This window comes from Bos indicus, chromosome 5, assembly GCF_029378745.1.
Source record: "Bos indicus isolate NIAB-ARS_2022 breed Sahiwal x Tharparkar chromosome 5, NIAB-ARS_B.indTharparkar_mat_pri_1.0, whole genome shotgun sequence".
NCBI lineage: Eukaryota > Metazoa > Chordata > Mammalia > Artiodactyla > Bovidae > Bos > Bos indicus.
The window spans coordinates 21,782,371-21,926,549 of record NC_091764.1 but is presented as its reverse complement, the minus strand read 5'-3'; the positions used below and the strand labels follow the sequence as shown (position 1 = coordinate 21,926,549).

Genomic DNA, 144,179 nt, shown 5'->3' with positions numbered 1-144,179 from the left:
ACAGTAAAGAATCTGCCTGCAATGTGGGAGACCTGGTTTGTAGGAGACCTAGGTTGGGGAGATCCCCTGGAGAAAGAAATGGCTAACCACTCCAGTATTCTTGACTGGAGACTTGCATGGACAGAAGAGCCTGGTGGGCTACAGTCTGTGAGGTCACAAAGAGTCGGACACAACTAACACTTCTACTTCACTTTCATATCTCCAATCAGTCCTGTACAACCATAGCTATCATAACTGGCGAAGTGGAGACAGTGTATATGTTTTTGACCTGTCACTTGATTTCCACCAGAAAGATGTCATCAACTCCATACAGGTCAAAGCAGAATTCCCAGAGTGAATAAGGTCAATTATTAAAGTTTTTGTGGAATATCCTCAATTCTAATCAGATTTAATTAACTGGATACTAGAGAGTGAAAAAGTTGGCTTAAAACTCAGCATTCAGAAAACTAAGATCATGGCATCTGGCCCCATCACTTTGTGGCAAATAGATGGGGAAACAATGGAAACAGTAAGAGACTTTATTTTCTTGGGCTCCACAATCACTGCAGATGGTCACTGCAGCCATGAAATTAAAAGACACTTGCTCTTTGGAAGAAAAGCTATGACAAACCTAGACAGCGTATTAAAAAGCAGAGACATTACTTTGCCAACAAAGGTCCGTCTAGTCAAGGCTATGGTTTTTCCAGTAGTCATGTATGGATGTGAGAGTTGGACTCTAAAGTAAGCAGAATGCTGAAGAATTGATGCTTTTGAACTGTGGTGTTGGAGAAGACTCTTGAGAGTCTCTTGGATTGCAAGGAGATCCAACCAGTCTATCCTAAAGGAAATCAGTCCTGAATATTCGTTGGAAGGACTGATGTTGAAGCTGAAACTCCAATACTTTGGCCACCTGATGCAAAGAAGCGACTCATTGGAAAAGACCTTGATGCTGGGAAAGATTGAAGGCAGGAGGAGAAGGGGACGACAGAGGATGAGATGGTTGGATGGCATCACCAACACAATGAACATGAGTTTGAGCAAGCCCCGGGAGTTGGTGATGGACAGGGAAGCCTGGGGTGCTGCAGTCCATGGGGTTGCAAAGAGTCAGATGTGACCAAGTGACTGAACTGAACTCTACTCTCACTTTATCTTCAAATTACCCTTTATAGGAGGGGCCATTATGGTCATTTTACAGATGTAGAAAATGTAACTGCATCTTTAAAGAGATCTGAAATCACATTGGCTATTAAGTGGCAAGGCCAATATGCAAGCCCAGTTTTTTTGATACCATGTTCAGTCCTCTTTTTATAAGTCAAAAAGCCAGGGAAGATACAGACAGAACAATGTACACACTTTCCTTTACCAAGAGTGTGTTTTTCCTAATCTGCTTGAGAATTCTAAATATTTCAGAGACCCTCTCTGAATCATCTGATGACATAGAGTTCCTAAGGATTCAGGGCAATGTGAATTTTTCAAAGGCACGATGGGTAAATAGTCTTTATGTTTCAAATTATAGTGCAAACATTTCCATCCTGATATTAATATTTATGGATTTTTTTGAGTTTCAATGAATAGTTCTCATGATAATTCCCAAATCTTCAGAAAAACCTTGCTTTCATAAGTAACAAATTGTGTCATTATTCACATCTGTTCTCATTTTCTATAGGCTTAAAAAGTCCCTATTTATTATGGGAGCCAAAAGAAATCACTCTTCACCAGTGTCTATCGAATTCTGGCTCGTTTTCTCACTTAATTCTTTATTTGCCAATGAAATGCTTATCCAAAATAAATAAGGGACCTACTAAACTGCGGCGTTTAACATGCAATGAGTCTCAGATTCCATTCACTTATGGAAATGGAGTAAAAGCCAACATTTTAGTTATGCTGCTGTGATGTCAGTGGCCCAATTAGGCTGTTAGAACTGCAGGAGTTACTACTTTAATATCACATTAGCACATCATTAACTTGAACCATACCAAAGCAGTATGAAAATGAACAATTTTCATTTTTTAAAAGAGACAATATGAACTTTTCCTGCTGCTTAAATTTGTTCCACATGTCTATTGGGATGGGGGTGGTAACCGAGGATATGTGGAGTACAGTTACATTTTAAATTAATAACAAGTTATTCTCGGAAAGGGTGTGTATATTTAGAAATTAAATCTGGGGTATATTTTTAAAATGAAAAATTAGATGAATCTTTATATATTAAATTTTTTTGTATACCTTTTTCTGTATAATTTTGTATACCTTTGTTAGTTGCCTGAAAATCTTTTCTGGATCAAGATGGGTTAGAAACAAGCAAGTAAGCAAACAAATACATGAAACACTATCTTTTCTATTTCCAGATTATGCCTACTGACTGAAGCTCTAAAGAAATATTTTGAATGGATGATTTTAAAATGCTATTATCTACGTGGCCTAATTATTATTACTTTTTAATTTGATACACATATCCCATTTTATTTTTATTATAATTTCAAATTGTAAAGTACTTTACAATTTCTATGTGTTGCAGTGGTAAAGAATCCATCTACCAATGTAGGAGACTCAGGTTCAATCCCTGGGATGGGAAGATACCCTGGAGGAGGAAATGGCAACACACTCCAGTATTCTTGCCTGGAAAATTCCATGGACAGAGGATCCTGGTGGGCTACAGTCCATGGGTTTGGAAAGAGTCAGACAGAACTGAGCACACATGCACTTACAATTTCTAAAACACTTGAATAGATAATAGCATTATTTCATCTTCATGTAACCTTGTAATATGGTCAGAGCAAATATCCACCTCTTCTTCACACAGATGAGGAAATTGGGTTTTGACACTTTAATGCTAAATGACATCCTAGGTCAACACAAATCCATTTCCATTGTTTGTTTCTGGATGACTTTGGAAAAAATTACTACTCTATGCCTCAGTTTTGACATCTGTAAAATGGGAACAAGCAGATAAGTATTGCAAGATTGTTGTGGGGAATAAATGAGATAGTCCATAAAAATCTTAGTATAGCACCTGAAACATGACAAATATCTATAACTATTAACTGCTGTTATTATCATAGTTTTTGAAAGAAGACTGCTAAAGATAATTGTACTACAGAATGAAATTATAATACAGTATGAAACTGTTCTCACACTGTTGCTACGATACTTGTATAACATTACTTGTATAATGTTAATTGTCCACATATTTTCTTTAGATTGATTTCCTCATAATTGCTTTTGGTACCTTTACTCCTGGGGTTCATTTTCTTTCTTGCTGATGTGTGTCCTTCTGTACTTTCATGAGGGCCTGCGAGGAGTAAAGATGTTTACATTTTGTACATATGAGAAAAGTTACAATTTTTGTCTTCATTCCTAAATGATGATTTAGCTGAAGGGAGACTCTGGTTGTTGACAGTGAGAAAGCTGGTGTCCCTCTGACTGTCATCCCTCAGTTGGCCATCTGTCCATTCTCTCTGGCAACTTTTAGGACCAGGTGAAGAATCTGGTTATCCTTCCCGCTCTGTACTTGCACTATTATGCACTGATGGAGGAACTTACCTTTATTGATTATATTTGATGTTAAGCTATCACTTTGAATTAGATGCTCATGGATATATTGAAGTAGGCATCACTTAAAATAAAATATCGTTTTCCGCCATTTCTTATACTAGTTTCTCCTGGAATACCTATTAAAGCATATGTTAGAACCTCTCATTCCATACTTCCTGTCTCTAAATTTTCAATAGTATTTTCTCATCACTTAAATTTTCAGTTAAATATTTCACCTGTATTCTGGGTGATTTTCTCAGATATATTTGTATTCTCTCTTTAGCTGTGCTTAGTTTAATTTTTTATTTAAAGAATTTCTATTTAGATGTTTAAAATCTGCTTTTTACTTTTTAAAAATAATCATTTACTCTTTTTTGCCTTATTTTCTCTTCCTTTATCCCTTGAATAATTAAACATACTATTTCTAAGACTGCATTCTGTTTGCTCTATCCTGAAATCCCTTGGGTATAATTTCTCTTGCAGTTTCTCCTTCTGATATTCTTACATTTTGGCATGGTAGGCTATGGTCTGTGTGCAGATATGGCATGACAGTGCTATGTGGGCATCCCATGCATGACAATGTCATACATACCTTTCTGGAACTCTGGAGAAGATAACAGTTTCATGCTGATGTTTACTCCAATTCTGGGCTTGAAATGTCCAAACTCTTTGGGCCATGTAGGAGTTCAAGTCCCATGGGCAGTACAGATTCAAGCTGCAGAGTCTGGCAGCATAATCTGCTTTTTATCCACGGCCTTGATATGGACCTTGGTCCTGCTTGCTCTGGTATGGTGATTCAATGCTGGCAAACTGTCTCACACAAAATACATACCAAATAAATGCTTACTGAATGAAAAGTGGCAGAACCAGCCTTCATAAACGCAACTTTTACAAGGCTAGAAACTCCTCTGAACTTACTGGCTTTAGTTGTTTCTTATGACTGTTCACATTCTACGTGTCCTTAAAGAATTGTGTTTGTTTTTATGAAAGTTGCTTGGTAGTGCAGTTTTTCGTGCTAAGTTGCTTCAGTTGTGTCCGACTCTTCATGACCCCGTGGACTGTAGCCCACCAGGCTCTTCTGTCCATGGGATTCTCCAAGCAAGAATACTGGAGTGGGTTGCTGTGTCCTCCTCCAGGGGATCTTCCAGACCCGGGGATCGAATCTGTGTCTCTTATGTCTCCTGCGTTGGCAGGTGGGTTTTTTACCACAAGCGCCACCTGGGAAGTTTTATCCTTCACTAAATTATCATTTTTTTCTTTTTTTTTTCCATTGGAAGATACTTGCTTTACAATATTGCACTAGTTTCTGCCGTACGTCAACAAGAATTAGCCACAGGGATACATATGTCCCTCCCTCTTGAACCTCCCTCCCATCTCCCACCCCATCCCACCCCTCTAGGTTTAACAGAGCACTGGGCTGAGCGCCCTGTGTCACACACAAATCCCCACTGGCTATCATTTTACATAGGGTAATGTATATGTTTCCATTCTACTCTCTGAATTTGTGATACTCTCTCCCTCCCATACTGTGTCCGCGAGTTTGTTCTCTATGTCTTTGGTCTCCATTGCTCCCCTGCAAATAGGTTTATCAGTACCATCTTTCTAGATTCCATATACGTTCATCAAATTATCTTTAAATTTAAAAAATTGAAGCTGAAACTGGAGATTCTAGAAATTAGGGTCTGAAGACCCCTCTATCAGCTCTTCTTACCCATCCTACCCCTTTAGTAATGATTTGCAAGTTTCCAGAAAGACGATGTTTGCTGTTCTTAAACTATGTGGTTATATAGTTCAAATATGTATCTTTTTTTTTTCAGATTACTAAAAATCAGGCCCAACCTTAAATTAGAAAGTAAATAATCTTGAAAAATAGCCTGAATATCTTGACCACTTTTTGATAATGGTTTCCGGAAACTTATGAAGGACCAGAATAAAGAAGTTGGCTTGGCAAAGGAAACTTCCACACAGAAACTTATTTTAATTGAGAGCAACTAAAAAGAGAAACGGAGAAGGCAATGGCACCCCACTCCAGTACTCTTGCCTGGAAAATCCCATGGATGGAGGAACTTGGTGGGCTGAGTCTATGGGGTTGCTACGAGTCAGACACGACTGAGTGACTTCACTTTCACTTTTCACTTTCATGCATTGGAGAAGGAAATGGCAACCCACTCCAGTGTTCTTGCCTGGAGAATCCCAGGGACAGGGGAGCCTGGTGGGCAGCTGTCTATGGGGTTGCACAAGTCAGACACGACTGAAGCGACTTAGCAAAAAGAGAAATTTTCATGAATTGAGGTATGGAGAAGTCATTATGACTTATACAAGAGTTAAGTTGAATTTCATGCTAACTAAAACAACCTATTTTCTTGCCCATCAAACAGATACTGCACATCTGCTTTAATTACTAAGGAAAATGACACATCGACCTGAAGTAAAGCATGTCCATGTTAAAATGAAGGATTAAATGTTCCCCTTCCCGGGACACCAATGCTTGATCTTTCCCTTCCAGGCACGAAGGTCATACTGACCCACTTTGGACATGTTGGGGTTTTTTTTTTTTTTTTTTTTGGAAATCTTGAAGATATGTATCCCTGACTTGTTTAAAGTTTGTTCTGACAAGATATAAAACTGTGCTGAAAACGAGGCTTCTTGGGAGCAGTTTCATGACTGCTGGGCTATAGTCTTCAGTTTGGCTCAAATAAAACTCTTTTTTATTCTTATTATTGACTGATTGATTACTGATTATTTTCATTGACATTAAAGCCTTTCTAACATAATTATGGTTGCTGGTACAAGATAGAGGGAAAAAGTCGCTGAAAGGAAAAAGAAGCCAGCAAAACTACAGGGAATTTAATTCGTCTATTAATGTAGCTGTCCCAGTGCTCTCTTTAGGTTTGTAGTACTTGTGTTCTGATATAAAAGCATGTGAAACTAATAAGGAAATTAGCGTTGAATCCCACTCTTAGCAGTATAAAAATATAACAGCCATTGTCCCTAAAAAGTATAACAACATTTCCATCAGCTGTGTTATTATTGAACAAGTGGAATTAGTAATGTGCTATTAACGATTTTCACCACGTTCTGGTAGATATTGGCCATTAACCCCACCAAACAGCTAAGGGGTAGAGAGAAAAAAATGGAATTTGGCAATATAAGAACCAGATTTCTGTCTTTCTGCTGGTTAGAAGCTGTAAGAGCTTGGGTGTTGAAATTCTTTATTCCTTTGCTTCCTTTCCCCCAAAATGAGGATAATGAGACCTCCTCCACAGAGTTATGGCAAGGATTAAATAACATAATCCCTGTAAAGATGCTTCACAAACTTGAAGCAGCGGCTATCAAAGCGAGGTCCTTGGTTCTGCCATGTGGACCTCACCTGGCGACTTTTAAGAAATGCAAATTCTTGACTTACTCTAATTCCTGGTCCTAGTTCCTTCCCAAGCTCTTTCCCAAAGTCCTACTTCTTAGGACACCCTATGGCCCTATACAATTCCCTTTTTCACTCAAGCTAGGCTCCATGCTTTTGAATTAGCTGCAGGGAATCATCTCACTGAGTGAAGGAAAACATCCACAGGCAACTCAGCTCCTCTCCCATAGGACTGTTGGATCTATGACCATTTTATCTGGCTGCCCAAGGTCCTTTTATAGTCCATCAACTTCCTTTTTTTCTTTATCCTTTCCTCTGCAGTAAACTTGGTGGTTTGGATGCTGGATTAGATATGTGCTTATTTTTTCACGCTTCTCTCTCCATCTCTACACATCTGCACACCCCTCTCCTGCCCCCACACCTCCACCTTCATGCACTTTTTTTTTTAACAGTTTGTAAATTTCCAGGTCTCGACAAAGTTCCAGTCATCGTCCTCAAACATCCTTACCACAGGTTGAAATTCTCTGAAGTTCATTGCTCTAAAATAGTAAATTACTTGCTCACGCAGTTAAAAAAAAAAAGTAAAATGCTTTGCCAAATCCCTATTGTGTAGACCTTAAACATTCCAGTTTTATCTGCTTTCCTGTCCCACCAGATACCAAGACTGACACGCTCCATATCTCATCCCATAACTTCTCAAGGATGAGTGAATGATGTTCAAAAATAGAATTATGGAAATTCAGAGTTGGGAGATATCCAACTTTCTCCCCTTGCAGGGGTCCCTGTTACAACCTTCCTGCTTTTTTTGGCCATCTAACCTCATATACTCTCCGTCATGGAGAGCTGTGTGGCTTTCATGAGTGCTTCCTTCCATTAAAATAAAACCTACCTCTTTGTCACATCCAAACTCAGCCCCCATAGAACCCTTTAGAGCAAATATATTCCCTTTACTCTACAACAGCATCATCTCTCAATTTTTCTTTCTTAGGGTAAACAATATTGACCACCTTTTTAAAAAAATTTAGATTTTTTTTTATTGAGGCAACATTTGTTTATATCATTATATACACCTCATGTGTACAACATTATATTTCTATTCCTGTATACCCTATGGTATTCTCACCACTAGAAGTAATCTCGATGCAAAAGACCTTCTCTAAGACACATTAGAGTAAAATCATCAAAAGTCCTTTAAGTGTTTTTTGTTAAGTGGGTTTATGGGGTCATATTCCTTAACATTTTCTTGCGACTATGACGATATTTCACAGGGCCTTTTTAAAATGTAGCCCTTGAAAATTGAACATAATAATTGGAATGTGATTGGAATGTCCATCTCTCTGGAAGTATATAAGGACTATATTTTGCAAAGACTTTTATCATCTTGTTGGCTCCTAAGATCTTTCTCATTTTATGTTGTCAAGTTAAGACTTCTGAATTCTATAGTAGGAGTTTAAAACAAGAAATGTAGGACTTATGTAACTACCATCACAACAGTAGCATATAATTGAGAAAATTGGTCACCTTATACTTTCTCTATACCCATTGGCCTAGCTTCACCTTACCCTCATCTCCTCCCTATTTTTATAGGCTAAGTTGATCCTCTTGTTTAATAAAAACTAACCTCTCCACCCATGTAATTCACTCTTTTCTTTCTCTCTGGGAGCTTGCTTTAATTCTTTTTTTTTTTTTTTTCTCTCTCTCTTTCTGGCTTTGCCACTTTTACTTCTAAACTGTTTCAAATCTCTTCCATTATAAATGAAACAATCTGTCTTATAGCAACTACCTTATCTCTTTCCTTTCTTTTATTACCAATGTCTTTAAAAAAGTGCATGCTATACTTACTCACTTATCATTTATTTTTAAAAATATACTTTAATTTGTCTTCCCTCTCAACCACTCTACCGAAATTGTTCCTATTAAGTCTAACAATTGGTCTGATTGTGAAATTTGAAGGTCATTTTAAAGTCCTTATCTTATATGTTATATTGGATACATAAATCACTCTTCCTTCTTGTAATTCTGTTTCCATGGCTTTCATGGCCCAAGATCCTTAAAATTTTCTCCCTGTCTCTCTAACCATCTTTTCCAGTTTATCTATGGATTTCTGTTCCTCTTAATGGCTCTTAAAACCTGGAGTACCCACAGTAACACTAGACTGTTGATAAAATCTTTGGCTCCTCTCACCTGGGTCTGGGCTCTAGTTTTCTCCTCTTTGTCTTTTTCTCCTTTTTTGCCCATCACAATCACCCTCCATGTTGCTTCCTGAATGATCATGTGAAATGCAAGTCTGAACTTGCTGCTTCCTGGCTGAATTTCTGCTTCAGCTGTTCATGCTTAAGTGACGAAATCCTGTTCCTTTACGTGACATAGTGTCCCCATGGGTCACGCTACTTCTCCAGTATCATCTCTCATTTCCTGCACTGCATTTTAGTTCCTAAATTTTTCTGCATACACCATATTGGTTTTCAATGCATGTCTCTGTCAGATTGTGTCCTTTGGCTGGAAAAAACCCCTGCTTAGCTTGAGAGCCTATTTCACTGGAACACCTTCCTTAATCCCTTCACTCGCCATTGGATGGGCTTGCCTGGTGGCTCAGCTGGTAACGAATCCGCCTACAATGTGGGACACCTGGGTTCGATCTCTCGGTTGGGAAAACTCCCTGGAGAAAGGAACATATTGCAGTATTCTGGCCTGGAGCATTCCATAGACTATATAGTCCATGGGGTTGCAAACAGCTGGACATGACTGTGCAACTTTCACTTTCCCCATTGGATGAATTAGATGTTACTTCTCTGTGCTTGTGTGAATACACCTATCACTGCACTTTTTATGATTCTCTCTCTTCAGCTATTGGAGGAGGAAATGGCAACCCATTCCAGTATTCTTGCCTGGAAAATTCCATGGAGAGAGGAACCTGTAGGTTCCATGGCTATAGCCTATGGATCCCATGGGCTACTGTCCATGGGGTTGCAAAGAGTTGGACTCAACTGAGTGACTAAGCACACACATTCCTCAGTTAAACTGAGTATTATGAGGAACTGGGATAAAATATTTTTCATTTTTTTGTATCTATATCTCCTAACAAAGGGCCTAGATGAATGATTAACCACTATAGGGTGATTTGCTACTTACATCATTCTACATTCATCTCTTATTATAGCTAGTTTTGATTTAGTCCAACATTCCAGGCTGTCCTGCTTTTTTAGTTCTCTAGTTGACCATCAATGCTATTCATTATCTTTCCATTCTTTGTGGTACTGGCAAATTAGGCATGCATGCCATCTTAGTCTCGATCCAAATCATTAATGGCAAATGTTGAATAAGATGAATCCTAGGCTAGAATTCTAGAGCTAATGAGTAATATCCAGCACCTAATGTCTCGTTCTTTTTTTTTTTTCTTTAACAAATTGCAAAAATTAAGTATCTTTGCAAATAGCTCAATTTCAGATGGAACTTAGGCATTTGATTCTACCTACTGTCTTATATCTCCTCTTTTGCCAATGTCTTACCTAATGTCTTCATTAAAAGACAGTGTAAAACTAATCTTTAATGAAATCTTGTGCTACTACATGAGTCTCATTCTTTCACCACTGAATACTCACCAAAGAATTAAGTGGACTGAATACATTTTATTTGTTAATGGAGGAATAAAATATAAGAGCACCACCACTTTCCATTGGTTACACCAGAGCTCCTGTATTAATCATTGTAACACACTATTTCTCTTTATCATTGCTCCAAGGAAAAATATTTCATTATTTGTCAAGCAAATATACAATCACATCTCCTAGAAACTCATAAAACATCATTTAAATTTGGATTGTAGAAATCTTTAAATTGATAATATATGCACATGTACATACCTTACAAGTGCCAGACTCTTTTCTAGGTGTCATATAAATATATTATACAAAGATATATATTCCTTAGAACAACTTTATGAAGGGGGTATTCTTCTTTATCTGTTTTAACGCTAAGACAGATAAAGAATAATACTTTAATAACTTGTTAATAACTTGTGTAAGGTTGTACAGTTAGTAAGCGATACGGGCTTCCCTGGTGGCTCAGATGGTAAAGAGTCTGCCTGCAATACAGGAGTCCTTGGTTCAATCTCTGGGTTGGGAAGACCCCCTGGAGAAGGAAACGGCTACTCACTCCAGTATTCTTGCCTACAGAATTCCATGGACGAAGGAGCCTGGCAGGTTACAGTCCGTGGGTTGCAAAGAGTCGGACACAACTTACTGACTTTCACTTTCACTTCCAATGTTTATCAGGCTTGGTAGAAAATTCTCGTGTGTAGTTAGCACAAATTCTAACCATCACTGTCCTACCTAACATACAGCCATATCCTTCTCAGAAATGATCATCATCTCCCTTCATACAACACACCCAATCCTCTTTGCATGCATATCTGTTGGTGGGTGGGCAGAGTTCCTGGGCTTAGAGTACCAGTGATGGAAACTATGGTGGGTGGAGAAGAAAAAACATTCCCATAACCTAATTTGTTTTGTTTTTTCGGTGAATGAGTATATTTATTTTACCTTATTTGGGATATCAAAGAATATGTTATTCCATAATTCATGCACATAGAAAGAGAATAAACAAAATTATAAAACTAAGGATCACGGAACAAGAGGTTTTCAGATCACAATGTAATTTGTTTCTGATAGGCTTCAGAGGGAATTGGGGATGGAAAAAGGCTCGTCATTGTCTTCTTTATTATTATAGTCATAACTATTATCTTCATTGTGGTAGGAAATGTTCTTTCCCTTTCCCAGTATTTCTCTCTTGGCCCACAAAAGGGAACTTGGCCCTCCTGACTATATTAGGAAGAAAACACGGGAGTTCCCCACCCCCAGCTTCACTCCTCCTTGCCTGGGGAGGAGTGAATCATCTGCCTGTAGAATGGCTGGACCCAGTGGGGAGTCCCCTGGGGCCTGCCCATCCTTAATTTGAGATCTTGTCTACTCTGTATCCTAATCTTGTTGCCATGCAATAGGTGAATGAATTCAATTAGTCATGGCTTCTCCATCCTGCCACTGGGTGGGTAACACTATTTTAGGGTGAGAGGGATACAGAATCCTTTCGTTCATGGGCCTAAGCCGAATTTCTATATTCACAATTAAAGGTAGTACTGTGACCCAACTGACTCATTTTTCATAATGAACATGTATTTCGTAGCCTGCTGTGAGCCATACAGTATCCGAGCTGCTGGGGATTCCACAGGAAACCCAAAGGTGACCCTGCTCCCAAGGAACTTGCAGTCTAGCCAGAGGAGACAAAGAAAACACATACCATGTCCAATAATGATGAAGGATAGGAAGAAAGAGCAGGTGAAAGGGAACAGAGCATGCGTGGTGTTGGTGGGACGGTGCAAGTTCCTATGGGTGTCAAGGAAAGTTTCTCTGCTCATGTGACACGTGAGCAGAGATTGAGGAAAGGAGCTGTGTGGCCCCCTGGGCTAAGAGTTTTCCATGTAAAGGGAAGAAAGAACAAATTCAAAGGCTTCTATTCCTTTTTTTTTTTTTTCCTGAGTGATAACAGGGAGGTTATTGCGGCTGAAGCAGAGTGAATGAAAGTGGAGAATGTAGGAGATGAGTTCAAAGAGCATGCATGAAAACAAATCCACTGAGGACTTCTCTGGTGGCTCAGTGGTTAAGAATCTGCCTGCCAATGCAGGGGACGTGGGTTCAATCCTTGGTCCAGGAAGATTCCACAGGCTGCAGGGCAGCTAAGCCTGTGTTCTGCAACCACTAAAGCCCAGGTGCCCTCTCAGAGCACATGATCTGCAGCAAGAGAAACCACTGCAATGGAGAAGCCGTCACAGGACAACTAGAGGGTAACCCTCCTCCCAGTCACCACAGCTAGAAAAAGCCTTTGTGTGGCAAGACCCAGCACAGCCATAAATAAATACATAAATAAAATATTTTTTTAAAAGTTCACTGAGGTGCTTCAAAGACAAGGTAAGGGATTTGACTTTTATTTTTCAAGAGATGAGAAATCAGAGGATTTTGAGCAGCAGAATAATATGTGAATTATAACTTATTTATTGAAAATGTGGTTCTGAATTTCGAGAGGAATGTAGGCACCACACAGAAACTGTGGATATAGGGAGGATGCTTAAAAGCCTCCTGTAATAGTTCTGCTGAGAGATGAAGGTGGCTTCATTCAGGGAGGCAGCAATGGAAGTGATAAGAATTGATATATTGTGGATGGATTTTCAAATTAAAGGCAACAAGATTTTTTGTAGATTGGGTAGAGAGTTTGATATTATCTATGTCATTATTAATTTTTTTTGCTAACTAGTTCTTGTAAAATGTATTTTGAAATTTAAACATACACATAGATTGAGTAGTAAAACGAATCCCCCTATACCTTCACTCAGATTCCTACTCATCAATCTTTGGACACGTGTGCTTTAATTACCTCCTTGTATATCGTTTTTGTATTTTCTGAATTGTTCTAAAGCAATCTAGACATATCATTTCACCCACATATTGTTCTGTAAATATCTCTCAATATTATGAACGTGTTCTTACATAGTGCTATCATCATACTCTAATAAAAATTAATAAGGTTAGTTCTTTGGTATCAACTAATACTGATCACATGGACCACAGCCTTGTCTAACTCAATGAAACTAAGCCACGCTGTGTGGGGCCACCCAAGATGGGTGGGCCATGGTGGAGAGGGCTGACAGAATGTGGTCCACTGGAGAAGGGAATGGCAAACCACCTCAGTATTCTTCCCTTGTGAACCCCATGAACAGTATGAAAAGGCAAAATGATAGGATACTGAAAGGGGAACTCCCCGGGTCAGTAGGGGCCCAATATGCTACTGGAGATCAGTGGAGAAATAACTCCAGAAAGAATGAAGGGATGGAGCCAAAGCAAAAACAATACCCAGTTGTGGATGTGACTGGTGATAGAAGCAAGGTCCAATGCTGTAAAGAGCAATATTGCATAGGAACCTGGAATGTCAGGTCCATGAATCAAGGCAAATTGGAAGTGGTCAAATGGGAGATGGCAAGAGTGAATGTCGACATTCTAGGAATCAGTGAACTAAAATGGACTGGAATGGGCGAATTTAACTCAGATGACCATTATATCTACTACTGTGGGCAGGAATTCCTCAGAAGACATGGAGTAGCCATCATGGTCAACAAGAGTCCAAAATGCAGTACTTGGATGCAATCTCAAAAAGGACAGAATGATCTCTGTTCATTTCCAAGGTAAACCATTCAATATCACAGTAATCCAAGTCTATGCCCCAACCAGTAATGCTGAAGAAGCTGAAGTTGAACGGTTCTATGAAGACCTACAAGACCTTTTAGAACTAACACCCAAAAAAGATGTCCTTTTCATTATAGGGGACTGGAATGCAAAAGTAGGAAGTCAAGAAACACTTGGAGTAACAGGCAAATTTGGCCTTGGAGTACGGAATGAATCAGGGCAAAGGCTAATAGAGTTTTTCCAAGAGAACGCACTGGTCATAACAAACACTCTCTTCCAACAACACAAGAGAAGACTCTATACATGGACATCACCAGATGGTCAACACCGGAATCAGATTGATTATATTCTTTGCAGCCAAAGATGGAGAAGCTCTATACAGTCAGCAAAAACAAGACTGGGAGCTGACTGTGGCTCAGGTCATGAACTTCTTATTGCCAAATTCAGACTTAAATTGAAGGAAGTAGGGAAAACCACTAGACCATTCAGGTATGACCTAAATCAAATCCCTTATGATTATACAGTGGAAGTGATAAATAGATTTAAGGGACTAGATCTGATAGACAGAGTGCCTGAAGAACTATGGAATCAGGTTCGTGACATTGTACAGGAGACAGGGATCAAGACCATCCCCATGGAAAAGAAATGCAAAAAAAGCAAAATGGCTGTCTGGGGAGGTCTTACAAATAGCTGTGAAAAGAAGAGAAGTGAAAAGCAAAGGAGAAAAGGAAAGATATAAGCATCTGAAGGCACAGTTCCAAAGAACAGCAAGGAGAGATAAGAAAGCCTTCCTCAGTGATCAATGTAAAGAAATAGAGGAAAACAACAGAATGGGAAAAGACTAGAGATCTCTTCAAGAAAATCAGAAATACTAAGGGGACATTTCATGCAAAGATGGGCTCAATAAAGGACAGAAATGGTATGGACCTAACAGAAGCAGAAGATACTAAGAAGAGGTGGCAAGAATACACAGAAGTGAAGTGAAGTTGCTCAGTCATGTCCGACTCTTTGTGACCTTGTGGACTGTCGCCTACCAGGCTCCTCCCTCCATGGGATTCTCCAGGCAAGAGTACTGGAGTGGGTTGCCATTCCCTTCTCCAGGGGATCTTCCCAACCCAGGCATCGAACCCCAGTCTCCTGCATTCCAGGCAGACGCTTTAACCTCTGAGCCACCAGGGAAGCCCTGAATACACAGAAGAACTGTACAAACAGAAGAACTGTACAAAAAAGAGCTTCACGACCCAGACAATCACGATGGTGTGATCACTCACCTAGAGCCAGACATCCTGGAAAGTGAAGTCAAGTGGGCCTTAGAAAGCATCACTACAAACAAAGCTAGTGGAGGTGATGGAATTCCAGTTGAGCTATTTCAAATCCTTAAAGATGATGCTGTGAAAGTGCTGCACTCGATATGCCAGCAAATTTGGAAAACTCAGCAGTGGCCACAGGACTGGAAAAGGTCAGTTTTCATTCCAATCCCAAAGAAAGGCAATGCCAAAGAATGCTCAAACTGCTGCACAATTGCACTCATCTCACACACTAGTAAAGTAATGCTTAAAATTCTTCAAGCCAGGCTTCAGCAATACATGAACTGTGAACTTCCAGATGTTCAAGCTGGTTTTAGAAAAGGTGGACGAACCAGAGATCCTGGTTGCCAGAGAACCAGATTGCCAACATCTGCTGGATCATCGAAAAAGCAAGAGAGTTCCAGAAAAACATCTATTTCTGCTTTATTGATTATACCAAAGCCTTTGACTGTGAGGATCACAATAAACTGTGGAAAATTCTGAAAGAAATGGGAATACCAGACCACCTGACCTGCCTCTTGAGAAACCTATATGCAGGTCAGGAAGCAACAGTTAGAACTGGACATGGAACAACAGACTGGTTCCAAATAGGAAAAGGAGTATGTCAAAGCTGTATATTGTCACCCTGCTTATTTAACTTATATGCAGAGTACATCATGAGAAAAGCTGGGCTGGAAGAAGCACAAGCTGGAATCAAGATTGCCGGAAGAAATATCAATAACCTCAGATATGCCGATGACACCACCCTTATGGCAGAAAGTGAAGAGGAATTAAGCCTCTTGATGAAAGTGAAAGTGGAGAGTGAAAAAGTTGGCTTAAAGCTCAACATTCAGAAAACTGCATCTGGTCCCATCACTTCATGGGAAATAGATGGGGAAACAGTGGAAACAGTGTCAGACTTTATTTTTCTGGGCTCCAAAATCACTGCAGATGGTGATTGCCGCCATGAAATTAAAAGATGCTTACTCCTTGGAAGGAAAGTTATGACCAACCTAGATAGCATATTCAAAAACAGAGACATTACTTTGCCAACAAAGGTTCATCTAGTCAAGGCTATGGTTTTTCCAGTGGTCATGTATGGATGTGAGAGTTGGACTGTGAAGAAAGCTGAGCGCCGAATAATTGATGCTTTTGAACTGTGGTGTTAGAGAAGACTCTTGAGAGTCCCCTGGACTCCAGGGAGATTCAACCAGTCCATTCTAAAGGAGATCAGTCCTTCGAAGGGCTGATGCTGAAGCTGAGATTCCAATACTTTGGTCACCTGGTGCAAAGGACTGACTCACTGGAAAAGACCCTGAAGCTGGGAAAGATTGAAGTCAGGAGGAGAAGGGGTGACAGGATGAGATGGTTGGATGGCATCTCTGACTCAATGGACATGAGTTTGAGAAAGCTCCGGGAGTTGGTGATGGACAGGGAAGCCTGGCGTGCTGCAGTCCATGGGGTTGCAAAGAGTCAGATGAGACTGAGTGACTGAACTGAACTGAACTAACCAATCTGTTGAATCACCTCCTGTCTTCTGTTTTCAGAAGACCTTCCGTCTTCTGTTTTCATTACCACTTCCTCAGTTCAAGCCCCTTTACCTCGTTTCCTCTCACCCACACAACTGCAACTGACTTTCCACTGCTTTGCCTGCTGCTTCTCTCTCTCCGTCCTAACTGCCTGTAGACACTGCCGTTAGAACTGGCTTTGCCAAACCCCAAACTGATTGTGCTGTTTCCCTGCTTAGAGCACTGATTATAGAATACGATTTACATTCCTCTGTCTGTTCCTCAGGCCCTTCAGCATCTCTGCCCTCTTTCTACCCCAGTCTGGCCTTCTGCTCTCCGAGTCACCGTGTATTTTACCTGTAATAAACAACTGTGCTCCTTAAATATGTCTTACTTTTCTCCTGACTCTGCATCTTTGTTGAAATTACCAATCCCAGCCTTCAAGGTTTCTCCTCCCTTCTTTGTGCTTAATTGATCCTCCGAGGCCAGATTCAGGTTACTTCCTTCTGGGAAGCTTTTCTCAACCCCTACTCCAGTCAAAATTAATCACTCTTTAGACATGCATTTTCCATGTAGACCACACATTGTATCATAATGATTTATATTCACTCCTACTGAACTGCAACCTCCTTGGAAAAAAAAAGACCGTGTTTTGGTTACTCTTGGCCTAGCAGATTACCCTTTCCATGTCTGGCCTTCATTACTATTGTATAAAATCATCCTCTCTTACTTATAAGGTACACAGTTTTCTAGAAGCAAACCTCAGTAAATTTTAGACTATCCTTGTCAAGACATATAGTCTGACATTGTGCTGAAAATCACCATACATGGCTAATTATAAGATGAATTATAAAAATTAGACCCTAGCATGCCCCAGCAGGTAGCTAGTTTATCATTTGGGAGAGTCATAGCCTTGGCTTACTTGGAGACATGAGGGATTTTTTTCTTTTCTTTTTTGGCTACACCTATTTTTGAAAATGTTTTCTTTCATAACTTGAGGGAAGCATGTCATACTTAAGAATAAATTATCTGACTCAAGCGAAAATACCAGATTAGGCTAAAGATATTTTCAGCATTCAGAAATAGGACACACTGAGGCCCTGGGAACTGTAACACTAAATTGAAGTAGAGATATATAAAATAGGCTAAAAAATAATATCTCATGATTGAGTGCATAGCTAGTATCTGGTCCTCTGAAATATTTATATGGAATAAAGATTTTCATTATAGTTTAACTGAAATAATGAACTGCATATTGAATTAGGGATAGGTAAGTAAATCATCATGGCCCCAGTTTTGACCTGATTCATTCAGTTCCTGAGAGATTTCCCTTGTGTCATTAAGAGAAAATAAAAATTGAACATTATATAGATGGGGAATAAGATTAATAATGAAATGATTATCTATTTCAGTCATATGATATCATGTTCTAAATGACTTTTTAAAACCATACTTTGTTGTAACTCATGATGTGAAATATATAATACATATAAATAAGCACTGACACTGATATCAGATTCAGGTTTGTGCTTTAAAATCATATGAATTTCAACAGATGAAGATTCTAACCCTTTTCTATATTTATGCTATGAAGAAATACTTATAGAATTTTCATGTACACTTCCATCTTTCATTCCCACCCAGCCCCCTAAATTCACTAGTCACATGAGACATAAGACATTAAACAATGTGGAAGACATATTTATTTCCTTTGAAGAAATATGTGTACATATTCAGAGCATATATCTTCGATCACTAAAAGTTACTCTGAATAAATAAATATCTAAAGGTATGGAAAGATATCAACAGAGGCATTCTACTCAAAAGTCAGAACTACTTGGATTTCATGAAAATAATGTGATTTATTTTCATTAATAGTAGCACACCCAGGGGTTTCCCAGGTGGTACTAGTGGTAAAGAACTCTTTAATAATGTTTTATTAAAGAGTATTTTATTAAAAACTCTTTATTAAATAACTAATTTCTTTAATATTAAGAATAAAGAGTTTTTCTTGGAAGAAATGCCCAATTTTTTTTTGTTCTTGAAATAATAGCTATGTAAATTAAACTAATTTTTAAATTAATTTGTTAATTTTAACTGGAGGATAATTTCTTTACAATATTATGGTGGTTTTTGCCATACATTGACATAATCCCCCATGGAACCTCCCTTCTACCTCTCTCCCCACCCCATCCCTCTGGATTGTCCCAGAGCACTGGCTTTGAGTGCCCATCTTCATGTATTGAACTTACTCTGGTCATCTGTCTTACATATGGTAATACACATGTTTCAATGCTATTCTCTCAAATCATCCCACCCTCACCTTCTCCCACATAGTACAAAAGTCTATTCTTTATATCTGTGTCTCTTTTGCTGTCTGGCTTATAGGGTCATCATTACTGTCTTTCTAAATTCCATATATATTTTCTGATATACTGTATTGGTGTTTCTTTTTCTAATTTTTATAGAAAGAATACCCATGAATGGAAAGTGGTAAAGAGCTGCCAGTACAGGAGACATAAGAGAAGCAGGTTTGAACCCTGGGTCGGGAATATCTCCTAGAGGAGGGCATGGCAGCCCACTCCAGTATTCTTGCCTGGAGAATCCTGTGGACAGAGGAGCCTGGAGGGCTACAGTCCACAGGGTTGCAAAGAGTTGAACACAACTTAGGGAATGAACACCACCACCAACAAATAAATTGTGGAGTATCTCAGATAACGTAATCAGTCTATATTGTATAAAGAGGAATTACATTGTAATCCATTACTTTGTGTTCTCTATAAAGCAATGCTCTTGAAAATGTACACTATCCTAATTTTTAAAATTTTCTCTTGTTCATGTATGCTGCTAAGTCACTTCAGTCGTGTCCGACTCTGTGCGACCCCATAGATGGCAGCCCACCAGGCTCCCCCATTCCTGGAATTCTCCAGGCAAGAACACTGGAGTGGGTTGCCATTTCCTTCTCTAATATATGAAAGTGAAAAGTGAAAGTGAAGTCGCTCAGTCATGTCCGACCCTCAGCGACCCCATGGACTACAGCCCACCAGGCTCCTCCATCCATGGGATTTTCCAGGCAAGAGTACTGGAGTGGGGTGCCATTGCCTTCTCCATATGTGATAAAATTTTCTTCATTGTTTACTGGGAATAACAAACATATATTAAAAGCAATATATTAAAAATAAAGAGTTTTTTTTGGAAGAAATGCTCAATTTTTTTAGTTCCAAAATAGTAGCTATGTAAATTAAACCAATTTTTATGGAAAGAATACACATTAAAGGAAAGTAAAGAAAAGGCAAGATATTTTGCTTTAAAAATTAAGTTTAGTTCAGTTCAATTTAGTCACTCAGTCGTGTCTGACTCTTTGTGACTCGTTGGACCGCAGCAAGCCAGGCCTCCCTGTCCATCACCAACTCCTGGAGTTTACCCAAACTCATGTCCATTGAGGCAGTGATGCCATCCAACCATCTCATCCTCTGTCGTCCCCTTCTCCTCATGCTTTCAATCTTTACCAGCAGCAGGGTCTTTTCCAATGAGTCAGCTCTTTGCATCAGGTGGCCAAAGTATTGGAGTTTCAGCTTCAACATCAGTCCTTTCAATGAACATCCAGGACTGATCTCCTTTAGATGGACTGGTTGGATCTCCTTGCATCCAAGGGATTCTTAAGAGTCTTCTCCAACACCACAGTTCAAAAGCATCAATTCTTTGGTGCTTAGCTTTCTTTATAGTCCAACTCTCACACCCATACATGACTCCTGGAAAAACCATAGCCTTGACTAGATGGACCTTTGTTGGCAAAGTAATGTCTCTGCTTTTTAATATGCTGTCTAGGTTGGTCATAACTTTCCTTCCAAGGAGTAAGCGTCTTTTAATTTCATGGCTGCAGTCACCATCTGCAGTGATTTTAGAGCCCCAAAAAATAAAGTCTGACACTGTTTCCCCATCTATTTTCCATGAAGTGATGGGACCAGATGCCATGATCTTCGTTTTCTGAATGTTGAGCTTTAAGCCAACTTTTTCCACTCTCCTCTTTCATTTTCATCGAGTTACACTATGTAAAAATGAGAAGCCAGGAGGTATTATTTCTAGAAATATTGTTAGACAAGGACAAGTTAAAGGAAATGGAAATTTTGTCCTGAAAAAGAGAGGACTAGAGAGACAAAATTTTTGATTATTTAAAATCTTCCCTGGAAAAGGACAAACAGGGTTGTGTTGGATGACAGTCTGGTTCCTGAACGTTGCAGTTACTTAAGTCTGCCTCTTTCTGCTAACAACAGGATTGGCTGCACAAGAAGACACCAAGTCTGGGGGAATAAGCTGGAGGAACCAGGCAGGTGGCCGAGGGCTGTGAAATTACATCAAAAGCGTTTAATGATGGCCTTGCTCTCTATTCCAGTGTTTCTACAGAATCTTACCACCAACAGTGATGAAAACAATATTAACAGGATGTGTGTGTGTGTGTATGTGTGTGCGCGCGCGCATGCGTGCTGAGTCGCTTCAGTCATGTTGGGACTCTGTGATCCCATGAACTGTAGCCCGCCAGGCTCCTCTGTCCATGGAGTTGTCTAGGCAAGAATACTGAAGTGGGTAGCCATTCCTTCTTTGATCCCTGACCCAGGGATCAAATCCTGGTCTCCTGCATTGCAGGCAGATTCTTTACCATCTGAGCCACCAGGGAAGCCCTAAATAGTAGGATAGCAATCCCTTTATTCTTCTAAGTACTTTATGCATTTAAAATAAATGTACTATGGCAATTAAGCAACAGCCATTCTTAGATTATTTTTACTTAGCCACTTAAAAATATCTTACCTACAAACACAAATATATTTTCATATGAAAAGAGAGACAATTCTAAGATACTGTTGTAACTGGAATGATTTAGTCTTCAAAACAAAGGTATGATTTCAGAGAATAAATGGGGCTCTATTGAGACAGGTATACACTGAGTTTCACAAATAAGCTGAGATTTTAACAGGCTTCATTATCTTGTTCGACTGAAACTAAAAATCTGAGCAGTTCTTAAAATCTCTTGCCATAATTTTCTCTCCATTTCGTTTTGCCTATTAGAATTGTTATTTTGTCATGCTATTTCCTCTTTCATCAACGTTTTAGTTTTGTGATACAAGAAACTAAAACATTCTTGCCTGAATTTTGTTTGACAACACAAGAAGTACCAAAGCTGTATGTATGTATAGAACCTGGAAGTTATATATTATATATATATATATATAATATATTATATATATATATAAAACCTTCCAGAGTAAAAGTTCAACAGTGGCAATGATAATAAAATAATTCACAATACTAATCTCATAGATATTTGCTGTAAATAGAATGAAAATGTTAGTTGTATCTGACTCTTTGCAACCCCATAGACTATAGCCCACCAAGCTCCTTTGTCTGTGGAATTCTCCAGGCAAAAATACTGGAGTGAGTAGCTATTCCCTTCTCCAGGGAATCTTCCCAACCCAAGGGTAGAACCCAGGTCTCTTGCATTACAGGCAGTTTTTTAACTATCTGAGCCATAGGAAAACTGTATAAATAGAATTATATAGGAAAATATTTTAATGCATATAATGCATAGATTTCCTACGGCTTTGAGAAACGCTGGACTGGAAGAAACACAAGCTGGAATCAAGGTTGCCGGGAGAAATATCAGTAACCTCAGATATGCAGAAGACACCACCCTTATGGCAGAAAGTGAAGAGGAACTCAAAAGCCTCTTGATGAAAGTGAAAGTGGAGAGTGAAAAAGTTGGCTTAAAGCTCAACATTCAGAAAACGAAGATCATGGCATCTGGTCCCATCACTTCATGGGAAATAGATGGGGAAACAGTGGAAACAGTGTCAGACTTTATTTTTCTGGGCTCTAAAATCACTGCAGATGGTGACTGCAGCCATAAAATTAAAAGATGCTTACTCCTTGGAAGGAAAGTTATGACCAACCTAGACAGCATATTCAAAAGCAGAGACATTACTTTGCCAACAAAGGTCCGTCTAGTTAAGGCTATGGTTTTTCCAGTGGTCATGTATGGATGTGATAGTTGGACTGTGAAGAAGGCTGAGCGCCAAAGAATTGATGCTTTTGAACTGTGATGTTGGAGAAGACTCTTGAGAGTCCCTTGGACTGCAAGGAGATCCAACCAGTCCATTCTGAAGGAGATCAGCCCTGGGATTTCTTTGGAAGGAATGATGCTAAAGCTGAAACTCCAGTACTTTGGCCACCTCATGCGAAGAGTTGACTCATTAGAAAAGACTGTGATGCTGGGAGGGATTCCGGGCAAGAGGAGAAGGGGACGACAGAGGATGAGATGGCTGAATGGTGTCACTGACTCGATGGACGTGAGTCTGAGTGAACTCCAGGAGTTGGTGATGGACACGGAGGCCTGGTGTGCTGCGATTCATGGGGTTGCAAAGAGCCGGACATGACTGAGCGACTGATCTGATCTGATCTGATCTTGCTTATTGCAACCAAAAATCCAGGTGCTACAGCCTTTCTTTTGATCTAGAAGTCATTCTTGACTCCTTCCTTTCTGTTTCCCTTCCACACATTCTATTCCATCACCATGTCCTATAGATTCTACTCATAAATATATTCTGAATCCACTCACCTCCCTAGATCTCTACTGTTAGCCCCTTGGTCCAAGCCACCATCATTGAACTTTTGTCCTGGCAACTATTCCTGCTCCTGGCAATCCATCCATCCTCCACCGAACCAGAGAGTGTGATGTTTTGTTAACGTAAATTATATGATATGGGATTTTCCAGGCAAGAGTGCTGGAGTGGATTGCCATTTCCTTCTCCAGGGGATCTTCCCGACACAGGAATCGAACCCTGGTCTCCCACATTGCAGGCAGACGCTTTACCATCTGAGCCACCAGGGAAGGTCTCAAAACTCTGCAGTGTCTTTTAATTGAACTTAGAAGAAATCCCAGACTCCAAGGTTTTACATTATCTGGCTCCTGCCTACCTCTTCATACATATATATATATATGTATACTTTTTTTTTTTTTCCCTGCTGACTACTGGCCAAATTCTTATAGGCTAGCATTTGTAACTATCATTTTGAGGGTAAAGGAAGCTATAGTTTCTCTTGGAACCTGAATACTGGTTCTCAGACTAACATTATGGCACATTGTTCTGACCAGTTGTCACCAGACGGATCAAAGAGTCTTTTCTTTTGAAATCTGAAAGTTTTGAATTCTTTGATCAATTCCTGTGAGCTTCTGATACATCTTGAGAGATCTCTCCTGAGATATTGAGGGATATCCTTACTCAACTGACTCTGCTTTCAGAGAAGTCACTATTTTGTCAATTTTGAAATTTAGGACAAGCCCTAATTCTAGGTCTCTGCCTTGTGTTCATGGAACACCTCAAGCTAAATTTATATTTTCATGACTTTGCTTCCTTTTCTGGACTCTGTCTCGTCTCCAAATTGTTAGTGGTTTTTGCTGTTCTCATTTGAGTAGCCACATGATTATGGGAACCTACAAACTGGGAAGAGAACTAGTTATTAAGATGGGGCATGTAGAGTTCGGAACAACTTATTAGCTGCTGGGTGTGGTTCCCGGTGAACCTAGCAAGTTCAGACTCTTCGTGCTTCTCCCCAAATTGACCCTGGGGAAGAGGCTTAGTGAGCAGTTCTGTAAAGAGCCCAGGATTTGGTGCCAGGTGTTTTCCTTGTAAAACAGCTGAACAACTTTATTCAGCGCAATCAGAGTCTTGGGTTGCCTCCCACAAGGAAAAGCTGGTGAAGCACTTCAGTTAGAACTGCAGGAAACTTTCCTTGGGATCTAAAATGGTTTTGGGAGAATAAGGAAAGTCCCTGTTAACTGGGTTTTGGAGAATTATTTTTGTGTGTGTGGTAAAATACACACAACATAAAATTTACTAGCTGAATCATTTTAAAACGTACAATTCAGGGCCTGAAGTGTAGCCACGATATATGTGACTATCACCGCTATCTAGTTCCAGGGCATTCTCATCCCTCTAAAAGAAACTCCACACTCATTAGAAGCCACTCCCCTTTCCCCCCTGGAAAATGTGAATCTACTTTCTGTGTCTTTGGATGTGACTATTCTGGATATTTCAAACAAGTGGAATCATCCAATGTGAGGCCTTTTGTGTCTGGCTTCTTTCCCTTGGCATGTTTTCAAGTTTCATCTGTGTTGTAGCATAAATCAATGCTTCATTCCTTTTTGGGGTTGAAAAATATTCCACTGTATGGGTACACCACATTTTATTTACCCATTCTTCTGTTGATGGGTATTTGGGTTGTCCCAACTTTAGGCTATTATTAGTGGTGCTACGCTGGTATTTGTGCTAAGCTCTTGCTTGCTTATTTGTTATCAATTCTTTGGAGTATACATAAGAATGGTATTGCCGGATCATATGGTAATTCTATGTTTAACTTATTGAAAAAGCACAAAACCATCTTCCGTAGTGGGTGAATGACTTTACAATCCCATCAGTAATGTATGAAGATGAGAATTGGAGAATTTTAAATGTTTTTTTTTTTTTTTTTCGGTGGGTGGGAAGGAATAAATTAAGAGTTTGGGATTAAAATGTATACCTTACTATATATAAAACAGATAACCAACAAGAACCTACTGTACAGCACAGAGAACTATACTCAATATCCCGTAATAACCTATGATGGAAGAGAATGAAACAAGACTATATGTGTGTGTATATATATATATATATGTATATAACTGAATCACTTTGTTGTACGCCTGGAGCTAACACAACATTGTGAAACAACTATATTTCCATAAAAATTTTGAAAAAAAGAGGGTTTTGTAAAGGTGTCTATGCCTAAAAGTGAATCATTAAATGACATTTGGATGGCTGGGAAGAAAGCTGGTCCATATTTTTAAAATGAGATTAATTTATCTCCTCTTTCTTGATTAAATTCTCCCTCCTGCAGGCAGGGGAAAGGATCATGATGGCTAATTTTGAGTTGGTTCTCTTCCCTTGTGGCTCAGCTGGTAAAGAATCTGCCTCCAATGCCAGAGACCTGGGTTCAATCCCTGGATTGGGAAAGACTACTCACTCCAGTATTCTGGCCTGGAGAATTCCATGGACTGTATAGTCCATGGGGTTACAAAGAGTCAGACACAACTGTGCAACTTTCACTTTCACGAGGACGTTCTGAAAGCTGTTGTCAGGGCACCCTAATATAGGAAGAGTATATGTGTAGCATTTTGAAATAGTCACAGCTTAGCTGTGTGGAAATGTAACTTTACGTTTTCTACTAATGAGCTCAACTTAGCTTTGGTGCCCCCATTTTTGCTGATGTTAAAAATTTCCTAATTTTGCCACTGAAGAATAATATGATCTCTCTGGTTTAAATAGTAACAGGTAATTAAAAATTGCTCATTCCATTTGGGATTTAAACTAATTAATTCAGAGGTCAAGCCACCCTCTAGAGTTGTTCTGGGCCTGGCTCTCCCCACTGCTTCCTTCCATCCCAGGAAGGTACATGCATCATGACACTGGGAAGGTGTGGTTTGTCTCCACATTCTTCTCAGGTCCCCGCTACCTCTGCTTGGTCTTTTGACATGAAACTTGCTATTACTATGTCTGCCCAAACTGCATAGCCAAGCCTTTGGGAATGTACCAGAACTTTCTACTGATATCCACAGCCTTGCCCATGCCTTGCTGTAACAAGATGTAGACTCCTTAAACCTTTTCTTCTTCGACCTTAAGTCTCCTCTCATCCCCTGGACCACTCAGAATTCATATGCTCTCAGGCCTGTAGCTAGATGTCATAGTATTTGCCAATTGTGCCATAGTATTTGTCATAAAGTGGGCTCATTGATCTGATGTCATGCTGTGAGGGAATCCCATTTGGGTGGCTTGAATTTTGTAAGCCTGCAGATAATAGTGCGGTCTGAGACCCTGTGGATGAAAAGTCAAACTCACACCTGGAATATGTGCTGTAGAGTCAAAATGAATTTATATTCCTTCTCGAATAGCAAAGACCAATGGAGGCGAATTCTACCACCAAGCGGATTGTTGATATTCTTGACAGATGTTCTTGTGTAAGTGGACAAGTATTAGTCAGCGCCGCTGACAGGTTAGACTTTCGTAGGTAGAAACCCATGACTGTGGGTCCATGTATAGCCTTTCTCTGCCACCATGGTTCTCCATTTACAAACCCATCATGCCAGCCCTGGGAAAGCAGATGACACAGGCTGTTTGACATCAGCTGGCCAAGTCATTCTCTCTATTTGATTGTTTAGTGCCTCTTCCTTAGATGATATTCTGTGACGGTGGCAATGTGTAAAGCAAATGCAAAGACCTTCTCTCTTTAAGCCCCAAAGTCTGTTCATATATGCCTATTCCAGACCTTCTTGTCTCTGATCTTTTAATATCTTTTTCTTCCAGGCCTCTGACCAAACTGGCTATTTGTTGAATCCATGTGCATTTAACATTAGGCTATTTCTCTTTCCACATAAAGATCAGGTATGTTGCCTAAATATCTGCCTATGGTGGAAATTTTACCTCACAGACCTTATCTTCCAGACCATCACTGGATGGAGATACAGTGTGGCCCAAGTCCATTTTCAGCAGTTCCCACATACCGACCCACATTCAGGGTCAAGAGATAGGCCATCTGTGAACCAAGCTTGCCATTGGAAGAGGGCTAATGAGATCATGACGGTTGACATGGCTCTACCCCCTTGTGTTTCTGGCTATGTCTTGGCTTTGATCCTAGTATTTCTGTTCCAGAAATGATCCATTTCTGGTGGGTGTGCCTGATTTGGTGTGTTGGGCAGAACCCAGCTCCTAATGGGAAATTTTGACTCATAGTTGTTTTGAGCTTTATGGTCACGCACTTAGTCTTTACCAGGGCCAAGTAGCACACTTTAGCAAGTTTTGGAAAGGGGGCTTCCCCAATGGCTCAGCGGTAATGGCTACCTGCCACTGTAGGAGATGTAAGAGACTTGGGTTTGATCCCTAGGTTGGGAAAATTCCCTGGAGGTGGAAATGGCAACCCACTCCAATACTCTTGGCTGGAAAATTCCATGGACAGGAAAGACTGGCAGGCCGCCATGCAAGGGGTTGCAAGGAGTTGGATATGACTGATGCTAAAGCTGAAACTCCAGTACTTTGGCCACCTCATGTGAAGAGTTGACTCATTGGAACAGACTCTGATGCTGGGAGGGATTGGGGGCAGGAGGAGAAGGGGACGACAGAGGATGAGATGGCTGGATGGCATCATTGACTCGATGGACGTGAGTCTGAGTGAACTCCGGGAGTTGGTGATAGACAGGGAGGCCTGGCATGCTGCGATTCATGGGGTCGCAAAGAGTTGGACACGACTGAGTGACTGATCTGATCTGATCTGAGCAACTATATGCAGCACAACCCATGCTACCCATTGCGTTGCCTTGTTTCAGAATTCTGAAGGTGATTCTCCTATTTTGCTTGCTTTAACCCTCCACCTCTGCACCTTTTGTTAACTTTGATACATCTAATAACTTCAGGTCTACAGAGTCAAATGGCCCAAATGGCAAGACCACACATATCACAGCCATTTCCTATACCGGCCCTCAGCCAAAGCTAGCATCTTTCATGTCACCTGGGTCATGGGTCAGAGGGCTATTTAGATAGTGAAAGTCTTCAAAGACAAGACATGAACCTGGTTGAGGATGGGTCTACTGAGTTGAGGGCAATTTCCAGCAAGATTGACAGCCATGGGTTCTCAGCAGGTAGCACTCTCAGCATCTGTAAAATTCCTTCCATCCCAAAGGGATTCTGATAACACAGAAGAGAGTTCACTCTGGCTTAAAAAGCAATGAGGGATGGCTGACTTATCAACAGCTCCGGTGGCAGTCAGAGACAGTGGGTAATATCAGAAACGTGCTGAGAAAGTAATTCCCTAATTGCTATTCTGTATTCATCTGTTGTACTTCATGAATCAAAGTGAAATAAACACATTTTAAAGCTAAAAAACAAACAAAAAAACAGGAGAGAGAGAGAGAATTTGCCTCCAGCATCCTCTCAATAAGGTGACTAATTCTTAAGGATGTATTTTAGGTAAAAGGAAAATGCTCGAGATGAAGACAGGAAGAAATGAGAAACAAATATGGTTAACATGTGGGTAAATCTATGTGAACATTGCTATATAAAATAACAATAATAATGTCTTATGGGTTTTATTTAAAAATCCCTGGAAGTATTGTAAATATCTGAACTATATAAAATACTCAAAATAAAATTTGACACCTCCTAGAAAAGCCAAAGTAAAGAGTAACATGGATATAAATTTGGACAAAAAGCCATGCTTCAGATACACATATTATTTCTTCTTTAAAAAAAAATTGTAAGAACACACAAATAAAAATTGCCAAATGGCATGAAAATAAACAGCTTTAAATACACACCACTGCATAGACTTTCATATCCCAACATGTGGTTTCCGTGGTAGTTACTTAATAACAGATGCTTTAAAAATAAATAAATAAATAAGACACCATGGTTAAATTGCATTTTTCTTTTTTCTCTCTTAAGAGATAATTCTCAACCACATGTCTAGTATACACTGATTGAAAACCATTTGGAAATTACTCCATCTGTCAATGAAATGCAAACACCTCTGGAGTGAAACCAAGCAGCTGTTTAAATGCTCAAAGCTTCACTAGACAAAGAAATCCTCTTCCTTAACACTGACTCTGTTTATACTATTCCAAAACAACGATTCATTTAGGGAAAAATCCAGTATTTCCAGGTGTGTAAACACAACCATTATTTATAAGCAGATTTATAAGGAGATCAAGACTAACCACTTCCCATTTGAGGAATTGCTAAGCACTAGAGTAAGTAGAGTTAGACTCGTGTGTGTGTGTGTGTGTGTGTGTGTGTGTGTGTGTGTTTGGTGAATTCAGAAGTATTTGTATTTGTGGGCTACACTTAACATTCACAATAGCTCTGGCAACCTTTATTGCATAAAATCCACAAACAGGCTTGGAATAAATAGAAGTCTTACAAGCAGTAGTATAATTCATAATTTTAAACAGTCTATTTATACCATGCAGGAATTTGCAGATATTTTCCATTTGAACAAAACATACCTTTGTCATATTTTCTTAATCATTTCCTCATTAACTAAGGAGGAAATTGAGAAGCGAGTAGACTCTGGACTCTAATAGTGTGGGTTTAAATACTAGCTCCATCAATGGCTGTCTGTGCAGCACTGGGCAAGTTATTTCTCCTCCCTAAGCCTCGGTTTTCACAACTGTCAAAATAGCAAAAATAATATACCTCACATTTACACGAGGTGATGGATGTTCACTAAACACTGTGGCGATCATTTAATGATATGTAAGACAAATCATTATGCTGTACATCTTATACTTAACCAGTGAGGTGTGTCAATTACATCTCAATAAAACTAGAAGATAGATAGATAGGTAGGTAGGTAGATAGATAGATAATCAAACCAGCCACTTCCCAGTAGCTATCAGTTGGGTCCTGGCAGGAAACAGATGACATATTCCAACTGAGTATGGAGAACAGTTTAATAAAAGACAATTTAGAAAGTTGTAGGCAGGTTTAGGGGGGAAAGAGTGATAAAGAAGTACCCTGGAGTTAATAAATATAGGACCACAGTTACCACTTCTAAGCCCAAATGAGCAGGGGGGAGAGCGTGGCTTTAGAAACCTGGCATGGGGAGCTATTCAGAGAAGACTTCCTGACAGAGACTGTCATCTTTGGTGTTGAGACATAGCTAATGCTGCTCCAGGAAGGAGTTGGGGAAATAACCCAACCTCACTATCTTCCTGCCCTTTTAACCCTCCTCCCAGGGCTTCCAGCTGGCCAGACCTTACTTGAGAAGCCTGTGATCAAGACAGCCTGCTCATGAAGTCCATGCAGGTCAGTATTTTAGAGCCCAGAACCTTGAAGAATAGATTTGGAAGAACAAACAGAAAGCAGCCAGTATCAGAATTACTGAGGTTTTCCCAGATAAGGAAACAGTTAAAACTGACTTTGAATATGTTGCAAGCCCAGACCACCTCTGTTCAACTCTAGCAGAACTCTGCACCTACCAGGCATGCATGTGAATTATTTCCTGAGAAAAATCCTGGCTTTCCTGCAAGTCATTTTCCTATGGATACAGAGTAGACTTTTACCGTGCAAAAGTACAATTAGGCTTTGTGAACTTAAAATCCTTAAGTCCCCAGACTAGAAAAACCATTTGATCCAAATCTAAGGATTTCTTGTCTAGGTGAGATGAGCCAGAATGTAAACCCACAATGAGTGAATCAATAAGTACCCCATTTACCACAATTTGGGGTCACATGGTTGACAATTGCTGAGATGAGTTTTATTGTAGATACTGTATTTTGTGTCCTTCAGTTCCATGGAGCCTTGTAATGCCCCGAAGAACCAGCCTTGGGAAGGACCCTGAGTCAGAATCACACAGCTAAGATGGCTCCTGGCTTCCTGACTCTCAGAAGCTGTATCAGATCAGATCAGAAGCTGTATGAGGTGATAGAATTTGTTGTCATTCCACAATGAACAACTCCTACAATAACATACAAAACTTTTCATAATGGCAAAGACACTGGGGCTTCCCTAGTGGCTCAGATGATAAAAAAATCTGCCTGCCATGCGGGAGACTTGGGTTCAATCCCTGGGTTGGGAAGATCCCATGGAGAAGGTTCAGTTCAGTTGCTCAGTCGTGTCCGACTCTTTGTGACCCCATGAATCGCAGCACACCAGGCCTCCCTGTCCATCACCAACTCCTGGAGTTCACTCAGACTCACGTCCATTGAGTTGGTGATGCCATCCAGCCATCTCATCCTCTGTCGTCCCCTTCTCCTCCTGCCCCCAATCCCTCCCAGCATCAGAGTCTGTTCCAATGAGTCAACTCTTCGAATGAGGTGGCCAAAGTACTGGAGTTTCAGCTTTAGCATCGTTCCTTCCAAAGAAATCCCAGGGCTGATCTCCTTTAGAATGGACTGATTGGATCTCCTTGCAGTCCAAGGGACTCTCAAGAGTCTTCTCCAATACCACAGTTCAGGCTACCAATTCCAGTATTCTTGCCTGGAGAATCCTATAGACAGAGGAGCCTGGTGGCTACAGTCCATGGTGTTGCAAAGAATTGGACATGGCTGAGTGAATAACTCTGTCAAAAACATTCATTGTAAACTGACCAAAGGGTGGTCTTAAACAAAGTGAGCATGAAATCTGGGGGAAAGGAAGCATGCTTGGCTGGGAAAAGCAGACTAAGCTGTAACAGACACCTCCAGTAAGGCAGACTGACTGTATCTTCAGGTAACATACAGTAACAAAAAAAGAAGACAGTCATTTTCTGAGCATTTACCCTGTATGCTATTTATTTTTTGCCAAAATTCTGTGGCTCTGTGATACACATTACTATCTTTATTTTCACAGGGGAAGACATTTAGGATCAAAAGTTAGAAACACGTGCTTAAGAATCACAGAGACAAGAGTTTAAAAGAGCATGGATTAGAACCCAAGCCAGTCTGACTCCAAAGTTCACTTTCTCTCCGTACTTCTGTGTGCGAGAGGCAAGAAATGGAAAAGTGAACAAAAGAGGTCATATTGGGAGATGAAGCAAGATAACAAAACCATCAGGGGAAAATTCTTGTCTTTTGCAAGGAGGGTGGGGGAAATCGCCTGTGGTGAAAACAAAACCAAACCCAGCAAAAACATATGGCTGATTAAAAGAAGGAAGCTCACTAGAGAACGGAAGATATTTTGGGTGATAATAGAGCTTAGCATGGAAGAAGCCCCATCTGTAGTCATCTCTTCAAGGCCAGATCTAAATATGCAGAATATGGGTGGCTCTGACCTCCTGCAGATTGATTCTCCTGTCCCGCCCCTAAGGGTACATCAGGGAAAAGCACAACTCAGAGTAACATGTAAACACACCAGCACAGTGCAGACAACTCTCCCCGGCTGCAAGCAGATGGGGAGGAGAGCAGGTCTTGGGAAGTCCTCCAGCAGGCAAGCGAAAGAAGGTAGAGAAGAATTTTGCCAAGAATGTGCCACATGGTGTCATCATTTTCTATTTCTGAGTGTGTGTTGACACTGTTCGGCTGACAGAAAACCCACGCTGGGTACAATTTAACAGAACATGTTCTAGTTTTACTGGGGGTGGGGGGTGGTGAAAGAGGATGTTATGGGACCTTCAGTCTGAGGGGAAATGGTTAAGCTACCTGATGTTGTGGGTAAAGCGGTTAAACGGGAAAGTCTCAGAGTTAATTCTACTAGAGTACTGGTGGGGTATTACACAGCAAGGGTGATGACTCCATGCTTCGACCCAAAGGTTTTAGATCCCAGTAGAAGTGGAGCATCAGGTACCCACTGAACAGAGAGACACGTCAGCTTCTCTACCACTTTAGAGGAACAGAAAGCAGAGGGAGAAAATATACACCAGTCGTCTTAGAGAGACAGAGGGCATGCTCTCGCAAAAGCCAGCCACTGAACTGTGGTTTGTAAACTCAGGCACTAAGCGATTGTGCTTTATTTGTTTGGGCTTAGTGACACTGTCTTTGCCTGGGTTCCCACGAGAAAGCAGTCTGAGACTTATCTTTCATGAAGGTAGTTTACTAGAGAACGTCATCTCAGGGAGTCACGAGTAAAGGCTGGGAAGAATGAAATGGGGGAGAAGGGACTGCCAAAATAAGGATGCATCTTGGGGCAGGTCAAAGCTGTGGGTGGCGGAGGCTGTCACTTGCTGTCACTGTCTGAAGATCATGTAGATGCACCTCTGAATTGTCAGGAGGATGGGGCAGAAGAGCAGGCATTTACCCACTGTGTCCGATCCTGCACTGACTCAAGGTTTACCCTATAGGATGCTGATCTTCCAGCTCTACGCATGCATGGGTGCCAGCTGGAGCTCCACAGGCATCAGAGGTCAAGTGTCAGACAAGTCCAAGCCCAGAAGGCAAGATGTAGCTGAAGCAACGTGCTAACAGGTTTTATCTTCCCAAAGGTGACTGTAGCCACTGTGATGGAGTAAAAGCTTTGAGGTATAGCTCAAGAAATACTTAATACAAATACCTTAAAAATTTACAGAACTTCCCTGGTGGCACAGTGGATAAGAATCTGCCTGCCAATGCAGGGGACACAGGTTTGGTCTCTGCTCCGGGAAGATTCCACACGCTGTGGAGTAACTAAGCCCGCAAACTGGAACTACTGAACTCCAGTGTGCCTAGAGCCTGTGCTCTGCAAGAAGACACCGCGACGAGAAACCTGCGCGCTGCAGCTGAGTCGCCCCCGCTCGCTACAACTAGAGAAAGCCTGCGTGCCGCAACGAAGACCCAGTGCAACACTCCCCGCCCCGCCCCCCAAAAGAAGAAAACAAATTGCTTAAGATAAAAATTTGAAAACAATGCGGAGGCTCTAATTCAATAAAACATCGTCTTGCTTACGCAGGGCATGGATGCAGTGCGCATAAAATACTGAGTAGCGTATGAAACAAGACATTTTTTAATGGAACTATTTCTTTGATTATCACCATAGTTTTACTAATTTCTCTGCTAGAGCAAAAGCAAAAATTACTCTGAATTACTCAAATTATTTGTCATCTGTTATTTGTGCATGCATGCGTGCTCCAGTCGTGTCCGACTCTTCGCGACCCCATGGACCATTGGTCACCAGGCCCCTCTGTCCATGGGATTTTCAAGGCAAGAATCCTGGAATGGCTCGCCATGTGCTCCTCCAGGGGATCTTCCTGACTCAGGGCTGGAAGTTGAGTCTCTTTCACCTCCTTCATTGGCAGCAGGGTTCTTTACCACTAGCACCACCTGGGAAGCCCTTGTTTTATGTAAGTGCATTTAAATAAATTGTTGACTTATTTTCATGCAGCTCTCATCCAGTTCAGTGAGTTCAGTAGTTTCATCAGTTTTGAGGGAGAGTTCTTTTAAGTACAATGTCTCCCTCCAAAACCACAATGTATACATACACACACATAGATTTTTTTTAAATAGATAATTGGAAGGCTGAGCTCAAGCAGATCACCAGAGTCATGATTTCAGTGCCTTGAGAGAGCCAACTCAGATAAGTATCATTCTTTCACAGACTGCATTTTCTTGTCTGTGTGGGCTTCAAGTTATGACAACCACCATGACATAGTCCTGCAAAAGAACTGCTGACCTGCGATTACATTAAATCCTAGCAGGCAACCTCCTCAGTTCAGAGCAAATGCTATTCAGGAGGAAGCTTAGGAGAAATCCTGATTTTTTTTTTTTTTTCATATAGAAATTCTTAAAAAGCAAATCTTTCACTGTGAATCCTTTATTTGCCCTTTGCTTTATATATATATTACTCAAGTTTTCCATAAGAACACAAAGGAAATATTATCTCCATTCTTATAGAGAATAGGCTGTGGAGGCTAAACAAGCCAAGTTGCTGAAGTTCACATGATCAGAAGGAGGCAGAGCCAAGCTTTAAGTCCAGGCATGTCTGGCTCTGAAGCTGGGGCCCTGCCACATGCACTGTGCCGGTCTTCCTGGAAACTGAACATACCCAACCCACCGCACCTCACCTTCTTATGTAATGACCTGGAGGGTACGGAGAGCCATCTGTTTCAAGAGCAACAGATTTGAGTCCATAAGGCAAATAAGTTGGCAGAAAACAGAAGGATTGTGACATCACCACTTGGCATTCCTGATGTATTCTGCATTTATAAAATAGAAATATGTAGTCCAACATGTTGATTTCACAAGCCTATCATTATCATTCATTCTGAAATAAACATAGTCAGGGACATCATGTACAAAATAAGGAATCCTTGTTTTGGGAGATGATGTCAGACAGTAGAAGTCTTTTTTTTTTTAATCTACCTCCTAAAGCACTAGTTTACAAGTGACTTTATGAAATATGCTTCAATACTGAGGCCAATGAAGAACAAAAAAAAAACCAAGCGACAGAGAAAACTTGGGATTAAATTTAAGAACACATGATCACAGGACTATTTTAAAGGTAATATTGATGGCAAAGTAGTGCTTTCAAAACAAGGCTGGTCAGTCAAACTCACCTGAAGAGCTTTTATATAATATATACATATATATATATATAATGTGCTCAGTTACTTAGTCATATCTAGTTCTTGGCAACCCCATGAACTGTATGTAGCCTGCCAGGCTCCTCTGTCCATGGAATTGTCCAGGGAAGCATACTGGCTGCTTGTACTGCTAAGTCGCTTCAGTCATGTCCGACCTCATAGACGGCAGCCAACCAGGCTCCACCGTCTCTGGGATTCTCCAGGCAAGAACACTGGAGTGGGTTGCCATTTCCTTCTCCAGTGCATGAAAGTGAAAAGTGAAAGTGAAGTCATGTCCGACTCTTTGTGACCCCAGGGACTGCAGCCTACTCGGCTCCTCTGTCCATGGGATTTTTCCAGGCAAAAGTACTGGAGTGGGGTGCCATTGCCTTCTCCAAAGCATACTGGAGTGGGTTGCCGTTTTCTCCTTCAGAGAATCCTCTCGATCCAGGGATCAAACCTGAGTCTCCTGTGTCTCATGCATTGCAAGGGGGATTCTTTACCACTGTGCTACCGGGAAGCCCCATATACATATAAACCTGAACCCAATTTCAGGCAGAGCTTCCAGGAATAAAGCCCAAGCATCTATTAAAAACTTCCCATGGTTATTCTGATGATCAGTTTCAGTTTAGAGCTGCTGCTTAAGAATTTATAAGCTAATACAGGGGGAGCTTATTTGTGTATTTTAATTTGTATGTGTAATCTTGAAAAAACGAGCTCATAATTTTTTATTTAGTATGACTTCTAAATGCTCGTACGTCTATATATTCAGTACACTTTCTTGTCAATAGCCTTTTAGAAATCCCTTCACTAATAACGACTTCCCTGGTGGCTCAGAGGGTAAAGCATCTGCCTACAATGAGGGAGACCTGGGTTTGACCCCTGGGTTGGGAAGATCCTCTGGAGAAGGAAATGGCAACCCACTCTAGTACTCTTGCTTGGAAAATCCTATGGACGGAGGAGACTGGTAGGCTACAGTCCATGGGGTCCCAAAGAGTTGGACACGACTGAGTGACTTCACTTTCTTTCTTTCAATAATAACAAGTCAATTAGTAGAGAAAAAAATAAGAGGTGTCAATCAGTTTATCTCAATATGGTTATATTTAAATGGGAAACAAAAATAACCCTAAAGAAATAATCTTGTCTTGCTTGTGTGTTAGTCACTCAGTCATGTCTGACTTTACGACCCCATAACTGTAGCCCACCATCTGCTCTGTCCATGGAATTCTCCAGGCAAGAATACTGGAGTGGGTAGCCATTCCCTTCTCCAAGGGATCTTCCTGACCCAGGGATCAAACTCAAGTTTCCTGCATTGCAGACCAATTCTTTACCATTTGAGCCACCATGGAAGCCCAAAGAAATAGTAAGTATGGCCTGAGAATGAGCCAGACTATTTTAATGAAAGAAAAAGAAACCCACAAATGTAAGAGGAATTCCTCTTACATTTGATTCCTCTTACAGCTGATTCTCAGGAGCTTTCCCAGAAGCCCCAAATAATTAAAAAAAAAAAAAAAAAAAACCCTCCAGGATGCCCCTGTTTATTATTTCAGCATCCTGAAGCACAGGAACAGCCTAGCCCACCCAGAGAGCACTGTGAATTTTACATCAGGTATATGCCCGTGCTTCTAGTAATAGCCTCTCTTTTTCTTAAAGAAGAAAACTCTAACCCACACTCGCATACAGAACATATGGATATGATTATCCTGGGAGATATAGTTCCCAGATTCTCCTCTGCTATACAGGTATAGCAAGGAAGGAGTTGCAACAGAGAATTTCTAGCATAATCTTCAAATGTTTAAGAAAAGGTACGAAAATAAATAAACGGAACATTGGTTGGGGTTCATTCAGGGAAACAAATTACTCTTAAGTGTTTCAACAGAAAGAACTTAACAGAAGGAATTTGCTAATCAAGGGCTAGACAACTGAAAGAGGAAAATGAGAACAGTAGAAAGGATCAATACAAAAAGCTGCTCTCACTCTTAGGGGTGGAGAGGTCAAAAGAAGAGGATGAGATTATCAGCGTCTAGAAGCTTCATGGTAGGAGCCTATGAGGTTAGGACTCAAGATTGCAAGGGAGGGTGCCACCTTGCTGGCTGCTGCTGGTATCTTAGGGGCTTAAAAGAAGGAACAGGGGATGCTCTGAGCAGATGATGCCCAACCGGTGCTGGTCCTTCAGCAGATTAAAAGAGGTCTTGTGTCGTTCTGACGTCATGGGTAGGCACTGTCCAACTGCTACTGTAAACTTTTATCCTTCTGCTGCTGGGATAAAAGGCAAGTAGGGTGACCCGATAGGATAATTCAGCAAGCATAAATAGACAAATCCCTTTTTTCTTCCTGCCATCCAGTGTCCCCACTAGTTCCTCCTATTGAAGGAAACAGTAGAGTTTCCAATACAGTGAACTGCCTGTTGTTTGCAGAACTGTCATCACAAAGCAGAGTGTAAAATTTGGAACCTAGTACCTGGCACAGTATTCAGTGGAAGATTTCAGAAAATAGCAACAGAGTAAGTCAAAAGAAAGTATAGGGTAGAAATAAGAGAGGGAAGAGAAGAAACATATACAATAGAACAGGAACATTTGTTGAAGAGGGCCAGCAAAACTCAATTTTTATTCTTTGAAAAAACGAATACAATAAAACTTCAGCAAGTTTGAGGCAGAAAAGAGAGAAAAAACAATATTAGAAATGAAAAACATGTAGCTGAAAAATGCAGCAAAGATAACAAATGTAATGAAATGTGAACAACTTTATAAGTTTGGAAGAACACATCACAGAAAAATATAATTATTAAAGTTGACACATAAAGGTATAGAAACTTGAATGTTCCTAAAGGAGCAATGAAATCAGAACAGCAGAAAAAAATACTCTCACACACAAAAGGGATTAAAAATGCTAGGCTCAGATCGTTTAAAAAACAGATAATTCTTGTTTCTCTGTTTAATTTTTGTGTCTTTGATTTCAATAAGCATTTCCTACATATTTGTTTTTATTTCATACCTAATAATTCCAGTGTTTCCCATCTTTGAAGGGGGAGGCATTCGTAACTATTGTTTACATTTCTGTTAATAGTCTTTGTAGCTTTGCCTTCTAGTGTACTTGGTGTTCTGTGATTTTGAACTTACTTTGATTTTAATACGTGTGACGTCCATGCACTGAAATGAAGGCATCTTTCTTTCGAAGGGGGTTTGCTTCTATTTCTGCTTCTGTTTTCACAAGTAGCCAGGAAGACACCACTGTAGCCTTAAGGTTTTAGGGTCAAATTAGTCTTCATCGCCTGTGTTCTGGCTCTGTGCTCAGTGTCCCAACAGCTGTGTGCTATGGAATCCAGGCTTCAGGCCAGCTGCCACATCCAAGTCTCTGCTGTTCCAGTGTAAGCTCCTCTCTAGTTCTGCCAACCTTTTTTTTTTTTTTTTGGGGGGGGGGTGTACTCATAAAACTCTCCCTTCACTTTGAAAATCAACAATACCTGAAAGAGTTTGTCTTGGATAAAGTTTAATTGCAAACGTGGGAGCCAAAGAAGGGGTTTAGGAATGTAGGGGGAGCTTCAAAGCTATGAAAAAGTTTTGTTTTTTCAAACTAAATTGTGGGTACAGGAGCCTCATTTTATTTATTAGTATTATTATTTAAGAGTAATTATAAATGATACTTTTTGGTAATAGTCATATATTTTATAAGAAGCTAAAAACAAACAAACTCCAAGCCCCCTAATGTTAATTTCACTGAACTCTCTCTAGGACCTTGAGCAAGCAGTCAGACATCAGCAGCAACATTGTGTACAGGGCCACGCTAACTAAGACAGTGCACTCCGCACAGATGTATGTGCTGTAGAAGACAGCGCTAGACCAGCAGGAGACATGCCTGGATTTATCTGGGTAGAAAGGAGGAAAATAGTGAAGGACAGATGGGAGTCTTGGAAGTTTGTTCATGAGGTCCCAAAGAGAGGACTCCTGGGAACTTCAATATGAATTTGACAGGAACTTGGGGTGAAGTTTTCATACATATAGTGGGAACAGATGGGAGAAATACTGTACACTGTGTCTACAAACTACTATGGCCCTGGGTTCATGGATTATGTAAATTACACAAAAATGACAGGCCTGACTCTCCTTCTGGCCTTGAGAGCAACCTTAAAATCTTTGCTTCTGTCGAGTATCACCTCCAGTTGTCTCCTTTCTTGTATTCCAATTCTACACACTTCTCTTTGGTTGCCCAGTAATGTACCATGTAGAAGCAATTTACAAAATAGAGCCATGGTGCTTAGAAACATTAATTCCACTCTTACAGGGAACAATTTGCTCTCAGGGTGGGTTATTTTCCATCACAGGCTCAGGATCATTGAGATAGCAGCATAGCAAAGATCTCTGTTAAATTCTTATCTATGGGTTAGGATATTAAAATGCCATGTAATTGGAACTCCTGTTTAGAAATATTAATAATGATTGTATTGAAAACCAAGCTAGCAAAAAATGAGAAAACATCAAGCAAGGGGGGTTTGTATAATTTCACTCAATTTTATGTTCTACACAATTTACCAGGCAAAAAATAAATTATGTTTGAAAATCAGTCATGCAATATTCTGGCCACTTTTCATGAAAATGGATTATCTCTCACAGTTCTCTGAGGCTTTAACCCCATGTGACATAGTAACATTTTAGGACAGAGCTGTGAGTCAGGCTTATGCAGGCATTAGCTAGCCAGGCATGATGTGAGGAGTTCCAGTGCCTGCCCATTGCAAAATATTAACTCTACCCAGGGTCTTCTTGTTCCTAAAAGTTGAATTCACTCCCTAAATCTCTTCTGGAGTTGAAAGGGTTTTTATCTCTGTTTGCTTATCAATAATTTGTTCTTTTTGTTATCAGTGAGATATATCCAGTTTACATACCAGAAGAGAATATTTTCTGGTTATTTATCACTTGCTGTTTTCACCTGGCAGACAATCTATTTCAGAATGACTTTGCTACATGGGAGAGTGGTAATAATAGCAGTGGTGCTTGTTATTATTGCTTGAATTGAAATTTAACTTGCATGAAGTGAAGCAGTGTTCAGCTCAATAAATTTTTACACGTATATCTAGCCAAGTAACCACCACCCAGAGGCTTTCCTTTCCCTTTCCAGTCAATACACAGCTCTGTCTCCTCTCCCTGACACACCAAAAGGTAAACACGATTCTGACTTTTATCACCACAGCCTGGTTTTGCCTATTTTAGGATTTCTTATAAATAGAATCATTCAGTATGTACTCTTTGGTGTCTGGCTTTTTCAGCTTCATATTATATGTGTGAGATCCCTTCATGCTGTTGCATTTATTAGTGGCTTGTTCTTTTTCATTGGTGTATACTCTTTTATGACTATGCTACAATTTAACCATTCTACTGTTGGTAGGCATTTGGGTTGTTTCTAGTTTTTGATTATTTACAATATGAACATTTATGTCCATGTAGCTTGGTGGATATATGCACACATTTTTCACACATGCATGCGTGCACACACACACACACTCACATTTATACAAAGGAGTGGAATTGCTGGACCATAGGATATACATTGGTTTAGCTTTAGTAGAAAGTGCCCAGACTATCTGCTGCTGCTAAGTCACTTCAGTCGTGTCCGACTCTGTGCGACCCCATAGACGGCAGCCCACCAGGCTCCCCCGTCCCTGGGATTCTCCAGGCAAGAACACTGGAGTGGGCCGCCACTGCTTTCTCCAATCCATGAAAGTGAAATGGAAGTCTCTCAGTCGTGTCTGACTTTTTGCAACCCCATGGACTGAAGCCTACCAGGCTCCTCCGTCCATGGGATTTTCCAGGCAAGAGTACTGGAGGGGGTGCCGTGGCCTTACTGTGGGGGTATTTTTGACGGGACGGTACTGGTGGTGCATTGTTTGCCCCTATAGATCGATGCTTTTCTCTTCCTACTCTGTGTCTTGAATCATTCTAGTTTCCAGTTTCCTTATACTTTGGCTCCTGCTTGGATTTAGTCAACAGGATCCCCAGCATTTGATTGGACAGTGGGGGAACAGAGAGAAAGAGCTCAGAGTATTTATTCCTTCTGTCGTCTCCCTACTTCACCACCACCAAGAGAGAGGTCCCAAGCTTTGACAGACACAGCTCCTGTTGGGCAGTCACTCTTCCAAGACCTTGGCTCTCACTAGTTCTACAAACAGCATTCTTCATCCCCGCCTTTTTAGGTTCAGAGGGTGATTATGGAGAACTGCTGATGCTCGTGTTGCACTTCTTCTCCATCTAGCATGGCACTCTTAGCCCCACGCACGTTCCTGAAAAAAAAAAAAAAAGTAATTCTATAAAAATCTAAAACCTTTGAGTATTTTTTTTTTTCCTTATAGGGATTTTAACTGATACAGCGGGGAAGAAAAGATTTTGAGAGATGTCAGAATGTGTTGAAACACAGAGGTTCCTACTCGGCATGAAAGAATTGGCACAGGAAAGAGCTTGTGCTGAAAGTAGTTATTTAGGGTAATTTAAGTTAGCAAATATTTTGGGTGTGAACCAGAGCTCTGAGTAACATAAAGATGAGCTTCTCTACTTGTAGTTTTGTTGACAAGTAGACCGCAGCTTTGATCTAGTCTGCACATCACTCTACTAAGCCTCAATTGTTTTGTCTATGAAGTGGAAAAGATGACTGTATCTGTTTCAGGTTGATCAGTAGCTCAACCACTACCATGCCTCCAGAGCAGTCAGATAGTAAAGAAAATCAAGGAAACCACACATTAAGCTGACACAGTTTTGTAGTAGTCATGGTAGTTGCTTAGTCGTGGTCAACTCTCTGTGACCCCATGGACTATAGCCTGCCAGGCTCCTCTGTCCATGCAGTTCTCTAGGCAAGAATACTGGAGTGGGTTGCCATTCTCCTCTCCAGGGGACCTTCCTGACCTAGGGTTCAAACCTGGGTCTCCACAGTGTAGGCAGATTCTTTATTGTCTGAGCCACCAGGAAAGCCCCAGAAGTTTTGTGATTTCTTTAAAGGGATGCATCCAGCAGTGGTAGGGTCATCAAGGAGGCATTTCTGAACTACTCAGAATCTTGGAGGCGAGGTCCCATGTATCTTCTAACTTCAGTGAAGCTACAACCGTCAAGCATAAAGAGGCTTGCTTCTGGTGTAGTGGCTAAAACAAAGCAAGATTTGGGGAGCCAAAACCAAGTAGGAATCTAGACTTTGTCTCTTATTGGCTTTATAACCTTGAGCTAGTGATGTACATTCCTCAGTTCTCACCACTGTAAAGTGATTCTTCTATCTTTTATAATAACTGTTATTAAAGAATTCAAAATGGTATATAAGCATATTTATGAAAATGACTCTTCCTATCCAAGCTGAGTGCTAGTATAAGCTGTTGGGACATACAAAGCTGCTAGTGGAGGTGTGGGTACACTGCTATGGGGGTAATATTGAGAGTAGATGTGCCAAGGATAGATATTAAGAGTACATGTGTCAGGGGCAGGGATGAAGCTCTGTGGGAAGATAAGATACCCAAGCTGAATAGACAAGAAGTCTAGGAATGGTGGTACTGAGGTCTGACGTGTGTGTATCTCGAATTCTATCCTGGTTCTGGGATAGAAAATTAAAATCTGTTATGCCTAAGCAGAAGAAATATGAGAGGCAGGCCATTAAAGTATGTAACCTACACTGGATTTGTCTGCAGGGATTTGGGGGTTTTACACTAGCCGTTTGAATAAGCTCTGTTTTTGTAAATCTAGCACTGTATTCCTGTAATCTTTATTTTATTCATTTTTAGAGACATAAAGTCAAGGTTAATCTCTGTGTTTGTATGTGTGTGTGTCTTTCTTATGCACACACTGACATATTTCAAAGCAAGCACTGACTTAATTAGCCAGAATGGAAGCAAGGATAAATAAAGGGATTTCTGAGAAAACAAATTCCAGTTTGTTTGTGGGCAGGCATACCAAAGCAAAAAAAGTTTTGAAGGCAGCTAAGGCTTTGGGCAAATTCTACCAGTACTGAAGGCTGAGGAAATAGGCAAGGAAGCAAACAAATGTGATTCTGGCTTCCTGCTGGTGATTCAGAAAATTCTGATTCGAAAACAAGAATTATTTTCAAAGGTCTTTTGACAGAGCTGACAGCTCCTTAGCTGTCAGCCACTCTCCAGAGACCCTAATGAGCTCTTCCTTGTCAGGTCGTTCTGTCTAAACAAGAAATTGCTAGTCTCTCTATCTGCCACCCTACCGTGAATGCACCTACCTTTGCTTTTCACAGTATAAATTATTATTTAATGCAAACACTTGTTCAGGTTGATCAGTAGGTTGTTTTTGTCAACCTACATCAATGTGGTCTTTAATGTGTCAATGACTCAACAGCAGAGTATGCATGTAAATAGCTGGTCAGAAAGAGCTTTTCTGTTGATAAACTAATAGGTATTTCTAAAGAAGTTGCTGTAACTGTCTTTAGGAATCAAGATTCTTGAAGTTTTTGTAGATGCTCAAAATATATTTATTTTCTACAATAATAGCAAATCATAATAAAGGGCAATAAAGATGATACCCCAGAGGAAGAATGTTTATTTAAATATATTTAATAAATCTCATTGCTCTTTTTCTGCAGTATTCAAGATCTTTGCCCAGTTCTATGCAAAGAACTTGTGATTTCAGTTTTAGAATTCAGAAACCCACTTTTAAACTGGCTTTTGTTATTAGGTAATACAAACAGCACTACTTTCTAAAATAATTTTTTTTGCTGATTTCTTGATAGTCTTTGGGAAATTAAAAAAAAAAAAAAAAGATTCACCAGCTTCTCTCTTCTCTTCCATGTTAAATGGTGTTTTCCCATCTTCAGTTTTAATATGCTTTCTCAGTATAGCATGGTTGGTCAAGAGCATGCACCCTGGAGCCAAATTCTTCTTGGCTCACTTTCCGTCTTTATCACTGCTCTGTTACGTGATGTGTCATCAATGTATTTGGAGTAAACTCCTACTCTACTCTGTTGTGATGCTTCCTTTTCTTTGATTACAATCTCTTCAAACACATTAATTTTCATAGCAAATTCACTTTATGTATTTGAGAAGAAGAGAAACTACCCATTTCATTAAAAAGAGATGAAAAACTAAAATAACAACACAACCCCCCCACCAAATCATTGAACTATGCTCTTTAAAGTTTCTTTCTACAATCAAATAAAGCAATTTGTTGTGTGTGTGTGTGTGTGTGTGTGTTTAAGGGAAGAAGAGGAGGAGAAAGAAAGAAATAATAAAAGCAATTAGTGTCTATACTGTATAACCTTGAGTTTGGCCTCTGGTATGAGTCATCTCTTACTGATCTAACCCTCTTATAGATAATAACTCTGGACAAAATTTTAAGCATAATTTTTACTATACTGGAGAATAGAGAATGTCGAGCAAATTCTGGGAGGTAGTTGACCCTTGCATGAATAGAATGACATGGGTAAGTGTTTCATTTTTACGTGTGAAATCAGTCTTTCTGGCCTGATAAATGAGAGGGCAGAGATGAAGGGAAGCACAGCTGTAGGGAAAGTGAAGGGAGAGGGAATCAGGAAAGAAGAGAGCTAGAGGTGAGAGGTTCCAGATTCTGTACATACATTCTACCCAAACCTTAGACTGACTCCTGAACTACACATTTGTGGGACAGACTTAAAGCAGTCCAACTGAGGATGAAAGAATACAACTGATGTTTTAGTTGCCACTCAAAAGACATAAGTTCCAGTGTGAGAGCAAGAAAATTAATTGCTTGCTAAAATAGGAACAACAAAGATCGTTATTGGATCATTCACTATGTTTAGGACACTATTCAAGATAATTTGAAGTACACAGATTTGGGAAAGTATAGGTCAACCTTAAGAGAAAAGACAGTCAACCAAGACCAATGTAAAGAATACATCAGATGTTAGAATTCACAAACTAGGGAACTTAAAGCAGCTGTTACAACTAAGCATGATAAAATAAAGGAAAATATATACATAAGAAATGAAAACTAGAAAACTCAGCAGAGAAATTGAAAATATATCAGAGAACCATTTGTAAATTCTATAAATGAAAACTTCCAATTTAAAATGAAAATACACTGGATAGGCTAATTGGAGAATAAAAATGATAGAGAAATAAACTGGTAAAAATGGACATTGAGAGATATGTTATTTATTTTGAGAAACAAAACAAAATAATACAAAATAGAGTTCCAGGAACCCAAGGAACAGTATAAAAGGGTATAATATGATATATATGTAATTGGAATTCCTGAAGGAGAAGGAAGAATAAGGCAGTAAATATATTTTAAGAAATAATGGCCAAAATTGTTAACCAGTTTGGTAAAAGACAAATTTTCAGGTGTTAGAGGCTCAGTGATCTTGAAAGGGCAAATGCAAATCAAACTATACCTATGTATATCAGAGTCATTCTGCTAGAAAATCAAAGTTGAAAAGAAAATCTTGAGAGTAGCCAAAGGAAAACGACATGTATCCATAGTGGGACAATGATCAATTTTTGCTAATTTGTTAGTAAAAAGTATGAAGGCCAGAAGACAGAGTAACAACATACTTAAGAGTGCTGAAAATTGAGACTTCAACCCAGAATTCTATTTTCAGGAAAAGAAATATTGCTTTGAAGAAATAGAACAAAAAAAAGGCCTTCTTACATAAAATAAAAATAATCAGTTACCAAGCAGACTTGTGCTACAAAAATGGCTAAAGGAAATTCTTCAGAATTAGGAGAAATAAAAGCAGATAGAAACTCAGATACTCAGGAAGCAAGTAAGTGCATTAGAAAAGGTCTAGATAAGCATAAAGACTATTTTATTTTCAATTTCTTTAAAATATATGTGGCTGTTTAAAGAAAAAGTTGCTATATCGTCTATGAGGTATTTACTGCATGAAGATTTAATGAATATGACAATTATGATACACAGGACAGGGAAAGGGGTGAATGGACCTATATGGCTGAAAATTGCACAATATTAACTCAAAGCAGACTGTGAAAAGTTACAGGTGTATATTGTAATTCCAAAGCAATCATTAAAAAATGATGCAAAGAAGCATAGCTAACAGCCAATGTGCTGCATGCATGCTAAGTCTCTTCTGTCGTGTCCCACTCTTTGCAATCTTATGGACTGAGTCCACCAGGCTCCTCTGTCTGTGGGATTCTCCAGGCAAGAACACTATAATGGGTTGCCACGCCCTCCTCTAGGGGATCTTCCCCACTCAGGGATCGAATCCCCATCTCCTGCATTGCAGGCGGATTCTTCACTGCTGAGCCACGGGGGAAGCCCAGTTAACAGCCAGTAAACCCATTCAAATTCTCTTCAAATTTGTATTATAAAATACTTAAAAATACTTTATGTGATACAATTTAATTATGTTTTCCAATTCTGAATCTGCACATTAGCCTAGGGGGGAACATGTGCATTTGAAAAAGGCTTAGGATGAATGCTGTTTACTTTGATTTAAAACCAAAGAGAGTATTCAAAATGAAGACTTCTGCAGTAGGGTTAGAAGAATTTGTGTTTCAGGATTTTGGTTTTTAACTTTTAAACCCCAAACCATCTGCTCTTTCCCTTGAAATTCTCTTTGCCCTTTTTGCTCTTGTCCCATATTCAGTGTGCCCCTTGGGAGAGGTTCTGTCTCCTCTATATTCCCAGTCACACTCCAGGAGCAAATCTAGAAGCTTGTGGGAGGGAAGTGTACAGAAAATAAACAGAGGGGCCTGAATTTCCTGGAACACCCATATACTGATATTTTTCTTCTTAAAAGAATAGGTGAATATGGCAAAACCAATACAATATTATAAAGTTAAAAAAAAAAAAAGAATAGGTGAAATAATAAATTATTACCATTATTTTAAGCAAAGTATGACTATTAAGGTCACAGAGATCATATCAGTAAGATATCTGCTTATTTCATTTAGAAATGATAAAAATATGCAAATTCCTTTTTTGTTCAGAATATTTTTGATATATCTGTATCTTTGTTTTTATTTTAAACTTTTTTTTTTTTTTTTTTTTTTTTTTTACTATTCTGGTTCTTTTATTTTTATTTTAAAGTATCAGTTTATTTTATTTTTAAACTTTTTATTTTGTATTGGAGCATAGCATATTGAAAAGCAGAGACATTACTTTGCCAACAAAGGTCCATCTAGTCAAGGCTATGGTTTTTCCAGTGGTCATGTATGGATGTGAGAGTTGGACTGTGAAGAAAGCTGAGCGCTGAAGAATTGATGCTTTTGAACTGTGGTGTTGGAGAAGACTCTTGAGAGTCCCTTGGACTGCAAGGAGATCCAACCAGTCCATTCTGAAGGAGATCAGCCCTGGGATTTCTTTGGAAGGAATGATGCTAAAGCTGAAACTCCAGTACTTTGGCCACCTCATGCAAAGAGTTGACTCATTGGAAAAGACTCTGATGCTGGGAGGGATTGGGGGCAGGAGGAGAAGGGGACGACAGAGGATGAGATGGCTGGATGACATCACCGACTCGATGGACGTGATTCTGAGTGAACTCTGGGAGTTGGTGATGGACAGGGAGGCCTGGCGTGCCATGATTCATGGGGTCACAATAAGTCGGACATGACTGAGTGACTGAACTGAACTGAACTGATAGCCAGTTAACAATGTTGTGATAATTTCAGGTGGGCAGCAAAGGGACTCGGCCATACATATACAGGTATCCATTCTCCCCCAAACTCCCCTCCCATCTAGGCTGCCACGTACCATTGGGAAGAGTTCCCTTAGCTATACAATAGGTCCTTGTTGGTTATCCATTTTAAATGATATATCTGTACCTTTGAAGTGAAGTGGAATGACAGTTGCTCAACCATGTCTGACTCTTTGCGACCCCATGGACTATACAGTCCATGGAATTCTCCAGGCCAGAATACTGGAATGGATAGCCTTTCCCTTCTCCAGGGCATCTTCCCAACCCAGGGACTGAACCCAGGTCTCCCGCATTGCAGGCAGATTCTTTACCAGCTGAGCCAGCAGGGAAGGCCCTGTATCTCTACAGAGCCATATTCATATTCATTTACATGTTGGTCTTCTATATCCACAAGTTCTGCCTCTGCAGATCCAACCAATCTTATATCAAAAATATTTTTAAAAATCCCAAAAAGTTGCAAAAAGGAAAACTTAAATTTATGTGCACTGTCAACCATTTATCATTTACACTGTATTAGGAATTATAAGAAATCTTGAGATGGTTTAAAGTGTAGTCATCCATCTGAATCTCTCAGGGGTTGGTTCTAGCCCCTGTGGACACCAAAATCCACAGATGTTCCAATCCCTTTTATAAAATGCCACTGAACAATGAGTACAGCCAGCCTTCCATATCCACAGATGTGAAATCTGTAGCTATGGAGGGCTGTCGGTATGAGGGAGGATGTGCCTAGATTACATGCAAATGCTATGCCATTTCATAAAAGGGACTTGAGCACCCTCGGATTTTGGTGTCCTGGGGGCTCCTAGAACCAATTCCCTATGGATACTGAGTGACAACTGTATATACATAGGTTAAGGATAAGGATCCTCATTTCTACGTAAAATAAAGCAAAAGAAAGTTATACTATGATTTCACCATGGATGGATGTCATAGTTGGATTTTATTATGAATGGTTGGAGGTTGTGAGTAAATTTGCATCTGCATTTACAATCTACCCAGAACTTTCTTCCTCTTTATGGAGTAAAGAGGAAGATGTTTCCCCGTCTTGTGGAATAGTTCCTGGGTGTTTCCTGTGGAGAATTAATTACAGTCTTGGCATGACCCCTCTATCAATCTGCTGCTTCTCTTCCTATATGGGAATGAGAATTTCAGTTTCAGGCCTCATAAAAATTGAAATGGCTGAAGTACAAGTAATATCTAAAAGCTGTTTGTGTATTATATTAACCAGGGAATAAGGACACATGAAACTTTTTCAACTGTTTGTTGAAAACTGTTTTGGAGACTTTTTCCCCCTAAATTCTTTCTTAAATTAAAAAAAAAAAAACTTTTAATTTTATATCAGAGTATAGTTGATGAACCACATTGTGATAGTTTCAGGGCGACAGCAAAGGGACTCAATCATACACATATGTGTATCCATTCTACTTGTTCTGGGGATTTTTAAAAGTGGTTTTAGTTGTATCTGTATTCCGCATCATTTATGTTACAGCCCTCTCCTCATCTCATGCTTAAGAAAATCAAGAAATAGTTTAGCCCAGAGAGAAAAATTTCAGCCCAGGACTTGCATGATTTTTTGGCTCTGCCAGGAACTTAATTTTCAACTTGAAGGATGCAGTAAAGCTATATATTAAGATCTATAGGAGAATGATGGAGAAGGCAATGGCACCCCACTCCAGTACTTTGGCCTAGAAAATCCCATGGACAGAGGAGCCTGGTAGGCTGCAGTCCATGGGGTTGCTAGAGTCGGACACAACTGAGCGACTTCACTTTTACTTCTCACTTTCATGCACTGGAGAAGGAAATGGCAACCCACTCCAGTGTTCTTGCCTGGAGAATCCCCAGGACGGGGAAGCCTGGTGGGCTGCCGTCTCTGGGGTCGCACAGAGTCGGACACAACTGAAGCGACTTAGCAGCAGCAGCAGCATAGGAGAATGATGGTTCTTAAGCTGTATTACCTGAGATGAAATTGCAGTTCCACCTTTTTCTTAGCTGCTGTAATCTTGCATAGCTACTCAGCTTCTTTAAGACTTGGTTTTCTAACCTTTAAAATGGGGGTAATGACAGTATCTGTGCCATAGGTTAATTGTACATATTACATCAAATGAATCATTTGAAGTAACTCAACACAATGCCTGGCACAACATAAGCAATCTATAAATGTTCATTGTTATTATCATCACATTTCTGCCCATTTGACTTTTTCCATTTCAATAAATTTCCTCTCAGTCTCTTTGTAAAGAAACCAAAATCACTGTTAGCTCTTCCCATCAAGCATCCATAATAATGCAGATAGACAGGTTCATGTTTTATTGCCAGAGGCCCAAATTCGCCGTAACCATCTTATCCAAAAGAAAGGATAAAAGTCAGCAGGTTCAACTTTTTCCAAACTTCAGCTTGTAGCCTAGAGCATCTTGGATCCTCAGCTGCTTCAGAACAAACCAAGGTTTAGCTGATTTAAAAAGAAGAAAAAAAATATATATATATATATATGCACACACATATAAAACCTACTCTCATTCAATATTTAAGGAAAGTAAAAAATGTATTCTGAAGTGGAGTGTTGTGCTACTCTTGATTTATAAATGTACTGGAATACAAAATGTAAAAATATTTATAAGCTGATTTCATGTTTCCTAAGCTTCAGCAATATGTGAACCGTGAATTTCCCGATGTTCAAGCTGGTTTAAAAAAGGCAGAGGAACCAGAGATCAAATTGCCAACATCCGCTGGATCATGGAAAAAGCAAGAGAGTTCCAGAAAAACATCTATTTCTGCTTTATTGACTATGCCAAAGCCTTTGACTGTGTGGATCACAATAAACTGTGGAAAATTCTGAAAGAGATGGGAATACCAGACCACCTGATCTGCCTCTTGAGAAATTTGTATGCAGGTCAGGAAGCAACAGTTAGAACTGGACCTGGAACAACAGACTGGTTCCAAATAGGAAAAGGAGTGCATCAAGGCTGTATATTGTCTCCCTGCTTATTTAACTTCTCTGCAGAGTACATCATGAGAAACGCTGGACTGGAAGAAACACAATCTGGAATCAAGATTGCCGGGAGAAATATCAATAACCTCAGATACGCAGATGATACCACCCTTATGGCAGAAAGTAAAGAGGAACTAAAAAGCCTCTTGATGAAGGTGAAAGTGGAGAGTGAAAAAGTTGGCTTAAAGCTCAACATTCAGAAAATGAAGATCGTGGCATCTGGTCCCATCACTGAGACTTTATTTTTTTGGGCTCCAAAATCACTGCAGATGGTGACTGCAGCCATGAAATTAAAAGATGCTTGCTTCTTGGAAGGAAAGTTATGACCAATCTAGATAGCATATTCAAAAGCAGAGACATTACTTTGCCCACAAAGGTCCATCTAGTCAAGGCTATGGTTTTTCCAGTGGTCATGTATGGATGTGAGAGTTGGACTGTGAAGAAAGCTGAGTGCTGAAGAATTGATGCTTTTGAACTGTGGTGTTGGAGAAGACTCTTGAGAGTCCCTTGGACTGCAAGGAGATCCAACCAGTCCATTCTGAAGGAGATTAGCCCTGGGATTTCTTTGGAAGGAATGATGCTAAAGCTGAAACTCCAGTACTTTGGCCACCTCATGCAAAGAGTTGACTCACTGGAAAAGACTCTGATGCTGGGAGGGATTGGGGGCAGGAGGAGAAGGGGACAACAGAGGATGAGATGGCTGGATGGCATCACTGACTCAATGGATGTGAGTCTGGGTGAACTCTGGGAGTTGGTGATGGACAGGGAGGTCTGGCGTGCTGCAATTCATGGGGTTGCAAAGAGTTGGACACGACTGAGCAACTGATCTGAACTAACTGAATGCTCATGTAAGTATATACTATGTATATACATTTGACAACAAATCACTTGTATATCATAGTAAGATAAATATAATGGAATTTCTAAAATACAATTAATTTAAAACACATATTTGGCAAAACTTAAAGTTCATGTAGGACTGTGAGCAGAGAGATGACATTCTCAGTTAGGAATGATTGATCTTTTATATTGACTCCAAATCTCATTCTTCGATTTTGATTCAATCATCATTTTCTCATCTTTTCTTTGCATCTTGTTCTGATGTATTTTCATTTATTTATCTTTCAGTAAAATTTAACTTGCCTCCTCACAATCATCAGAAGATGTCATTTGGTTATCTGCTCAACTGAAAACAATTCTTTTTTCTCTGGAAACTGGTGTTTCGTTTATGTAGATACTTTACACAGGAGCTATGATTTTCACGTGCAAACCCATTCTCCTGATGAAGGTCAGCTGGACCCTGGGTAGCACTTGCTTTAAGCTGAACCAATCATATCATCACAGAGTTTTAGAACTTGGAACAAGAAATAATCTCTGAATGGTAGATAAATAATAATATGTTGACATGTTAAAAGGGTTAAACTCGAGCACTAGGAAACCCATAGGAACAGAAGGGCAGAGAAAGCCAGGTAGCGGAGAACAATGAAGCTGAAATAATGGCTTCATTGAAAATATATGGGCATGAGTTCCTGGCAACCTTTTAAGACATAGTTTGTTTCCTTGATAACAATGTTCATTCTTATTCTAACTATGATGTATTTATTTACTCATTTAATAACTCATTCATGACACATTTTTTTGAGTGTCTACCAGACATTGTGTTAAGCATTTTGCATAGTGAGATATGGTTATCTCAGTGAGTTTTAGAAGTCTAAATCACAACCAATCAACCAAATAGCAAAGCAATGGGCAACACTTAATATACTTTGACAACATCTGAGGGAATTTTGGAGACTTGATTCTGGCTATCACGCAGACCTTCAAGTGAAATCCTCATCGTATTATGACTACTGTCAGCCAGGTGAGCTTAAAAAAAAGTTTCTGTTTATAAAACTCAGAACTCTCTTCTAAGACTGCACTGGCAAGCAGATGATAATCTCTGGCCCTTATTATGACCTATTTAAGGTTTCACATAGTCACCTGAGAATTTTGATGTGAGAAAGAATAGTCATAAGTAGCACAACTATGATTTTTAGTTTTCACTTATGAATTACAATGACTAGGGGTGTAACGTTAATGGCACCTAATGACTAATGGCAAGAGAAAATTAAATCTTCTGACCTACAGCTTCCTAACATTCTACATCTATTTAGCATAATGGTGTGAGTCCATAAATATTTGTCTCTAGGGAAAATATTTTTAGGTTATTCTAAATGTAAGTAAGATGTGGAGAAATTATAATTTGTTCTGCAAGTAGTCAACTTTGCAAGAGAAAGGAACGTGCTTGCTTCGGTTGTAGGTGCTGCCGTTTGTCAGGGGGCTGCTGCTGCTTTTTTTCACTGAGGAAGCAGACTTGTTTATATTAGATCAAGGCATTAAACTTTTACTGAATTTCTCATACTAAATACTCACTGGTGTGATGTAGGTTATTGTTAGAGGAAAGACATAGGTCGTTTCATGGTCACCTGTGTTCCCTGAGTTCATGTTCTTACCACCCATTTAGATTTTTTTAATCCACTGCATGTCTGGCTGACATCATTGCCTATCAAAATTGCTCAAATCTTGTTTTCTCAAAGGAATTGGGCTATACTGTTGAATCCCATATCCCTCCTCCATCTAAATCTCACTTAGAATTAAGTTCTAATTCCTCTTCATACCTGTAAGACTATATCTGATCTTGGCTCAGTCCTTCTTTCAGTCTTACTTTTCCCCATGTTTCCCCTTGGCCTCAAATAGGTGCTAAAACTTGATTAGAGAAAAATATTTGTATTAGTTTGTTGGAGCTGCCAGAACAAAATACCACAGACTAAGAGGCTTCAGCAGCAGAAATGTATTTTCTCTTGGTTTTGAGGGCGAGCAATCTGAGATGGAGGTTTGGGCAGGGTTTCCTCTGAGGCCTCTCTCTGTGACTTGTAGATGGCCAACTCCTCTCTAGGATTTCTCATGGTCTTCCTTCTGTGCACGTCTGTTGTCTTGCTGTATCTCCTTTTCTTTTAGGACACCTTGGATTAGGCATGTGTATGTACTAAGTCACTTCAGTCTTGTCCGACTCTTTGTGACCCTATGGACCATAGGCCACCAGGCCCCTCTGTCCATGGGATTCTCCAGGCAAGAATACTGGAGTGGATTAGCCATGCCCTCCTCCAGGGGATCTTCCTGATCCAGGGATTGAACCCATGACTCTTATGTCTCCTGCATTGGCAGGTGGGTTCTTTACCACTAGTGCCTCCTGGGAAGCCCATTGGATTAGAACCCACTTGAATAACCTCACTGTACCTTAATTACCTCTTTAAAGACCTTATCTCCAAATACAATCACATTCTGAGGTACTGGGGAATAGGACTTCAACACACAAATTTGGGGAGAATATAACTAAAGTCCATAACAGAAATGCTCTTTAGCCATTGATGAATATGCTGTGGGAAGTTTGGACAGGCCACACTAGTCATAAGCTACTTGGGAAGAGGTAACAGAAGAAGTACAATGACTCACAGAAGCTTTGGGTGTGACAGAATCTTGAGCACTTGTGCTCTTGGCTGCATAGACTCGAATGGGAGGTTTCATGATTATTTTTTCCAGAAGATGGCCTTTGGGGAGTCAAAGTGGGAGAGGAGCCTAACAGAGGAGGACAGATCAGTATATAAGATCAGCAGGCTGCCAGCACAGCCCCGAATCTCTTTAGAAAGTTGAAACTCACTTCAGGGGTTTTGGAAGGAAACCGCCTCTCATGTTCTAATCAGAAAGCAGGCCTTGTGAAAAATGATGGTGTAAGAAAATCCTTTCACTTCCATTTATCATAAACTATTCAATGAAATGACTATGCAAATAGCGAGCAACATGATGGATTAGGATAATATTATTAAGGAATTTAGAAACTTTTTTAGGTAGTTCCTGGGAAATGTTTTTGATTAAATAAATGCCACATTGTCTAGTTCAGGCAAAGATCCACAGGATTTATCATAGTATTGAAAGGAAAATAAAAAATGGAGAATTTAATGTTCTGAAAGATTTAATGAGGCTGCCCCAACTACCAATAGTAGCTCATTTTTAAGTTAACTATTTGCTCGTGTGGGAAAGCAATGAGCAAAAACAAATATAAACAAAACAATGAGTTTTTAGAACAAAACAACAGCAAGATAATGGCTTCTCTCAGGGCAGTGACTAAAATGTCCTTATTTAAAGAGCAGGAAACTGTGAGGACTTACTGCTTAAAGCTGGAACCTAGCTTTATTTATTTTGTTCATGGAGAAGTTTGAAAAGTTCATTGGGATTGATGTTTTCTCTGAAAAAACAAACAAACAAAAAGCAGCAGCAGATCAAAGACATTTCCTATATCTTTAGAGTGGCTGATTCATACATATTAGGACGAGGGACATAAGTGAATTTTCCAATTTCTATGGACACAAGTTTGCTATGATTCCACTATGGAACTTTCTTCCTTTCTTGCCTTATACCCTATGTCCTAGCTTGAGCCATGTTTGGATTAAGAGATATTTGATGAAATATATCCCAAAGAGTTAATTGTGGGTTATTGAGTCTTTCCTCTAAAGATTCTCTCTTATTCAACTGAGAGTATTGGTTATGACACAGGGTTCATGAGGCAGGGATCGGAGCTCTTGAGGCTGGGACTCCTACAGGAGAAATTGTATAATTTTGCCTGAAAACTGTCAACAGTGATGCCAAAAGCTCAGCCTCTCTGCACCCGTGCCAAGTTGAATTTCAGAGACAGAGTTTTGGATGAAACAGAAAAGATGATCATCATTTGTTTTCCAGACAAAGGGTGACACAGTAGGCTCCTGCCTTCAAAAACTATGGGTCCCAACCCAGAAGGATCTGGAGAGGAGTTTTATAGCAATAGTTCAAGGTGAGGTGCTGATAAAACTAGGGTGTGTGCAGAGCCTGCACTCCCTTAATCTCCTCTCAGGTGGTCCTCTCCTAATCTCCAGGAGTCTCTCTGTTCTCTAATCTTGCCTCTGGTGGTTTCCTGGCTGCTCCTCCCTTGATTAGCAACTGTTTGAAGATGCACTTTGGAGCTCAGGGAAGGTCAGGGTGGCTGGAGTCTTGCTTGTATGAAATGCGGGACAAAAGGGCTTTTGTGCCCAGGAGCCCTACAGGGTACTTCTTGGTTTCAGTAGTAAACTCTGGTTCCCCAAATTCTTTGAGGGGAAAGCAGAACAACTACGATTTCTGAGCTGTGCAACAATGTTGTGTGGATGTCTGGAGAGGTCCTTTTACTTTTAGTATGAGAACTTGAATTCAAATTCTTCACTGTATAAGGGGTTGAGATACAAACATTTCTGAGAGAAAAAATGGCTTCTTAAAAATATCCATAATAACTAGGCATGCCCTGGGATTTGTTGGCAGAACAACTAAAACGTAAGACTTGTGCATTAATTCCTGGGGGAATTTGATTAATTTTAGATGGTTTTCTAGATTTAAACATATGGGGATGATTTTAAAAATTACATCTGACCTAATTTATGCTGAGCTATAAAAAGAGTAATATAGGTTCTTATAATATTCTATTAAGGTATTTACATCTACTGTTGAGCCTACATATTGATGAATTTGATGGGCTGATGAGTTATGATGCAAACCATTAGGGCAATTAAACTTTCTAGAGACAAGGTTCTAAGAAATTATTTACTTACAATCAGGCAACATAAAATCTATTTTTCTAATATTGGACTAACATGAACTAGTGTCATTAATAATGGTAATTTTCAAGCAGTGTATACCCCAGAGTAGAAAAGTATATCTTCTGATTTTCTAATTTTAATAAAAAGTTTATGCTTAATTCTAGTATCTATGTTATTCATTGCCATGCATCCTAGACAAGCAAATAAAATCTCGTTATTAACACATCCTCCAACTGGCACCTCAATGACCTTTGGCAAGTCATTCATCCTCTCTGCTACTCAGTGTCTTTATCTTTCTGATAAGTTTCAAAATAGACTTTGTTTTGGTTAGTCTAGGGATGGCCCAAGTGTTTCTATGCTTTCAAAGCTCCTCGGGTGTTTCTATCATGCAGTGTAGGTTGAGTACCACCCACCTGGATAATGTTCATTTTCTAGCTCACTTATTTTCTGATCCAACAGTGGTTCTTATATAATGGTAGATCATCCACCTTTACAACCAGAGATAAAATTTGCAGAGTTTTGTCTTGGTGAGAGTTTGGAAGTGAGGGTTGGAATTTCACCCTGCTTTCTGTATCAGTCTCAGTAAAAGCTTGCATGTGACTTTGGTAGAGGGGATTATGGTAGAGGGGTCTGTGAAGGAATGGAGCAGGGATGAGAGAGTTGAACTGAGACAATTCTATGAATTCCAGGGAGTAAAAAATCACTGAAATAAAGTACCAGGATTGGTGTTGAATGGTCAACGTTGCACTTTTAAGGTATGATGACACTTACCTAGGAGAATCTGCAAATTCTGGGATTTTGCAGAAAAGAAGTAAACTAAAATATCTGAGTATATTCATTGATATTAGTGAATAGTGGAATCACACAGGCCTATGGATACAAAGGAAATACACAGTGGAGTAAGAAAAGAAACTAAGAGTCCCCCATCTCTACAAACTCAACCTGCTGCTTTTCACAAGTAGGCACTGCTTACATTTTGTTGTGAATCCTAGCCGAAGTTTTCTTGGCATTAACAATTCTGTAAAATATTCATGAAACCTATCCACTGATAATGCTTTTAAAAATAAGATTAGAATCATCATATTATGCTATTCTGTGATCTTTTCCCTTTGCCCATCCCCCATCTAATATATTGAAAAGATATGTAATATATTGAAAAGATATATAATATATGCTGAACCATGTTGTAGCTCATTCTGTTAGGGGAAGCACACTGATTGAAACTGCCCACCCTGGCCAGGCACCATAGTAACTGTTTGCATGAGTTGTTTTATGACAGGAGATTCTGGTAAGGAATACAGAACTAGTAAGCCACCACCAACCAGCAGAGTTCGCAAAAGGTTGAAAGAAGACACCGCATGTCCGTCCACTTCCCAGAATCCCTCTCGCTAGCATCCATCTTGGCTGAGCAATGCGTGCACCACCAGGAAAGATTCTGAATTAGAGTGATTGGCCAAAGACCACCCAGAAACTAATCCCATCACCATAAAACCCGAGACTGCAAGCCACACGGCAGAGCATTTCTCCTGGGTTCCCTTACCCTACTGCTCTCCACCCGGGCGCCCTTTCCCAGTAAAATCTCTTGCTTTGTCAGCAGATGTGTCTCCTTGGACAATTTCTGAGTGTTAGACAAGAGCCCAGTTTCAGGCCCTGGAAGGGGTCCCCGTTCCTGCAACAAACGGTGACTCTGGTGGGACTCTTCTTCGCTGAAACTGACATCCTGACCACTCAGGGTACTCAGGGGCCAGCTTGCCTGCCAATGGACCAGACTCAGCGGCTGCAACTAGGACCCTTTTGTCCCTGGTCTCCTCCTGATGTGGACAGCTGGCCAGAGTGCCCCGACTGGGTAAGGAACAAGAGACTTTATTGACCTCTATCCCCTTCCCTCTCTCTTTCCTCTCCTTAACCCTTCCTATCCTTCCCCGTTTTTTTAGCCCCCTGGTCCTGGATGCAGGAATCTGGTCAAAGAGCCTCAGCCTGAGCTGAGGGTTGGAGACTGATCACCTCCTTTTCTGGTCTGGTCTGATTTCTGGTAGGGCCAAGTTCCAGTCCTCCTTTCTCTGGAGGCTCAGGGCAAAGTTCCATAATGCCTGGGTATCTGGAGGTGGCAGGAGACGTCTGTAAGGCCACCCCTTTTGCCCCCCTCTCCCGCCTCCTCCCCCTTCTTCTTTCAACCTGGCTTCCTTTCCTCCTTTTGAAATCTTTGAAGCTGTTAGTTCTTGTATTTAAGGGAGTGTATGATGAGGACTGCTGGGTTTATATGTGTGTGTTTTAACTCTGTGTTCTGTGTTGTGATTTTTGATGGCCATTTTGCTTTGTCTGGCCACCATTTGGTTTAGACCTGCCACCATTTTGTTAGAACTAGATTTTCTTTCCCCGTGTCTTGAGACCAGGGCTCTCAGGAATACTTATCTAGACCATCTCTAACTCCTGACACTGAGGAAAAATGGGAAAAAGCCTTTAAAAGCTTTATTTATTCCAACTGTTTTTTATAAACTAGTACTAAACTTAGAAAATGAAGCTATATCTTGCATTGTGTCTGTCTAAATATGTCTTGGTATGTCTTTGTCTCTGGGTAATATTTTTGAGGTTAATTTGTAAATGAGCTCTATTTATTTGGCTTAAAAAAAGGTAAGCTTTACAAATCAAATAATTCTAAATTAAATAATAAATTCCGGGTTCATGTGAACTGGGAAATATTCAGTATTAAATACCTGATATTAATGCTTGTTTGTTGACCTATCTAATAAAGACATGTCTTAGAGTAATTAACATTAAGTAGAATATTTTCATTGTACCTAGGTTTAATATAAGTTAAATATTATATCTGTTACAAGTTTGTCAACAAGGAAATTACCTCGAGTGAAGAAACTTCTAAAAATGTAAATGAGATATGAGCTTTTATATAAACTCTATTAAGAATAATTATTCTTTAGGAAATCTGTCTAAAATAGTCTCTACAGATTGGCGTAACTTAAATTTCTAAGGGTTGTGCCAAGTGTGCTAAGTGTTGGAAGTCTATTGAATTGTTAGGTCATTTCCAAATAAAATAAGATTTTGAAACATTTACTACTAAACACTAATTTCCTTTTACAGAGAAACTAAAGAGATTTGGGACTATAAATGAAAAATGTTTGGTGCCATCCTAAAATGTTCTAAGAAAACAAGAGTTTTAGAAATTATCACTGGTATTTATGCTCACCAATCTATAAAATGCTAATATAAAGTTGTTCTTGGTTGCTAAAGGAATGTAGGAAGTGTGTTTTCAGTAAAGAAAGAAAAAGGTATGAAAAAACACTAAAAAGAGTTATGCATGATCAGGATTTTCTAAAATTGGATTACAATTAGTTAGATAAGTGGATTTCATTAGAAATGACACAGCCATAAGAAAACTGGTTAGAGTCAACTGGGTCCAAGATGGCAGAGCTGACTTTTACTAGACCTTGAGCCTTGGTATTTAGGCCTATTGTGATAGATCAACAAGCTAAATGATACACCCATTAGCATTGACTAAATCTGACCCAATGTTCTAAACCCTTTTAATTGATCTTTTCCATAAAACTTCCTAAATAGAATTCTTTTGAAGTTCTTTTGACCTCTAGCTAACTTTGGGGTGCTTCAGAGGGCCCCTGAAACATCCCAAAGAGAGATATTAAACTGTGTTTATTTGGTTGGTTAAATTACATGAAAAAGATTATCAAATGAGTAATAAATCTGCTCGTGTTATAATGTATGGTAAATTACTAATACAGATATCCTAGAAATTATATGGAGTTCTTAACATTCTGATATGTCCTGGTATTCTAATGGAAAACCTGATGACTTCACAAAAGTTAACAAAAGGACTGAATGAACCAGTGAATATGCTTATAACTTTTACAGTTTCTATCTGAAAAATTACGGGTTTGAATCTTATGTTTTCAGTGAGTAGGGAAAACCTTCCTCTCAAACTAATTATGACAATACTTTGGTAAAATTAAACATTATAAACAAAACAATTATATTTTCTATCTGACTCCTCCAAAAATTGGAAATTCTTAGGTTTCCAGTAAGTTTATCAAATAAGTTAGGAAGGTTATCTCACGGGTACAAAAGTCTCAAGAAATTTTTGAGACCTTAAAACGGGAAGAATTCACCTAGATTTGTTAGGCAAAATCTGTGATAAGCCTTTGGTGTCAGTTTCCCAGCCCTGTTTTATTTTAAAAGTTCAGTCTGAGATTCTATAAATGTTTCAGCAAAATAAAAAGTCTGTAATCAATTATGGTTATATAAATCATCAGACCAAAATTACTGAGAACAGACCTATTTTGCAAACAAACTAGCCTTAATTTGGTTATATTTGATAAAAATGAGGGTAACTTTAGGGAGAAAAAGACATTTCAAAAAAATGTTGAATCCCAGTTTGTTAATGGAGGTCTGCATCTGTAGGACTCATCTCTTAGATACTTCTTTGCTGTTACGTAATATTAATGTAAATTTAATTGAATTCTTAAAGAACACCCTAAGTTTGTTTCTGAAGCTTATCTCAGTAGTCTATCTTTGGATGAATATCAGATGCCTCATGACCTGCAACCAGGACTGGAAAAAGACATAATTTAAGGGACTGTCTCCAACCTGGATGGAAGGACTTTTTTATCAGGTACTCTTAACTAGCTCATGCACAATGAAACTGAAGGGAAATTAACTCTTAGATTAATTCCCACTTCCAAAGGCCCCTACACTGGATTGGTCTATAGAGAAGACAGCTAACCTGATCTTACCTTAAAATGATGCTCAAGCAGGAGAAACTACACTACACCAGGATGAGAAGACGACAACATCAGAGGTAGACAGCTTGCCCAAGATGCTGGACCTGGTTCATATGATCATTTATGTTTTCTTGACTTCTTAGACCTTTGCATATAAATCAAATGCTTTTCTATCATAGGCCTGATTCTTTGCTAGTTTTAGAAATCAATTCAATTGTTGGGTTTGTGGCCAATTACCTGTGTCTAGTTCTGGGTTACCTTGGTAAATTTCTCGACTACAAGATTCTAACTGGTTGGCCCTGAGAAAATTTAATTAAAAAAAAATTATAGTCATATTCAGGTCACTGTGATATTACTAGATGGGATCACCACACCAGGCCAATTAATAATGCCTTCTCTGACTCTGGCCATAAATTTGAGCTTTTTTCTATTACTCAAGCTCAATCAGAGCAACAAGAAATGTTTCAGCAAAGGAGGACAGAATCTCCCACAATTATGGGATGGATTTATATAGATAACACCAGGCTATGGTAATTTAGGCTTAAAGTTAAATCATACTAAGGACAATCAATCTGGGAGAAGGCGATGGCACCCCACTCCAGTACTCTTGCCTGGAAAATCCCATGGACGGAGGAGCCTGGTAGGCTGCAGTCCATGGGATCGCTAAGAGTCTGATACGACTGAGCAACTTGACTTTCACTTTTCACTTTCATGCACTGGAGAAGGAAATGGCAACCCCCTCCAGTGTTCTTGCCTGGAGAATCCCAGGGACGGGGGAGCCTGGTGGGCTGCCGTCTATGGGGTCGCACAGAGTCGGACATGACTGAAGCAGCTTAGCAGCAGCAGCAGCAAGGACAATCAATCTAATAACACTAGAAAACTGGGCTATATGCCTTATAGACGGTGCCAATATATAACTTCCCTGGAAGATAAAGAGTCTACAGAGCAGACTAGGTCAGATGACCTGAGATATACTGGGCTACATTTAATGGAAGCTCTTAACTTAAGTCTTACTTGTGACTTTACTAATACTGCTGGCGATGTTATTTGTATTTCACCTGTTTTACAAAATTGTTGTTTATTACACTGTCAAATGTGTGTCTGAGGCCTCTAATAGAATAATATATAGTTCCATATGAGATCAATGATGGTAACAGTGTAACTCTAGATATGGGAAGAAGCAACAAGAGGGAATATTTTCCTGGACCAAGAGGCTAGTAAGACAGGTGGTCCAGAGAATTTTGGATACTGTTTTATGGCCTAGTCCACAGCACATTGAGTGGCCTGTCAACAAAGTCTTTGCCAAACCTGCGAATGGACATTCTCAGCACCATGGGATAAAATGGTCATGAAATGCCCTCCTCAAAATCATGGTCAAGTTTATGAGCAAAAAGGGGCTCTGCCAACTGAAGACTGACACTTGCCATCTACATCTACAAAGATTAAATCATGGCCACTGCAACTGCTGACTTTCAATGCCCCTGAAAGGAGTTTAGGGTGAAAATCAGGAATGAGGCACTCTGTGCTCTGGGAAAAACTGGCAGAACAGACCTTCAGATAGTTAGATCTTTTCAGGAGAAGATTTTATGAGTCCCAATTCTTGCATCTTCTCATACCTAGAGAAACACTGACGTCATTAATGGTAAAATCTGCTTTGGCTATTAAGGAAAAGTTTACAATTAAAAGTCAAAATAGAGTAGCTATGGTTCAGATATCCTGGGAAATAACTAGGCGATGCTATGGGTGTACTTTCAGGTTAGACCTTGTATTGCTCAACACTTGAGTTTTCTGAGTCGTGTCAGGCTTGGATGCCACCATTCTCAAAACAATGTCTGCTTACTTTTTATAAAACTAGGCAACTGACTACCTGGCTACAAGTCTCCCCGAAGTGCCAGGTCCAGACTGGGTTTCAGGCCTATTCTTCTAAAAAGAAATGAGATTTATTTTGTCTACTAAATTCTGGTTATCACTCCTCCAACTACTTCTAATTGGGTCTGTTACAGCAAAACGGCAGACCAAGGGATTGAGATTCTAACCATATAAGACTCAGATCTAGAACTTGGAACTCATAAATACTTCCAATTCAGTGTCTGTTCTCCAAGCTGAGGCAGTCCTATGCTCCATTTTGATAGGACGTTATCACAGTCATAGTTGCCCTGTTCCCTAAATTAAAACTGAGTAGAACTCTGTGGGGCTCTGGAGTAGAGATCTGTTCTGTGTTCTCCATTGCTTGTCTGTAGGATATAGGCTTCATTCCGCCTCCTTGACCTTCCCTGAGTTCCAAAGGGTGGATTCAAACGATTGCTAAGCAGGGAAGGGAGGGGATACAGAAACAGAGGAGAAACAATCAAAGGTTGGTACAGCCTCCAGACAGGGTCCTGGTTCCTACTCAAAGAAATATGCGTAACAATGTCTTTGAGTTCTTCTACAGAAGTGGAGCCCCCACCCAGGTGGAGGATGGTAACTTCAGACTGAACACAAGATTCCTGGAGCACAGCTCTGTTGCCTCATCACCAACAAATCAAAAAGGGTCACAAACCCTGCAGCCCTCACCCCAAATGTTGCCTTCTGTTTCCGGGGACCAGAGATGACCATCCTGTTAGGTCTCCGGTTTGGCCCCTGTCTATTTCATCTCTGAGAGGGGCCAACAGTTTTAAACTAAATTGCTGTTATTACAAGGGTGAATACTGGTTTCAGGCAAAAAATACCTTGACTTAGATCAGGTAGAGAGAGACTTCTGCTCTGTGAGGCAGGCCTACGCCCATGCACAGCAGGAAGAAGTTACAGAAGAAAGAGCCCTCCGCCTCAATTCCCAAGAAGTATGTTGAGTATGAAGTCTCTCAGAGGGGAGTTGTTAGGGGAAGCACACTGATTGAAACTGCCCACCCTGGCCAGGCACCATAGTAACCATTTGCATGAGTTGTTTTATGACAGGAGATCCTGATAAGGAATACTAATAAGCCACCACCAACAGGAAGAGTTCGGGAAAGGTCAAAAGGAGACACCACATGTCCGTACACTTCCCAGAATCCCTCTCGCTAGCATCCATCTTGGCTGAGCGATGTGTGTGCCACCAGGAAAGACTCTGAATTAGAATGATTGGCCAAAGACCACCTGGAAACTAATCCCATCACCTCTGAGACTGTGAGCCACGCAGCACGGCAGTTCTCCTGGGTTCTCTTACGGTACTACTCTCCACCCGGGTGCCCTTTCCCAATAAAATCTCTTGCTTTGTCAGCAGATGTGTCTCCTTGGACAATTCATTTCCGAGTGTTAGACAAGAGCCCAGTTTCGGGCCCTGGAAGGGGTCCCCCTTCCTGCAACAATTCCTTTAAATGCTGTGCAGAATTTTTGGTGAAGGCAGTGGAGGGGATAACATAATGCTTCTAGTTCTTTCATGGTGAATGTTTTAATCATTTCTAGTTCTTTGTACCCATGAAATATTCAGTAGTGAATATTGTTCATATGTATGATCAATCCCAGGGCAAATTAATATTTCTGTAGACTAAATCCAGTGATGTAGAATTCTTGGGAGAAATGGATTTATTTAGAGTGTAGGTAAATTTCCAAATTGTCATTCCAAACTGTGATATTATTAGATAAGGCCATCGAGACTTTATGGAGTTTCTGTTTTGTCACAGCTATACCAGTCTGGAGAATTATCAATGTTCTGGATCTTCACCATTTTGATAGGGGAATTGTTACTTTGCAACTTCAGTTTGCATTTCTTTAATTATTAGTGTAAGGGTTTTTAAATAGGAACATTTACAAAGAGACTCCCACTCACCTACCAACAACAACAAAAAAGATGATGTAAGTTTTCTAGTTAGATGGTAATGAAAGAAAACAACTGAAAGGATATATTGGAGGAATTTAGGCAGAATGCAGCCATTAATTTGCATTTTCTAATCAGAAATGCATTTATTTTTCTCTTTGTCCTCTGTGGCTCTCCAATTTGAATATTCAGCAGGAGAAGAAGGCTGACTGAATACTTAGCTTTAACAACAATAGTTAAACATATTCCTTTTCTTATGATTCTGCTGCAGCTTTCTAAAGGTGAAACATTTCAAACAAAGTAAATCTTAATTTTGAATTCAGATGGCTCGCTGCTGAAGTCATTACCAACACAGCAGAAATGAGAAACTTTAGAATGTCTTACCTCTATAGTCAAATGGGCATTTTTAAAGAATATTAGCATGATGTGGGCCCCGGGCATCAGTTCCATTGTCTCTTTTCCAGCCTTGTCAAAGCCAAGGTGAATGGCTACCCTGTACAGAAAATGGCCCTCCACATGAACTTCCTGGGCTGGCTGGCAGGCACCATGTTTTCCAAAATGATTTGTCCTGGAACATTTGCTCTCTCTCCAGGCTCTCCCTTTCCCATTTTCCTGTCCTCCTCTCTCTTATCCTTCTAAGTTTCTCACTAGCATAACACCCCCTCCCGCTTCAGGGAGCAAGCTTCCTCAACCAGTGCAGTCACACATTTGTCTCCTAGGACTCCCATTAAGAGGAGACCCAATTCTCCTTGCACTGCAGCCTCACTCCACACCTCTGTCTTCCCCCTCCTCTGTCTCAGCCTCAGGCTCTATGCAATCAGGCTCTTTCCCTTTGTCCTACATTAGTTTATCAAAAATCTGGTCCTTTTAGTCAACCGTGAATGTCTGAGAGCATGCACTTGGAACAGGCCACTGCTCTTGGAGCTGAGCCGAGTGGTATGCACGATGAATTATGAAACCTTTTCTGGACAAGTTTAGAATCTCTGGTTCTGCCAGGGCACTGGACCAATGAATAGGAACATGTGTGACAAATCAGAAAGTCTTTCTTGGGAAATGCTTGGGAGGAAGAAATCTACAATCTGCTACTGTGGCAAACTGAAGGCCTGATGAAAATCCTTCAGGGATGACCTGGAAACAAGACACTTCTTAGTTACGGTTTAAATTTAGGAACTGCTTAATATTTAGCTAATATGGTCTAGGTTTGATTTTTAAAATGCCACAACAAACTCTGTTTCTGTGTTTGGTTTTATATATTATCTCTGTGTGTGAGTTAAATTATCCACTGATACCTGTAAACATAAATATTAGTTTGATGAGATGCATTCATAAATACCACATGACCTTTTGCATGCTCTCTATCTCTAGGGACTGGCTGTGCAAGACTCAAAGTCACACTGCTAGGATGGTTTCCATTCTGGCCATCCGAACACTCTGGGTATAGGTTTTAAACATATGTGACAAGTTCAGCCACCACGAGATTTTCTCCCCTCCGTTCTTTTTTCTTGTTATTACAAGACTAAGATCCCAGATTTGTTAAGCCAGGTATTTTCAGTATGAGACATATACTTGCACACATGAGCACTCCTCACATTTCTCAAAACTCATGAATTATTCAACTGGGCCTTTTTTCTCTATGCACTGTGTATAAGTTTCTCTTTTCTCCCTCCTACTAGAAAGGAGGAAAGAGTTCTGTCTTCCTCTTCCTCTTCTTCTTTTTCTTTTTCTTTTTTTTTTTTTATATTTCCTCTTTTTACTAGTACTTTTTAAAATGGAATATTTGTTAGTGTCATTTTTAAAATAGCTTGACACATACATCTACATAGAACTAGCTCTGTCCTTGTGGATCAAACCCAGGTCTCCCACATTGCAGGCAGATTCTTTTCCAGCTGAGCCACAAGGAAGGCCCAAGAATACTGGAGTTGGTGGCTTATCCCTTCTCCAGAGGATCTTCCTGACCCAGGAATCGAATCAGGCTCTCCTGCCTTGCAGGCAGATTCTTTACCACCTGAGCTATCAGGGAAGCCCTACAACCCATCAGTCACCTCTGTCTATCACTACCCTCTGTCTCCTTGATAATGGGGTAAAGACATCCTAAATGTATTGAATGTTGGCCCTCTCTTGATGGCCATTGAGAAAGAGGATAATATTACAGCCCTTAGCTTCATTCATAGTAGCTATTTCAGCTTAGTACATATTTGTTGAATTTAACTGGGCATCCTATATTTAATTTGATAACTCCAGTTGGTACCCTTTTCCATGCCTATTACTGAGTCATAATACTTGTCTGTATCCTTTAACAAACATAGAAGAAAAAAAAGTTGGACAATAAAGCCTCAGAAAATTGCGAGCTTTGTGACGCATCAACTCTATGGGCTCTGTTCCCTGTTGTACCCTCAGGGCCTCCCTCCTGGAAGTGCTTCACGAATATTTGTCAGATGAACCCAAATGTGGCAGATACTGAGCAAATTGTTTCCCATGTATGTCTCTGCTTTATCTTGGTGGTGGTGGTTTGCCAATGAGTATGGCTGTGTTGCAATTAAACTTTATACCCTGCCCTCTATATCTATGGGTTCTGCCTCTGTAGATTCAACCAACTGCATACCAAGAATATTAGGAAAAAAAAATTCAGAAAGTTCCAAAAACAAACATTGAATTTGCTTCACACTAGCAATTATTTCCGTACTATTTACATTGTATTTGCAACTATTTATATAGAAATTACATTGTATTAGGTATTATTATAGGTGGAGATGATTTAAAGTATTTGGGAGGATATGCAAATATAAGGGTAATATTTTGAGAAAAATCAAAATGTTCACTTAAGAAGGCTTTCTTATCTTTCTTTGCTATTCTTTGGAATTATGCATTCAGATATGCATGACTTTCCTTTTCTCCTTTGCTTTCACATCTATTCTTTTTTCAGGTGTTTGTAAGGCCTCCCTAGACAGCCATTTTATCTTTTTGCATTTCTTTTTCTTGGGGATGGTTTGATCACCACCTCCTGTACAGAGTTACAAACCTTCATACATAGTTCTTCTGGCATTCTGTCTACCAGATCTAATCCCTTGAATCTATTGGTCACTTCCACTGTACAGTGATAAGAGATTTGATTTAGGTCATACCTGAATGGCCTAGTGGTTTTCCCTACTTTCTTTAATTTAAGTCTGAATTTGGTAATAAGAAGTTCATGATCTGAGCCACAGCTTGTTTTTGCTGACTGTATAGAGTTTCTCCACATCTATGGATACAAAGAATATAAGCAATCTGATTTCAGTATTGACCACCTGGTGATGTCCATGTGTAGAGTAGTCTCTTGTGTTGTTGGAAAGTGTATTTGCTATGACCAATGAATTCTCTTGGCAAAACTCTGCTAGCCTTTGCCCTGCCTCATTTTGTACTCCAAGGCCAAGCTTGCCTGCAATTCCAGGTATCGCTTGACTTCCTACTTTTGCATTCCAGTCCCTGATAATGAAAAGGAAATCTTTTTCTGGTGTTAGTTCTAGAAGGTCCGTCTAGTCAAGGCTATGGTTTTTCCAGTGGTCATGTATGGATGTGAGAGTTGGACTGTGAAGAAAGCTGAGCACTGAAGAATTGATGCTTTTGAACTGTGGTGTTGGAGAAGACTCTTGAGAGTCCCTTGCACTGCAAAGAGATCCAACCAGTCCATCCTAAGGAGATCAGTCCTGGGTGTTCATTGGAGGGACTGATGATGAAGCTGAAACTCCAATCCTTTGGCCACCTCATGCGAAGAGTTGACTCATTGGAAAAGCCCCTGATGCTGGGAGGGATTGGGGGCAGGAGGAGAAGGGAACAACAGAGGATGAGATGGCTGGATGGCATCACCAACTTGATGAACATGAGCTTGAGTGAACTCTGGGAGTTGGTGATGGACAGGGAGGCCTGGCATGCTGCAATTCATGGGGTCACAAAGAGTCGGACATGACTGAGTGACTGAACTGAACTGAACTGAACTAGTAGGTCTTGTAGGTCTTCATAGAACCGTGCAACTTCAGTTTATTCATCATTAGTGGTTGGGGTGTAGACTGATTACTGTGATACTGAATGGTTTGCCTTTAAAATGAACTGAGATCATTCTGTTGTTTTTGAGATTGCATCCAAGTACTGCATTTCAGATTCTTTTGTTGATTGTGAGGGCTACTCCATTTCTTCTAAGGAATTCTTGACCGCAGTAGAAGATAAAATGGTCATCTGAATTAAATTTACCCTTTCCGGTCCATTTTAGTTCACTGATTCCTAAAATGTTGATGTTCACCTCTCGCCATCTCCTCTTGACCATGTCCAGTTTATCTTGATTCATAGACCTAACATTCTAGGTTCCTATGGAATAATGTTCTTTACAGCATTAGACTTTACTTTCACCACCAGACATATCCACAATTGGCTGGTGTTTCCTCTATGGCTCAGTCTCTTTATTCTTTCTGGAGTTATTTCCCCACTCTTCTACAGTAGCATATTGAATATCTATTGACCTGGGAGGTTCATCTTTCAGTGTCATATTTTCTTGCCTTTTCATAGTGTTCATGGGGTTCTCAAGGCACAGATGCTGAAATGTTTTTCCATTCTCTTCTCCAGTGGACCATGTTTTGTCAGAACTTTCCACCATGACCTCTCCGTCTTGGGTGGCCCTACACAGCATGGCTCATAGTTTCATTAAGTTACACAAAACTGAGAAAATTAGAGATACAAAGGGAACACTTCATGCAAAGATGGGCACAATTAAGGACAGAAATGGTGTGGACCAGAGGCAGAAGATATCAAGAAGAGGTGGCAGGAATACATAGAAGAACTGTAAAAAAAAAAGATCTTAATGACCTGGATAACTACATTGGTGTGATCACTCACCTAGAGCCAGACATCCTGGAGTGTGAAGTCAAGTGAGCCTTAGGAAGCACCACTATGAACAAAACTAGTGGAGGGGATTGAATTCCAGCTGAGTTATTTCAAATCCTAAATTATGATGCTGTTAAAATGCTGCACTCAATATGCCAGGAAATTTGGAAAATTCAGCAGTGGCCACAGGACTGGAAAAGGTCAGTTTTCATTCCAATCACAAGGAAGGGCAATGCCAATGAATGTTCAAACTAATGCATAATTGCAATCACTTCATATCCTAGCAAGATAATGCTCAAAATCCTTCAAGCTAGGCTTTGGCATGTACAAGTTGGATTTAGAAAAGACAGAGGAACCAGAGATAAAGTTGCCAACATCTATTGGATCATAGAAAAAGCAAGGGAATTCCATAGAAACATCTACTTCTGCTTCATTGGCTATGCTAAAGCCTTTGACTGTGTGGATTACGACAAACTGTGGAAAATTCTTAAAGAGATAGGAATATGATGCCACCTGACCTGCCTCCTGAGAAGCCTGTGTTCAGATCAGGAAGCAACAGTTACAATCAGACATGGAAAAATGGACTGGCTCCAAATTGAGAAAGGAATATGTCAAAGTGGTATACTGTCACCTGCTTATTTAACTTATATGTAGAGTGCATCATGCAAAAAAGCTGGGCTGGATGAAGCACAAGCTGGGATCAAGATTGCTGGGAGAAATATCAATAACCTTAGATGCCACCCTACGATACTACCAGATGATACCACCCTTATGGCAGACAGTGAAGAGGAACTAAAAAGCCTCTTGATGAAAGTGAAAGAGGAGAGTGAAAAAGTTGGCTTAAAACTCAACATTCAAAAAACAAAGATCATGGCATCTTGTCTCATCATTTCATGGCAAATAGATGGGGAAACAATGGAAACAGTGAGCGACTTTATTTTCTTGGGCTCCAAAATCACTGTGGACAGTGACTACAGCCATAAAACTAAAAGAGTTTGCTTCTTGGGAGAAAAGCTGTGACAAACCTAGACAACATATGAAAAAGCAGAGACATCAGTTTCCCGAAAAAGGTCTGTATAGTCAAAGCTATATTTTTTCTCCTAGTCCATGTATGGATGTGAGAACTATAAAGATGGTTTTGTGCTGAAGAATTAATAGTGTTTTTGAACTATGGTGCTGGTGAAGACTCTTGAGAATCTCTTGGACTGCAAGGAGAGCAAACCAGTCAATCCTAAAGGAAATCAACACTGAATATTCATTAGAAGGACTGATGCTGAAGCTGAAGCTCCAATACTTTGGCCACCTGATGGTAAGAACCGAATCACTGGAAAAGACCCTGATTCTGGTAAAGATTGAAGGCAAGAGTTGAAGGGAATGACAGGGGATGAGATGGTTGAGGGTATCACTGATTCAATGGACCTGAGTTTGAGCTAACTCTGGGAGACAGTGAAGGACAGAGAAGCCTGGTGTGCTGCAGTTCATGAGGTCACAGAGTCAGACACGACTGAGAGGTTGAACAAATGAATGAAGTCAAAATGTGATGGAAAGACATGCAGTGAACAAAGTTGTGGGGCAAATGGTGCAGATAGACTTGCTTGATGCAGAGTTGCCACAAACCTTCAATTTGTAGAAAATGTAATATCTTCAAAGTGCAATAAGAGAAGCACAACAAAATGAGCTATGCCTGTATCCTTCCATTTTATATAAGGCTCTTGAGCATTCATGGATTTTGGTATCTTTCAGGGTGTTGTGGAACCAATTCCTAGTAAACACCAAGGGATGATGTATTTATTAAAAAAAACAGTGACAGAAAATACAAATCAAAACTACCATGAGATATCACCTCACACTGATCAGAATGGCCATCATTACAAAATCTACAAACAATTAATGCTAGAGAGGGTGTGGAGAAAAAGGAACCCTCTTGCCCTGTTGGTGGGAATGAAAATTGATGCAACCACTGTGGAGAACAATGTGGAAGTTCCTTAAACATCTAAAAATTGAACTACTGTGTGACCCAGCAATCCCACTCCTGGACATACCCCCAGAGAAAACCATAATTCAGAAAGACACATGCAGCAAGCACCATGCCCACTGCGGCACTGCGTACAATAGCCAGGATACGGAAACAAGCTAAACAACAGAGGAATGGGTAAAGAAGACGCGGCACATGTGTAAGATGGAACCTTCCTCAGCCATAAGAAGGGATGAAACTGAGTCATCTGTGGAGATGTGGACAGATCTGGAGATGTCACATAGAGTGAAGTAAGTCAGAAAGAGAAAAACAAATCCTGTATATCAATGCATATATGTGTAATCTGGGAAAAAAACCAAAACCGGTAGAGACAATTCTATTTCCAAAGCAGAAATAGAGACACAGACCTAGAGAATAAATGTATGGATACCAAGGGTGAAAGGAGGGGTGGGTGGGTGTGAGACTGGGATTAGCACATATACACTATTGATACTGTATATAAAATATGCAACTAATGAGAATATACTGTGTAGCACAGGGAACTATTCAATGCCCTGTGGTGTCCTAAATAAGAAGGAAATCCAAAAAAGAGGGGATATATGTAAAAGTATAGATGATTCACTTTGCTTTACAGTAGTAACTAACACAACATTGTAAGGCAGCTATAGTCCAAAAAAAAAAAAACAACTCCCTCCGCAAAAAACAGGTGGTGGACTGGATTTGGCCTGCAGACTGAAGTTTACTGACGTTTGCCAGTGGCCCAAGGCCCTTCCCCAAGTGTGAGTGTGATGCTGATCTGTCTCTCCTGCTTCTGGATGGCAGAAGTGGCAGGGAGGAGAGTAAAGAGAGCCATGAGGATGAATACAGACCATCTCTCTCCACCACTCCCTATCCACCAACAATCCTAGCCAGAATATGAATATCTTTGTTTTAATTTAACATTCTCAAGGAGTCTCAGTTTAAAGGTGATTGTTTAAGTGTCACAAATAATCAATAGCAAATAGTGTCAGAAATGAGTTAGTGTTTTTCAGTTTTGTTTTGGTTTTTTTTTTTTTTTGGTTTGCTGTTATTGTTAATAAAAAAATAAATAGAGATCACCAAGTGGGACAGCTCTCCATGAGAGTGTGTCATTCTTTGCTTCCAGAAAAACATTTCCTGTGGGAAATGGGTCAGTGATTCACATGGAGTCTCTTTAGGGGTCAATCAGTGAGTTGCTAGTCTCTGAACATTACCCAGGGACCCTGTGGTTCCAAATAATACGTGTCTAGACGCCAAAAACTCATGAAGCCTCATGAGACATCTGGAGTCTGAAGGAGGTGAATAGCGAGGGTGTAGATTCTGATTATCAATGAAATCTAAAGGAATCCAAGAGAAGCTTCTTGCTCAATTATCTGCACTGGCCATAAGAGAGAGGGGTCAAACATTGTTCAGCCTTCACTTTGAGAGCAATGGGAGAAGGATTCACAGTGCAGGTGAAACGGGATCACACAGGCACCGCAGTGAGAAGCTGTGTGTGTGTGTGGTGGGGGGCGGGAGGGGGAAGGGGCGGCTGCTACTGGGATCTGGAAGAGTCGCGCCTGCCTAGTTTTGTCTGTTATCAGAAATTCACTGGTGCAACCTGTCCCACCAGAAATAAAGAGTTTCTATGAACACAGCTGCTAAATGGCCTTGTGTAGCTGCAAATAAATCACAAAAGCGGAAGCAGAATGTAAAGAAAGAAAAGGCTTTTCTTAGTGTCAAAGGAATTTATTTGGGATCGCCAGTTCTTCCTTTTTTTTCTTTCCTTTTTAAACGATTCCGCCCCCACCCCCCCACCCCCGTTTCTTTAATTCTTCACATGTTCAGGCATGAAGTGTTTTCCTACTTTATAAATGGCTCTCTATTTTCATACCAGAGAAGGATTTTTTTTTTTTTTTGTATATATGTTTGTCCACTCTGTGCTCACCCTCTTTCCTCCATGAGCTACCTATTCCTTCTTCAGCCACTGTTCATCCTTAATAATTTAGCCCAGATACCACTTCCTCCACCACAAAGTCTTTCGAGACTGTGCCTATGCTGGTCATCACATTCATGGAATGATAGGGTGATTATTTAATTGTGTGAGCTCTTTGTATTCCTTCCCTTCTGTTATACCATGTTTTTTTACCTGGCAGCCCACTCCGGTACTCTTGCCTGGAAAATCCCATGGATAGAGGAGCCTGGTGGGCTGCAGTCCATGGGGTCGCTAAGAGTCGGACACGACTGAGCGACTTCCCTTTCACTTTTCACTTTCATGCATTGGAAAAGGAAATGGCAACCCACTCCAGTGTTCTTGCCTGGAGAATCCCAGGGATGGGGGAGCCTGGTGGGCTGCTATCTATGGGGTCGCACAGAGTCGGACACGACTGAAGCAACTTAGCAGCAGCAGCAGCAGCCTTCAGTAGAACAAATAAGATTTCAAACTAAGGCTCAGAGAGGTTAAATGTGGCCAAAGCTAGGGAGATACAAAGTGGCAGATGGAGCATTCTGGCCTGAACGCTTTCCTGTTCCCCAAACCACTGCCTCTTCAGATTAACCTACTTTAAAAGTTCAGGAATGCCTGGCCATCTGTGACAGACAGTTCAGTAACAACAGTATTCAGCGTTTTCTATGGAGTTTTTCATCTTTCTGCCTATTTTCACTCTTCCAGCCAAGGCAACCATCTGGTTCCTTAGGGAAAAACCCCAGGTAGAGCTGATGGAGCATGTTCCCTGGATGCTCCTTGTACTATGCTGGCTTTTTTTTCCTGAGCCTTTCTCATGAGAAGGATCTTTCTCCCTGGTGCATGCCCCAAACAACCCATCTCCGAAGGCTAATCCCTCTTATTTGTTCTCCCTCTCCATAAAACCTCAGAAACTGGAGTTTCTCTGTTCAGAATCAGGGTGTTCTATCATACAAGCTGTTAATGTAAAAATGTGTGTGTGTGTGTGTACACACACATATACAATGTATCACTGAAATGGTCTTAAGGGTTGACTGCTATTAATAGATGTTCAAGCTGGATTTAGAAAAGGCAGAGGAACCAACACTGCCAACATCCACTGGATCATCGAAAAAGCAAGAGAGTTCCAGAAAAACATCTACTTCTGCCATATTGACTATGCCAAAGCCTTTGACTGTGTGGATCACAATAAACTGTGGAAAATTCTGAAAAGCTTGGGAATGCCAGACCACCTGACCTGCCTCCTGAGAAACCTATATGCAGGTCAGGAAGCAACAGTTAGAACTGGACATGGAACAACAGACTGGTTCCAAATCAGGAAATGAGTATGCCAAGGCTGTATATTGTCACCCTGCTTATTTAACTTATGTGCATAGTACATCATGAGAAACACTGGGCTGGAAGAAGCACAAGCTGGAATCAAGATTGCCGGGAGAAATATCAATAACCTCAGATATGCAGATGACACCACCCTTATGACAGAAAGCAAAGAAGAACTAAAGAGCCTCTTGATGAAAGTGAAAGAGGAGAGCAAAAATGTTGGCTTAAAACTCAACATTCAGAAAACGAAGATCATGGCATCTGGTCCCATCATTTCATGGCAAATAGATGGGAAGCAATGGAAACAGTGAGAAACTTTATTTTGGGGGGCTTCAAAATCACTGCAGATGGTGGCTGCAGCCATGAAACTAAAAGACACTTGCTCCTTGGAAAAAAAGCTGTGACCAACCTAGACAGCATATTAAAAAGCAGAGACATTATTTTGCCAACAAAGGTCTGTCTAGTCAAGGCTATGGTTTTTCCAGTAGTCATGTAAGGATGTAAGAGTTGGTCTATAAAGAAAGCTGAGTGCCAAAGAACTGATGCTTTTGAACTGGTGTTGGAGAAGGCTCTTGAGAGTCCCTTGGACTGCAAGGAGATCCAACAAGTCTTTCCTAAAGGAAATCAGTCCTATATATTCATTGGAAAGACTGATACTGAAGCTAAAACTCCAATACTTTGGCCACCTGATGTGAAGAACTGATTCATTTGAAAAAACCCTGATGCTGGGAAAGATTGAAGGTGGAAGGAGAAGGGGACGACAGAGGATTAGATGGTTGGATGGCATCACCAACTCAATGGACATGAGTTTGAGTAAACTCCGGGAGTTGGAATGGACAGAGAGGCCTAGCATGCTGCAGTCCACGGGGTCACAAAAAGTCAGACACGACTGAGTGACTGAACTGAACTGACTGATAGTAAGAGAAAGATTTTAGTCTCTTCCAACATAAGGGAAGCCACATAAAAAGCCCATATTTATTTCTGACTTGCTGGTTTTCCTAGTGTTGTTTGGGAGAATAGAATGGTTCATTTTATACACACGCACACCCTTTTGATGTTATTCAGTTTAGAGGACAGCATCACTGAGTTAGAGTTGCTTGAGTAGGCTGATACTCGTCACAGCTAGAATTTAGACCGACACTGTCCCACAGGACTTTTTGCAATGAGAGAAATGTTCTATATTTGTGGTGTCCAAAACAATAGTCACTAGCCCCTTGTGGCTACAAAATCCTTGAAATATAGTTAGTGTGATGGAGGGACTGCTATTTTTATGTCTTTTAACTTATTAAAATTAATTTGTTTTAATAACCACATAAGGTTAATGGATACTGTTTTGGACAGAGCAGATTTGCAGCATCTGCTCTCATTATTTCGATACAGGGATTTATATCACTCTTATTTTTGAATGTTTGAATGAAAACAGACAGAAGACATAAGCTTCATTTTGTTTTGTTGCTATATCTCTCCATAAATTGCCCACTTGAGAACAACCTTGACAGTAATTCTTGGGGGTATCTTAAAAGATTGATAAGCTTTTTGAGAGGAAAATAATTTTAAAATACAGGAATTTTCTAGTATAATTCATATATTACAATTTTTTTTTGAAACTTTCTAAAGTTAGGTTGTATATATGAAGGGAAGGAATTTATCCTTTATGCAGAAGCTCATCGGAGGCTTTGAAGGCTTAGATCCAGGAACAGAGTCCCGAGTGATGGCTGTGGCATGTGACCTTGGGTAAGTTACTTAGCCCTTCAAACTTCTGGCTCTTTTTTTAGGGGTGACAGCAACACCTACCCAAAATCTGGGATTAAATGCTATAAAACAGAAGCAATCATTTTGTAAGACAGGGGATATTTGTTGAAATTTGAATTATTATCAACATTGCTTCGTGGTCCTTCCAAAGTAATTCAGACTGGGTATCAGTCACAGGAAGGAGAAACTACCTGTCTTCACCTTCTCTTATAAAGTAATTCTGAAAAGGAAGACATTGTACTACTTAGCATGGTAGGGCTTGTTTTCACATGAACTCATAGACATATTTGTGTCTGTGTTACTGGATTCTATAGTTACACAAAGCGATCTTGTCTGGAAAATGAAACCTTAACGTATATTCCTTTCTTTGCTGACTAAGGCTTTTCAATGTACAGATTTCCTTTCTCTGCTTTCACAGTAAAAGAATATTCCAGAAAAGGATGATAAGCTCATTGCTTCATTTCTCATGACTCACCCACTACACTGTTTTGTAATCTCCCATCCTTTGGCCAAAGTCTCATGGCAAGTGACATCTGCAATCTGGAAAAGTTAAAGACTGAGGAAGTTTATTGTTCTCACATATGGAGACAGTAATAATTTCAGGCACTTAAATATTGCTTTGCATTTTATTTTACTTTTTGGGTTGCTGTGTAAACTACTCTGTCAAGTCAACCCCAAATGACAGCAAATTATCGCAGACAGTAGGGTGATATTCACCTTCCTTGGTGGTTCAGATAGTAAAGAATCTGCTTGCAGTGTAGGAGAGCTGGGTTCTATCCCTGGGTCAGGAAGATCCCCTGGAGAAGGGAATGGCTACCCACTCTAGTATTCTTGCCTGGAGAATTCCATGGACAGAGAAGCCTTGTGGCTACAGTCCATGGGGTCTTTAAAAGTTGGACATGATTGAGTGAAAGACTAGTGATCTCTTCAAGAAAATTAGAGATATCAAGGGAAAATTTCATGCAGAAATGGGCACAGTTAAGGACAGAAATGTTATGGACCTAAGAGAAGCAGACAATATTAAGAAAAGGTATCAAGAATACACAGAAGAACTATACAAAAAAGATCTTAATGACCAAGATAACCATGATGGTATGATCATTTACCTAGAGACAGACATCCTGGAGTGTGAAATCAAGTGGGCCTTAGGAAGCATCACTGTAAAAAAGCTAGTGGAGGTGATGGAATTCCAGTTGAGCTATTTCAAATCCTAAAATATGATGCATTTAAAGTGCTGCACTCAGAATGCCAGCAAATTTGGAAAACATAGCAGTGGCCACAGGACTGGAAAAGGTCAGTTTTCATTCCAAACCCAAAGAAAGGCAATGCCAAAAATGTTCAGACTACCACACAATTGCACTCATTTCACACGCTAGCAAAGTAATGCTCAAAATTCTCCAAACTAGGCTTCAACTGTACATGAACTGAGAACTTCCAGATATTCAAGCTGGATTTAGAAAAAGCAGAGGAACCAGAGATTAAATTGCCAACATCCACTGGATCATAGAAAAAGCAAGATAATTCCAGAAAAACATCTACTTCTGCTTCATTGACTACCCTAAGCCCTTTTACTGTGTATATCACAACAGACTTAAAGAGTTGGGAATACCATGTGACCTTACTTGCCTTCTGAGACACCTGTATGCAGGTCAAAGCAACATTTAGAATCGAACATGGAACAACGGACTGTTTCCAAATTGGGAAAGAAGTACATCAAGGCCATATATTGTCACCCTGCTTATTTAACTTACATGCAGAGCACATCATGAGAAATGCTGTACTGAATGAAGCACAAGCTGGAATTAAGATTGCTGGGAGAAATATCAATAACCTCAGATATACAAATGACACCACCCTTATGGCAGAAAGTGAAGAGGAACTAAAGAGCCTCTTGATGAAAGTGAAAGAGGAGAGTGAAAAAGTTGGCTTAAAACTCAACATTCAGAAGCTAAGATCATGCTATGTGGTCCTATCACTACATGGGAAATAGATGGGGGAAAACTGGAAGCAGTGGAAGATTTTATTTTGGGGGGCTCCAAAATCACTGCAGATGGTGACTGCAGCCATGAAATTAAAAGATGCTTGCTCCTTAGAAGAAAAGCTATGACAAACCTAAACAGCATATTACAAAGCAAAGATATCATTTTGCCAACAGAGATCTGTATAGTCAAAGCTATGCTTTTTCCAGCAATGAGGTATGGATGTGAGAGTTGAACTATAAAGAAAGCTGAGTGCTAAAGAATTGATGCTTTTGAACTGTGGTGTTGGATAAGACTCTTGAGAGTCCCTTGGACTGCAAGGAGATCCAACAAGTCTTTCCTAAAGGAAATCAGTCCTGAATATTCATTGGAAGGACTGATGCTGAAGCTGAAGCTCCAAAACTTTGGCCACCTGATGAGAAGAACTGATTCATCAGAAAAGACCCTGATGCTGAGAAAGATTGAAGGCTGGAGGAGAAGGGGATGACAGAGGATGAGATGATTGGATGGCATCACCAACTCGATGGACATAAGTTTGAGCAAGCTCCAGAAGTTGGTGAAGGACAGGGAAGCCAGCTGCAGTCCATGGGGTTGCAAAGTGTCAGACAAGAGTGAACAACTGAACTGAACTAAATGACTAACACTTATTTTTAATATTTGGAGAATATCTAAGTGAATTTTCAGTTTCTTTTATTCAACCCAAAACACTTTCAATAAAAAAAAATTTAACATGGTCAGTTATTGAAGATTTTTAAATTTAAATTTCCCACTTACATCTAAGTTTGTTTTATACTTTCTAATTTCTAGGCCAAAATCTAAATACTCTTTGATTGACAAATAAATGTAATAGTTTTCAAAGCAATTTATTTTGGTTTATATACTTTAATGCATATGAAACAATTGATATATGGCTTATGTTTGTAAGCATTTAATAACGAAAGTGCTATTTCCTTCTGAACAATGAATTAGAGAATCTCTTGGCAATTTGATTTCTGCCAGTTTGAGATTATTTATTTCATACTTTAACAGTTTAACGAAGCCTGGAGTCTAGGAGTTTTATGAGTTTATCTATAAATATATATTTAGAATATTATGCCATCCTGTAAAATGTACCATAAATACTTATAGCTGAAAGCATTTCACTGTAACTTCTCTGAAATGTAGCATCATGGATGAATATTCCAATACGGAATGTTTTACTCTTCAGCATGTATGTAGTAGATCTAAAGTAGAACACACATGTAAGACTCTTAAGAGCATAAAACAAGGTTCTGTCTCCTTTGCAGTTGATTTTCTGCACCTCAGATATTATGCAACCTTGACTAAATGCATATTTGTAAAAATTTTTTGGCAAAAACTCTAGAAACCAGGAAACAAATCTACAGCCCAGTCGCTAGACTGATAAAAGGCAAGATGTAAGTGAACTAGTGCTATACATGAAGATTTTAACCATTAGTTCCGGTATGACTAGAGAAAAGATGGCTACAAGTAGCCAATTTCCTTTGGCAACTGTGGTTCCTTCTATATATACACACAGTTCCAGGAGCGCAGTGCTTTGCATTTGCTTCTTGGAACTACGTAAAATCAGGGAATAATGTGTTGAGTCCACTGGGTAATAGGAATTAAAGTTAGGTAAAATTCAGAAAATTTTGAATTCCAATTCTCAAACAAGAATGAGCACAGACCTTTCTATTGTAAAGGCCATGTGTTGACCTTCCTCCGGTTCAGTAAAATCAAAGATGGAAACTGGGGATGCAGTTTGCCTAAGCACACACCCAGGTGGCATTTACTAGAGTATGGGCGCAATGTCCTAAATTGTACTTTAGAACATAAATGAGTCAGCATGCCTCTGAAAATACCCCATACCCAGGGACTGGCTAAGTAAACATTAGCAGTAGCAGATGATTACAAAAAATATTCAAACTCTCAACAATCTCATCAACAATCCAGGCCAGGACACGTGGGAGGGATTGGTTCACAGGTTGCAGAGTTGGTGAGGGAGTGAGTTGGCATTAGTCTTCAACTCTGAGAGGATGAATCTTATTTTCTTTACACAAGAGACATGTGCCCTTTTATACCCTTCTGGGGTCATCTAGGGTTTAACCTAGGAGAGGTCACCCATTTGTCTCTGGCTTATTTAGAGGCTGGGGTGCCAGTTATTCAAAGGTCTTTGTTTTATGCTGGATTCTAATTGACACTATTTCTTTGTTTGATTATTATCTGAGATGATAGCTCAAAAAAAAAAAAAAAAAAAGTTAACTCTTAGATTCAGCCCTGATGACTCAACATTCCAAATGTTAGGAATGTAATTTGAGAAAAATAGAATATACAGTCAAGTTAAAAGAAATTTGATTTTTTTAAAAAAATCAAGATGAGATTGCTAGATGCTGCTACTGCTGCTAAGTCACTTCAGTTGTGTCCGACTCTGTGTGATCCCATAGACGGCAGCCCACCAGGCTCCCCCGTCCCTGGGATTCTCCAGACAGGACACTGGAGTGGGTTGCCATTTCCTTCTCCAATGCATGAAAGTGAAAAGTGAAAGTGAAGTTGTGTCCGACTCTTATCGACCCCATGGACTGTAGCCTACCAGGCTCTTCCATCCAGGGGATTTTCCAGGGAAGAGTATTGGAGTCGGGTGCCATTGCCTTCTTCGATTGCCAGATGAGATAAATGCAAAAATGCAAATACTGTCCTGCTGAATGAAAAGCTTTAATACAAGTATGACCAGTTTCTCCAAAGTCCTCATTCTAGGAACCTTTCATAAAAGAAGTCCATCTATCATTATGTGAATTCTAAAACATCTGTTCCATGCAACAATCGAGTGGTGCCTGAGGTCTGTGCTGTATCAGGGTAAACTTCACTTTGATTAAAGTGAAAAAAGCATGGGAATCTCAGAATTCAGAGAGGCCCTATCAAACAATTAATACCACCCTTTTTTTTCAAATATATTGCTAAACTCTATGAAAGGATTTGTTGGGAAAGGGTACAATTCATTTTGCACTTCTAGGACTTACTGTATTTCTGAATGATTTCTCAACTATTGATGAAGATTTAAATATTACATTTCTTTTTCAGAAACTGAGCTATTAAAATATACATTCAAATATAAGACATTAAATAAAATATTCTTAAACTATTTAAAAAGTATATTCTGGAAGCACGCTTTAAATGTTACTATAGTTATTCCTTTTGAACAGATTTGTGTAAGTTATGTTTTTCCAAAAAAAGTCGAATTGCTCATTCTTTAGAATTAGATAAGGATACTTTTTAAAAAAATCTATAAAAAGCATAAGGTAAAATTATAAAACAGTCTCTTGTCAGCCAATCTAACACTTTGCAGCAAACAGCATGGCTTGATTAAATTCTTTTTCATTTGCTCTGGGTGTGTACTTGAATATCAATGATCTTAGTTTTTTAACAATGTTTTCCTTTTATAATGCTTTATTTAAATGGAAAAAAAAAAAGAAAACAACAATAAGCACCCAGTGACTTTAGAGATTAACACTGCAAAATGAGAAGGTTGACACAAAAAAGATAAAAGCTTGAAAAGAAAAGGAAGAAGGGAAGGGCCCCAAGTACGTGGTGGATAGTGTTGTACTTTTCATTAGAGAAGAAACACGTGTGACATGTCATGCATTTCATGTCAAACTGGGCAAAGGCATTGTTTCAAAATGGCACGTGGTTCATTGGGAATCACTTGACTCCCATTCTTATGCTCAAATTAAGTTTTTTTTGTTTTTAATTTTAATAAAGTGGGGTGAAATATACCATCCCTTTACAGACCTCCAGGGAAAGGCATGGAGGTTTGAGGCTCGAGGACGCTAAATAACCAAATTATATTGTAGGCACAGATTCTATTGTTCGACAGTGACCTACATGTCTAGTTTTCTGTGGGAAGTACCTCCCAGCATTGTACTGTCTGGCCTATTGTTCTGTTCTGATTCAAAAATCTGTTCGACTGTGAGATTTCCCTTCTAGACACACTGAACAGTGATGGCCTATACCTGCAGAGGTTGCAGTGGGAAGACAGATCATTACTTACATCATGGACGGACTTTTCAAAACACAGTTCTGTGGTTTACTATTCCTAGGAAACTTGTCCAAATATATATTTGAAAGGTTAACAACTGTCAGGATTCCTGCTTGGTTTTCCAGAGCTGTTTTTCCCCTTATGCAAAGTCATGTGTGTGTTTGTGTGCTCAGTCGCTCAGTTATGTTATGATTCTTTGCAAGTCCATGGACTGTAGCCCACCAGGCTTTTATGTCCATGGCATTTTCCAGACAAGAATATTGGAGTGGGTTGCCATGCCCTCCTCCAGGGGATCTTCCTCACCCAAGGATCGAACCTGTATCCTGCATTGGCAGGTGGATTCTTTACTATTGAGCCACTTGGGAAGCCCATGCAAAATCACAGATGGATGTTAATGTTTCAGGGAATAAGATAATCCATTGTGTGAAATAATGAGCCTCTAGCTTTTATGATATAACACCACTCCAGGATCAAGTCATTTCATGTTTTACTAATAATGACCATAGGCATGATCACTGTAAGAGTTAATTAATCAAGATGTGTAATTTCTTGAGGTCTCAGTTTCTCCATCTGTACAATGAGGATACTAATGCACTCCTAAAATGTTACGAGGATCAAAAGAGAAAATAGGACTACAGACCCATAGTAGGTACTTATTAATAATAAATGGTAGTTACTCTAGTTGGTATTAAGCCTTTACATTGTATAAGACTTTTTTTGAGAGAGATACAGATGTGAGTGAGTGAAACTCCTTCCCCATGGAGTCAGGCCTACAAAGAAGCAAACAATACTGTTTGCAGAATGACTCTCCACTGGGATGGAAATAAATACAGCTCGGCTGCTGTGGATGAAATGCTCCCCATGATTATCATGCTCTTATTTTTCTCTGTCAAAAGAAGTAAGATTATAGCCCTGGGTCAGTTTGACATAAACCCAGTTTCTGGTCATCAGGGCCCAATGCAAAGCACCTTTTAAAAATCAGAATTCTCCATAAGATGGGAACTTTTAATATGGTAGCATTTTTTAAAAAGCTATTTTCATGTACAATTTTAAGCTGTAAAATTGTAACAGTATTGACTATTATGCAATTTAATTAATATTTTCTTTTGATTTGTGCTTATGCCTGGGGATAGTGCTGAGAAAGAAAGTACTTTAAAATTATTTTAAAGATCGAATGAATAAATAACCCAACACAAATGAACTATCCTTCCTCAGATTGTGATACTTGGAACAAAACTGAAAGAGTGGATTTTTAACATTATAAGTGATTCAATTTTTTTTCTTCTGTTTTTCCTACCCCCTGGAGTTATGTTAGTCAAATTCCCATCTTCTCAATTTTCAAATAAAACTGTTATATGTTTCTCTAAATTTTTGAGAGCTATGCTTTATTGATTTACATGTAAGGTACAGAAATTTCCCAAGTGAACTGGCCAAAATGTAAAATAAATTATTTGAACTGAAGGCTAATACTTAACTGTCACCATATGACTTCCTTGGAAGTCATCAGCTGTCGGTGACTGTAACTTGTTCCCAAGGATCAACCAGTCACTCCCCAGGGTTCAATAGTTCATCACTGCTAAGCGTCTACAGCTAGATCTGCTTTTCAAACTTGTCAGGAAAATCTTAAAAGCATCGTTTTATTATTCATTTTCTCATGATTTCTCATTGTGGCAATTAAGTGTTGGAAGAGTTCAAAACAGTATATCCAGAAAGGAGAAAAAAAAAAGGCCCATATTTTAATCTAAGCGTGGAGTGGAAATACTTGATTAAGTCTTGCTTCATGATCCTCGTACACCTGGGATCCTGGCTCAGGCTTGACACCAAAGCTCAAACAGAACTTCCCAGCCTTCAGCTATCCTTTCTAGAATAATGCAGAGAAAAAGGAAACTGAGAAATTAAAGTCTTCACCTCTTTAAGGTTCTCTGCCCTTTTATCTATATGCTTCACATTCTCTCTTCCATCAGCCCCAAAGCTATGTTTGTAACAGGCTTCTAATCTCCCTATCTGGGTCTGGCTTTCCACTGAAGTGAACAATTTCCTATTGCTCTCTTGGCTACTGTCTCCCTTTAGAGAAGAAAACATTGATGGTAGGGCAGACATCTTGTATGCGTCTAGTATTTTAGGGAACTTTGCATTTGCTTTGCCTCAGGGTCATCTTCTACAAAATGAGCCGGTGGGTTCTTCAAGTCCTAACCTTGAAGATGGGGGAAGTTGGTGCCTGGACTGCTGCAACCTGAATGCCTGACTTGAAGCCTATTTCTAGCACTGTTGTGACCTTGTCCAGCGCCTTATCTTTAAAAGCTTCAGTTTTCTCATCTGTGGTATGCATGCATGCATGCTCAGTCATGTACAACTCTTTGTGACCCCACAGACTGTAGCCCACCAGGCTCCACTATCCACGGGATTTTCCTGGCAAGAACACTGGAGTGGGTTGCCATGTCCTTCTCCAGGGAATCTTTCCGACACAGGGATCAAAACCAGCAGGTGGATTCTTTTCCACTTAGCCACTTGGGAACCCCCATCTGTGGTGCACCCCACGGACCATAGCCCACCAGGCTCCTCTGTCCATGGGATTCTCCAGGCAAGAATACTGGAGTGAGTTGCCATTTCCTCATCCAGGGGATCTTCCTGATCCAGGGATCGAACCCACATCCCTTTGTCTCCTGCATTGCAGGGGAGTTCTTTACCACTACTGCCACCTGGGAAGCCCTCCCATCTGTGCTAGGAACCTAATAATAATTCCGTGTTCAGAGTGTTGTTATGAAAATTAAGTTACACACACACATTACTAGAAAAGTATCTGGCACATAGTAAATGCTCAGTAGCTGCTGTTATTTTAAACTCCCTGGTTACAAAGGCTAATTATAATTTCTCATCTGAACTACCCGGTCTAGGAGCAATGTCCACAGCATATATAACTATAGTAAACTTGGGAAAAGTCTGAGGTCAAACATTTTTTACTCTGTCACTCATACTTTCCTCGGAGAAGGCAATGGCACCCCACTCCAGTACTCTTGCCTGGAGAATCTCATGGACGGAGGAGCCTGGTGGGCTGCAGTCCAGGGGATCGCTGAGAGTTGGACATGACAGGGTGACTTCACTTTCACTTTTCACTTTCATGCTTTGGAGAAGGAAATGGCAACCCACTCCAGTGCTCTTGCCTGGAGAATCCCAGGGATGGGGAAGCCTGGTGAACTGCCATCTTTGGGGTCGCACAGAGTCGGACATGACTTAGCAGCAGCGGCAGCATACTTTCCTGGTGATGTAGGTTGGGATAGAGAATGGATTGTTGCAAAGTTAATTTGAGGATTAGCACACAAATGAAACTGCTACTCTCCATTTGGGTAAAAACAGGCCATTGCTAAGACATTCTGTAACACTGGTGTGAACTGTGATTGTGTGTTTGTGTGCATACTGGTGGGTCCAATTGTAAGGAAATGAAGACAGTGATCTGCTTTTGAAAGTCACACTATTACCTTTCTGTTTGAAGACATTCATCAACATTCCCACCTCAACACTTTATTAGGGGGGAATAAGTTCAAGTGTAGGGTTAACTTGTTTGGCCTCCTTACTGATAAAGAAAGCATGATTAATTTTTGTGTTTACAAGGAGAGAAGTGCAGAAAGCTTTTCCTTACCTTTGTCATCCCTGTGACATCTACTGACCTACACCTAGCAATTCTCTGGAACGAAAATATGTAGAAGAGAATAGCAATGAGCAGACAGACATGAGGGAAAAGGTACAGGAAGACAGATTGGGTGGGAAGTGCATTTTACAAAATAGGAAGTGGAGTGTTTTATTTACTTTATTTTTACAACAACAACAAAAAAAGGCACTACTTAGAGGAACTATAATTTGAGATTGGTCCAGGAGCCAAGTAAGACAGAATCATCAGAAGATCTTCAGGTCTTGTCTCCTTTTAACAAAACTTCTTATTTTGTCTTTACCAGGAAAAGATGCTACTCATTATTGAATGTGTAGTGTATGCTGGGTATAATTCTAAACAGATCACCTGCATTGTGATATAACTTTTTTCTTACAATAATTCTAAGAATCCTTTGCTATGGGCATTCAGTTCCTGTTTTACAGATAAGGCTTAGAAAATCCACAGAATTTTCACAGAGCTGATAAATTGAAGATTCAAAGTTCGTACACATTTCTACCTGGCTCTGAAGCTTGTAATCTTAACTCTTGAGGATCATGTCCATGGAATGGGTGATGGTGAATTTTATGTGTCAGCTTGACAAGGCTGCAGTACCCAGATATTTGGTCAAACATTTTTGTAGCTCTTTCTGTGAAGATGTTTCTGTATTTTGAGATGAGATGAACATTCGATTCAGTAGATACTGACTAAAGCAGATTGCCTTCCATAAAGTAAGTGGGCCTCATCCAATCAGTTCAAGGCCTTAATAGACAGGCTCTGACTTGAACTGCAACTTGGCTTTCCCCTGGCTCTCCAGCTTGCTGGCCCACCTGCAGAGTTCAGTTTTGCAGCTTCCATAATCATGTGAGCCAATTCCTTAAAATGCAACTTCTCAGTTTGTACACATCCTATTGGTTCTGTTTCTCTGGAGAACCCTGACTAACGTAGGATGCTTCCACTCTTTGTTTGGGTGAGCTGGCTGAGAGATGAGCCAGAGTATGTTTGCCTGGCATGTCTTTGTAGGTCAGGGGACCCAGGTGGACAGGAAGAGGCTCCGTGAGCTTTCTCAAGGTGTTGGCACAGTGGCTAAGAGTAAATGAATCTTATTTTCTCCAGTGCATGACAATACTTCTTATTCCCTGGTTTACTGGCATAAAATGGGCTCTGCTATTTATTTAGTATTTAGTAAATCCATTCCAGTTTATCTTGGGAATATATTCAGAAATTAGTCTGCAGCTAGTACATATGTAAAATAAATACAAACACCTATATGATCTCTCTCTCTCTCTCTCTCTCTGTGCTGCTAAGTCACTTCAGTCGAGTGCGACTCTGTGCGACCCCGTAGACGGCAGCCCACCAGGCTCCCCCGTCCCTGGGATTCTCCAGGCAAGAACACTGGAGTGGGTTGCCATTTCCTTCTCCAAAGCATGAAAGTGAAAAGTGAAAGGGAAGTCGCTCAGTCGTGTCCGACCTTTAGTGACCCCATGGACTGCAGCCTTCCAGGCTCTTCCATCCATAGGATTTTCCAGGCAAGAGTACTGGAGTGGGGCGCCATTGCCTTCTCTGTCTCTCTCTCTCTCTCTCTCTCTCTATATATATATATACACACACACACATATACATGCTAAGTACCATGATAGGTCTTCTATATCCAAAAATATGTTATTTTTTTTCCTTTCAAAAACAACTCTAAGAAACAAATTTGGTGATCTTTTTCAGATGAGGATACTAAGACTCAATGGTAATTAATAACTGGCATTGGGTAAGTGGAGGAGCTGGTTTTTAACTCAGATTTGTTCTGATTTCTAAACATATCTTTTAAACAAATATAATAAACACCTCTTTTATACATTATGTGCCTCTGAAAGTAAGTACAACAATCTAAAGTATGAAAACTGAATAGATACTAGTTTATTTTCAGAGCTTCAAGTAAATATGATATTCCTAAATAAGTCCCTGCTATTAGAATAATCTTTGGTGACTTACTTTTCTTAAACAGTTGACCTGATTTAGTACAATAGCTATCTAATGCTATTTTAGCATAATGATATTATGTCTATTCAATCATACTGGATTTATAAAGTTTGCAGTTCATAATGTTATTATTTTTATTTATTAACTTTCAGAGGGATGTGAAAAAACAAACTCAGCTATACAAAAATCAATGTTTCCAAACCTAAAATGTTTGATGAGTGAAAAAGTATCCCTCCATTGGAAAATCAAAAATGGTTTTTCATTTATCAGTTGATCTACCTACTTCCAAAAGGGATGTTACTATACAGTAAAGTATGATGATTTTTTGTGTGTGTGAGATTAATTTATGAAAGTGAGGGATTATCTGGTTTGCATAATATCCATTTTATTTGTTCTGTTCCCATCACAAATGATCTCTGAAGCTCTGGAATTTAGTTTAGTCAGTCTATGGTTCATTACAAAAGTCCACTGACAAAAGTTAAAACTAGTGAAGGAACAGAAGCAAAATGTAGAACATTTTGTAAGGACTCCTTGATACCGTCCAAATCATGAGAGTATATTTTTATAAGCTGTGTTTCATGTGCCATTTTGTGAGAAAACCAATGCTAGCCTCAGAAGCATCTACCAACATAAATGAGACCACCAGGTTTGAAAATGTATGCCTTAACACAGTATCGGAGAAGGCGATGGTACCCCACTCCAGTGTTCTTGCCTGGAGAATCCCAGGGATCGGGGAGCCTGGTGGGCTGCCATCTATGGGGTCATGCAGAGTCGGATACGACTGAAGCGACTTTGCAGCAGCAGCAGCAGCAACACCACAGTATAGTCACTAATATTTAGCTCCAACTCTGGAAGGCAATATTATCTCTCTATCCTATGAAATTAGTATGGCTGACCAAACTAAGTCCGAAAAAATCAGATGAGGCTTAAAAAAGTCAGACTGCGGTGGGCAGATAACTTTAGTACAAGTCTAAAATAGAATCAAGAACATTGGAGCTGTTCTACTTCTGAACATGGAGATGTTTTGCCAAGACATGTTTCATCATCACTATAATGAGTGCATTAGAAACTGGGGAAAGTGCTGGAAGGTCCCCCAGTGAGGTGGCTGACAAGGTGGGTTCTTCTCTGTGACACTTACCCCAGGTAACCGGGGTACTATCAAATTTAGCTCATAAGTGATTCAAAGAAGTATGAACAGAGGAAATACTCCCAAACCAGAGAAAACAGTATAAGTTTTAGTACAGTCTTGGTTTGTTTCCAATAAGTCTTGACTTCTTTTTTCATCCTCCTCTCCCCTCCAGAGCTAAAAAAGTTCAATTCAAAATAAAGAGCTCACTATGAGCACCTACATTGATCCAATTATCTGCTAACTGCTTGAGCCTGGTTAATTCAGTGGCTAAGATTCAAAAACATGGAGTTGAGTTAAACATAATGGCAACTTTATATTCACAACATTTTGTAAGCTCAGAGAAACAACTGGGTCAAAATGTTTTAATTCATTTAAAGTTTAAGTGGATTTTAATATTACAGATGTTCTTTGTAATTCTCGGCAAGTTTATTTGAATGGTACAAAGTAACTAGAAGAGAGTTTTTGGAAGAAGAATGTGCTTAAGTGATACCAAATGATTAAGCCTATTGAGTTACCAATTGGCTTGTGGCACAGGTTTTGGAGCTTTATGGGGGAAATAAGCCTGGCCCACATTTGGTGGATTTCTGCAGAACTTACCCACATCTTCTTTCTGCTAAAAAATAAGACGACTATTGGAAAAAATGAAAAAAGACATATCCTCTTCCCTACATCATTCAAAGAATAAAATGAATGTGATTGTAAGGCAACAGGATGTGGGTGTCTGACTCACAATGCAAGCAGGCCGCATGATGCGATGCTGACATCAGCAGCTGCGGGGACGTTTTCTTGGGTTTCACACCAGCAGCAGCTGAGCCCGCAATATGAGTCGCACCGCATATCGCATCCTGCATGTCTCTGTGGCTTCGCGTTGCTCTCAGGGCCCTGCTGTCCACAGTGTCTTAGGGCAAAGCTGACATTGCCCAACACCCCTCCCTCTCTCCCTCTGTGACCTGCCTCTTCTGCTACGCCTTTTCACAGCTGTCCTGCTCCAGCCTGCCCAGAAGAGCAGCAGATGGTGGGGAGACCGGAACTCACCAGCCATCTATTATACCTGAGAGATAAGAGCAGGCTTTTTTCCCTTCCTTGTTCCAACCTGTTTCATAATGATGGAAAGATGTTGCTCCCTAAAGCACAGATGAGGCTGGAAGATGAACTATGTGCTCACTTCCATCCTGCGGAACCCCATCTCGCGCTCCGTGAGACCCCCGCAGTGCAGATTCAGTTCTTTAGGTGACACAGGTCATGTTCTGCCTCTTACAATTACTGTTTGTGTGCAAACCTTATGCCTCCTCCTTGAAACAGGGAACATGACCCCCTAGTTTTTTTATTGTCCATGGCAGCTATAAGAGGCCCTCAAAATAAATATTTGTTAAACTAAAAAAACTTCAGAAGCATTTGAATGGGAAATAATAGGTGCATTAACCCAACAACAATGTACGGAATGGCTTCTATGGTCTAAGCACTGTCCTAGTTCTAAGTGTCATGAATGTGAATAATGTAAGTTCTTGGTCTCAGTTAAATCACATATGAGAGAGAGAGAGAGAGAAACAGAGAGAGATAGGGAAGAGAGGGAAGGAGGGAAGAGAGGGAAGGAGGGAGGAGACACAGAAAGAGAGAGAGAGTTCACAAGGGGTGGTGGAGTACAGAACAGAAAGGAATGAAGTCCGTGCGGGGCAATCAGTCAAGGCTTCCAGGAAAGGACTAGTTGATCTGGGTGCTGAAGGGTGGGTGATGTTCAACAAGAAGAAAGAGGCAAAGTGCGCATTCCTTGCAAAATCACAGTCAATAAGAAACTGAGGAAAAGTTCAGAGTGACTGAAGCATTGAGAAGAGTAGGGAAGGAAGGAAGAAAGAGGAGGGAATATTTATTTCCTATTGCTGCATCGCAAATAACTGCCAACTTGGTGACTTAAAACAACACATGTTTATTGTCTCAAGGTTCCTGTGGGTTAAACTGAGTTCTCTGCTCAGGGTCTTACCAGGCTGAAATTGCAAAGTTACCTGGGTCTAAGATCTCTTCTGAGGCTGTTTCCAGTTTGGGGCTATTGTGAATAAAAGCTGCTATGTACATTCTTAAATATGTCCATCTTGATGTGTACATATACTTTTCTTGGATAAACATATAGAAGTGAGATTGCTGAGTCAAAGGGCAAGTGCATATTTAAATTTGCTAGAAACTGCCAAACTTCTTCCAAAGTGCTCAGAGCATTTTATACTCTCTTCAACGATTTATGAGTTACAGTTGCACTACATCCTTTCCAACACTTGGTGTTGCCAGTCTTAATTTCAGCCACTCGGATGAGTGTGTACTAGCGTCTCACTCTGGGTTTCATTTGTATTTCCTGGATGACTAATGACATTGGGTAATAATATTTAGATGTGGAATAACATTGCTTAAGTGAATAGGCTGAACTGACCCTGGTTCAAATCCTTGCTCTACTCTTCCCTGGCAAGATTCTTATTTTATTTTTTAAATTGAAATATAGTTGTTTTACAATGTTGTGTTAGTTTCTGGTGTACAGCAAAGAGATTCAGTTATATACACACACACATATTTCATATTCTTTTCCATTATAGAGTACTAACAATACTGAATATAGTTCCCTGTACTGTACAGTTAGACACCTTGTTGTTTATCTGTTTTACATATAGTACCTTGTACCTGGTAATCTCAAACTTCTAATTTTATCCATCCCTACCCCACTCACCTTTGGTAACCATAAGTTTCTTTTCTATGTCTATGAGTCTATTTCTGTTTTGTAAATAAATTCATTTGTATTATATCTCAGATTCCACATATGAGTGATATAATACTTGTCTTTGTCTGACTTACCTCACTTAGTATGATAATCTCGAGGTCCACCATGTTACAAATGGCATTATTTCATTATTTTATATGGCTGAGTAGTATTCCATTGTATCATATTTTCTTTATCCAGTCTTATGTCAATGGATGTTTAAGTTGTACCCATGTCTTGGCTGTTGTAAATAGTGCTGCTATGAACACTGGGGTGCATGCATCTTTTCAAATTAGAGTTTTCTCTGGATAAATGTGCCTGGCAAGATTCTTGACTTCTTTGCAAAAGAAATAAAATTATAGTATCTTCTTCATGGAGTTGTTGGATAGATTAAGTGAGATAATACCCATAGCTGCTGCTGCTGCTGCTGCTAAGTTGCTTCAGTTGTGTCCGACTCTGTGCGACCCCATAGACGACAGCCCACCAGGCTCCCCCATCCCTGGGATTCTCCAGGCAAGAACACTGGAGTGGGTTGCCATTTCCTTCTCCAATGCATGAAAGTGAAAAGTGAAAGGGAAGTCGCTCAGTCGTATCCGACTCTTAGCAACCCCATGGACTGCAGCCTACCAGGCTCCTCCGCCCATGGGATTTTCCAGGCAAGAGGACTGGAGTGGGGTGCCATTGCCTTCTCCGAATACCCATAGGGTTCTTAGCAAATTACATGGCCCAATAAAGAGAAGTTTTACTATTTATAAAGACTATTTAATGAACTAGGCTCATTGACACACAACTAGTCAAGTAGGTGATTCACCGTTATTTTTAAGTGAAGGGGGAATTAAGGGAGGGAATCGCTTGTACACATGAAGGCTGAAATTTCAAATACTCCTTTCTCATCTCAACAGATGGCATAACCCAGCTCCTCCCCATAGCAGAACATCCTGGACTGATCCGACTTTATTACCTGTCTCAGCCCACTTCTCTGTGATGAACAAATGTAGATTCCAGGGCTACAGCTCCCTTTATATATTTACCCTAATGTTGTTCCTCATAAACACACTGCCGGGGCCATCCATTGCTCTCCTTTCTCTTCCCCATCTCTACTTCCCTCTTTTCATTATTTTCAACATGCACAAAGTAAAAGACTTTTAAAACTGAGGGAAAGGAAAGCAAACATGATTCTTGGTAGTATCTATTTTGGAGGTGGGAGTGAGGGAGGTATAACCTTTTGGGGGCAGGGTGGGGGGAAAGGAAGAAAGATGAGCTCTTTCTTCTCAAATGTCTACTTGGTTAAATTCACTGGCATTTCCATAAGGGTAACATATATCTCCCTGCCTCCACTCCCCATCAGGATGTGGGATGTATCAGACCACCCAGGATCTTGGAAGAGGGAATGAATAATTTTAAAAATCTCCCTGATGATTTTGATGTCCTTCTGTTCCCACCTCTGATGTCTTACTGAGACCCACTTGTAACTAGAAGAGAGGAGGTGAAGGACAGAGCCAGGAACTGTCCAAAAATGTGAAAAGAGGATTGAAAGCAAGTGGCCAGTGAAATGGGAGCAAAGCCAGGCATAGGAGGCTCCTGTGCATTTAAAGGGAGTAGGAGTATCAACATTATGAAATGCTTCATAGAAGTGAAACAGGATGAGGAATAAAAACAGATCACTAGAGTTGGAAGTTGAGATCATAGGCGATGCTTCTCAAAGGTCCCTTTGTGTATATTGTTGGGGGCAAGTGGAAGGGATGAAAGCTACATTTTATTGGATTAAAGAGTAAGAGGAAGGTAAGTAAATTCCTATTTCTCCTTCAAGAAATGGTTGAAAAAATGGGAGGTGAGAAGAGAAAAAAAAAAGACTCCAAAAAAAAAAAAAAAAAGCTGACATAATTGTGGGCAAGTTATTCCTCTGGGACTCAGTTTCTTTCCCTATAAAATGGGGATAATAACAGTACATCTCACACGCTAGTAAAGTAATGCTCAAAATTCTCCAAGCCAGGCTTCAGCAATACGTGAACCGTGAACTTCCAGATGTTCAAGCTGGTTTTAGAAAAGGCAGAGGAACCAGAGACCAAATTGCCAACATCTGCTGGATCATCGAAAAAGCAAGAGAGTTCCAGAAAAACATCTATTTCTGCTTTATTGACTATGCCAAAGCCTTAGACTGTATGGATCACAATAAACTGTGGAAAATTCTGAAAAAGATAGGAATACCAGACCACCTGACCTGCTTCTTAAGAAATTTGTATGCAGGTCAGGAAGCAACAGTTAGAACTGGACATGGAACAACAGACTGATTCCAAATAGGAAAAGGAGTACGTCAAGGCTGTATATTGTCACCTTGCTTATTTAACTTCTCTGTAGAGTACATCATGAGAAACGCTGGGCTGGAAGAAGCACAAGCTGGAATCAAGATTGCCGGGAGAAATATCAATAACCTCAGATATGCAGATGACACCACCCTTATGGCAGAAAGTGAAGAGGAACTAAAAAGCCTCTTGATGAAAGTGAAAGAGGAGAGTGAAAAAGTTGGCTTAAAACTCAACATTCAGAAAACTAAGATCATGGCATCTGGTCCCATCACTTCATGGGAAATAGATGGGGAAACAGTGGAAACAGTGTCAGACTTTATTTTGGGGGGCTCCAAAATCACTGCAGATGGTGGCTGCAGCCATGAAATTAAAAGACGCTTACTCCTTGGAAGAAAAGTTATGACCAACCTAGATAGCATATTCAAAAGCAGAGACATTACTTTGCCAACAAAGGTCCATCTAGTCAAGGCTATGGTTTTCCCAGTGGTCATGTATGGATGTGAGAGTCAGACTGTGAAGAAAGCTGATCACCGAAGAATTGATGCTTTTGAACTGTGGTGTTGGAGAAGACTCTTGAGAGTCCCTTGGACTGCAAGGAGATCCAACCAGTCCATTCTGAAGGAGATCAGCCCTGGGATTTCTTTGGAAGGAATGATGCTAAAGCTGAAACTCCAGTACTTTGGCCACCTCATGCGAAGAGTTGACTCATTGGAAAAGACTGTGATGCTAGGAGGGATTGGGGGCAGGAGGAGAAGGGGACAAGAGAGGATGAGATGGCTGGATGGCATCACTGACTCGATGGACGTGAGTTTGAGTGAACTCAAGGAGATGGTGATGGACAGGGAGGCCTGGCGTGCTGTGATTCATGGGGTTGCAAAGAGTCAGACACGACTGAGCGACTGAACTGAACTGAACTTATCACGTGGGATTCTGTGAGAATTAAATGAAAAGATAGCATATGCCTACAACAGTTTTGGGAACATGGAAATACTCAAAAAATGTCAACTAACTCATTGTATTATTGAAAAGCAATAGAGCAACTCTTTTCTTCTTATCCCAAAGTCTTGGGGTGATCAAATCTGCCCTTTTCCAAGGTCATTGCCTGCTGTTCCATTTAGGTGCCTCCACCAGATGTCTTCATTCCTTGGTGGCTCCAACGGTAAAGCATCTGCCTACAATGCGGGAGACCTGTGTTCAATCCCTGGGTCAGGCAGATCTCCTGGATAAGAAAATGGCAACCCACTCCAATATTCTTGCCTGGAAAATCCCATGGACGGAGGAGCCTGGTGGGCTACAGTCCATGGGGTCGCAAAGAGTCGGACACGACTGAGCGACTTCACTTTCACTTTCAGCAGGTGTCAGACACACTATACCCCTAATTCAATTTCCAATTGCTTCTCAGCTCAGCAGAGCTACAGGAAAATTCTTTAATCTTTGAAAGGACTTTTTTTTCTCCCGTCAAGTAGGTACAAGACTAGGATAACAAAAAACACAACCAGTGGGGAAGTTACAAGAAATCAGAAAAGAAATGGTATTAGTTCTCATTGACCTTCATTTCAAAATAAATTGAAACCAGCCCTCAGCATTTCAAGTTTTTCCCTTTTCTCTCCTCTTCATCCCTTGTCTCCCTGACTCTCTCCTTCCTTGTTTTACAAGGTTTCCCAATAACTCTACTTTATTACCTTTTTTTTTTTTTTAATCTAGGGGCTTAGCTGCTTCTTTGGCACTTCCCGCCCTTTAAAAACACCACATCCATAGTATGGTTTACCCTATATTTGATGTGGGGGACTGGGGGAGTGAGAGAACAATAAACACAGGTGTTATAATGGAAGAGGGCTTCCCTGGTGGCTCAGCAGTAAAGAAGCCGCCTACCAGTGTAGAAGATGCAAGAGACGTGGGTTCGATCCCTGGTCTGGGAGGATCCCCTGGAGGGGGAAATGGCAACCCACTCCAGTATTCTTGCCTGGAGAAGCCCATGGACGGAGGAGCCTAGCAGGCTACAGTCCATGGGGTCAGAAAGAGTCAGACACGACTGAAGTAACTCAGCACACACACAAATAATGCAAGCAGGCAGTGTGGTGTCCTGAAAGGAGCACTGGCTTTCATAACAGGAGAGCTGAACCCCCAGGTACACTACTTGCTAGATGAGGACAGGACTTTGCTTGTGCTTTCATTTCTTAATTATTAAACGTTATGAAAATGAGACCCGTAAAATGACGTATCTTGTGGGGTTTAGTGAGACATACATGAAATCACATGAAAGAGCCCCTGGGAGGGTGAGACCTGTATGTACTTACCAGCCACTTTCCTCCCCAGGACTAAAGAAGTGTAATTTATACATTAGAGAATAACTGGGCTGCATCAACCCCAAAGTGGCTCCTGCCTCATGAAGAAAAGAAAAAAAAAAAGCACTAGCATTTTTTTCTGGCAGGAGTCATTGAAGGGGAATAAATCTATTTCAAATAATGGTGACTAGAACCTTTGAGACTGCTACAACATCCTGTTGTAAAGTGTGCATTTATATAAATGAAAGTTGAGTTTACCAATGCTGAAACGTAAATGAAACACAAAGCAAGCACGTACTCACCCAGGAATGGAAGGCCAGGGGCGGGTGTTAAATCTTAAACGGCAGTCCCCTTGGGTTCATATACTGTGACTTCTGTATGCTATATAGTTGAAGTGGGAATTTTTCTGTATTTCTTAGAGGACCATAACATGGGCTAGTTAACTGCTTTTATTTTGTTTCACCTTGAGTGTACAAAAGCCGTAATGTGTATAGTAAGCAGTGCTTTTGCTGTGCCAATATTGTTGTATCAACACCCTTGCTCTGACACCTGCTGCTGACTTGCCTCAGAGGTGGGGCATTCCACCCCCATTTGAAAACAGGAGGGGGATGAGGTTTCACAACAGAGCCAGCTGCTCCAGCTGGTCCTCTTACCACGACATGAGTCTACCTGAAGAATTGCTTGCTTACTGTGTCTTTCAACTGATGGGGTTTCTAAAATGGGAAGTGACAGGACTCGACAAGAAGACTGACTTCAGACTCCCTGCCCAGGCCTCTGTAGCCACTAATTCTGAAAAAAGTCATGGTCACATCCATTGTGGACAAACACCCATGCCAGCCTTCATCAGGAAAGTTTTTTTTCCAAAGGCATACTTGCCCCTAGCTGGTCATGTCTTTCTACTTGAGGGCATAGCTATAGGATTTATTAACTAAAACCAATTAATTAATACTGATTTTGGTCATTGGCTATGTTGGCTTGTTTTTATACTTGCATGGACTTTTAAGACATAGGAAAAGTGGATAAATGTTCTTGCTGCTGTATTCTGTGATGTGGAAACAAGAAATGTCACTTTTTTTATCAAAGCAAAAATCAGATTGTAGACCATTCTGTCCACAGTAAACCCAGAATCCTTACAAGCTAGAGGAATGTTCCAATGAGAAACTGATTATGCTTGGGCCTAGGTGACCAAAGGCAGATAGTTCCTATTTTGTTGTTCAGTCACTAAGTTGTGTTGGACTCTCTGTGACCCCATGGACTGCAGCAGGTCAGGCTTCCCTGTCCCCCGCTATCTCCCAGAGTTTGGGCAAGTTCACGTTCACTGAGTCTCTGATGCCATTCAACCATCTCATCCTGTCACCCCCTTCTCCTCTTTCCCTCAGTCTTTCCCAGCATCACGGTCTTTTCTGATGAGTTGGCTCTTCACATCAGGTGGCCCAAGTACTGAGCTTCAGCTTTAGCATCAGTCTTTCCAATGAATATAATCCATTGTTCCTATGGAGATGAATTACAGTCCTATAGTTCCTATAGAGATGAATTTTCACCATGAAGGAATCTTGAGCTCAGGATGACAGCTCTGAGTAATTCCACCGGTTATGTGAAATGAGTGTGTACATATTCTGTTGATCAGGCAACTTCTAATCCATGTGAGAATTCACATTTAAAAACTAAAAGATTTTAGGTGTCAACTTGATTGGGTTAAAGGATACTGAGCTATCTGGCACAATATTATTTCTTTTATTTTATTTTATTTTATTTTTAAATTTACCAAGGCTAGATTTATGGCCCAGGATGTGATCTATCCTGGAGAAGTTTCCATGTGCGCTTGAGAAAAAGGTGAAATTCACTGTTTTGGGATGAAATGTCCTATAGATATCAATTAGGTCTAACTGGTCTATTGTATTATTTAAAGTTTGTGTTTCCTTGTTAATTTTCTGTTTAGTTGATCTATCCATAGATGTGAGTGGGGTATTAAAGTCTCCTACTATTATTGTGTTATTGTTAATTTCTCCTTTCATACTTGTTAGTATTTGTCTTACATATTGCGGTGCTCCCGTGTTGGGTGCATATATATTTATAATTGTTATATCTTCTTCTTGGATTGATCCTTTGATCATTATGTAGTGACCTTCTTTGTCTCTTTTCACAGCCTTTGTTTTAAAGTCTATTTTATCTGATATGAGTATTGCTACCCCTGCTTTCTTTTGGTCCCTATTTGCATGAAAAATCTTTTTCCAGCCCTTCACTTTCAGTCTGTATGTGTCCCCTGTTTTGAGGTGGGTCTCTTGTAGACAACATATGTAGGGGTCTTGTTTTTGTATCCATTCAGCCAGTCTTTGTCTTTTGGTTGGGGCATTCAACCCATTTACATTTAAGGTAATTACTGATTTTTAAACTTTACAATATTGTATTGGTTTTGCCAAATATGGAAATGAATCCGCCACAAGTTCTAAGTCATTGTTTAGCACTTCAGTTGTGGGGGATTTCTCTTCATTTTCATCTGCAAACATTGGCCTCTAGACTCTGCAGTGTGTGAAACATCAGCTTATTTGCTTTCCTTGATACTGATCTGACCAATGTTCACAGAATTCTCCTGTCAGTACAGTTAAAGAATATCTTGATATTTAAAAAAAATAAAACATTTTTCTAGGTGCTTCTGGAGGGTGTTTCTGGAATATATTAGCATATGAATCAGTAGACTGAGTAGAGAAGATCACCCTCACCACTGTGGTTAGGCATTATCCAAACCACTGAGGGCCTGAATAGAACAAAAAGGCAGAGAAAGGGAAAAAGTGCTCTCTACTGACCTGGGACATCCATCGTCTAATGCTCTTGGATATTAGTACTCCTGGTTCTCGGGTCGTGGGACCCAGACAGGGGTTTCACCTTGGCTCCAGTTCTTAGGCCTTTGGGTTTGGATGGGAATGACACGACTGGCTTTCCTGGACCTCCAGCTTGCAGAAAACAAATTGCAGGACTTTTCAGCCTTCATAATCGTGTGAACCAAATCTCTACACACCTATATACTTTTTATATATATTGATATATTCCACTGGTGCTGTTTCTTTGAAAAACCTAATACACCCTGCAAGTGAAAGCTTTGCTCCCTCTGCACTGAGGCATCAAGGGTTGTCCTGCAAAGATTCCCTGGTACTTGAATGGTGATCATCTTCCCAGGTCAGTCATTTCAGTTCAGTTGCTCAGTCATGTCTGACTCTTTGTGACCCCATGAACTGCAGCACGCCAGGCTTCCCTGTCCATCACCAACTCCCAGAACTTGCTCAAACTCATGTTCATTGAGTTGGTGATACCATCCAATCATTGCATCCTCTGTTGTCCTCTCCTCCTCCTGCCTTCAATCTTTCCCAGCATCAGGGTCTTTTCCAATAAGTCACTTCTTCACATCAGGGGGCCAGAGTATTAGAGTTTCAGCTTCAACATCAGTCCTTTCAATCAATATTCAGGACTGATTTTCTTTAGGATTGATTGGTTTGATCTACTTGCAGTCCAAGGGACTCTCAAGAGTCTTCTCCAACACCACAGTTCAATAGCATCAATTCTTCAGCATTCAGCTTTCTTTATGGTCCAACTCTCACATCCATACATGACTACTGGAAAAACCATAGCTTTGACTAGACAGACCTTTCTTGGCAAAGTAATGTCTCTGCTTTTTAATATGCTATCTAGGTTGGTCATAGCTTTTCTTCCAAGGAGCAAGTGTCTTTTAATTTCATGGCTGCAGTCACCATCTGCAGTGATTTAGGAGCCCCCCAAAATAAAGTCTCTCACTGTTTCTATTGTTTCCCTATCTATTTGCCAAGAAGTGATGGGACCAGATGCCATGATCTTCATTTTTTGAATGTTGAGTTATAAGCCAGTTTTTTTACTCTCCTCTTTCACTTTCATCAAGAGGCTCTTTAGTTCCTCTTTCAGTTCAGTACAGTTCAGTCGCTCAGTCGTGTCCGGCTCTTTGCAACCCCATGAATCGCAGCATGCCAGGCCTCCCTGTCCATCACCAACCCCTGGAGTTCACTCAAACTCACGTCCATCAAGTCGGTGATGCCATTCAGCCATCTCTTCCTCTGTTGTCCCCTTTTCTCCTGCCCCCAATCCCTCCCAGCATCAGAGTCTTTTCCAATGAGTCAACTCTTCGCATGAGGTGGCCAAAGTACTGGAGTTTCAGCTTTAGCATCATTCCTTCCAAAGAACACCCAAGGCTGATCTCCTTTAGAATGGCCTGATTGGATCTGCTTGCCCTCTTTACTTTCTGCCACAAGGGTGGTGTCATCTGCATATCTGACGTTATTGATATTTCTCCTGACAATCTTGATTCCAGCTTGTGATTTATGCAGCCCAGTATTTTGTATGATGTACTCTGCACGTAAGTTACATAAGCAGGATGACAATATACAGCCTTGACGTACTCTTTTCCCAATTTGGAGCCAGTCTGTTGTTCCATGTCCTGTCCTAACTGTTGCTTCTTGACCTGCATACAGATTTCTCAGGAGGCAGGAAAGGTGGTCATCTCTTTAAGAATTTTCCAGTTTGTTGTGATCCACATAGTCAAAGGCTTTGGTGTAATCAATAAAGCAGTAGGCTGCAGTCCATGGGGTCGCACAGAGTCGGACATGACTGAGCGACTTCACTTTCACTTTTTACTTTCATGCTTTGGAGAAAGCGATGGCAACCCACTCCAGTGTTCTTGACTGGAGAATCCCAGGGACGGGGAAGCCTGGTGGGCTGCTGTCTATGGGGTTGCACAGAGTCAGACACAAATGAAGCAACTTAGCAGCAGCAGTAGCAGATGTTTTTCTGGAATTCTTTTTTTTTCTGTGATCCAACGGATGTTGGCAATTTGATCTCTGGTTCCTCTGCCTTTTCTAAATCCAGATTGGACAGCTGGAAGTTCATGGTTCATGTACTGTTGGAGCCTGGCTTGGAGAATTTTGAGCATTACTTTGCTAGCGTGTTAGATGAGTGCAAGTGTGCAGTAGTCTGAGCATTCTTTGGCATTGCCTTTCTTTGGGATTGGAATGAAAACTGACCATTTCCAATCCTGTGGCCACTGCTGAGTTTTCCAAATTTGCTGGCATATTGAGTGCAGCACTTTCACAGCATCATCTTTTAGGATTTGAAATAGCTCAACTGGAATTCCATCACCTCGACTAGCTTTGTTCATAGTGATGCTTCCTAAGGCCCACTTGACTTCACATTCCAGCATGTCTGGCTCTAGGTCAGTGATCATACCATCATGGTTATCTGGGTCATGAAGATCTTTTCTGTATAGTTCTGTGTATTCTTGCCACCTCTTCTTAATCTTTCCTGCTTCTGTTAGGTCCATACCATTTTTGTCCTTTATTGTGTCCATCTTTGCATGAAATGTTCCCTTAGTATCTCTAATTTTCTTGAAGAAAAAGAACTTGCCTGCTAATACAGGAAACATAAGAGACTTGGGTTTGATCCCTAGGTCAGGAAGGTCCCTTGGAGTAGGAAATGGCAACCGATTTCAGTAAGCTTGCCTGGAGAATCCCATGGGCAGAGGAGCCTGGTGGGCTATAGTCAAGTAGGCCTTGGGAAACATTACTACAAACAAAGCTAGTAGAGGTGATGGAATTCCAGTTGAGCAATTTCAAATCCTAAAAGATGATGCTGTAAAAGTGGTGCACTCAATATGCCAGCAAATCTGGAAAACAAAGCTAGTAGAGGTGATGGAATTCCAGTTGAGCTATTTCAAATCCTAAAAGATGATGCTGTAAAAGTGCTGCACTCAATATGCCAGCAAATCTGGAAAACTCGGCAGTGGCCACAGGACTGGAAAGGGTCAGTTTTCATTCCAATGCCAAAGAAGGGGAATGCCAAAGAATGTTCAAACTACTGCTCAGTTGCACTCATCTCACATGCTAACAAAGTAATGCTCAAGATTCTCCATGCAAGGCTCCAACATTATGTGAACCCTGAAATTCCAGCTGTCCAATCTGGATTTAGAAAAGGCAGGGGAACCAGAGATCAAATTGCCAACATCTGTTGGATCATAGAAAAAGAAGAGAATTCCAGAAAAACATCTACTTCTGCTTTATTGACTACACCAAAGCCCTTGATTGTGTAGATCACAACAAACTGTGGCAAATTCTTAAAGAGATGACCACCTTACCTGCCTCCTGAGAAATCTGTATACAGGTCAAGAAGCAACAGTTAGGACAGGACATGGAACAACAGACTGGTTCCAAATTGGGAAAAGAGTACGTCAAGGCTGTATATTGTCATCCTACTTATGTAACTTACATGCAGAGTACATCATACAAAATACTGGGCTGCATAAATCACAAGCTGGAATCAAGATTGTCAGGAGAAATATCAATAACGTCAGATATGCAGATGACACCACCCTTATGGCAGAAAGTAAAGAGGAACTAAAGAGCCTCTTGATGAAAGTGAAGGAGGAGAGTAAAAAAACTGGCTTATAACTCAACATTCAAAAAACGAAGATCATGGCATCTGGTCCCATCATTTCTTGGCAGATAGATAGGGAAACAATGGAAACAGTGAGAGACTTTATTTTCTTGGGCTCCAAAATCACTGCAGATGGTGACTGCAGCCATGAAATTAAAAGACACTTGCTCCTTGGAAGAAAAGCTATGACCAACCTAGATAGCATATTAAAAAGCAGAGACATTACTTTGCCAAGAAAGGTCTGTCTAGTCAAAGCTATGGTTTTTCCAGTAGTCATGTATGGATGTGAGAGTTGGACTGTAAAGAAAGCTGAATGCTGAAGAATTGATGCTATTGAACTGTGGTGTTGGAGAAGACTCTTGAGAGTCCCTTGGACTGCAAGTAGATCAAACCAATCAATCCTAAAGAAAATCAGTCCTGAATATTGATTGAAAGGACTGATGTTGAAGCTGAAACTCCAATACTCTGGCCACCTGATGTGGAGAACTGACTTATTGGAAAAGACCCTGATGCTGGGAAAAATTGAAGGCAGGAGGAGAAGGAGACAACAGAGGATGAGATGATTGGATGGCATCACCAACTCAATGAACATGAGTTTGAGCAAGTTCTGGGAATTGGTGTTGGAAAGGGAAGCCTGGCATGCTGCAGTCCATGGTGTCGAAAAGAATTGGACACGACTGTGACTGCACTGAACTGAGGGTTAGCTAATTTTATAAATAAATATGTATGAATATGCTTATATATACATATTTATTTGTGTGTATTTACATATATATAATGTATATGTGTAAAATACAAACATGTATAATATATCTACCAAATACAAAATACATAAATATATGTATGTACAAAATGAAAGGCTTGTAAATTCCCTGTTAACAAGAGTTAAGTTCTAAAAGAAGTAAATGTTTATAACTCAGAATGTTAGCAGTTATTTTTGAAACCTATTGTTAGTTTGGTAGCAATCCATTATGTTTTAGGGTAAGGTAATCACCCTGAACTAATCACAGAAACTGTTACAGAAACTACCCATTTCAGTGTTTTCCTTTCCATTTATTTCCCTGCTCACCTCTCCCATTTAATCTTTAGCTGATGCCTCTCCCAGCCCCCTGGACTTCCAGTCCAGAACCAGCACTTACAAAGGGATCCTGTTTGGGTGATATTTGGGATTTTGCAAATCCAGTTACAGAGTGAGTGGGAAGCTGGGTCTAGACAAACACCCTTCCTTCTCCGACTCAGTGGCTTCCCCTATAGTGAAAGCTCCAGGGAGAAATGGACAACAGTCCTTCCCAGGAGCTGGGGACAGGGAGCCTAAATCCATACCTTCTCCTGGTGACTCAGAGGCAGTGAACTCCTTGAGTTACACGCATAACTTTTCAGTAAATTTCATGTGTTTTCTATTCTGTTTTAGTATTTGGTCTATCATCCTGAATTTAGAATAGAAAATGTACATTAGGCTGCTTTTCAGTTTCTACAGAAAGGTGAATTCATCCACTCTTTCAGCTTGAGAGTCAGGACACATCTGTCTTCAAAGGCAAGCATCAGTAGTGGAAAGGACATATGACTTAGTTTAAATTTTCCATCTGGCTCTTCATGGCTGTGTGACCTCAAGGATGATATTTAACCCCACTACCTCTTTTTTTCTCAACCAATAATACCTGCTTGTAAAGGTTATTTTGAATTGCTGAAGAAGTATTAGAAAGTGCTTGGCATGGTATTGGCTTATGCTGCTGCTGCTGCTAAGTCGCTTCAGTTGTGTCCGACTCTGTGCGACCCCATAGATGGCAGCCCACCGTCCCTGGGATTCTCCAGGCAAGAACACTGGAGTGGGTTGCCATTTCCTCCTCCAATGCATGAAAGTGAAAAGTGAAGTCACTCAATGGAGTCCGACTCTGTGCAACCCCATGGACTGCAGCCTACCAGGCTCCTCCATCCATGGGATTCTCCAGGCAAGAGTAATGGAATGGGGTGCCATTGCCTTCTCCAGGTACTGGCTTATAGTTAGTCACATTTCTCTCCACATCCTAGTTTCCATTCCTTCCTGACCTTCCTTTTAATTCTGAAAATGTTTGTCAAGGGCAAGAAGTCATTTTCCATAGTCAAGCTTTTGAAGACAGTTCTTAGGCTGGCAGCGATTGTGAAGCATTGTGAAATGTTATGGTTAGTGCCATGATTAATTAATTACCTTATCCTAAGACCTCATGGGATATAGTAAAGGACAGGAAAGCCTGGCTTGTTGTAGTCCATGGGGTTGCAAAGAGTCTGACATGACAGCAACTAAGCAACAACAACTTCTTCCACTGGAGCACTTAGAACACTGCCTTCTAACTGCATGGATACTTCATCTGGTTTCCCCATTAAACTTAACACATCTTGAGAGAAATTCTGTGTCTATAGCAAAGAGCGTATTCCAAGATGATAGGCATAGAAGAAATAATTCAAACAAATGGATGACTTAGATGAGGTCAGTTCCTATGCCTTTTGTATTATTGTTACTTCTGATAAAGTAACACTCATGGTGTGGTATTAAATGACAATATGGATTGCTCTTCATTAGTTAGGACGTATGAAGTTGGCACAGAGGAGTCTGGTACATACAGTAAGTTCTTCATTGAGACAGAGAAAAAAGATGAAAACAACATGCTCTGAATTATAATAATTAGAAGAGGGAAGAGGCTAGGGAATTAACTGGAGACCTTCAGAGATTCTTTAGAGAGTTTTTCCTATTTATTTATAGAAATTTCAGGGACATTTCCTTATGGAAGGTTTGATTTTCATTAATACAATTCAAGGCAAAATTAGCTTTATTTTAAACACTGAAACTATACTTTAAATACTGGAACCATATCATTTATAGTGAGGTATGATGTCATCCTTGCTGAGTCCAGCTACAATTCATGATGCTTTTGGATCTTTGACAGACCCATGAAGATGCTTCCTCCCCACTGGCTGTTACATGTAGTCTCAGTCTCATAACACAAAGAGCTAAAATCTTTTCACATTTTATAGTAGGTTACCACTTGGATTCTGATGCAATATATTGTATAAACTACTGAGAGGAATCGGGTGTAATTTAACTTTGCAAATTAAAATTCAGATACATCTAGGTATCCTTATAAAAACGTGTAGGAGGGAATGGTATCAGATCCTATTTTCAGTTTATCATAACGGTCCTAAAAGTTCATCTCTTTGAGTGGATCAACAGCAAATGCTAAGAGAGAGAAAGGGGAAAGTTGGCATGTTTGACAGAGTTGGAATTATTATCCTGTGATCCTATAAAGGAGGGCTGGAAGCTGACCAAGACTTGAGAGGCAGAGCAAGGAGACCTGCCTGCAAAGCTGACAGGTTCCTTTGCCTGCATGATACAATTTAAATCCTTTCATTTTATGATTATGATTATTTTTTATTTTTAGCAGGCTTTGTTCAGTGCCCTAAAACCTTATGATAGCTCCTTATTCTTATTCAACAAAAGGCACATTTCTTCACTTGATTCTATTCTTGCCTGCCTCCTGGAGAAATTAACAGAGCAAACAGCACTTTTTTATCAAACAATACGCCAATTTTCAAAAGCACATGCCATCCACCAAACCTTGCTGAATAACAAAGACTCCTGTGAACAGTTTGCTCTGTCATTCTTTTGCATCCACGCTGCACACAATGCTCTGATTGAGGGCAGGACAACTGGACTGCAATGATCACCTGAGAGCACTATTCAGGGTATGCAAATTCTCTCCAGTATTCTGAGTAAAGCCCATTGGGAGGGTAGTACTGTGACAAAGCATATTTGAAAGAGGATGGTCAACCATGGATATTACCATGCACATATGGCCACACAAGGCTTGACTATATAATGCTTTTTCCTGAAAAATAAGTTGGCAGCCACATAGAATTTGTTAATATTTGGTGCAGGGAGGGGCTGCTATCCAATCTGGAATGAGTGAGGCGTGAGTCCGGGCACCGTTTTTGGCTTTTTTTCATGGCTATTGTCCTGTCTGTAACTGAGGCAGAACTGACATTCAGGAGACGTAGCAGTAGAGACTCCCCAGTAGCAGCCGGGGGAAGCTTGGTCCATTCTTCACTGACTGCACAGCAAACATTATTAAAGGCAGGGGAAGCCATTTGTTCATGAATATACATTTGATACATATAAATGCTTTGTGCCATGAATATTTATCTCTTTCATGGATTGCAGCTGCTGTGTATTGAAAACTATTAACAGGTTGGAAACCGTCCTTTAGAAACCTATGCCTGCCATTTGTGTGCAAAATCATGTCTGGAAATTTATCTTTTCCCACTCTCTTTTTTGTGGGAAAGATAGAATACCACTGGGACTTAAAGTGAAATTGGTCCCTTAGTAGACAGAGAATTTGGTAAAAATGGAAGCCTGTTTTCGTGAGTGAAAGTGAGTCAGTTGTATCCGACTCTTTGCAACCCCATGGACTATACAGTCCACGGAATTCTCCAGGCCAGAATACTGGAGTGGGTAGCCTTTCCCTTCTCCAGGGGATCTTCCCAACCCAGGGGTCGAACCCAGGTCTTCCGCATTGCAGGCGGATTCTTTACCAGCTGATCCATATATATATATATTTTTCCAACTTAAATTATTTTTGTAATTTTATAACCAAGGGAGATTTTATTTATCAACTGGCATTTGGGTTTTGATGAATATTCCATTGGTAACAGAGGTGAAATCATCAGATATTAAATAGTATACACCCTCACCTGTGAGGGTGAGGAGTGTCACTTAATTTTATTACTAAGATGGGATTCTTAGGCCTGTGGAACTTGGGGAATTTAGTGTGGGATGTACAGTTTTTCAGACTCTGATATTTTTTATTTCCTCATGAGCTATATAATCTAGTCACTCTTCTTCTTTTAAAAAAATTTTTTTTAAATTGGAGGATAATGGCTTTACAATGTTGTGTTGATTTCTGCCCTACAACAAGGAGAGTCAGATCTAGCCACACCTAACTCTTCTCAAACAACAAACCAAGCTCTCTCATGCCTCAGGGCATTTGTTAATTCCATTCCCATTGTCTGAAACATTTTTCTCTCCTATAATTCTGATCCTTACTGGATCTCCGCTTGGCCCCTTTCTCTTCAAGAATCAGCTGAAGCACTTGTATTTTGTGATACAAATCTTCTATGACCTGAAGTTGTTGTTTATTGCTAAGTCTTGTCTGACTCTTTGTAAACTCATGGATTGTAGCGCCCCAGGCTTCCCTGTCCTCTGTCTCCTGGAGTTTGCTCAAATTCATGTCCATTCAGTCAGTAATTCTTTCTATTCAGCTCATCCTCTGATGCCCCCTTCTCCTTTTGCCTTCAGTTTTTACGAGCATCAGGGTCTTTTACAATGAGCTGGTTCTTTGCATCAAGTGACCAAAGTATTGGAGCTTCTGCTTCAGCATTAGTCCTTCCAATGAATATTTAGGGTTGATTTTCTTTAGGATAGACTAGTTTGACCTGCTAGAAGTCCAAGTGATTCTCAAGAGTCTTCTCCAGCACCACAATTTGAAAGCATCAATTCTTTGGTTCTCAACCTTCTTTACAGTCCGACTCTCACATCTGTACATGACTACTGGAAAAACTGTAGGTTTGACTACACGGACCTTTTCTGGCAAAGTGATATCTCTGCTTTTTAATATGTTGTCTAGGTTTATCATAGCCTTCCTTCCAAGGAGTAAGTGTCTTTTAATTTCATGGCTGCAGTCACCATCTGCAGTGATTTTGGAGCCCAAGAAAATAAAATCTATCACTGCTTCTACTTTTTCCCCTTCTATTTGCCATAAAGTGATGGGGCCAGATGCCATAATCTTAGGTTTATGAATGTTGAGTTTCAACAGTTTTTTCATTCTCTTCTTTCACTCTCATCAAGAGGCTCTTTAGTTCCTCACTTTCTGCCATTAGAGTAGTATGTTTGCATATTTGAGATTTTTGACATTTCTCCTGGCAATCTTGATTCCAGCTTGTAATTCATCCAGCCTGCCATTTTGCATGATGTACTCTGTACATAGGATCACCAGGTGGTTCAGTGGCAAAGGATCTGCCTGCCAATGCAGGATATGCAGGAAACAAGGGTTCAATTTTTTGGTCAGGAAGATCCCCTGGAGGAGGAAATGGCAACTGACTCCAGTATTCTTGCCAGGAAACTCCTGTGGACAGAAGAGCCTGGTGGGCTGTAGTCCATAGGGGTCACAAAGAGTCAGGCACGAGTGAGCATGCAAGCACGCAACTCTGCATGTGAGTTTAATAAGCAGGTGACAATATGCAGCTTTGTCATACGACTTCCCAATTTTGAACCAATTGTTCCATGTTCAGTTCTCACTGCTCCTTCTTGACCTGCATACAGGTTTCTCAGGAGACAGGTAAGGTGGTCTGGTATTCCCATCTCTTAAAGAATTTTCCACAGTTTGTTGTAATTCACCCAGTCAAAGGCTTTAGTGTAGTCAATGAAGCAGAAGTAGATGTTTTTCTGGAACTCCATTGCTTTCTCCATGATCCATTGAATGTTGGAAATTTGATATCTGATTCCTCTGCCCCTTTGAAACCCATCTTGTATATCTGGAAGTTCTTAGTTTATGTACTGCTGAAGCTTAGCTTGAAAGATTTTCAGCATAACCTTCAGCATGTGAAATGAGTACAATTGTACAGTAGTTGGAACGTTCTTTGGCATTGTTCTTCTTTGTGATTGGAATGAAAACTGACCTTTTCCAGTCCTGTGGCCATTGCTGAGTTTTCCAAATTTGCTGGCATATTGAGTGCAATACTTTAACAGCATCATCTTTTAGGATTTGAAATAGTGCACCTAGAATTCTGTCACCTCCAATAACTTTGTTCATAGTAATGCTTCACAAGGCCCACTTGACTTCACACTCCAGGATGTCTGGCTCTAGGTGTGTGACCACACCATCGTGGTTATCTGGGTCATTAAAACCTTTTTTGTATTGTTCTATATATTCTCATCACCTCTTCTTAATCTCTTCTGCTTCTGTTAGGTCCATACCATTTCTGTCCTTTATCATGCCTGTTCTTGCATGAAATGTTCCTTTGATATATACAATTTTCTTGAAGAGATCTCTAGTCTTTCCCATTCTATTATTTTCCTCTATTTCTTTACATAGTTCATTTAAGAAGGCCTTCTTGTCTCTCCCGCCTATTCTCTGGAAATCTGCATTCAGCTGGGTACATCTTTCCCTTTCTACTTGGCTTTCACTTTTCTTCTTTCCTCAGCTATGCGTGAAGCCTCCTCAGACAACCACTTTGCCTTCTTGCATGTCTTTTTCTTTGGGATGATTTTGGTCACAGCTTTCTGTGCAATGTTATGAACCTCCATCCATAGTTCTTTAGGCATTCTGTCTACCATATCTAATCTCTTAAATCTCCACTTTAAGACGGGAATACCAGACCACCTTACCTGTCTCCTGAGAAACCTGTATGCAGGTCAAGAAGGAGCAGTTAGAACTGATCACTTATACAGTGGTCACTTCCGCTGTATAATCTTTAAGGATGTGATTTGCATCATACCTGAATGGCCTAGTAGTTTTCCCTACTTTCTTCACATTAAGCCTGAATTTTGAAATAAGGAGCTCATGATATGAGCCACAGTCAGCTCCAGGTCTTGTTTTTACCGACTGTATAGAGCTTATCCACCTTTGGCTGCAAAGAACATAATCAATTTGATTTTGTTACTGGCCATCTGTTGATGTCCATGTATAGAGTTGTCTCTTGTGTCATTGGAAGAGGATATTTGCTATGACCAATGTGTTCTCTTGGCAAAATTCTGTTAGCCTTTGCCCTGCTTCATTTTGTACCTTAAGGCCAAACTTGCCTGTTACTCCAGGTATATTTTGACTTCCTACTTTGCATTCCAATTCCTTATGATGAAAAAGGTACCATTTTGGTGTTAGTTCTAGAAGGTCTTGTAGGTTTTCATGGAACCATTCAATTTCAGCTTCTTCAGCATCAGTGGTTGAGGCATAGACTTGGATTACTGTGATGTTGAATGGTTTACCTTGGAAATGAACTGAGTTCATTCTGTTGTGTATGAAATTGCAAGCAAGATTGCATTTTGGATTCTTTTGTTGATTATGAGGGCTACTCCATTTCTTCTAAGGAATTCTTGCCTATAGTAGTAGATATAATGGTCATCTAAGTTAAATTTGCTCATTCCTGTCATTTTAGTTCGCTAAGATTTCAACGTTCACTCTTGCTATCTTCTGCTTGACCATGTCCAATTTACCTTGATTCATGGACCTAACATTCCAGGTTCTTATGCAATAATGATCTTTATAGCATTGGGCTTTACTTTCACCACCAAACACATCCACAACTGTGCATCATTTCTGCTTTGGCCTATCCACTTCATTCTTTCTGGAGCTATTAGTAATTGCCCTTTGTTCTTCCCCAGTAGCATATGGGACACCTTCTGACCTTGTGGGCTCATCTTCCAATGTCATGGCTTTTTGTCTTTTCATACTTTTCATGCCAGTCCATGGGTTTCTCTATGTAAGAGTACTGGGGTGGGTTGTCATTTTCTTCTCCAGGGGACCATATTTTGTTGGAATTGTTCACTATGAGTTGTCCATCTTGGGTGGTCCTGAACAGCAACAGCATGGCTTATGGTTTTATTGAGTTATGCAAGCCTCTTTGCCACAACAAGGCTACGATCCATGAAGGGGCTTTTGCAACCTACACTTCATCTTTAGGCTTCATTCTTGTTCCTTGAACAGCCCTTAAACAGACCCTACCTTAAACAAAACAACATGCTACTTAAATGAATAGATAAATGTATCACACATTAAAATGAATAGATAAATGTATCATGCATTAGTGATGAAGCTGTTTTAGTTATCTGGTACACCATCCAGGAATCACTAGATTGTATCTCAGGAATGTAATATGTTCATTCAGTTTTGTTTAAAATGGATTCAGTGTTAACATATTATTTGGGAAAACTCTTTTATTAACCAGTGGTTCAGATCGCTACATGTTCTGGTCTTAGTCACTTCCCGTTATTCAGGCTAAAATTAAAGCCCTTTCAGAGAATCCATTTATACTAGGTTAACTAATTCTATGCTACTTTTGGGCTCATGAATTAAATTATATTTAGGGTTACATCTTTCCCTAACCATTTGTATTTGGCCTTAACATTTCTTCATTCAGTTTCTCAGTCAAGATTATTACTCTTGTCTGGATTTTATCCAAGACTGCTATCCTCTTTCTAACCATAACTTACATTTGAATTGGGAATTTCAAGTGTTGTTTGAAGAAAATTCTTAATTCCAGTCAATAATTCTAATCAGTACAATAAAAATTATTATGTGCTTCTAATTATATATATTAATATAAAGAGTTTCTAATAAGATTTTTTGGACACTTCTTTCTCTCTCTGTCTATATATATATATAGATATATCTATATATTTATATGGAGAAGGCAATGGCACCCCACTCGAATACTCTTGCCTGGAAAATCCCATGGACAGAGAAGCCTGGTGGGCTGCAGTCCATGGGGTCGCTAAGAGTCAGACATGACTGAGCGACTTCACTTTCACTTTTCACTTTCATGCATTGGAGAAGGAAATGGCAACCCGCTCCCGTGTTCTTGCCTGGAGAATCCCAGGGATGGGGGAGCCTGGTGGGCTGCCATCTATGGGGTCGCACAGAGTTGGACACGACTGAAGTGACTTAGCAGCAACATATATATATACGTAGTCTCTGTCTAGACTAAAGATCTTTGCATGTCGTTTACATTTGCATGTCATTTACATCTATGTATATCTATCATCGACATCATCATCACCACCAAAATCATTTGTCTTAGTTCTTTCAGGTTTCTATAGTTGGCTTATAAACAGCATTTATCTTTTACAATTCTAGAGGCTGGGAAGTTCAAGATCACAATGCCAGCAGATTTGATGTCTGGTAACGATCTATTCTTGGTTTATAGACAATGACTTCTTGCTGTGTTCTTACATGGCAAGCTAGGCAAGCAATCTCTCTGGGGCCTCTTTTATAAGGACACTAATCCCATGCAGGAAGGCAGAACACTCATGCCCTAGTTATTTCCCAAAGGTCTCACTTCCTAATATCGTCACCGTAGGCATCGTATTTTTAACATGAACTTTGGGGGGGACACAAATATTCAATCTATAGCATTGTCCTCTCTCTCTATTCAGTTTGTGTGTATCAATAGATCTCTTTATATATTTAAATAACTTATGACCACCACGATCAAAAGAGAAATGAGGAAAGTCAGGAAGCTCTTTACTTGGGGACCAATTATTATTCCTTTTATTTCTCTAGCCTTTCCTCTTTCATGTCTAGTTTTTAGCTATTTCATTGTTCATTAAAATGTCCTCCAGGGGAAAGAAGATGAGCTCTTAGCATCAAGTGCGACGGGCAGTGCTCTAGGGATACTCATTAAGTGTCTGTTGACAATGCCGGTGACGATGATAAAATCCAAATCAGTTAATTGGCTCTGTACCTGTTAGTAATCTCAATGAAACTTAGCACTAGACATAGGTTAAAACATCTGGAGGATTTTCTGTGAATAGGGATGCTCTTCTTATGGATAGGAATACACATGTCGAGGGCTTTTATCTCTCAATTTCTCTCAACTTGGAATGGAATAACAGAGCAAGGCTAGATCTGGTAAAGGCAGAGCAGACAAGTATGTCTGTAGTATTGCAGGACTGTGAGAAGGCCCTATCTGCTCACACTCTTCCTTCACCCACAAAGGTTAAACCCGCAGCTTATCGTTGAGCGAAGACATCCCTTCTATTTCCCCCTATTTGGGTACGCACAGGACACTGTAGAAATAGCAGGTTTTCAACCCAGAGAGAAGGAAACCTTTCAGCTAATTCTTGAAGGACATGTAGAAGTAAGTGAAATGGCCTGGAATGTCCGGGGGAAAGCTCTCTGTCTCTCGTCTCAGCTAAGATAGGCCAAGTTCCAAGTCCTGAAAGAGTGAAAGCATGAAATTATAAAATACCTATGGAGAAGAACCCAAAGCTGAGAGACAAGCTTCACCCACTAGGCAATTTCCTCTGGGGCCACTCTGTGTAGCCTGAGATGCGCTCTTCATTTTCATATTTCAGAGCTTTTCCTTTTGTTTCTCAAAAATTTTGAATTGTTTTCTATATTTAATTGCTGTAACAATTTTAGATGTTTATTGATGTTAATGGTGAATACAAGTGTAATTTTATTCCCTAGAGTACATACACTTCCCTTGAACAATATTTTTCATTAAGTTTTTGAATACAACCAATATAGTCTGGGGTTACAGGAAAACCTACCAACTTATTTGCTAAGTAATGAGTACTATAAGTATGCCTATTTTATTTAAAAGTTAAGTTTTAGAGATTCAAACCAGTTTTCTAAATCTGAGATCAGTTTCACACACACAAAAATATATATGGTTGTGCTGTGAGATTTTAAGAGGAAATGTATTTAAAAGAATGTTATTTTATATTACCCACAGAGTACATGTTAAAATATGTCATATTTATTTCAAATGTCTTTCCTGCATGAAATAAGCCTATTCTTGGTAAACACACGTCTCCTGCCCCACCTACTTCAGGTTCTTGAAACTTTTCATCTCTCTCTCTCTTTTTTTTTCCTTAAAATTTTGTGAAGCCTATGGCTTTTAATTTCTATAAGAGCTCCAAAATGCTAACGGTATCCCCAAATTGTGATTTTATTTTCTTTGCCTAAAAAAAGAGCCCAAATACATACAATGAGCCTACTAGACTTGAGGCTAGGAAAGATTGAAGGCAAAAAGATAAGGATGTGGCAAAAAATGAGATGGTTAGATAGCATCACTGACGCCATGGACATGAGTTTGAGCAAACTCTGGGCAATAGTGAAGGACAGAGGAGCCTGGTGTATTGTGGTCAATGGGATTGCAAAGAGTCTGGCATGACTTAGCGACTGGACAAAAACAAACAACACACACATACACGCCCCATAAACAAATTCCAGAGGTTTCCACTAAAGGGAATACAGAAAAGAGGAAAAAGTGGGGTGTATGTCAGAATTTAGACAATTAATAAATAACATTCTTCTCTTTCCTGGCTGAGTTTGAAACTATCTAGCACACAGGACTAAGGATAATAATCAAAATATCAACTTTATCTGATACAAAAATCTGGATCGGAGAATGACTTACATATGTGACAAAAAGCCATTAATTTTATACACCAGGCAGAGGTAGAAAACTCACAGTGTTCCTGACATGAAAATAGTGATAGGAGTGGTGTGTGTGTGTGTGATCTGCCAGGCTCTGCTGTCCATGGAATTCTCTAGGCAAGAATACTGGAGTGGGTTGCCATTTCCTTCTCCAGGGGATCTTCCCGACCCAGGGATCGAACCTGGTTCACTTGTGTCTCCTGCATTGGCAAGCTGGTTCTTTACTAGCTGAGCCACCAGGGAAGCCAGGAGTGGTATGTGCCCCTGTAACTTTTATAGCAACAAGAAGCACAGATAGCACCTTCCTGGAGGGAAAACTCGCTTCCGAAGAGTTACAAGAGGGAGCTACGTGGAGGATTCCTGTTCCTTCTTTCAATTTATCAATCACATAAAGAAGAGTAAGAGAGGCCATGGGACTGTTTCTTCAGCAGTGGTCCCTCCATAGGGAAATCTTAAGACAGAAAACAGGAAGAGCCCCTCCTTTTGACATGTAAGGGCTCCTATTAGCCTCACTGTCTGAATTCAATTAGGCCATTTCGATTTTCTTTAAGCCTTTGGCAAGCTTCATGGCCACTCTGAACTATTCTTGGTTTGCTTATGCCTTTCAAAATTATCCTTAGGAGAGTTCTGAGAGCCTGGCTCTTGGGAGAGTACATTTTGTTCCAAATCTGTTCTTAGCTAAGCCAGAATGGAGCCAGATCTGGGTGCTTTCAAAACAGAACCTCTATATTAGTCACAAAAATTAGAGGCAATAAAACTTATCAGATCATCTGCTCCCTCCTCGTGTCAAGCCCAGGGAAGGCGGGCTGCTGATCATCTTGAATTTACACTGTTTATCGGAAGAGTGACTAAATCAAGCTTCCTCAGAAATAGACGCTGAGGGGCTCACTATGTGTCAGCATACATATTCAGAAATGTATCCAGAGCACATGGACAAGAATGTACTCCAATCAAAGAAAAGTGCTCTGAGAAGACTCTTTTTCACCACTACGTCAATTTAATTTCTTAGTCAACTTCCTACCTAGCACTCAAATCATACCCACTATTTTAATGTTCACTTTTATTTTGTTGAAATTATTCTCATCAGAATCATTATCTTCCAGGTAAGCTTTTCAATGAAAACCAGTTCTTGCTAATCAAGTTTTTTGTTCATAGCAACAATTGGAAATTTTGTTTTATGGACATCCTACCAAGTCCACTTATTCTCAGTCAAATTCTGCAGAGAGAAATTTTATGAAAACATTTTGCTTTTGTCAATTTTTAGTCAACAACCAATTTTACCGTATGTAGTTTTTGTTTTGCTTTGTATGCTTATTTTATCATTAATATTCATTATGAATTGGATAGAGCAAAACAGTTTGTATTTATTTCTTAGCAAATTTGTGAGAAAGTACTAAACAATTCACCAGTTATTGCAGGATTACTGTATGATACAGGATTGGACTGCTGTATTGCTAACCCATCTCTTTTGTATGTTTCTCCATCACTCTGAGTATTATATTTTAAAGTGCTTCGTCTTTTGGTGTAGCCAAGAGCATATGAAAGGGCCAAAGGTCTTGTTTTGTTCCATATTTATCAATATTTGGTAGAAAAGAAAGCTAGGAGTGTTAAAAAAAAATTCTTTGTTCTCTTTTTTCTTTCTATTTGTTGTATCTTTGTTCTATTTTCCTTCCCTTTTCAGCCTTATCAAAGTTTCTCTGATTTATCCTTTTATGCTTCTGTCACTATTCTATCCCCTTTGTCTCCTGTTTGGTACTCTGCTTGCAGTTGGCCTTATTCTTTCTTTCTTGCATCTTCTAAATCTCACTCAGTATCCTGAACACTCTCCTCTGAAGCATTTAGCTGGACATCTATCGTCCTACCTCCGTCTCTCACCAAGAGCTGCTTTTCTGGGCACTGGATGTTATGTTGATAAAGGCATAGGGAAGAACTTCTTGCCCTTGCCACTTAGCATCCCCCTTGGATCCAGTCACCATGCCAAAAGAAGATGTGAAACTGTTTTTTGGTATGGCTCTAAAAGGAGCACTGAAAATGACCCTCCCATCTGGGCTTGGTTTTATGGGGCAGAGGGATGTAAGTTCTGATCTCAGGATGACTTTGCCAGATCAAGGAGCTTGGAATCACCATAGATTTATTGGACAATAAATCTGCATGCTTGGGCCTGCATCAGTTGGTTTCAGTCTTCATGCATTGAGATACAGTTTCTGCCTTTTCTTAACTGTTTAAAATGTTGTGGTACTGGGTTGAGTTTTTGCAAGCATTTGTTATTGTTTCTGTTGTTATTTACTACTAACTGGGTTTGCATGTTTGCTTGTCTTATAATTCAGTGTATAACCATCACCACAGTCTATTTTCAGAACATTTACAAACTCCCTAAAAAAAGAAACTCCAAACCGTATTCATTAGCCATCTTTCTTCATTCCCCAACTGAGGAACTACTAATATTCAGTTTTCTGCCTCCATGGATTTGCTTATTTAGGGCATTTCAAATAAATGGAATTACCCACAATGTGTGGTCTTCTGTGAGTGATTTCTTTCATTTAGCATGATATGTTCAACGCTCATTCATTTTAAAGCATGTATCTGTACTTCATTTTTTTATTGCTAAGAAGCATTCTATTGCATGAATATGCCACATTTTGATTATCCATTCATCAGTTTATGGTTATTTAGCTTGTTTCCACTTTTTAGTCATTATAAATAATCGTTATTCATAGTAATGAACATTCATGAGCATGCTTTTGTGTGGATATATGTTTTAATTTCACTTGGGTATCTATCTAGCATTAGTATAGATAGGTCTTATGATAATTCCACAGCCACCATTTTGAGGATCTTTCAAACTATTTTCTAAAATGCCTGCCCTGTTTTACACAAATTCATTCTTTTGATTGTGGGCATCTTGTTTTCCCAACACCATTTGCTGAAAAGACTGTCCTTTGCTCACTGAATTGTCATGGTGCTCTTGTTGCAAATAAATTGGGCATAAATGTAAAGATTTTTTTTCTGGACTGTCAATTTAAATATATATGTCTAATCTCATGCCAGCACCACATTGTCTTGATTACTGTAAATAAATTTTGAAAATGAGAAATACAAGTCCTCTAATTTTGCTCTTTTTCAAGATTCTTCTGGTTATTCTGAGTCCCTTGGCTTTTTGTATGAATTTTAGAATCATTTTGTCAATTATTGCAAGAAAATCAGCTATACTTTGAAAAGGACTACACTGAATTGGTAGATTAATTTACTGAGTAGTAATACATCTTAAAAATGTTAAGTCTTCTCATCCATGAAGGTAGGATATTGTTCCATTTATTTAGATCTTTAATTTCTTTCAGTAATAGCATTATACTTTAAAATGTTATTTCTATTTATTTGATATATTTTGCTACTATTGTAAGTGGAATTATTTTCTTATTTTAATTTTTGGATTATTTGTGGCTTGTTATTTTTGTACTTTGAGCTTATATTGAGGTGCAAAATTGAATTTGATTATTAGTACTAATAATGAATTTCTTTGGATTTTCTATATACAAGATCAAGTCACTTGCAAATAGAAATAGTTTCAATTCTTCCTCAAGGTAGGCTGGAGGTGAGTGATTGGTACTGTCTTTTTTCTTACATATTTTCTGCTCATGCACCCAGATTTGCGTGTGCATATGGCCTTTTGGTCCTCAGAAATATGCCAAACTCCTCTATAGCCATCTACTTCTCTAGCAGTTCATTTAAAATTTCAGGTGAGGTCCTTGTTTTCCATTGCTGAAGTCATAAGCATAAGCAGTTGCTTCTAGAAGTTTGTTATTGTGTTAGAAGTGCCCTGGAGATAGGCCTCAGGTAAGCTGAGCTCTGAGTCAAATCAAAGAGCCAACATACTCTGGGAACAGAGATTTTCTAGGGCACTGCAATTTTGAATAGACTATTGACCTTTTTCTTGGATGATACTTTTACTGGACTTCCACAAGATGTCAGATTTCTCCATTGTCAGCAATGTCGTCAGCTTTTGTCTAGGATGTCACTGAGCTGGGAGTGAAAGGGTAAGTATAACCTAAGTCAAGATGACAGATAACCCACTGTCTCACTGAGGTTCAGTGATTTTTTTTCTATATAGATGGTTTTTAGTTTGTTACTGTTTAGTCACTAAGTCATGTCTGACTCTTGAGACCCTCGTGGACTGTAGCCCACCAGGTTCCTCTCTCCATGGAATTTCCCAGGCAAGAATACTGGAGTGGGCTGCCATTTCTTATTCCAGGGAATCTCCCCAACACCAGGGATCAAATATATGTCTCCTGCGTTGACAGGTGGATTCGCTACCACTGAGCCATCTGGGAACCTATATGTAGAGTATGTCAGGTGAAATGATGGGCTGGATGAATCACAGGCTGGAATTAATATTTCCAGGAGAAATATTAACAACCCCAGATATGCAGATGATACCACTCTAATGGAAGAAAGTGAAAAGTAACTAAACAGTCCCTTGATGAAGGTGAAAGAGAAGAGTGAAAAAGCTGGTTTGAAATTCAGTGTTCAAAAACTAAGATCATGGTATCTGGTCCCATCACTTCATGGCAAGTTGAAGGGGAAAAAGTGAAGCAGTGACAGATTTTATTTTTGGAGGGGCTCCAAGCTCACTGCAGTTGGTGACTGCAGCCGTGGCATTAAAATAAGCTTGTTCCTTAGAAGAAAAGCTATGACAAACGTAGGCAGTGTATTATAAAGCAGAGACATCACTTTGCCAACAAATGTCGTGTAGTCAAAGCTATGGTTTTTCCAGTAGCCATGTATGGGTGTGAGAGCTGGATCATAAAGAGGGCTGGACTGGAATCATATGGAAACTTATTAAGAAACATGACTGGTACCCAGGCTATAATGACTCAAAAGTTGGGCATGCTTTTCATTGCTGAGTAGAGCCTATATGCGTAAGTTCTTGGGTTTCTCATAGAATGAGACTAGTTCCAAGAGGGAGCATCCAAGTCACTTGTAGTTATTTCCATCATACTGTATTGATCAAAGGAATCAAAAGCTCATCCAGATTCCGAAAGAGGGCTCACAAACTCAGCCTCTTTATGGGCTGTAGGAAGGTGCTATTGCAAAAGAGCGTGTGGGTGGCAGATACTGTCTGGATATCTATTGAACGCACAATTGTCCACATTCATTGCTATGTAGTTACCTTTTTAACTGTCTATCATCTCATCTGAAACTCAAGTTCAAGGAAGTTGACTTAGGTCTCTCTATATCCCCAATGCCAAGCACTCAGTAAATGTTTGAACTGAAGGCTTAAAGGCTGGAGAGATGTAAAGAAGAAATGTGAGAAGAAAAAGGAACTTGAAATTGACTAATTGTATCAGCTTTATAATGAGTGAGGGTGTCTCCTTGATGTGAAAACAGCTTGGTGTGTGGATCTATGTTTCTTTAACCTACTTTTCCTTTCTGCTTTCAGTTTCTTTTTCATTCAGCCAAGATGGGAATATTCATCATTTCCAAGGCTCTGTGCCATTACCCTCAATTACCGTTTTGTTTTTAGCTTTATACTGGCAAAACTGTGCCCCTGGCCAACCTAACCATTCATCTCTCTGTACTCTACAATGAATTATTGATCACTGCCAGATAAAATTCACCCAGGCTTCTAGGATGCTGCTGTGAGCTCACAGGTGATGCTTGTATTAGTTTGGATAGGTTTATAGATTGATCAGGCTTCCTTCCTGGCTATAGTTCTCTCGTTTCTCTTCCTAAGGCCCAGGCTGAAGGGGCATCAACCACCTGAGGCATGTTCTTCTCCCGATGGGGGTCAGAAATACCAGAGACACCATGAGTAGAAATAAACACCATATTTACTACTTAGAATCAAACCTGGCACATTGTCCTTTCATTTTCTTTCTTTTTTTTTTAAATTTTATTTTATTTTTAAACTTTACAATATTGTATTGGTTTTGCCATATATGGAAATGAATCTGCCACAGGTATACCTGTGTTCCCCATCCTGAACCCTCCTCCCCCCTCCCTCCCCATACCCTCCCTCTGGGTCGTCCCAGTGCACCAGCCCCAAGCATCCAGTATCATGCATCGAACCTGGACTGGTGACTCCTTTCATATATGATATTATACATGTTTCAATGCCATTCTCCCATTGTCCTTTCAGATGCACTCTACCGCCCAAAGAAAGACTAAGCCAAACAATATGAAGCAAGTATATTCCTTATGTAGACAGAGGCAAACAATGGTACACTATATTCCAAATTTTCACTGGATCCTCTCAGCTGTCCCTCGTTCTTTCTATGTACCTCCAATTACTGATTTTTATGATTTTCCTCCAAAGTCATTTACAATTTCATTCAGGATCTCAATCTCTCCATTAACCTACCTTATTCTAAGTAAAAGAGTCACTCTCCAACTTCAAAGATAAATTCGAGATTTTTCAGCAGGGGCTTTCTTAACTTGTAGTGGATCCCTTATAACAGTCACTTCTCTGTATGTTCCCCTCCAAGCTTAGTGCAAATCATATCCATGGTTCAGTTTAATGCTAATCCTTTCACCTCTTTTCTGGACCCCAGCCCTTCTGATCTTCTTTAGATTTGACACTGTTAATTATATCCTCTTATAATTTTAAATTGTTCGTCTCGTCTTATTAATAGAGTAGTTAAGAGACAGTATAAACTATGAAAGTATCAAAAATTCAGCCATATTGTTTCATCATATGAATATTGGAAATATTATTTTAATATAGGAAAAGCATGAAAATAATTCAGTATAGAATGAAACAGATTGAATGAATAAACCAAGTGGTATAGACACCTATGTGGGAGGCTTTAAACTGACAGGGGACATGAATTCTTTAAATTTTACTTTCTGTGGCACACCAGTTATAAAAAGAGACGCCAAATGATAGCTATGGTAGTTAGAGAATTTTCTTGGATGCCTTCATCTCTAGGCTTTAAGACAATTGAAATCTCTGGTTGCTAAGCCAATGCTGTGAGCTGATGATGAATTAGTTTTCTGTTGCTGAGTAACAAATTACCATCGTATACTTATGGGCTTAATACATGTTTATTATCTCAGTTTCTATAGTCTCAGTGCACTTTAACTGAGCCTTTGTCTTGGGATTTTATTTTATTAATTAATTAATTTATTTTAATTGGAGAATAATTACTTTACAATATTGTGATGTTTTTGCCATGCATTAACATGAACTGGCCATAGGCATACATGTGTCTCCCTCATTCTGAATCCCCCTCCCACCTCCCTCCCCACCTTATCCCTCTGAGCTGTCCCGGAGCACTGACTTTGGGTGTGCTGCTTCATGCATTGACCTTGCACTAATCATCTGTTTTACATATGGTAGTATACGTGTTTCAGTGGGATTCTCTCAAATCATCCCACTTTCGCCGCCTTCTGCTGTGTCCAAAAGTCTCTTCTTTACCTCTGTGTCTCTTTTGCTGCCCTGCATGTAGGATCGATGGTACCATCTTTCTAAATTCACATATATGTGTTAATATACAATATTCATCTTTGTCTTTCTAACTTACTTCAATCTGTATAATAGGCCTCATTAGAACTGACTCAAATGCATTCCTTTTTGTAGCTGAGTACCGAAATCAGATTGATTATATTCTTTGCAGCCAAAGATGGAGAAGCTCTATACAGTCAGTAAAAATAAGACTGGGAACTGACTGTGGCTCAGATCATGAACTCCTTATTGCCAAATTCAGACTTAAATTGAAGAAAGTAGGGAAAACCACTAGACCATTCAGGTATGACCTAAATCAAATCCCTTATGATTATACAGTGGAAGTGAGAAATAGATTTAAGGGACTAGATCTGATAGAGTGCCTGATTAACTATGGAATGAGGTTTGTGACATTGTACAGGAGACAGGGATCAAGACCATCCCCATGGAAAAGAAATGCAAAAAAGCAAAATGGCTGTCTGGGGAGGCCTTACAAATAGCTGTGAAAAGAAGAGAAGCAAAAAGCAAGGGAGAGAAGGAAAGATATAGGCACCTAAATGCAGAGTTCCAAAGAATAGCAAGAAGAGATAAGAAATCCTTCCTCAGCGATCAATGCAAAGAAATAGAGGAAAACAACAGAATGGGAAAGACTAGAGATCTCTTCAAGAAAATTAGAGATACCAAGGGGACATTTTGTGCAAAGATGGGCTTGATAAAGGACGGAAATGGTATTGACCTAACAGAAGCAGAAGACATTAAGAAGAGGTGGCAAGAATACACAGAAGAACTGTACAAAAAAAAGCTTCATGGCCCAGATAATCATGATGGTGTGATCACTCATCTAGAGCCAGACATCCTGGAATGTGAAGTCAAGTGGGCTTTAGAAAGCATCACTACGAACAAAGCTAGTGGAGGTGATGGAATTCCAGTTGAGCTACTTCAAATCCTGAAATGATGATGCTGTGAAAGTGCTGCACTTAATATGCCAGCAAATTTGGAAAACTGAGCAGTGGCCACAGGATTGGAAAAGGTCAGTTTTCATTCCAATCTCAAAGAAAGGCAATGCCAAAGAATGCTGAAACTACCACACAATTGCTCTCATCTCACATGCTAGTAAAGTAATGCTCAAAATTCTCCAAGCCAGGCTTCAGCAATACATGAACTGTGAACTTCTTGATGTTCAAGCTGGTTTTAGAAAAGGCAGAGGAACCAGAGATCAAATTGCCAACATCTGCTGGATCATGGAAAAAGCAAGAGAGTTCCAGAAAAATATCTATTTCTGCTTTATTGACTATGCCAAAGCCTTTGACTGTGTGGATCACAATAAACTGTGGAAAATTCTGAAAGAGATGGGAATACCAGACCACCTGACCTGCCTCTTGAGAAACCTATATGCAGGTTAGGAAGCAACAGTTTGAACTGGACATGGAACAACAGACTGGTTCCAAATAGGAAAAGGAGTACGTCAAGGCTATATATTGTCACCCTGCTTATTTAACTTCTCTGCAGAGTACATCATGAGAAACGCTGGACTGGAAGAAACACAAGCTGGAATCAAGATTGCTGGGAGAAATACAAATAACCTCAGATATGCAGATGATACCATCCTTATGACAGAAAGTGAAGAGGAACTCAAAAGCCTCTTGATGAAAGTGAAAGTGGAGAGTGAAAAAGTTGGCTTAAAGCTCAACATTCAGAAAATGAAGATCATGGCATCTGGTCCCATCACTCCATGGGAAATAGATGGGGAAACAGTGGAAACAGTGTCAGACTTTATTTTTTTGGGCTCCAAAATCACTGCAGATGGTGACTGCAGCCATGAAATTAAAAGACACTTACTCCTTGGAAGGAAAGTTATGACCAACCTAGATAGCATATTCAAAAGCAGAGACATTACTTTTCCAACAAAGGTCCGTCTAGTCAAGGCTATGTTTTTTCCTGTGGTCATGTATGGATATGAGAGTTGGACTGTGAAGAAGGCTGAGTGCCAAAGAATTGATGCTTTTGAACTGTGGTGTTGGAGAAGACTCTTGAGAGTCCCTTGGACTGCAAGGAGATCCAACCAGTCCATTCTGAAGGACATCAGCCCTGGGATTTCTTTGGAAGGAATGATGCTGAAGCTGAAACTCCAGTACTTTGGCCACCTCATGTGAAGAGTTGACTCATTGGAAAAGACTCTGATGCTAGGAGGGATTGGGGGCAGGAGGAGAAGGGGACGACAGAGGATGAGATGGCTGGATGGCATCACTGACTCGATGGACGTGAGTCTGAGTGAACTCTGGGAGTTAGTGATGGACAGGGAGGCCTGGAGTGCTGCAAATCATGGGATCGCAAAGAGTTGGACACGCCTGAGCGACTGAACTGAACTGAACTGAATATGATATGTACCCTAACTTCCTTATCCTTTCATCTGCCAATGGATATTTAGGTTGCTTCCATGTCTTAGCTATTGTAAATGGTGCTGCAATGAACACTGGAGTAGAAGTGTCTTTTTCAATTCTGCTTTTCTCTGGGTATTTGCCCAGCAGTGGGATTGCTGGGTTGTATGGCACTTCTATTCCCAGTTTTGGAAAATGTAGGTCAGAACTTTGATCTCCTCTGAGCCTTGAGATCACCTTCACAGCTTACACTGATTGTTGGCAGAGTTCAGTTCCTTGTCGTTGTAAGATTGAAGTCCTTTTTCTGAAACTGAAGTCCAGTTTTCTCTCTGGCTGTGGTTTGGGGACTGCTCTTAGTCCCTAAAGGCTGCCCTCAGGTCCTTGCCACATGGTCCTTTAGACAGGCAGCTCACAACGTGATTGTTTGCTTCTTTATGCTGCAGGAGAATCTATCTTGTTGTGAAGCTGTCTTTTAAGAAAAGCTTAAATTCTATTTTTTAAATTCACTTTTATTTTTAAAGACTGTATAGTTTCTTTTATGCCTACAATTTTTTTTTTTTTTTCAGTGAGCCATGCAGCATGTGGGGTCTTGGTTCCCCAACCAGGGGTCAAACCTATGCCGTCTGCATTGGAGCGTGGAGTCTTAACCACTGGACTGCCAGGGAAGTTCCTAGATTCTAATTTAAAGACCCACTCAGGCAAAGTTCTCTTTTGTTTATCTCAGTTTGGTACCTCAATTATATCTACAAAATTCCTTCTCATTTGCCATGTAATATAAAGTAAACACAAGAATGAAATCTTGTATTCATGAATCTCATCCACACTCAAGAGAAGATTATAGAGGTTGTATATGCTGAGCGTAAATCTTGACCACCAACTTAAAATTATTTCTATCACAAATCAAAACCTCCCAATTATCTTTCAAGTGAAACTCAGAATTTTTAAGGCTGACATAATTGTTTATTTAATGAATATTTGCCTTTTCTTCTGACAGAGGAAGGTAAATAAAAGCTTTAAATTTGTTTTCATTTTTGTGCTTTGTGACTTTTTTTTTTTAAGTAAAAAAAGATCTTTTATTTTTTATTTCTTACCTGTTACTCTGGAAAATTCCTTTGCTTCTCCTGTGTTAGATCTTCTCTTCTTGGGTTATGTCTTAACTTCTCTCGTTTTAGTCATTCCGTTTGGCATGTTGTGATTCATGGGGTCGCAAAGAGTCAGACACGACTGAGCGACTGAACTGAACTGACTGAACTGAGTAGGCTCCTAAAAGTGACTTAAGGAAAGATACACATTTTTAATTCATATTCATCTAAAAATCTTTATCCTATTTTAATGCTCCACCTAGCATGCCTGGATATAAAATTCCAGATTTAACTACTTTTTTCCTTGGAATTTTGAAGTAATTGCTCCATTCTTTAAAAACATTCCAATGTGGTTATTAAATCCTGTGTCATCCTGATTTTTTCCTTGGTTTGTGACATATTTTAATCTTTCTGGAAGCTTTTACAGCCAGATCTTTGTCTTTAGTGCTCTATATTTTCACAATGACCTGTCTCACTGGAAGTCTTTTAAAAACTCATAGATCTGACAGGCTGTAGTTTATAAGAATCACTCTGGTTGAGTGATTTAAAAATAATGGATTTGAATATTTAAAATTGGAAGTGTGAGAACTTTATGGTTTAGACTCTTTATGGTGGCTTAGACTAAGGCAACTATGGTATCATAGGGAGGTGGAAATATTTAAGATATGTTTATATATTGAATAGACATAAAACGAGACATAATACAAAACAAAGCCTTTGACTGTGTGGATTACAATAAACTGTGGAAAATTCTGAAAGAGATGGGAATACCAGACCACCTGACCTGCCTCTTGAGAAACCCATATGCAGGTCAGGAAGCAACAGTTAGAACTGGACATAGGACAACAGACTGGTTCCAAATAAGAAAAGGAGTACGTCAAAGCTATGTATTGTCACCATGCTTATTTAACTTATATGCAGAGTACATCATGAGAAACACTGGGCTGGAAGAAGTGCAAGCTAGTTTCAAGGTTGCCAGGAGAAATATCAATAATCTCAGATATGCAGATTATACTACCATTATGGCAGAAAGTGAAGAAGAGCTAAAGAGCCTTTGATGAAAGTGAAAAAGGAGAGTAAAAAAGTTGGCTTAAAGCTCAACATTCAGAAAACGAAGATCATGGCATCTGGTCCCATCACTTCATGGAAAATAGATGGGGAAACAGTGGCTGACTTTATTTTTTTGGGCTCCAAAATCACTGCAGATGGTGACTACAGCCATGAAATTAAAAGATGCTTACTCCTTGGAAGAAAAGTTATAACCAATCTAGACAGCATATTAAAAAGCAGAGACATTACTTTGCCAACAAAGGTCCATCTAGTCAAGGCTATGGTTTTTCCAGTGGTCATGTATGGATGTGAGAGTTGGACTGTGAAGAAAGCTGAGTGCTGAGGAATTGATGCTTTTGAACTGTGGTGCTGGAGAAGACTCTTGAGAGTCCATTGGACTGCAAGGAGATCCAACCAGTCCATCCTAAAGGAGATCAGTCCTGTGAGTTCATTGAAAGGACTGATGTTGAAGCTGAAACTCCAATACTTTGGCCACCTGATGCGAAGATCTGACTCATTTGAAAAGACCCTGATGCTGGGAAAGATTGAGGGCGGGAGGAGAAGGGGACAGCAGAGGATGAAATGGTTGGATGGCATCACTGACTCAATGGAAATGGGTTTGAGTGGACTTCGGGAGTTGGTGATGGACAGGGATGCCTGGTGTGCTGCAGTTCATGGGGTCGCAAAGAGTCGGACACGACTGAGTGACTGAACTGAACTGAACAGACATAAACAGGCACATACAGTGTTTCTATAGATGACATCCTGGCTTTTGGACCATGAAGCAAAGGGGGAACGGAAGCACGTTGAAAAGGAGAGCAAAGGTACAGTTGTGTGTGAAACTGCAGTTGAGTATATAGGTCTGGACTTAAAATAGAGATCTAGAAAAGGCATACATTTGGAATCCATTGGTATTGATATAATATTTAAAATCATAAGAGTAAAAAAAGTCAAGAATTTAGCAAATGTAGATGAGAGAAAAGAATGCCCAGGTAGAGCTGTAGAGAAGTCTAACTATGAGAGGGCAAGTGGCAAAGGATGTGGTGAAGGCAACGGCAACCCACTCCAGTACTGTTGCCTGGAGAATCCCAGGGACAGTGGAGCCTGATGGGCTGCCGTCTATGGGGTCACACAGAGTCGGACACGACTGAAGCAACTTAGCAGCAGCAGCAGCGAAGGATGTGACGAAGGCAATGGAAACCCGCTCCAGTACTCTTACCTGGAGAATCCCAGGGATGGGGGAGCCTGGTGGGCTGCCGTCTATGAGGCCGCACAGAGTCGGACACGATTGAAGCGACTTAGCAGCAGCAGCAGCGGCGAAGGATGAGCCAAGAAAAGTATCTTGAGAAAGAGGGAGTAAAGAAATAGGAGGGAAACTAGGAAAGAAGGAATTCTAAATGTCTAAAGAAGAGATTTCAGAGGAAGGAATAGTCAGTGTGTTGAATTTTGCTGACAGGTATAAACAGTTTGAGAAGTATCCATTATGTTTAGCCACAGGTTGGTCATTGTGATCTTAGTAAGAGAAGTTTTAGTAGTGTGCTGAGTGAAGACAGAATGGGGTGTAAAAAGAAGCAATTCTTAAAGTTACTTTGTTCTGAAAAATAATTAAGAAAAAGAATGTAATTGGAGTGAGTTATATGGTCAAGGGACTTCTTCAAGGTGCTAGTGGAAAAAAGAGAGATAGAATCAAGAAGAGTCAATCATGAGGAATTATTACCAAAGAAAAAGTGTTCCTAAAAGAATGGAAGGGAATGGCATCTACAACACAGGCAGAGAGTTGAGTTTTAGAGAGGGAAGGGACACTAATTCTATAGTTACAGGCAGAAGAGTGGGAAAGGATGTATCCAGACATGTTTTGTGAATTTCTTTGGGGGAAAATGAGAAAGTCTGTATTTGATGGCTACAACTCATAGAGAGTGAGGAGGGTAAAAGCTATTTGGAGAGATCTGGAGAGATTGCTAAGTGGTGCTGAGAACCCTATTGAAGTGGGTAATCATGAATTTTTAATTATGTCAATTGTATTAGTTATATAATTTTCTCTTAAAACCCAAACTCCTTTGCCTAATGATTCTCACATGAAGATCTGCTTCAGAATTACATAAGAACCTTTTCCTTCAAGTTTTTCCACAGTTGAACTTCAACTGAGACCAAATGATTCCAAATGTCTGGGTATGAAAAATAACATGTCTTTTAAAACCTCCAAACATTTATGATTTGATTATTATGCACAGAATCACTTTTTTGGCATGATATACATGGCTTTTCATGATTAGGCTGCTTTCAATGTGTTCATCTTTACCTCCTGCTACTCTTTGGTTTGAGCTCCTAAACTCCATAATAAACCACATGTTAAGGGGGCCCCTAATTGTCCCATGATTTTGCATCATTTTATCAATACTGACCCAGAATGGGAAGCCAAACAAGCAGCATATCTTAATTAATCATTGAGAAGACTTAATTCTACATCGCTAGTTACAGAACACACATCAGTCCCTCCATTCTTTTCTGTATCTCTCTACCTGATAGGGGTCTGGCCTGCATTGTCTAGATTCCTTTGTTAAAGGCAGTAGTTCAGAAAATAACAGTTGTGATGGAAAAATGTTGAATGCATGGGAGCTCTGGTGCAAGCACAAAACCAAACTCATGAGTCTCTTCCATATATTTTGGAACCAGGTCACCGGTCAAACCAAGGTGAGAGGAGAAAATCAAGTCCCATGAAAACTAAGAGGGCCTGATATCTATAAAGAGACGAAGCACCAAAAAGGCATGGTGTTTCAGAGACATAGAGAGGACAGAGGTTTTAGAACAGGGAGAGACTAACCAAATGGGGCAAATGCTGAGACAGTCGTGTCAGATAAGAATTGAATCACTCATCATTATGGGAAATATAAAAGCCCTTGGCGACCTTCGCAAGAGCAATACCAGTGGGCACAAGAAACAAGAGCTAGATCACAGCAGGGCAAGGACTAAATTGGTTATTAGGAAATAGAGCCCTCTTGTAGCATGAAATTCTCTAAGGAGTCTGATAGTAAAAAAGCAGAGTAGTGTGGGGTCACAGAGAAGCATTTCTTTATTCAAGACTGGAGAAACTTAACTCTATATACACATAAACATGTATATCAATTTTAGGGAAAGAAACTGAAAAGAGAAGAAAAGAAAATGGAGAGGGTGAAGGAGAAGATGATAGGAGGAAAGAGCAAGAGAAAGACAAGGAGGAGGAACAGGAAGGGAGAGAAGAAGAGGAAAAGGAGGCTGGGTGACCATGGGGAGGTGGTAGGATAACTGGAGAAACAAGATTCCTGAGGAGAAATTGGAATTTGCAGGAGAAAGAACTTCAGAGAGAAAGAAGACATCTTCTTTCACTAAGAAAAGGAGGGAATGCTGAACGGATGCAGATAGATGAGACACACTCTAGGCTCTAGCAGACAAAGGTGGAAAGAGCTGTTGTTTGTAGTCTCACCTTGATCAAACTAAAGAAAACCTTCATAAGTAAGAGTGGGGGAAGAGGAATCAAATCTGGGTTTTGAGGAGGAAGAACACTTTGTAACATGTCCTTCTGAGGGAAAAGTGAAAGGGAACTGGGGATGACACAAGGAGATATAGCCTAGGAATAACTGAGGTTGGAGACCATGAATGCGAATTATCTCTGATGATGTGATTTTACTCTAGCAGCTCTCAGTGTCAAGAACTATGCTTGTATATTATAGATATTTATATGATATTGTTATTTTAATTTCAATGATGTGCAGTAATACCATCTTGTGAGATAGGGTGTTTTTTTTTTTTTTCAAAACTATAATAAATGCCAATTTTATTCAACCAGAGACACTACTAGAAGGATTTATCATGAATTCCACATATGAAATGATCATGAAATATGTCATTTAAGAAATGTTGCAAATTGTGCTATGGAAACAGACAGCACAGCTCTGCAATATAAGCAGCAATGCCCTCACCAGCTGTTGATTTTGCCTTCAAGATTTAAATCACTGCATAATGGCTGCTGATGCTGGTATGAAGTGTATCTAATATAATCACACAAGTTCTATGAATGATTAAGTATCCTAGGTTTAAGAGAGGTTGGGGTATATAGGTACTTTATTATTGTACGTGTTTGAACTGCACAAACTTTCATAAAACATCAGACTTATGTTTGGGTTGCTTCAAAGTAGGGGGAAAAAAACAATAGCTCCTTCTGTAGTATGTAAGAAGGAGGCTAACTGTATGTCTTCATTTTTGCCCTAAAGCCTCTGTCTTCATCTTGGCATCTGTGATATTTTGCCATCCTTGAGAGCTCCAGGTCTGTTTTCTTCTTCATGTTTATTTTATTTTTTCTTTAATTATCCCTGAAATGTAGAGGATCTCCAAAGTTATGCCTTTGTTTTTTTCCTTCTATACTCTATTAATGGTTTAATCACTCCTCTTTGTCTTCTCCCATTGCCTGTACATTGTATGTTTCCTTCTGGGGCCTGTATGCTGTCATCAGAGAAATGGGCCATAAAAAGTTGAGACTGTATACCTGAAATTTAGGAGAAAAGTGGAGGTTGTAAAAGCACTCCACTTCTTAAAGAATATTTACTATCTTTCCTTTTGACAAACTCCTACAAATCTCTGTAGATCCAGGTCTAATAATACTAGCAAAATAATAATAGTAAATTAATTAATGAGTTTTTCTATATATATAAGCACTTTTCTGAGCCTTGTATTTTTATTTTCATATTAAATTATCATTTTGCTTATTTAAATGTTGTTTTTTCCAGTTTTATTGAGATATAAGTTTAAGATGTACAGCATAATGACTTATATACATTATGAAATGATTATCACAATAAGTTTGGTTAACATCCATCATCTTATAAAGATACAAAAAAAAAAAAAGAGAGAAAGATGTTTTTTTCTTGTGATTAGAACTCTAAGGATCTACTCTCACAACTTTACCATATATCATGTGTGCGTGCAAAGTCACTTCAGTCGTATGTGACTCTGTGCAACCCTTTGGATTGTAGTCCCGCAGGCTCCTCTGTCCATGGGGATTCTCCAGGCAAGAACACTGGAGTGGGTTGCCATGCCCTGGATCTTCTGAATTCAGGGATTGAACCCATATCTCTTATGTTTCCTGCATTGGCAGGCAGATTCTTTACTAGCGCCATCTGGGAAGCTTTCCATATATCACACAGTGTCAGATATAGTCATGTTGTACATCACATCTCAGGTACTTATTTATCTTACAACGGAAAGTTTGTAGCTTTTGACTGTCTTCATTCAATTCTCCCTTCTCCTACCTTCCACTTCTGCGTTCTGAGTATGTTCGCTTTATCAACTCATCTGATCCAACCCCAAAATTGATGGTATTATTTTTAAATTTGTTTTTAATTGAAGGATAATTACAATACTGTGTTGGTTTCTGCCATACATTAACATGGATCAACCATAGGTATACATCCGTCCCAACCTCTTGAGCTTTCTTCCCACTTCCCACCCCATCCCACCCCTCTAGATTGTCACAGAGCCCCAGTTTGAGTTCCCTGAGTCATACAACAAATTCCTACTGGCTATTTTACATATGTTAGTGTATTTGTTTCCACACTACTCTCTCCATTCGTCCCAACCTCTCCTCCCCACCCATTCATCCCCATGTCCATAAGTCTGTTCTCCATGTCTGTGTTTCCACTGATGCCCTGCAAATAGATTCATCAGTACCATCTTTCTAGAGTCTATATATATGTGTTAATATATGATATTTGTCTTTCTTTTTCTGACTTACTTCACTCTGTATAATAGCCTCTAGGCTTGTCCACCTCACTAGCACTGACTCAAATGCATTCTTTTTATTTCTAAGTAATATTCCATTGTATATATGTACCACAGTTTCTTTATCCATTCATTGTCAATGGATATCTGGTTGCTTTCATACCCTAGCTATTGTAAACAGTGCTGCAATGAACACTGCGGTACATGTGTCTTTTTCAATTATAGTTGGTGGTATTATTGTGTTTACTCATATGCATATATCTAACTTCCCTAGACTTTAAACTTTTAAGAAGAGAGACATAATATCATTTATATTTTTATCCCCTACAGAGCTTCTTGGTACTTCTTGCTTGTTGTTCAGTTGCTAAGTCGTGTCTGACTCTTTGTGACCCCATGGACTCAGCACATCCGGCTTCTCTGTCCTTCACTATCTTCTGGAGTTTGCTCAGATTCATGTCCATTGAGTTGGTAATGCTTTCCAACCATCTCATTCTGCCACCTTCTTCACCTTTTGCTTTCAATCTTTCTCATCGTCAGGGTCTTTTCAATTGAGTTGGCTCTTTGCATCAGATGGCCAAAGTATTGAAGCTTCAGCTTCAGCATCAGTTTTGAATGTTCAGGGTTGATTTCCTATAGGATTGACTGGTTTGACCTACTTGCTGTTCAAGGGACTCATAAGAGTCTTCTCCAACACCACAATTTGAAAGTATCAATTCTTCGGCACTCAGCCTTCTTTACAGTCCAACGCTCACCTCCATACAGTACTACTGGAAAAATCATAGCTTTCACTATATGGACTTTTGTTGTCAAAGTGATATCTTTGCTTTTTAATACACTTTCTAGGTTCATGGCTGCTTGCATTAAATATGTGATAAACACATATTTGTTGAAGAGCTAAATGAATAAGAGAAAAGGAAAAGAATGCACATAGTAAAAAATTGAAAACCATTAATTCTATACTTAAAAATAATTATTTTTCATGTAAATTGTGAGTTGTTTAAAGATAGGATTTATTTGATTGTTTCTGTCAAAGTGCTAGGCACACGGTAGTTCAGTTCAGTTCAGTCGCTCAGTTGTGTCCAACTCTTTGCGACTCCATGCACTACAGCATGCCAGGTCTCCCTGCCCATCACCAACTCCTGGACTTTACTCAAACTCAAGTCCATTGAGTCGGTGATGACATCCAACCATCTCATCCTCTGTCATCCCCTTCTCCACCTACCTTCAATCTTTCCTAGCATCAAGGTCTTTTCAATAAGTCAGTTCTTTGCATCAGGTGGCCAAAGTATTGGATTTTCAGCTTCAGCGTCAGTCCTTCCAATGAATATTCAGGACTGATTTCTTTTAGGATTGATTGATTTGATCTCCTTGCAGTCCAAGGGACTCTCAAGAGTCTTCTCCAACAGCACAGTTCAAAAGCATCAATTCTTTGGCACTCAGCTCTCTTTATAGTCCAGCTCTCACATCTAAACATGACTACTGGAAAAACCAAAGCTTTGACTAGATGGACCTTGTCAACAAAGTAATGTCTCTGCTTTTTAATATGCTATCTAGGTTGGTCATAGCTTTTCTTCCAAGGAGCAAATGTCTTTAATTTCATGGCTGAAGTCACCATCTGCAGTGATTTTGGAGCCCAAAAAAATTAAGTCTATCACTGTTTCCACTGTTTCCCCATCTATTTGCCATGAAGTGATGGGACCAGATGCCATGATCTTCATTTTCTGAATGTTGAGTTTGAAGCCAACTCTTTCACTCTCCTCTTTCACTTTCATCAAGAGGTTCTCTAGTTCTTCTTTGCTTTCTTCCATAAGGGTAGTGTCATTTGCATATCTGAGATTATTGATATTTCTCCCAGCAATCTTGATTCCAGCTTGTGCTTCTTCCAGTCCAGCATTTCTCATGATATACTCTGCATACAGGTTAAATAAGCAGGGTGACAATATACAGCCTTGACATACTTCTTTTCCTATTTGGAACCAGCCTGTTGTTCCATGTCCAGTTCTAGCTGTTGCTTCCTGACCTGCATACAGGTTTCTCAAGAGGCAGGTCAGGTGGTCTGGTATTCCCATCTCTTTTAGAATTTTCCAGTTTGTGATGATCCACACAGTCAAAGGGTTTGGCATAGTCAATAAAGCAGAATTATGTTTTCTGGAACTCTTTTGCTCTTTTGATGATCAATGGATGTTGGCAATTTGATCTCTGGGTCCTCTGCCTTTTCTAAATCCAGCTTGGATATCTGGAAGTTCATGGTTCATGGTGCTGTTGAAGCCTGGTTTGGAGAGTTTTGAGAATTACTTTACTAGTGTGTGAGATGAGTGCAATTGTGAGGTAGTTTGAGCATTCTTTGGCATTGCCTTTCTTTGGAATTGGAATGAAAACTGACCTTTTCCAGTCCTGCAGCTGCTGCTGAGTTTTTCAAATTTGCTGGCATATTGAATGCAGCACTCTTCTAGCAATCATAGATACTTAGTAAATACTTACTGATTTATTGGTTAAAATCTGTATTTTACCCTGAAGAGTGGAAACCTAAAGAATGTATCTTCTAACTCAAAGTCAGAATTCACTGAGTACCTGCTGCTTGTCTTCACATTAATTGTGTCAGGAATTTGATTCTTTGGATGTGGTTTGAGGAATGTTTGCAGAGTATACTGCTCCATTGCTAAAGGTCCATTTGCCATGATGACTAACCACTTATGCTCCAATCTGTTTCTCTTCTGTTCCAGTCATATACCACCCTGGCACTACTGTGCAATATTTCTTGCATTGACTGAAGACAGTTTGTTATAAATATAACAGGTGCCTTGAAACAAGTTGCACATTAATAACAGACACTTTTAAGTCAAAATATATACTATAACCAATTTGTTGAAGAGATTCAATTTATTTAAAGGTTAATTTCTGTTTATGGAAAAATCATGAAAGTTTACACTGATTAAAATGGAGAAATAAGACATTCAACTAAATGATACCATTTTTGTTTGTTATAAAACCATACAATAAAAAAAATGTAAGAAATCTAAGGATTATTGTTCAAACTGACAAAGTAAATTTGTGAGAGGATATTATTTGCAACTGAAATATCTTTTTTTCCTGAAAAGCAACCAAACAATTCTATGTTGATTAGTACATAACAAAAATACATTTGGAATGAGTTTCAAAAACAAATCTGATTCTTAATTTTTGCCAAAATTGATAGCAAATTGTCGTTACAAAAGGAAATCTCTTTATTTTGAGAAGATAGTAATTGAGTTTTGACTATATAATTACATTTTCCCCCAGTAAGGCCATATAGTCACTTAAGATATGAATATGTTATCATTTTACCTGAAGAGATGCAAGGGGCCCTCACGCAAGGCAGTGCCTCTAGAACTGGGGTGGCGACCACGTGTGTCTCATGATCCTGTGAGTCTTTTACATTCTCTTCTCCACTTCCTACTCTCGCTTTCCTGATACATAACAAAGATGAGAATATTTGTTGAGACTGGATAACCAAGTTGGTAAATATGCAACATATAAGATCACATCCTACAACCTTTTGGATATGATGCTAATTAATTAATGTTTTTGTGATGGAGTACATGAAATGAATTGTAGATATTTTCTTATCCTCCTAAGCATGGTGATGCCAGTAGAAGAGTGATTTATAGATTCCCTAGAAATTTTTAGACTTCTTGAATTCTTTTATAAATGACATCTTTCAGGAATCAAATAAACCCCTGTATCATAGGAAAGGAAAATATAGCTTTTTTGCATGGTCTCTAATGTTGATCTGTGTATTTCAGTCCCCAAATAAGCACAGACATATTTGAAGACATAGAAAAAAAACTTTACACTCACACAAGAACAGATCTTAGATCTAACATAATTCAGCTCCATAATTCACATAAACTTCCAAGAAGTTGCAACTAACTTCCATATATGAATGAGAGGATCAGTAACATTCAGAAATCATTCCTTGTGTTTGCACTTTAATTCTGGAATTTCTGGAGTTGTCACATAGTCAAAGTGTAAGTAAACAGCAGAGGCAAATATAATAGATCTGCCTTACAGGTCGTGGCTCAGAGGTTAAAGCTTCTGACTGCAATGCGGGAGACCCGGGTTCAATCCCTGGGTTGGAAAGATCCCCTGGAGAAGGAAATGGCAACCCACTCCAGTATTCTTGCCTGGAGACTCCCATGGAGGGAGGAGCCTGGTAGGCTACAATCCACAGGGTCGCAAAGAGTCAGACATGACTGAGCGACTTCACTTCATTCACAGGTCAAATAATATGGATAGAAAGCCTATAAATTTATTATTTATGAAAAAGCTAATATTCTAGAAACTAAATTAGGAAGTGTTTGGTCAGAAATACTTTTTTACCCAGTATCAATTATTCTTTGTTAGGATAATTGCTTCAAACAGATAACTGCTTCATACAGTTGTCTAATGAACCTATGGAAAAGCCATTAAACAATAAGCATGTGTAAAGATAGCTACCTTAATTAGTAATCAAGTTGTCATAAATCATGACTTCAAGGAAATGCCATTTTACATTCATCTGATTAAAACAGTGAAAAGTTCAACAATGTCAATGAATGGAGAGATATAGATCAATAATGTATCGTACATGGTTAATAAGAAGATAAAATGGTAAAACCAGTTTGGAAATCAATTGGCCACTGTCTTGTGAAAATGAACATTTACCAGGAGACATGTATAAGAATGTTCATAGCAGCACTGCTCACAATAAGGAAAAGAAAGATCATTTAAATATCTGTGTAAAATCCAAATAGCCATCAAGAGCAGAATGGATACAAAGAATCATTCAAGAATGTGATATGGCATAGGAGGAAAATTAATGAATCACATCTATATACAACATGGATGAAGCATACCTATTGCTGAATGACAAGAAAATCTCAGAAGTCGTATATAGTCTAATAGACTTTTTTAAAAAAGGAAAAAGATAACTCAATATGAAAAAAATGCTTAATCATCTGCTGTTCATAATAAAAACCATTTTTTTTACAGAAAGCTACAATCATCACAGTAAGTCCAGTTAACATGTTAATTACATCTCAAAACAAGAGGAAAAAAGTACAAAAAGCAGTATGATAGATAACTTGGACTGGAGCTATAGACAAGAGGACAGAATGGGGAGGAATGAAAAGATACATGTGAAAAATCATCAGTGTTCTAGTTCTTTCCCTGGATGTTGAGTTCACAAATATTTATTATTTGTTGAATGAATGAATGAATGAACTAGGTAAAATAAAAGAGGGTCATGCATGGATCAGTGTTAATAGTGTATCATGACTCATGAATTAATTCAAATCTGTATAACACAGGTTTGTTTAAAAATCAAGCATGAGAACAAAAACATTTTTAAAGCTATTGCTGATTTTCTCTGTTTAATTTTTAATTTTTCCAGTTGAAGAAATAAAAGGCAGAATGAACCTGATTGTATAAACTTATAATACATGTAAACAGCAATTGAATAGATATTTATGTTTGGAGGACTTACAATCTCATGTCATTATGAACAATCACAGAATGTGCAGCACACAGCTAGGTACTTGACTCTTCTAAATCCAGATTCTATTAGGATTTTGTTTGGAATAAGAGGATGGGCAGGAATGATCCCTCAGAGAAATGACATATCATTAAAATAAGATCTAGATAATTCTGTCAGTAGGGATTGAGTCTGCTATGTGATATTATTCGGTTTTTATCTTTTAATGATGATTGTGTTTCTTACAACCTTGTGTAAGTTTCATTCAGTTCAGTTCAGTTCAGTGACTCAGTCATGTCTGACTCTGCGACCCCATGGACTGCAGCATGCCATTCTTTTTTTCTCCATCTGTATTTTTTTCTTTCGTCCTGTTAAGAAGTGACTGCAGTCTGTGTAAAGGTAATATTATAACTATTACTTATATTAAGCAATCAGAATCCATGGCTACCTGGACTGAATGAAATGGAAAAACTGGTCAGTCATTTACTTTATGTGATTTATATCAACTTTATCTGAACAATTTAAACCTCTGAACTCTAAGTTTAGAGCTATATCTCAATAGGGAGTTGTATTCCTCATAAATAAAATTCAGACTCTCTGGTCTCCCATGTTGAATGATTAAATGTCCAGAACAGTCAAAACTTATAGCTGGAGCAGACCGTACATGAGGTGTCATGAGGTGTCATGAGGATTAGGCTCTGGTGTGTGTGTGCGTTAGGAGTTTTTTGTGGGGAGGGCATGCACAGAGATAGATCTGAATATCTTTGTACCCTTTACCCAAGTGACCTATGAATAGAAGCAGAACAGCACCTTCTGTTGCTTGTTTCTTTCAGGCCTTTATTACAAATTGTAGGTTTTTAAAAAATCTCTTTATATTCCTTTTGTTGTTGTTGTTAGTGTCCTATTTAAAAATTTTGACGCCCCAGGACAGGGGTTATTGCTTACCATTGCATAGCATGTAATACAGTGTCAGCTCCAAGGCCAGGTGGCAAATATGTGTTGCATGATCAACAAGCCCTCTCCAATTAGGCAATGAGACTGCTTTTGCAACTGGTCTCCTTAAATAGCACTACTTACTTGTTAAAAACGTGCTTTCTACATTGGCTTAGATCTTTCATTGGCATAAGCCCCTGGCCACTCTGCTCTGACACAGATCACTTTCTGACCACTCGGCAGTTTTCTGACCTCCTTCTCACAGGGAGTCATGTTGACAATTGCATCCGTTTTCATTCAACAGCACTGTCGTGCCCTACCCCTACCTCTAAATTGCAGTTCTTTGATTCTTTATTACCCATCTAACATGCCCCAGCCTGGTCTGGGATTCCACAAAAGTCCTTGACTTTAAATTATAAATAGGGTTGCAACTCAAGTGGAGTCTTGTCTGCCTGTTTACTAGGCTGCTTTCAAGATTGCTCAAACCCAAATAGCCAGGGGAGAGATGGAAACTTAATTTGTTTCAGGCTGATATGCCTGGAGGCAAGGCAGACTCTGTTTCCCCTGAGCAGACTACTAAATGTTTTCACTCTGGGTGAGCAGCGAAGACTTCGTGCACAGGACATACAGAGACTTTCCAGCAGGTACAGCTCATACTCAAATAATAGGCTTACCTGTCATACACGGAACAAGACCCATGTACCCAGGAGGTTGAGCAATCCTTTGCTTGTTCAATATGTTAATCCTCAACTCAGTTAAACAGGGGCGCTGGCACACACTGCAGAAAGTACAGCAAACACTCCATGTGCCAAACACGATGGGGCTTTTGCCTGCTCTCCTCTGTCTTCACCTCCACCAGTCTCTACTGGAATCATGAGTTTTAAAGTCCTTTCTGCTGTCCTGGAAGCTGTTATTGTGGAGACAAAACCCTACCATCAGGGCAAACAAAACTGTTACGCAATACTGAAGCCGGTTGTTAGGAAGAAAGACTCTTAGGCAAGAATTAAGTTTGAAATTGTAATGTGTTAAGTGACACAATATGAAAGAATTACTGTTTTGTGATCTGTGTAGAAAGAGAGATGGTACACTGAGTGTGTCCCAATGATTTAATTTAATTCAGTTCAGAAATTATTTATGAACACCAATCATGACGCCTTGAATTAGACTATGTGTTAGACACTGAACGGGAAGAGAACAGATTCTGCTTAGGAAGCCCACAGTCTGGATGCTGACTGATTCACACAGGCCAGTGCAACACCTGTGACAAACACAGAGAACAGCATGTAGTAAGCATTTAATAACCTGTGTGCTTTTGTGTTATTTTTGCATTGTTATTATTAATGTGACAGGTATCCTATTTCTGCTAAGTGTCAATTACAGGACTGGCTGAATATTTTTTATTACACCTACAGGAGGCTTACTAGAGAAAGTAATAGATGAACTGATTCTTGAATAGTGATCCTGCTAGTAGGAAGAAGGGAAGGACATTTAGACAGAGGGGATGGCATGTACAAAACATCCCTGGAATAAAGGAACCGCCACTTACTTCAGTGGCAAGAAGTGTCTAGATCCCTCCTGGCAGGTGAGGGCGCACATGGCAAGAGAACAGTCCACCCTACTCTAGCCCAGACTTATGGTCCTTGTCCAGGATAGACCAGACCAGGATAACGTGAGACAGTGTAGGCAGAGGGAGGTTTTGAAACACAGCAAACGAATGCATCCAAAGTAAGCAGAAAGCAATGCTAGTGGTCAGGTTTGAAGAGCCAGCTGAATCTGTGGGTGGGATAGTGAGGAATTCAGTGAAACGTCAATAGGGATTGGAAGGATGTCAAAGGCAGATCTGGAAGTAAGTTGGAAGGGAGGGTATTTCCTTTGGATTACGATTGCCACCAGTGAAAATAGATGAGACAAGATGGAAAAGCACCACCTAGAAAGCACTGCAAAATTCAGGTAGGTGATAATGACTGGAATCAGGCAGTAGTACTGGGTTCAAGTGTGAGAAAAGTTTAGGAAGCAAAATGCATCACACTCAATAAACAATGGAATGTGTGGCTGAAAGGATATGTGTAGAAAATGCTGCTGGTGCTCAGGGTCAACACTTTGCAGAGTGTGGGATATAGACTGAACCAATAACTGATTTATGTTGGCCTAATAGCTAGAATACATGAGTCTGGAAACCAAAGAGAAGGACCATTGGCCTCTCTTCATCATCATTCTTTAAGACCAACCCTTCTGTGGATTTATGTTTCCCATCACTTTTGGTTCTGCCAAATCTGAGGTCCAAATTCTTAGTGGGGCAGTTAGTGGACATAAAAGTGATCCATTCGTTAGTGGACTAAACTTGTACCTCTGACTTGAAATTACTGCATCACTTTGTGATCCTCAGGCTAGTGGCCCTGCAGGTAAAAATTCAGGGGGAAATGGCCCTGACAGTAAATAAATATGAAATCTGTTCAGTTCCAAAAGAGAAAAATAATAAAAGAATGTCATGAAAATCTAGAAGATGGAGAAATTTGGTAAGATTCAGAAATGAAAGATAAAAGACCAAAAGATGGCAATGCATAAAGATTAATAAGAACAAGTAATAATATCAGAGAGCTACTTATTATTTTATTGCAAGAAAATATTTAAAAATACCCTTTGGAAAGTGTCCTTGTTGGATAAATAAATGTACATCTGCATTTTTGTTGCTGCTGTTCAGTTGCTAAGTCATGTCCAACTCTTTGCAAACCCATGGACTGTAGCACGTCAGGCTCCTCTGTCTTCTGCCATCTCCCGGAGTTTACTCGAATTCATGTCCATTGAATTGGTGATGTTATCTAACCGTCTCATCCTCTGCCAGCCCCTTCTGCTTTTGTCTTCAATCTTTCCCATCATCAGAGTCTTTTCCAATGAGTTGACTCTTTGCATCAGGTGGCCAAAGCTTTGGAGCTTCAACTTCAGCAACAGTTGCTATTGTTGTTCAGTCACTCAGTCCTGTCTGACTCTGCAACCCCATGGACTGCAGCACGCCAGGCTTCCCTGTCCTTCACTATCTCCCAGAGCTTGCTCAAACTCTTGTCCATTGAGTCAGTGATGTCATCCAACCATCTCATCATTTGTCATCCCCTTCTCCTCCTGGCTTCAATCTTTCCCAGCATCAGGGTCTTTTCTAATGAGCCTGCTCTTCGCATCACGTGACCAAAGTACTGGAGCTTCAGTTTCAGCATCAGTTCTTCTAATGAATATTCAGGATTGATTTCCTTTAGGATTGACTGGTTTGATTTCCTTGCAGTCCAAGGGACTCTCAAGATTATTCTCTAACACCATAGTTCAAAAGCATCAATTCGTTGGTGCTCAACCTTTTTTAATGGTCCAACTCTCACATCTGTACATGACTACTGGAAAAATTATAGGCTTGACTATATGGACATTTGTTGACAAAGTAATGTCTCTGCTTTTTAATATGCTGTCTAGGTTTGTCATAGCTTTCCTTCCAAGGAGCAAGCGTCTTTTTTTTTTTTCTGGCTGCAGGCACCATTTGCAGCGATTTTGGAGCCCAAGAAAATAAAGTCTGCCACTGTCTAGGCATATTTTATTGGATTTGGTGATATTGTCTCACCATTATTTTTAATAATGAAGAAGGAAATAACCCCTGGTAGCAAAATTCTAACAGAATGTTTTCTAATGCCACGTGGAAAATATTTTTCTTGCATATTTTCACCTTATTGTTTAGAGTCGTGATACCTTTAGTTCAGTTCAGTTCAGCTGCTCAATTGTGTCTGACTCTTGGTGATCCC

General features: G+C 39.8%; 1 long non-coding RNA gene across 1 annotated transcript; it reads right to left on the bottom strand.

The window, feature by feature from the left end:
* Positions 1–41,456: 41,456 nt before the first annotated feature.
* Positions 41,457–98,050, bottom strand: LOC139183062 (uncharacterized). Its single transcript, XR_011566528.1, has 2 exons — positions 97,942–98,050; positions 41,457–42,197 (listed from the first exon to the last, which is right to left on the bottom strand). It is a non-coding gene; the product is annotated as an uncharacterized lncRNA (long non-coding RNA).
* Between the last annotated feature and the right edge of the window lie 46,129 nt (positions 98,051–144,179).